We start from the raw sequence: 144,179 nt of genomic DNA on the forward strand, positions 1-144,179 counted from the left end.
AGGCTCCCTCCCCATGGGGACCCCATGCCAAAGTCTGGCAACACCACACGCCTGGGTTCCAGAAGCGGTGCAGGCTGACTCGGCATGGAAGCAGCAAGCTGACCATGTTGTTTCCAGGCCCGTCTGCTGCTGACCGAGAGTATTCCGGAGGCCTCCTCAAACAGGGGCCGATCGACGTCTGCGCCCTTGGCAGCCAAAGACGTATCCTGACCGGCACCGTCCCTTGTGCCCTCAACTCAGCCTTTCGGGAAGACCACTGCCCTGCTGTGGGTTCGGCGCCTGGAGCCTCCTGGGACCTAACCCTAACCCTAACCCCACACCGAACGGGGACCCTCCACTGAAACCTAAGCCGGCCTCGACCCCTAACCCTGCACTTGAGCCGTCTTGCTGCATGGGCCCTCACTTCAGCCCTCGAGGGAGATCACGATACCGGAGTCGCTTCGGCCCTGGCGACGTCCCTGGACCGAACCCTAACCCTAGCTAAGGCTCTCTCCCCAAGAGGACCCTATGCCAACGTCTGACAACACCACGCGCCTCGGGTCTGGAAAAGGTGCAGGCTGACTCGGCATGGAACCTGGAAGCTCACCATGCCGTTTCCCAGGCCCGTCTGCAGCTGACCGAGAGGATTCCGGAGGCCTCCTTCAACAGGGGCCGATCGACGTCTGTGGATTTGGCAGCCAAAGACGGATCCTGACCAGCAGCCTCCCTTGTGCCCTCAACTCAGCCCTTGGGGGCGACCACTGCCATGCTGTGGGTTGGGCGCCTGGAGCCTCCTGGGACCTAACCCTAACCCTAAACGTACCCCGAACCGGGACCCTCCACCACAACCTAAGCCTGCCTCGAACCCTAACCCTGCTATGGAGCCGCCTTGCTGCATGGGCCCTCACTTCAGCCCTCGAGGGAGATCACGAGACTGGAGTCGATTCAGCCCTGGACCAAACCCTAACCCTGGCTAACCCTGGACCAAACCCTAACCCTAGCTAAGGCGACGTCCCTGGACCAAACCCTAACCCTAGCTAAGGCACCCTCCCCATGGGGATCCCATGCAAAAGTCTGACAACACCACGCGCCTGGGGTCCAGAAGCCGTGCAGGCTGACTCGGCATGGAAGCTGCAAGCTCACCATGTCGTTTCCAGGCCCGTCTGCAGCTGACCGAGAGCATTCCGGAGGCCTCCTCGAACAGTGGCCGATCGACGTCTGTGGCCTTGGCAGCCAAATATGGATCCTGCCCGGCAGCCTCCCTTGTGCCCTCAACTCAGCCCTTGTAGGCGACCACTGCCATGCTGTGGGTTGGGCTCCTGGCGCCTCCTGGGACCTAACCCTAACCCTAACCGTACCCCGAACCGGGAACCTCCACCACAACCTAAGCCTGCCTCGATCCCTAACTCTGCTATGGAGCCGCCTTCTGGCATGGGCCCTCACTTCAGCCCTCGAGGGAGATCACGAGACTGGAGACGATTCAGCCCTGGCGACGTCCCTGGACCAAACCCTAACCCTAGCTAAGGCTCCCTCCCCTTGGGGACCCCATGCCAAAGTCTGGCAACACCACACGCCTGGGGTCCAGAAGCGGTGCAGGCTGACTCGGCATGGAAGCAGCAAGCTCACCATGTTGTTTCCAGGCCCGTCTGCAGCTGACCGAGAGGATTCCGGAGGCCTCCTCGAACAGGGACCGATCGACATCTGTGGCCATGGCAGCCAAAGTCGGATCCTGACCGGCACCGTCCCTTGTGCCCTCAACGCAGCCTTTCGGGAAGACCACTGCCCTGCTGTGGGTTCGGCGCCTGGAGCCTCCTGGGACCTAACCCTAACCCTAACCCCACACCGAACGGGGACCCTCCACTGAAACCTAAGCCGGCCTCGACCCCTAACCCTGCACTTGAGCCGTCTTGCTGCATGGGCCCTCACTTCAGCCCTCGAGGGAGATCACGATACCGGAGTCGCTTCGGCCCTGGCGACGTCCCTGGACCGAACCCTAACCCTAGCTAAGGCTCTCTCCCCAAGAGGACCCTATGCCAACGTCTGACAACACCACGCGCCTCGCGTCTGGAAAAGGTGCAGGCTGACTCGGCATGGAACCTGGAAGCTCACCATGCCGTTTCCCAGGCCCGTCTGCAGCTGACCGAGAGGATTCCGGAGGCCTCCTTCAACAGGGGCCGATCGACTTCTGTGGATTTGGCAGCCAAAGACGGATCCTGACCAGCAGCCTCCCTTGTGCCCTCAACTCAGCCCTTGGGGGCGACCACTGCCATGCTGTGGGTTGGGCGCCTGGAGCCTCCTGGGACCTAACCCTAACCCTAAACGTACCCCGAACCGGGACCCTCCACCACAACCTAAGCCTGCCTCGAACCCTAACCCTGCTATGGAGCCGCCTTGCTGCATGGGCCCTCACTTCAGCCCTCGAGGGAGATCACGAGACTGGAGTCGATTCAGCCCTGGACCAAACCCTAACCCTGGCTAACCCTGGACCAAACCCTAACCCTAGCTAAGGCGACGTCCCTGGACCAAACCCTAACCCTAGCTAAGGCACCCTCCCCATGGGGATCCCATGCAAAAGTCTGACAACACCACGCGCCTGGGGTCCAGAAGCCGTGCAGGCTGACTCGGCATGGAAGCTGCAAGCTCACCATGTCGTTTCCAGGCCCGTCTGCAGGTGACCGAGAGCATTCCGGAGGCCTCCTCGAACAGTGGCCGATCGACGTCTGTGGCCTTGGCAGCCAAATATGGATCCTGCCCGGCAGCCTCCCTTGTGCCCTCAACTCAGCCCTTGTAGGCGACCACTGCCATGCTGTGGGTTGGGCTCCTGGCGCCTCCTGGGACCTAACCCTAACCCTAACCGTACCCCGAACCGGGAACCTCCACCACAACCTAAGCCTGCCTCTATCCCTAACTCTGCTATGGAGCCGCCTTCTGGCATGGGCCCTCACTTCAGCCCTCGAGGGAGATCACGAGACTGGAGACGATTCAGCCCTGGCGACGTCCCTGGACCAAACCCTAACCCTAGCTAAGTCACCCTCCCCATGGGGACCCCATGCCAAAGTCTGACAACAACACGCGCCTGGGGTCCAGAAGCGGTGCAGGCTGACTCGGCATGGAAGCTGCAAGCTCACCATGTCGTTTCCCAGGCCCGGCTGCAGCTTCCGAGATGATTGCGGAGGCCTCCACGAACAGGGGCCCAAACACGTGTGTGGCCTTGGCAGCCAAAGACGGATCCTGACCGGCAGCCTCCCTTGTGCCCTCAACTCAGCCCTTGGGGGCGACCACTCCCATACTGTGAGTTGGGCGCCTGGAGACTCCTGGGACCTAACCCTAACCCTAACCGTACGCCGAACCGGAACCCTCCACCACAAACTAAGCCTGCCTCGAACCCTAACCCTGCTATGGAGCCGCCTTCTGGCATGGGCCCTCACTTCAGCCCTCGAGGGAGATCACGAGACTGGAGTCGATTCAGCCCTGGCGACATCCCTGGACCAAACCCTAACCCTAGCTAAGGCTCCCTCCCCATGGGGACCCCATGCCAAAGTCTGACAACACCACGCGCCTGGGGTCCAGAAGCGGTGCAGGCTGACTCGGCATGGAAGCTGCAAGCTCACCATGTCGTTTCCAGGCCCGTCTGCAGCTGACCGAGAGGATTCCGGAGGCCTCCTCGAACAGGGGCTGATCGACGTCTGTGGCCTTGGCAGCCAAAGACGGATTCTGACCGGCAGCCTCCCTTGTGCCCTCAACTCAGCCCTTCGGGAAGACCACTGCCGTGCTGTGGGTTCGGCGCCTGGAGTCTCCTGGGGCCTAACCCTAACCCTAACCCCACACCGAACGGGGACCCTCCACCGAAACCTAAGCCGGCCTCGACCCCTAACCCTGCACTTGAGCCGCCTTGCTGCATGGGCCCTCACTTCCGCCCTCGAGGGAGATCACGACACCGGAGTCCCTTCGGCCCTGGCGACGTCCCTGAACCGAACCCTAACCCTAGCTAAGGCTCTCTCCCCAAGAGGACCCAATGCCAACGCCTGAAAACCCCACGCGCCTGGGGTCCGGAAGAGGTGCAGGCTGACTCGGCATGGAACCTGGAAGCTCACCATGTCGTTTCCCAGGCCCGGCTGCAGCTGCCGAGAGGATTGCGGAGGCCTCCTCGACCAGGGGCCCAAACACGTGTGTGGCCTTGGCAGCCAAAGACGGATCCTGACCGGCAGCCTCCCTTGTACCCTCAACTCATCCCTTGGGGGCGACCACTGCCATGCTGTGGGTTGGGCGCCTGGAGCCTCCTGGGACCTAACCCTAACCCTAACCGTACCCCGAACCGGGAACCTCCACCACAACCTAAGCCTGCCTCGAACCCTAACCCTGCTATGGAGCCGCCTTCTGGCATGGGCCCTCATTTCTGCCCTAAAGGGAGATCACGAGACTGGATTCAATTCAGCCCTGGCGACGTCCCTGGACCAAACCCTAACCCTAGCTAAGGCTCCCTCCCCATGGGGACCCCATGCCAAAGTCTGGCAACACCACACGCCTGGGTTCCAGAAGCGGTGCAGGCTGACTCGGCATGGAAGCAGCAAGCTCACCATGTTGTTTCCAGGCCCGTCTGCAGCTGACCGAGAGGATTCCGGAGGCCTCCTCGAACAGGGACCGATCGACGTCTGTGGCCATGGCAGCCAAAGTCGGATCCTGACCGGCACCGTCCCTTGTGCCCTCAACTCAGCCTTTCGGGAAGACCACTGCCCTGCTGTGGGTTCGGCGCCTGGAGCCTCCTGGGACCTAACCCTAACCCTAACCCCACACCGAACGGGGACCCTCCACTGAAACCTAAGCCGGCCTCGACCCCTAACCCTGCACTTGAGCCGTCTTGCTGCATGGGCCCTCACTTCAGCCCTCGAGGGAGATCACGATACCGGAGTCGCTTCGGCCCTGGCGACGTCCCTGGACCGAACCCTAACCCTAGCTAAGGCTCTCTCCCCAAGAGGACCCTATGCCAACGTCTGACAACACCACGCGCCTCGGGTCTGGAAAAGGTGCAGGCTGACTCGGCATGGAACCTGGAAGCTCACCATGCCGTTTCCCAGGCCCGTCTGCAGCTGACCGAGAGGATTCCGGAGGCCTCCTTCAACAGGGGCCGATCGACGTCTGTGGATTTGGCAGCCAAAGACGGATCCTGACCAGCAGCCTCCCTTGTGCCCTCAACTCAGCCCTTGGGGGCGACCACTGCCATGCTGTGGGTTGGGCGCCTGGAGCCTCCTGGGACCTAACCCTAACCCTAAACGTACCCCGAACCGGGACCCTCCACCACAACCTAAGCCTGCCTCGAACCCTAACCCTGCTATGGAGCCGCCTTGCTGCATGGGCCCTCACTTCAGCCCTCGAGGGAGATCACGAGACTGGAGTCGATTCAGCCCTGGACCAAACCCTAACCCTGGCTAACCCTGGACCAAACCCTAACCCTAGCTAAGGCGACGTCCCTGGACCAAACCCTAACCCTAGCTAAGGCACCCTCCCCATGGGGATCCCATGCAAAAGTCTGACAACACCACGCGCCTGGGGTCCAGAAGCCGTGCAGGCTGACTCGGCATGGAAGCTGCAAGCTCACCATGTCGTTTCCAGGCCCGTCTGCAGCTGACCGAGAGCATTCCGGAGGCCTCCTCGAACAGTGGCCGATCGACGTCTGTGGCCTTGGCAGCCAAATATGGATCCTGCCCGGCAGCCTCCCTTGTGCCCTCAACTCAGCCCTTGTAGGCGACCACTGCCATGCTGTGGGTTGGGCTCCTGGCGCCTCCTGGGACCTAACCCTAACCCTAACCGTACCCCGAACCGGGAACCTCCACCACAACCTAAGCCTGCCTCGATCCCTAACTCTGCTATGGAGCCGCCTTCTGGCATGGGCCCTCACTTCAGCCCTCGAGGGAGATCACGAGACTGGAGACGATTCAGCCCTGGCGACGTCCCTGGACCAAACCCTAACCCTAGCTAAGTCACCCTCCCCATGGGGACCCCATGCCAAAGTCTGACAACAACACGCGCCTGGGGTCCAGAAGCGGTGCAGGCTGACTCGGCATGGAAGCTGCAAGCTCACCATGTCGTTTCCCAGGCCCGGCTGCAGCTTCCGAGATGATTGCGGAGGCCTCCACGAACAGGGGCCCAAACACGTGTGTGGCCTTGGCAGCCAAAGACGGATCCTGACCGGCAGCCTCCCTTGTACCCTCAACTCAGCCCTTGGGGGCGACCACTCCCATACTGTGAGTTGGGCGCCTGGAGACTCCTGGGACCTAACCCTAACCCTAACCGTACGCCGAACCGGGACCCTCCACCACAAACTAAGCCTGCCTCGAACCCTAACCCTGCTATGGAGCCGCCTTCTGGCATGGGCCCTCACTTCAGCCCTCGAGGGAGATCACGAGACTGGAGTCGATTCAGCCCTGGCGACATCCCTGGACCAAACCCTAACCCTAGCTAAGGCTCCCTCCCCATGGGGACCCCATGCCAAAGTCTGACAACACCACGCGCCTGGGGTCCAGAAGCGGTGCAGGCTGACTCGGCATGGAAGCTGCAAGCTCACCATGTCGTTTCCAGGCCCGTCTGCAGCTGACCGAGAGGATTCCGGAGGCCTCCTCGAACAGGGGCTGATCGACGTCTGTGGCCTTGGCAGCCAAAGACGGATTCTGACCGGCAGCCTCCCTTGTGCCCTCAACTCAGCCCTTCGGGAAGACCACTGCCCTGCTGTGGGTTCGGCGCCTGGAGTCTCCTGGGGCCTAACCCTAACCCTAACCCCACACCGAACGGGGACCCTCCACCGAAACCTAAGCCGGCCTCGACCCCTAACCCTGCACTTGAGCCGCCTTGCTGCATGGGCCCTCACTTCCGCCCTCGAGGGAGATCACGACACCGGAGTCCCTTCGGCCCTGGCGACGTCCCTGAACCGAACCCTAACCCTAGCTAAGGCTCTCTCCCCAAGAGGACCCAATGCCAACGCCTGAAAACCCCACGCGCCTGGGGTCCGGAAGAGGTGCAGGCTGACTCGGCATGGAACCTGGAAGCTCACCATGTCGTTTCCCAGGCCCGGCTGCAGCTGCCGAGAGGATTGCGGAGGCCTCCTCGACCAGGGGCCCAAACACGTGTGTGGCCTTGGCAGCCAAAGACGGATCCTGACCGGCAGCCTCCCTTGTACCCTCAACTCATCCCTTGGGGGCGACCACTGCCATGCTGTGGGTTGGGCGCCTGGAGCCTCCTGGGACCTAACCCTAACCCTAACTGTACCCCGAACCGGGAACCTCCACCACAACCTAAGCCTGCCTCGAACCCTAACCCTGCTATGGAGCCGCCTTCTGGCATGGGCCCTCACTTCAGCCCTCGAGGGAGATCACGAGACTGGAGACGATTCAGCCTTGGCGACGTCCCTGGACCAAACCCTAACCCTAGCTAAGGCACCCTCCCCATGGGGACCCCATGCCAATGTCTGACAACACCACTCGCCTGGGTTCCAGAAGCGGTGCAGGCTGACTCGGCATGGAAGCTGCAAGCTCACCATGTCGTTTCCCGGGCCCGGCTGCAGCTGCCGAGATGATTGCGGAGGCCTCCACGAACAGAGGCCCAAACACGTGTGTAGCCTTGGCAGCCAAAGACGGATCCTGACCGGCAGCCTCCCTTGTGCCATCAACTCATCCCTTGGGGGCGACCACTGCCATGCTGTGGTTTGGGCGCCTGGAGCCTCCTGGGACCTAACCCTAACCCTAACCGTACCCCGAACCGGGACCCTCCACCACAACCTAGGCCTGCCTCGACCCTAACCCTGCTATGGAGCCGCCTTGCTGCATGGGCTCTCACTTCAGCCCTCGAGGGAGATCACGAGACTGGAGTCGATTCAGCCCTGGCGACGTCCCTGGACCAAACCCCAACCCTAGCTAAGGCTCCCTCCCCATGGGCACCCCATGCCAAAGTCTGACAACACCACGCGTCTGGGGTCCAGAAGCAGTGCAGGGTGACTCGGCATGGAAGCTGCAAGCTCACCATGTTGTTTCCAGGCCCCTCTGCAGCTGACCGAGAGGATTCCGGAGGCCTCCTCGAACAGTGGCCCAAACACGGGTGTGGCCTTGGCAGCCAAAGACGGATCCTGACCGGCAGCCTCCCTTGTGCCCTCAACTCAGCCCTTGGGGGCGACCACTGCCCTGCTGTGGGTTGGGCGCCTGGAGCCTCCTGGGACCTAACCCTAACCCTAACCGTACCACGAACCGGGACCTTCCACCACAACCTAAGCCTGCCTCGAATCCCAACCCTGCTATGGAGCCGCCTTCTGGCATGGGCCCTCACTTCAGCCCTCGAGGGAGATCACGAGACTGGAGTCGATTCAGCCCTGGGGACGTCCCTGGACCAAACCCTAACCCTAGCTAAGGCTCCCTCCCCTTGGGGACCCCATGCCAAAGTCTGACAGCACCACGTGCCTGGAGTCCAGAAGCGGTGCAGGCTGACTCGGCATGGAAGCTGCAAGCTCACCATGTCGTTTCCAGGCCCGTCTGCAGCTGACCGAGAGGATTCCGGAGTCCTCTTCGAACAGTGGCCCAAACACGGGTGTGGCCTTGGCAGCCAAAGACGCATCCTGACTGGCAGTCTCCCTTGTGCCCTCAACTCAGCCCTTGGGGGCGACCACTGCCATGCTGTGGGTTGGGCACCTGGAGCCTCCTGGGACCGAATCCTAACCCTAACCGTACCCCGAACCGGGACCCTCCACCACAACCTAAGCCAGCCTCGAACCCTAACCCTGCTATGGAGCCGCCTTCTGGCATGGGCCCTCACTTCAGCCCTCGAGGGAGATCACGAGACTGGAGTCGATTCAGCCCTGGCGACGTCCTTGGCCCAAACCCTATCCCTAGCTAAGGCTCCATCCCCATGGGGACCCCATGCCAATGTCTGACAACACTACGCGCCTAGGGTCCAGAAGCGGTGCAGGATGACTCGGCATGGAAGCTGCAAGCTGACCATGTCGTTTCCAGGCCCGTCTGCTGCTGACCGAGAGTATTCCGGAGGCCTCCTCGAACAGGGGCCGATCGACGTCTGTGTCCTTGGCAGCCAAAGACGGATCCTGAACGGCACCGTCCCTTGTGCCCTCAACTCAGCCCTTCGGGAAGACCCCTGGCCTGCTGTGGGTTCGGCGCCTGGAGCCTCCTGGGACCTAACCCTAACCCTAACCCCACACCGAACGGGGACCCTCCACTGAAACCTAAGCCGGCCTCGACCCCTAACCCTGCACTTGAGCCGCCTTGCTGCATGGACCCTCACTTCAGCCCTCGAGGGAGATCACGATACCGGAGTCGCTTCGGCCCTGGCGACGTCCCTGGACCGAACCCTAACCCTAGCTAAGGCTCTCTCCCCAAGAGGACCCTATGCCAACGTGTGACAACACCACGCGCCTCGGGTCCGGAAGAGGTGCAGGTGACTCGGCATGGAACCTGGAAGCTCACCATGTCATTTCCCAGGCCTGGCTGCAGCTGCGGAAAGGATTGCGGAGGCCTCCTCGAACAGTGGCCCAAACACGTGTGTGGCCTTGGCAGCCAAAGACGGATCCTGACCGGCAGCCTCCCTTGTGCCCTCAACTCATCCCTTGGGGGCGACCACTGCCATGCTGTGGGTTGGGCGCCTGGAGCCTCCTGGGACCTAACCCTAACCCTAACCGTACCCCGAACCGGGAACCTCCACCACAACCTAAGCCTGCCTCGAACCCTAACCCTGCTATGGAGCCGCCTTCTGGCATGGGCCCTCATTTCTGCCCTAAAGGGAGATCACGAGACTGGATTCAATTCAGCCCTGGCGACGTCCCTGGACCAAACCCTAACCCTAGCTAAGGCTCCCTCCCCATGGGGACCCCATGCCAAAGTCTGGCAACACCACACGCCTGGGGTCCAGAAGCGGTGCAGGCTGACTCGGCATGGAAGCAGCAAGCTCACCATGTTGTTTCCAGGCCCGTCTGCAGCTGACCGAGAGGATTCCGGAGGCCTCCTCGAACAGGGACCGATCGACGTCTGTGGCCATGGCAGCCAAAGTCGGATCCTGACCGGCACCGTCCCTTGTGCCCTCAACTCAGCCTTTCGGGAAGACCACTGCCCTGCTGTGGGTTCGGCGCCTGGAGCCTCCTGGGACCTAACCCTAACCCTAACCCCACACCGAACGGGGACCCTCCACTGAAACCTAAGCCGGCCTCGACCCCTAACCCTGCACTTGAGCCGTCTTGCTGCATGGGCCCTCACTTCAGCCCTCGAGGGAGATCACGATACCGGAGTCGCTTCGGCCCTGGCGACGTCCCTGGACCGAACCCTAACCCTAGCTAAGGCTCTCTCCCCAAGAGGACCCTATGCCAACGTCTGACAACACCACGCGCCTCGGGTCTGGAAAAGGTGCAGGCTGACTCGGCATGGAACCTGGAAGCTCACCATGCCGTTTCCCAGGCCCGTCTGCAGCTGACCGAGAGGATTCCGGAGGCCTCCTTCAACAGGGGCCGATCGACGTCTGTGGATTTGGCAGCCAAAGACGGATCCTGACCAGCAGCCTCCCTTGTGCCCTCAACTCAGCCCTTGGGGGCGACCACTGCCATGCTGTGGGTTGGGCGCCTGGAGCCTCCTGGGACCTAACCCTAACCCTAAACGTACCCCGAACCGGGACCCTCCACCACAACCTAAGCCTGCCTCGAACCCTAACCGTGCTATGGAGCCGCCTTGCTGCATGGGCCCTCACTTCAGCCCTCGAGGGAGATCACGAGACTGGAGTCGATTCAGCCCTGGACCAAACCCTAACCCTGGCTAACCCTGGACCAAACCCTAACCCTAGCTAAGGCGACGTCCCTGGACCAAACCCTAACCCTAGCTAAGGCACCCTCCCCATGGGGATCCCATGCAAAAGTCTGACAACACCACGCGCCTGGGGTCCAGAAGCCGTGCAGGCTGACTCGGCATGGAAGCTGCAAGCTCACCATGTCGTTTCCAGGCCCGTCTGCAGCTGACCGAGAGCATTCCGGAGGCCTCCTCGAACAGTGGCCGATCGACGTCTGTGGCCTTGGCAGCCAAATATGGATCCTGCCCGGCAGCCTCCCTTGTGCCCTCAACTCAGCCCTTGTAGGCGACCACTGCCATGCTGTGGGTTGGGCTCCTGGCGCCTCCTGGGACCTAACCCTAACCCTAACCGTACCACGAACCGGGACCCTCCACCACAACCTAAGCCAGCCTCGAACCCTAACCCTGCTATGGAGCCGCCTTCTGGCATGGGCCCTCACTTCAGCCCTCGAGGGTTATCACGAGACCAGAGTGGCTTCGACCCTGGCGACATCCCTGGACTGAACCCTAACCCTAGCTAAGGCTCTCTCCCCAAGAGGGCCCAATTGCAACGTCTGACAACACCACGCGCCTGGGTTCCGGAAGAGGTGCAGGCTGACTCGGCATGGAAGCTGCAAGCTCACCATGTCGTTTCCCAGGCCCGGCTGCAGCTGCCGAGAGGATTTCGGAGGACTCCTCGACCAGGGGCCCAAACAAGTGTGTGGCCTTGGCAGCCTCCCTTGTGCCCTCAGCTCAGACCTTCGGTGCGACCACTGCCCTTCTGTGGGTTGGGCGCCTAAAGCCCCCTGGGACCTAACCCTAATCTAACCTTACCCCGAAATGGGACCCTCCACCACAACCTAAGCCTGCCTCGAACCCTAACCCTGCTATCTAGCCGCCTTCTGGCATGGGCTGTCACTTCAGCCTTCGACGCAGATCACGAGACTGGAGACGATTCAGCCCTGGCGACGTCCCTGGACCAAACCCTAAGCCTCGCTAAGGCTCGCTTCCCATGGGGACCCCATGGCAAAGTCTGAGAACACCACGCGCCTGGGGACCAGAAGCGGTGCAGGCTGACTCGGCATGGAAATTGGAAGCTCACTATGTCATTTCCCAGGCCCGAATGCAGCTGCCCGAGACAATTCCGGAGCCATCCTCCACCAGGGGCTTATCGACGTGTGTGGCCTTGGCAGCCAAAGACGGTTCCTGACCGGCACCATCCCTTGTGCCTTCAATTCAGCCCTTCGGGGAGAAAAATTTCCTGCTGTGCGTTCGTCTCCTAGAGCCTCCTGGGACCTAACCCTAACCCTAACCGTACCCCGAACCGGGACCCTCCAACGAAGTCTAAGCCGGCCTCGAACCCTAACACTGCATTTGAGCCACCTTGTCTCATGGGCCCTCAATTCAGCCCTCGAGGGAGATTATGAGACCGGAGTGGCTTCGGTCCTCGCGACGTCCCTGGACCGAACGCTAACCCTAGCTAAGGCTCTATCTGCATGGGGACCCAATTCCAATATCTGTCAACACCTAGTCCTGCGGTTCAAAAGGGGTACAGGCTACCTCTACATGGAACCTGGAAGCTCACTATGTTATTTCCCAGGCCCGGCTGCAGCTGCCCGAGAGGATTCCGGAGGCCTCCTCGACCAGGGCCCATCGACGTGTGTGGCCTTGGCAGCCAAAGACTGATCTTAACTGTCACCGTCCCTTGTGCACTCAACTCAGCCCTACGGGGAGACCACTGCCCTGCTGTGCATTTGGCGCCTGGAGCCTCCTGAGAACTAACCCTAACACTAACCCTGCCCTGAAACACGATCTTCCAACGAACCTTAAGGTGTGCTCGAACACTAACCCTACACTTGACCCCCCACGTCGCATGGGCCCTCACCTCAGCCCTGAGGGAGATCAAGAGAAAGATTCGCTTCGGCCTTGGCGGCGTCCCTGGACAGAACCCTAACCCTACCTAAGGCTATCTCCCTATGGGTATCCAATACCAAAATCTGACAACACCACACGCCTGGGGTGCATAAGTGGTGCAGGTTCACATGGCATGGAACGTGGAAGCTCACCATGTCATTTCCCAGGCCCGGCTGCAGCTGCCCGAGAATATTCCTGAAGCCTCCCAACCAGGGGGCAATTGACGTGTGTGGAATTGGCAGCCAAGGACTAATTCTGACCGGCACCATCCCTTTTGCCCTCAACTCAGCCCATCCGGGACACCACTGCTCTGTTGTGGGTTCGGCGCCTCGTGCTTCCTGGGACCTAACCCTAAACCTAACCCTAAGCCGATCTGGGACACTCCACTGAAACCTAAACCGGCCAGGATCCCTAACCTTACACTTGAGCCGTCCAGTCACATGGGCCCTCACTTCAGCCTTCGAAGGACATGAAGAGAACTGAGATGCCACGGCCCTGGCGACGTCCCTGGACAGAACCCTAACCATAAGTAAGGCTCTCTCCCTATGGGGACCCAATACCCAAGTCTAACAACACCATGCGCCTGGGGTGCACAAGCAGTGCAGGGTCACTCGACATGGAACCTGGAAGCTAAATTAGTCGTTTCCTGGGCCTGGCTGCAACTTTCTGAGAGGATTCCTGAGGCTTCCCTGACCTGGGACCCATCGATGTGTGTGGCCTTGGAAACCAAAGACTGATACTGACCGGCAACCTCCCTTGTGCCCTCAACTGAGCCTTTCGGGGAGACAACTGCCCTGTGTGGTTTCAGAGCTGGGAGCCTCCTGAGACCTAACCCTAACCCTACCCCGAACCGGGTCCCTCCTCCGAAACCTAAGCCAACCTCGATCCCTAACCCTAAACTTAAGCCGCCTTGTCGCATGGACCCTCACTTCAGCCCTCGAGGGAGATCAAGAGAACTGAGTCGCTTCGGCCTTGGCGACTTCCATGGACCGAACCCTATCCCTGCCTATGGTCTCTCCCCATGGGGATCCAAAAGCAAAGTCTGACAACACCACGCGCCTGGGGTGCACAAACAGTGCAGTTTCACTCGGCCTGGAACATGGAAGCTCACCATGTCTTTTCCAAGGCCCAGCTGCAGCTACCCGAGAGGAGTCCTGAGGCCTCCCGACCAGGGGCCCATCAACTTGTGCGCCTGTGGCAATCAAAGACTGATCCTGACTGGCACGCTCCCTTGTGCCCTCAACGCAGCCCGTCAGGGAGACCACTACCCTGCTGTGGGAACGGTGCCTGAAGCCTCCTGGTACCTCACCCTAACCCTACCACGAACAGGACCCACACACCGAAACCTAATCTGGCCTCGAACCCTAACCTACACTTGAGCCACCCCGTCACATGGGCTCTCACTTCAGACCTCGAAGGAGATCACAAGAACGGACTCGCTTCGGGCCTGGCGACGTTCCTGAACCTAACCCTAACCCTATCTAAGGCCCTCTCCCCATGGGGACCCAATACCAAATATGAGAACACCACGTGCCTGGGGTCCAGAAGCAGTGCAGGCTCACTTGGCATGGAACCTGGCATCTCACCATGTCGTTTCCCAGGCCTAGTCACAGCTGCCCGAGGGTATTCCTGAGGCATCTTCGACCAGGGGCCCATCGACTTGTGTGCCCTTGGCAGCCAAAGATTGATCCTGATCGGCACCCTCTGTTGTGCCCTCAACTCAGCCCTTTGGGGAAACCACTGCCCTGCTGTGGCTTCGGCGCCTGGGGGCCCCTGGGAACGAACACTAACACTAACCCAATTGCAAAAAGGACCCCTCCACTGAAACCTAAACCGGCCTCAAACCCTAACCCTCAGTTGAGCCGCCCCTTCACATGGGTCCTCATTTCAGCCCTCGAGGGAGATCGTGAGACCGGAATCGCATGAGCCCTGGCGACGCCCTGGACAGAACCCTAACCCTAGCTAAGGCTCTCTCCCCATGGGGACCCAATACCAAAGTCTGACAACACCATGCGCCTGGGGTCCACAAGCAGTTCAGGCTCACTCGGCAAGGAACCTGGCAGCTCGCAATGTCATTTCCCAGGCCCGGGTGCAGCTGCCCGAGAAGATTCCTGAGGCCTCCCTGACCAGGGGCCCATCGACGTGTGTGGCCTTGGCAGCCAAACACAGATCCTGACCTGCACCCTCCCTTGTTCCCTCAACTCAGCCCTTCGGGGAGACCACTGCCCTGCTGTGGGTTCAGGGCCTGGAGCCTCCTGGGACCTAACACAAATCCCAACCCTACTCTGAGACGGACCGTACCACACTGTGGGTAAGAATGCAAACTGGTGCAGCCACTCTGGAAAACATCATGGAGAATCTCCAAAAACTAAAAAAATAAAAATAAAAATAAAAAAACTGGAAATAGAAGTACCTTACAATCCAGAAATTTCACTACAAGGTATTTCCACAAAGAATACAAAATCATCAAAGGGATAAATGCACCGTGATGTTTACAGCAGCATTTTCCACAACAGCCAAATTACGGAAACTTCCCAAGCATCCATCAAGTGATGAATAAATTGAGATGTGGTATACGGAATGTAATATTTAGCCGTAAAACCATGAAATCTTGTCATTTGCCATGAGCTAGATGTAGCGAGAGAATGTTATCCTGGGTGAAATAAGCCTTTCAGACAAAGACAAATACCAGATGATTTCACTAACACATGGAAATAAAAGAAAGTGGGGGTAGGGGGGAGGAAACAGTGACCAACAGACTTTTATCTAGGAAAGAAACTGAGAGTTTCCAGAGAAAGTTGGAGAATTGGTGAAACAGCTGCTGGGGATTAAGAAGTGCACCTGGGATGAGCACCGGGTGATGTGTGGAAGGGTTGTTCTCTATTGTACACCTGAAAGTAATACTACACTGTATCTTTACTCACTGGAATTTAAATTAAAGTACACGTACATTAATGACTGGTACCTACCAGGTTTTCTGTATTTTGCACTCACTTCACTAAATTGGAAAAATAACCATGAAATTTTTTAAAAAGCATGTATGATGTGGGGGAAAGTTTGTGCCTTTACCTCGGTCTCTGGTTCCAGCAGGCCTCGGAAAGCGGGTCCCAGCTCATTCTTCTAGGAGTTCTCAAGAGCATTTCATGTATTCATGTCCTAAAGGAATGCAGCTCCAATTCTTCTGAATTTCTGTCAGGGTTTCTTCCCAGAAACAGCCTGAATCTGGAACAAACCATCGATTTCCTCGAAGAGGTGATGTCGTGGGACCCTGCAATCCACGAGACCTTTAGTAAAATACGTCTTGTTCAAATACTGACCGGGAAGGGGAGGAATGAAACACGGGAACAGCCCAGAAAATGCAAGGGCCTGTGCAGCTCAGCAACCAGCTTGCCCAGGGAAGCCACCCAGCGCCCACTCCTCAGCACTCAGTACAATAAGGCAAATTCTCTCTGGCGACTCAGGAGATGCCAAGTTGCTATAAAGCTCCCAAGGTCTCCCCTGGGGCGGGTGGCAGAACCTGCTGGAAATGCAGCTCTGCTCTCTGTACTGAGGCAGCGGCAGAGGCCCTGAGTCCTCTGGGAGCAATCAACGCCCTTCCTGCTCTCAGGTGCCCTGGGTCAGTAAAGCCGATGTTGCGCCCTCTGCTGGCCATCACTGCCTGGGCAGAGGAATCCGCCCCTCCGGGTCTGTGGTGCTCGAGCTCTCTCTGCTGGCCATTATGGGCATTCTTGCAATGTGGAAGACCCTGGTCGCTCAGCTGAGACACTGAAGGTGCTCAGTGCAACTAAATCTGTTCTCCACATTGGGAAAGGTTTTAATGACAGGGCCTGGGAGACAAAGAAATCTTTTCCTTCTCCTTTCTTGTGAGTGAAGAATGAAACCGAATTTATTAATGTAATGACATCATTTGTAATGTGTTAAGCAATGTTCACAGAAAAATAGACCGCCAATTTACACTTGCTGAGCAAGAGATAATTGTGTTTACCACCAAAATACTTAGGTTAGATAAAGAATGAACACCTTTGAGAGAGATACCGGAGTCAGCTATGGAATGAATGAGTCCTAGGGATACAAGGGACAGCCAATGTAAGGGGTCAACCCTGTAATAATACTGTTGCATGGTTTCACAGGATACCTACACTTGTGCTTAAGTACAATATAATTTATAGACATATGGAATGACTACAATATATGCCTAAAACTCATACATCAAATGTGTGAACAATATTTCAATTAAAAATAGACATCCTTTACACTATCTTTAATTTCTCCTTCTTTGCCAATAAACTATAATTCCTGGGGCGCTTGGGTGGCTTAGTTGGTTAAGCGTCTGACTTTGACGCAAGTCGTGATCTTGCAGTCCATGAGTTTGAGCCCTGCGTCAGGCTCTGTTCTGAGAGCTCAGAGCCTCGAGCCTGCCTCAGATTCAGTATCTCCCACTCTGTCCCCACCCCCCAGCCAGGGCTCTCTCAAAAAAAAGAAAAAAGAAACATTAAAAATGAAAAATCATTCCTAATTTGGAATCTGTGAAATTCCATTTATACCAGATTCTCTAACATCACCATCTTGATGTGGAGGGCTTATCTGAAAAGTCACTAATAATATCTTTGATGACACATATGCCACAAGGTCAGAATGAAACTTACAGGGAGCTATGAATCAGTTGTAAATTTATACTATGTATCCTTGGCTAATATTTCCAATGAAACATGCTTTAGGGACACGGAATTAAAGGAAAGTTGGGACAATAAAATGTCTTTGAATTTGATGTAAGGGAAGACTAGAGTGTTTTAAAGTGTTCACTTACCTTCTGGAATCCTCAGATAGTTGTGTGGAAAGGAGGATAGCAACCCACGATTGGGATGCAAACCGCTAGTCCCAGAGGGAGGATATGGACTTTATTGTCAATTTTTTAATCAATATCAGCATTCCACCTCTTCCAGGTACAGACTTCAGGACCTGGGAGCAACATGATGCCTGATACCTGGGTTCAGAACTTGAGGAAGGCTAGCTGGTGGCGGAGAGGGGAAATCCAACAGGGCCTGGGGCAGTTAGGGAGATGTCCCGAGGACACCCCCCCACAAGGCAGGCTTGGAGTTTACCTGCCAAAGAGCAGCACAATCTCTTGCCTGAGTCACTCCCAGTGACTGAAGTAAAAGTCACACTCAGTGTCTGCAGTTACTCCTAGTGACGGCAGTCGTCATTCCCAGTGACTGAAGTCGGCACTCCCAGTGCTGAAGGAACTGCAAGGGAAGGACAGAGAGACAGGAGACACAGAATCCCAAGCAGCATCCAGGCTCTGTCGCCTCAGCACAGAAATTCCAGGGGAAGGTCAGAGAGAGAGGGAGACATAAAATCCCATGCAGCCTCCAGGCTCTGTGCCACGAGCACCGTGCCTCCAGGTTCTGTGCCGCGAGCACCGGGCATCCAAGCTCCGTGCCGCGAGCACCAGGTTTCCAGGGACAGTGCCGCAAGCACCAGGCCTCCAGGATCTGTGCCACGAGCACAGATCCTCCAGGCTCTGTGCTGCGAGCCCAGAGGCTCCAGGCCCTGAGCCGCTCACCATGGAAGACTGCACTCCCCGTGCCTGAAATGCACAGGCACACTCTGAGGATGCATGCCATGCCTGAGAGTAGTCTCTCTGTCTCCTTGAGTTCCCTGTGCATGATGGGCCACCCCTTGTTGAAAGACACATATACTCCCCTTTCCAGAATGGCACAGGAGCTCGCCGTCCTGAAGTGTGCCCCATGCCTCAAAAAGCTCCCAGTGCCTGAAGGCAAGCCCCTTGACTCAAGGCGCTCCCCTTGACTCAAGGGCACAGACACTCCCTGAAATAGCCCCATGCCTGACTGCGCACCCCTTGCCTGAGGGTGCCCTGAGCCTGATGGCGAGCACAGTGCCTAACGGCGCGCCCCGTGCCTGAAGAGCACAGAGGCTCCCCTTGCCTGAAGTCACGCCCTGTGCATAAAGCAGCTCACTGTACCTGAAGGTGCACCCAGTGCCTGAAGACAAGCCCCATGGTTGAAGGCGTGCCCCATGACTCCAAACGCGCCATGTACCTAAAGCCGTCCCCTGTACCTGAGAGAAAGGAGTCACAGAATCCTAAACACCCTCCACACCCTGTAGACTCAGCTCAGAAACTCCCGGGGAAGGTTCGAGGAATGGGAGACACAGAATCCCAGGCCCCCTCCAGAGGCTGTGCAGCGAGCACAAAATCCCAAGCGAGAATCCCAAAGAATCTCCAGACCATGTGGTCTCAGGTTAGAACCTGCCAGGATAGGTCCGAGGGATGTGAGACACAGAATCCGAAGCAGGCCCTGCGAGCCCCGAGCCTCCAGGCCCTGTGTCACCTACCATTACTAACGGCATTCCCCGTCAGGGAGCTGAAGCCACTCCCTGTACCTGAGAGAAAGGACTCACAGAATCCCAAACAGCCTCCTGACCCTGTGGGTCAGCTCAGAAACTCCCGGGGAAGGTGGGAGGAATGGGAGACACAGAATCCCAAGCAGCCCGTCCAGGGGCTGTGCAGCGAGCACAAAATCCCAAGTGAAACACAAACGAGAATCCGAAACAGTCTCCAGACCCTGTGGTCTCAGGTCAGAAACTCACAGGATAGGTCGAAGGGATGCGAGACACGGAATCCGAAGCAGCCCCTGCGAGCTCCGGGCCTCCTGGCCCTATGTCACTTACCATGGCTGACGGCATTCCCCGTCAGGGAACTGGAGCTGCTCCATGTACCTGAGAGAAAGGAGTCACAATTTACCAAACAGCCTCCAGACCCTGTGGTCTCAGCTCAGAAACTCCCGGGGAAGCTCCGAGGAATGGGACACACAGAATCCCAAGCAGCGCGTCCAGGGGCTGCGCAGCGAGCACAAAATCCCAAGCGAGACACAAGCGAGTATCCCAAAAAGCCTCCAGACCCTGGGGTCTCAGCTCAGAAATTCCCGGGGAAGATCCGAGGGATGTGAGACAAAGATTCCCAAGCAGCGCCTCCAGGGGCTGTGCAGCGAGCCCAAAATCCCAAGCGAGACACAAGCGAGAAACCGAAACAGCCCCCAGACCCTGTCGTCTCAGGTCAGAAACTCCCGGGAGAGGTCCGAGGGATGCGCAACACAGAATCCGAAGCAGCCCCTGCGAGACCCAGGCCTCCTGGCCCTGTGTCACTTACCATGGCTGACGGCATTCCCCTTCAGGGAGCTGAAGCCGCCCCATGGACCTGAGAGAAAGGAGTCACAATATCCCAAACAGCCTCCAGACCCTGTGGTCTCAGCTCAGAAAGTCACGGGGAAGGTCCAAGGGATGGGAGACACAGAATCCCAAGCAGCCACTCCAGGGGCTGTGCAGCGAGTAATAATCCCAAGCGAGACACAAGCTAGAATCCGAAAAAGCCTCCAGACCCTGGGGTCTCAGCTCAGAAACTCCCGGGATAGGTCCGAGGGATGTGAGACACAGAATGGGTTGCGCCCCTACGAGGCCCAGATCTCCAAGCCAGAGTCACTTACCATGGCGTACCATGGCTGAAGCCACTCCCTGTACCTGAGAGAAAGGAGTCACAGAATCCCAAACAGCCTCCAGAACCTGGGGTCTCAGCTCAGAAACTCCCAGGGAAGTTCCGATGGATGGGAGACACAGATTCCCAAGCAGCCCCTCCAGGGGCTGTGCAGTGAGCACAAAATCCCAAGCGAGACACAAGCTAGAATCCGAAAAAGCCTCCAGACCCTGGGGTGTCAGCTCCGAAACTCCCAGTATAGGTCCTAGGGATGCGAGACACAGATGGGTAGAGCCCCTGCGAGCCCCGGGCCTCCAGGCCAGAGTCACTTACCATGGATTACCATGGCTGAAGCCGCTCCCTGTAACTGACAGAAAGGGGCCCAGAATTCCAAACAGCCTCCAGACCCTGGGGTCGCAGTTCAGAAACTGCCAGGGAATGTCCGAGAAATGGGAGACACAGAATCCCAAGCAGCCCCTACAGGGGCTGTTCAGTGACCACAAAATCCCAAACGAGACACAAGCTACAATCCCAAAAAGCCTCCAGACCCTGAGGTCTCAGCTTAGAAACTCCCAGGATAGGTCTGAGGGATGCGAGACATTGAATCCCAAGCAGCCACTGTGAGCCCTGGGCCTCCAGGTCCTGAGTCACTTACCATAGCTTACCATGGCTGAAGCCGCTCCCTATACCTGAGAGAAAGGGGTCACAGAATCCCAAACAGCCTCCAGACCCTGGGGTCTCAGCTCAGAAACTCCCGGGGAAGGTACGGGGGATGGGAGACACAGAATCCCAAGCAGCCACTCCAAGGGCCGTGCAGCGAGCACAAAATCCCAAGCGAGACACAAGCTAGAATCCGAAAAAGCCTCCAGACCCTGTGGTCTCACCTCAGAAACTCCCAGGATAGGTCTGAGGAATGCGAGACACAGAATGCGTAGCGCCCCTGTGAGCCCCGGGCCTCCAAGCCAGAGTCACTTACCATGGCTTACCATGGCTGAAGCCGCTGCCTGTACCTGAGAGAAAAGGGTCACAGAATCCCAAACAGCCTCCAGACCCTGGGGTCGCAGCTCAGAAACTCCCGGGGTAAGAATGAGAAATGAGAGACACAGAATCCCAAGCAGCCCGTCCAGGGGCTGTTCAGTGAGCACAATATCCCAAGACACACAGAAGTTACAATCCTAAAAGGCCTCCAGACCCTGTGGTCTCAGCACAGAAACTCCCAGGGTAGGTCCGAGGGATTCGAGACACAGGATCCCAAGCAGCCACTGAGAGCCCCGGGCCTCCAGATATTCAGTCACTTACCATGGCTCACCATGGCTGAAGCCGCTCCATGTACCTGAGAGAAAGGGGTCACTGAATCCCAAACAGCCTCCAGACCCTGGGGTCTCAGCTCAGAAACTCCAGGGTAAGGTCAGAGTGAAGGAAGACACAGAACCCCAAGCAGCCTCTCCAGGGACTGTGCAGTGAGCACAAAATCACAAGAAAGACACAAGCTAGAATCCGAAGAAGCCTCCAGACCCTGGGGTCTCAGCTGAGAAACTCCCGGGGAAGGTCCGAGAAGTGGGAGACACAGAATCCCAAGCAGCCCCTCCAGGGGCTGTGCAGCAAGCACAAAATCCCAAGCGAGACACAAGCCTGAATCCCTAAAAGCCATCAAACCCTGTGGTCTCAGCTCAGAAAATCCTGGGATAGGTGCGAGGAATGCGAGACACAGAATCCCAAGCAGCCGCTGCGAGCCCCGGGTCTCCAGGCCATGGGTCACTTACCATGGCTCACCATGGCTGAAGCCGCTCCCTGTACATGACAGAAAGGAGTCACAGAATCCCAAACAGCCTCCAGACCCTGGTGTCTCAGGTCAGAGTCCCGGGGAAGGTCCAACGGATGGGAGACACAGAATCCCAAGGAGTGCCTCCAGGGGCTGTGCAGCGAGCCCAAAATCCCAAGCGAGACACAAGCGAGTATCCCAAAAAGCCTCCAGACCCTGGGGTCTCAGCTCAGAAATTCCCGGGGAAGATCCGAGGGATGTGAGACAAAGATTCCCAAGCAGCCCCTCCAGGGGCTGTGCAGCGAGCCCAAAATCCCAAGCGAGACACAAGCGACAATCCCAAACAGCGTCCAGACCCTGTGGTCTAAGCCAGAAATCCATGGTATATGTCTGAGGGATGCGAGACACAGAATCCATAGCAGCCCCTGGCAGCCCCGGGCCTCCAGGTCCTGAGTCACTTACCATGGGTGACGGCATTCCCTGTCAGGGAGCTGAAGCTGCTTCCTGTACTTGAGAAAAGGGAGTCACAGAATCCTAAACAGCCTCTAGACCCTGTGGTCTCAGCTCAGAATCTCTCGGGGAAGGTCCGAGGCATGGAAGACACAGATTCCCAAGCAGCCCCTCTGGGGGCTGTGCAGCGAGCCCAAAATCCCAAGCGAGACACAAGCGAGAATGCCAAAAAGCCTCCAGACCGTGTGGTCTCAGCTCAGAACCTCCTGGGATTGTCCCGTGGGATGGGAGACCCAGATTCCCAAGCAGCCGCTGCGAGCCCCGGGACTCCAGGTCCTGAGTCACTTACCATGGCTTACCATGGGTGAAACCGTTCCCTGTACCTGAGAGAAAGGAGTCCCAGAATCCCAAACAGCCTCCAGACCCTGGGGTCTCAGCACAGAAACTGCCAGGGAAGGTCCCAGGGATGGGAGACAAAGAATCCCAAGCAACCCCTCCATGGGCTGTGCAGCGAGCATAAAATCCCAAGCGAGACACAAGCTAGAATCCCAAAAAGCCTCCAGACCCTGTGGTCTCAGCTTAGAAAGTCTCGGGATAGGCCCGAGGTATGCAAGACAGAGAATCCGTGGCAGCCCCTGCAAGCCCTGACCCTCTAGGTCCCGGACTGCGACCCCTGGCCTCCAGGCCTGGGGCTGCAAGCCCCGGCCTCCAGGCCCTGAGTCACTTACCATGGCTTACCATGGCTTAAGCCGCTCCCTGTACCTGAGAGAAAGGAGTCACAGAATCACAAACAGCCTCCAGACACTGTGGTTTCAGCTCAGAAACTCCCGGGGAAGGTCTGAGAGATGGGAGATACAGAAGCCCAAACAGCCCTTCCAGGGGCTGTGCAGTGAGCACAAAATCCCAAGCGAGACACAAGCTACAATCCCAAAAAGCCTCCAGACCCTGGAGTCTCAGCTCAGAAACTCCCAGGATATGCCCAAGGGATGCGAGACACAGAATCCCAAGCACCCGCTGCGAGCCCCGGGCCTCCAGGTCCTGAGTCACCTACCATGGCTTACCATGGCTGAAGCCGCTCCCTGTACCTGAGAGAACGGAGTCACAGAATCCCAACCAGCCTCGAGAGCCTGTGGTCTCAGCTCAGACACTCCTGGGGTAGGTCCGAGGGATGGGAGACACAGAATCCCAAGCAGCTGCTGCGAGCCCCTGGCCTCCAGGTCATGAGTCACTTACCATGGCTTACCATGGCTGAAGCCTCTCCCTGTACCTGAGGGAAAAGAGTCACAGAATCCCAAACAGCCTCCAGACCCTGTGGTCTCAGCTCAGAAACTCCCAGGATAGGTCCGAGGCATGCGAGACACAGAATCCGTAGCAGCCCCTGCGAGCCCCAGGCCTCCAGGTCCTGAGTCAATTTCCATGGCTGACGGCACATCCCGTCAGGTAGATGAAGCTGCTCCCTGTACCTGAGAGAAAGGAGTCACAGAATCCCAAAGAGCCTCCTGACCCTGTGGTCTCACCTCAGAAACTCCCAGGGAACTTCCGAGGGATGGGAGGCACAGAATCCCAAGCAGACCCTCCAGGAGCTGTGCAGTGAGCACAAAATCCCAAGCGAGACACAAGCGAGAATGCCAAAAAGCCTCCAGACCCTGTGGTCTCAGCTCAGAAACTCCCGGGATAGGTCCGAGGGATGCGAGACCCAGAATCCCAAGAAGCCCCTGCTAGCCCAGGGCCTCCCTGCCCTGCTGGGCTGTGAGCCCAGGGCCTCCAGGCCCTGCTGGGCTGAGAGCCCAGTGCCTCCAGGCGTTGCTGGGCTGCCAGCCCTGGGCCTCCAGGCCCTGGGCTGCACGCCCAGGGCCTCCAGACGTTGCTGGTCTAGTAGCCCAGGTCCTCCATGCGCTGGGCTCCTAGCCCTGGCCCTCCATGCGCTGGGCTTGCGGCCCAGGGCCTCCAGGCACTGGGCTGAGAGCCCAGTGCCTCCATGTGCTGGGCTGAGAGCCCACGGCCTCCAGGCATTGGGCTGTGAGCCCAGGGCCTCCAGGTCCTGAGTCACTTCCCATGGCTGACTGCACTCCCCTTGCCTGAAATGCATAGGCACACACTCTGAGGATGCACGCCATGTCTGAGGGTAGTCTCTCTGTCTCCTTGAGTTCCCTGTGCATGATGGGGCACCCCTTGTTGAAAAACACATGTACTCCACTTTCCTGAATGGCACAGGAGCTCCCCATCCTGAAGCTGCGCCCCATGCCTGAAAAAGCTCCCAGTGCCTGAAGGCAAGCCTCATGCCTCAAGGGGCTCCCCTTGACTCAAGGGCACAAGTACTCCCTGAAGACTTGCCCCATGCCTGACTGCACACCCCTTGCCTGAGGGCACCCTGTGCCTGATGGCGAGCACAGTGCCTGATGGCACACCCTGTGCCTGAAGAGTACAGAGGCTCCCCTTGCCTGAAGTCGCCCACTGTGCATGAAGCATCTCCCTGTACCTGAAGTTGCTCCAAGTGCCTGAAGACAAGCCCCATGGTTGAAGGTGTGCCCCGTGCCTCAAAATGCTCCGTGTGCCTGAAGCCGCTCCCTGTACCTGAGAGAAAGGGGTCCCAGAATCCCAAACAGCCTCCAGACCCTGTGGTCTCAGCTCAGAAACTCCCGTGGAAAGTCCGAGGGATGGGAGACACAGAATCCCAAGCAGCCACTCCAGGGGCTGTGCAGCGAGCACAAAATCCCAAGTGAGACACAAGCAAGAATCCCAAACCGCCTCCAGACCCTGTGGTCTCAGCTCAGTAACTCCCGGGATAGGTCCGAGGGATGCGAGACACAGAATCTGTAGCAGCCCCTGCGAACCCCGGGCCTCCAGGCCTGGAGCTCGCAGCCCAGGGCCTCCAGGTCCTGAGTCCCTTACCATGGCTGACAGCACTCCCCGTGACTGGGTTGACTGCAGGCTGCCGTGCGGCGGGAACTGGGTTCACTGGATGGTGCAGTGCTGCGGTCACTGCGTGAACAGGAGGGTGCAGTGCACTCTGTACTAGCTGCACTGGAAGCTACATTGTCGCGGGCACTGGGTTCACTGGAGGGTTCAGGGCCTGGCGGTCAGGCTTCACTGGAGGCTGCAGTGCTGCAGGCACTGGGTTCACTGGGGGCTGTAGTACCGCGGGCACTGGGTTCACTGCAGGCTGCAGTGTACCAGTCACTGAGATGAGTGGAGGCTGAAGTGATGCGGACATTGGGTTCACTTGATCTGTAGTGCCGCGGGCACTGGGTTCAAGGCTGGCTGCAGTGCCGTGGGCACTGGGGTCACTGGAGGGTGCAGTGCCACGGGCACTGGAGGGTGCAGTGTCGCGGGAAGTGTGTTCACTGGAGGCTGCAGATCCGCAGGCAGTGGGTTCACAGAAGCCTGCAGTGCCACAGGCACTGTGTTCACCGGAGGGTGCAGTGCCGCGGGCCCTTGGTTCACTGGAGTGTGCAGTGCCACGGGCTCTAGGTTCACTGCAGGTTCAATGGCCGCGGGCACTTTGTTCACTGGAGGCTGCAGTGCCGTGGGCAGTGGGTGCACTGTTGGCTGCAGTGCATTGGGAACTGGGTTCACTGGAGGGTGCAGTGCCATCGATCTAGGTTCACTGGATTGTGCAGTGCTGTGCGCTCTGGGTTCACTGCTGGATGCATTGCCATGGGAACTTTATTCACTGGAGGCTGCAGTGTTGTGGGCACCGGTTCACTGCACGGTTCAGTGCCAGGGGAACTGGGTTCACTGGAGGCTGGAGTGCTTAGGACACTTGTTTCACTGGAGGGTGAAGTGCCCCATGCATTGCGTTCACTGGAGGGTGCAGTGAAGCGGGCGCTGCCTTCACTGGAAGTTGCAGTGCCGCGGGCAGTGGGATCACTGGAGGCTGCAGTGCCGTGGGAACTGGGTTCACTGAAGGGTGCAGTGCCGCGGGCACTCGGTTCACTGCAGGCTGCAGTGCCACGGGCACTGGGTTCACTGAAGGGTGCAGTGCGGCAGGCACTAGCTTCACTGGAGGGTGCAGTGCCGTGGACAGTGGGTTCACTGGAGGCTGCTCTGAAGTGGGAACTGGCTTCACCTGAGGGTGCAGTGCACGGGCACTGGGTTCACTGCAGGCTGCATTGCACCGGTCACTGAGATAACTGGAAGCGGCAGTGCTGCGGGCACGGGGGTCACTGGAGGATGCCGTGCGTCGGGCACTGGCTTCACTGGAGGCTGCAGTGCCGCGGGCACTGGGTTCACTGGAGGTTGCATAGAAGCGGGAACTGGGTTCACAGCATGGTGCAGTGCCACGGGCACTGGGTTCACTGGAGTGTGCAGTGCAGCAGGCACTGCCTTCACTGGAGGCTGCAGTGTTGCGGGCAGTGGGTTCACTGGAGGCTGCAGTGCCGCGGGCACTGGGTTCACTAGAGGGTGCAGTGCCACGGGCACTGGGTTCACTGGAGGGTGTAGTGTCGCAGGCAGTTGGTTCACTGGTGGCTGCACTGTCACGGGAAGTGGGTTCACAACAGGCTGCAGTGCCATGGGAACTGGGTTCACTGGAGGCTGCAGTGCCGCGGACACTGGGTTCCCTGGAGCATGTAGTGCCGCAGGCACTGGGTTCACTGCAGGATGCAGTGCCGTGAGCACTGGGTTCACTGGAGGGAGCAGTCCCGCGGGGTCTGGGTTCACTGGAGGGTGCAGTGCCGCGGGCACTGGGTTCACTGGAGGCTGCATTGCCGCAGGCACTGGGTTCAGTGCCGGCTGCATTGCTGCGGGCACTGGGTACACTGCAGGATGCCGTGCCGCGGGCACTGTGTTCACTGGGTAGTGCAGTGCCGCTGCGACTGGGTTCACTGGAGGGTGCAGTGTGGCGGGAACTAGATTCACTGGACTGTGCAGTGCCGTGGGCTCTGGGTTCACTGCAGGATGCATTGCCTTGGGCACTGTGTTCCCTGCAGACTGCAGTGCCACGGGCACTGGCGTCATGGGAGGGTGCAGTGCCGCGGGCACTGGGTTCACTGGAGTGTGCAGTGTCGCGGGAAGTGGGTTCACTGGAGGCTGAAGTTCCGCGGGCAGTGGGTTCACAGCAGGCTGCAGTGCCTCGGGCTCTGTGTTCACTGCAGACTGCAGTGCCGCGGGCACTGGGTTCACTAAAGGGTGCAGTGCGGCTGGCACTGCCTTCACTGGAGGGTACAGTCCGTGGGCAGTGTGTTCACTGTAGGCAGCAGTGCAGTGGGAACTGGCTTCACTGGAGGGTGCAGTGCTGCGGGCACTGGGTTTACTGCAGACTGCAGTGCCACGGGCACCGAGGTCGCTGGAGGTTGCAATGCCACGAGCACTTGGTTCACTGCAGGGTGCGGTGTCTCAGGCAATGGGTTCACAGGCGGCTTCAGTTCCGCGGGCACTGGGATCACAGCAGGCTGCAGTGCCACGGGCACTGGGTTCACTGGAGGGTGCAGTGTCGCGGGCAGTGGTTTCACTGGAGGCTGCAGTGCCGTGGACAGTGGGTTCACAACAGTCTGCAGTGCCACAGGAACTGGGTTCACTGGAGGGTGCAGTGACTTGGGCACTGGGTTCACTGGAGTGTGCAGTGCCGCGGATTCTGGGTTTACTGGAGGCTGCAGTGCTGTGAGCACTTGGTTCACTGCATGCTGCAGTTCTGCGGGCACGGGGTTCATGGCAGGCTGCATGTCGCGAGCACAGGGTTCACTGCACACTGCCGTGCCGCCTGCTCTGGGTTTACTGGAGGCTGCAGTGCCATGGACACTGGGTTCAAGGAGGATGTAATGTATCAGACACTGGTTTCACTGCAGGATGCAGTGCCTCCGGGACTGGGTTCCCTGCAGGCTGCAGTGCGGTGGGAACTGGGTTCACTGGAGGGTGCAGTGCTGCGGTCACTGCGTTAACAGGAGGGTGCGGTGCACTCAGGACTGGCTTCACTGGAGGCTGCAGTGCTGCGGGCACTGTGTTCACTGCAGGCTGCATTGCCGCGGGCACTGGGTTCACTGCAGGATTTAGTGCCGCTGACACTGTGTTCACTGGATGGTGCAGTTTCGCCGGCACTGTGTTCACTGGAGGCTGCAGGTCCGCGGGAACTGTGTTCACTGGTGCCTGCAGTGCCGCCGGATCTTTGTTCACTGGAGGCTGCAGTGCTGCGTGCACTGGGTTCACCGGAGGGTGCAGTGCGGCAGGCACTGCCTTCACTGGAGTGTGCAGTGCCACGGGCAGTGGGTTCACTGGAGGCTGCAGTGCAGTGGGAACTGGGTTCACTGCAGGCTGCAGTGCCCCGGCACAGGGTTCACAGCAGGATGCAGTGCTTCGGACACTTTTTCACTGGAGGGTGCAGTGCCGCGTGCACGGGGTTCAGTAGAGCCTGCAGTGCTGCCACCACTGGGTTCAATGGTTGGTGCAGTGCTATGGGTACTGTGTTAACTGGCGGGTTCAGTGCACCCAGCATTGGCTTCACTGGAGGGTGCAGTGATGCAGGATCTTGGTTCACAGGTGGCTGCAGTGCCGAGGGCACTGAGTTCACTGGAGGGTGCAGCGCCACGGCACTGCATTCACTGGAGGCTGCAGTGCCGCGGGCAGTGTGTTCACTGTAGGCTGCAGTGCCGCGGGCACTGAATTCCATAGAGGCTGCAGTGCAGTGGGAACTGGGTTCACTGGAGGGTGCAGTGCCGCGGACACAGGGTTCACTGCATGCTGCAGTGCGCCGGTCACTGGGATAAATGGAAGATGCAGTGCTGTGGGCACTGGGTTCACTGGAGGATGCAGTGCAGCGGGCACTGGGTTCAATACAGGCTGCAGTGCCTCGGGCACTGGGTTCACTACAGGCTGCAGTGCCGCAGGCAGTGGGCTCACTTGAGGCTGCAGTGGTGCGCACCCTGGGTTCACTGGAGGGTTCAATGCCCCAGGCACGGGGTACACCGGAGGATGCAGTGCCTAGGGCACTGTGTTAACTGGTGGGTGCAGTGCCTTGGTCACTGCCTTATCAGAGGATGAAGTGCCGCGGGGACTGGGTTCACTACAGGGTGCAGTGCCGAAGGCACAAGGGTTCACTAGAGGGTCCAGTGCCACAGGCTCTGACTTCACTGCAGTGTGCAGTACCGCGGGCTCTGGGTTCAGTCGAGGGTGCAGTGCCACGAGCACTGTGTTCACTGGAGCCTACAGTGTCGTGGGCTTTGCGTTCACTGCAGGCTTCAGTGCCGCAGGCACTGGGTTCACTGCAGGCTGCAGTGCCCCATGCACTGGGTGCACTGCAGGATGCAGTGCCACGGGCACTTTGGTCACTGCAGGGTGCTGTGCCGTGGGCACTGGATTCAGTCGAGGGTGCAGTGCCACGGGCCTGGGTTCACTGTAGGCTGCAGTGCAGTGGGAACTGGGTTCAATGGATGGTGCAGTTCTGCTGGCACTGCGTTAACTGAAGGGCGCAGTGCACCCAGCACTGGCTTCACTGGAGGGTGCAGTGCCACGGGCTCTGGGTTCCCTTGAGGCTGGAGTACCATGGGCACTGGGTTCACTGGAGGCTGCTCTGCCTCGGGCACTGGGCTCACTGGAGGCTGCAGTGCAGTGGGAACTAGGTTCACTGCAGGGTGCAGTCCGTGGGCACTGGGTTCAATACACGCTGCTGTGCACTGGTCACAGGGATAACTGGAGGCTGTAGTGCTGCAGGCAGTGGCTTCACTGGAGGCTGCAGTGCCGCAGACACTGTGTTTACTGGAGGCTTCAGTGCCTAGGGCATTTGGTTCAATGGAGGTTGCAGTGTCGTGGGCACTGGGTTCACTGGACGCTGCTGTGCCACGGGCACTGGGGTCACTGGAGGCTGCAGTGCCATGGACACTGTGTTCACTGGAGGCTGCAGTGCCGTTGGCACTGGGTTCACTGGAGGCTGCAATGTGGCGGGACCTGGGTTCTCTGGAGGCTATAGTGCCGTTAACACTTGGTTCACTGCAAGGTGCAGTGCCGCGGGCACAGGGTTCACTGGAATGTGCAGTGCCGCGGGCTCAGGGTTCAATGGAGGCTGCAGTGCTGTGGGCACTGAGTTCACTGCATGCTGCACTGCCTCGGGAACTGGGTTCACTGGAGGCTGCAGTGCCGTGGACACTGTGTTCACTGGAGGGTGCAGTGCCGCGGGCACTGGGTTCACTGGAGACTGCAGTGCCGTTGGCACGGTGTTCACTGCGGGATGCAGTGCCGCGGGCAGTGGGTTCACTGGAGTCTGCAGTGCCGCGGGCAGTGGGTTCACTGGAGACTGCAGTGCCGTTGGCACTGTGTTCACTGCAGGATGCAGTGTCGCGGGCAGTGGGTTCACTGGAGTCTGCAGTGCCACGGGCAGTGGGTTCACTGGAGTCTGCAGTGCCGCGGGCAGTGGGTTCACTGGAGATTGCATAGAAGCTGGAACTGAGTACACTGCATGGTGCAGTGCCGCAGGCCCTGGGTTCACTTGAGGGTTCAATGCCCCAGGCACGGGGTACACCGGAGGATGCAGTGCCTAGGGCATTGTGTTAACTGGTGGGTGCAGTTCCTTGGTCACTGCCCTATCGGAGGATGAAGTGCCGCGGGGACTGGGTTCACTACAGGGTGCAGTGCCGAAGGCACAAGGGTTCACTAGAGGGTCCAGTGCCACAGGCTCTGACTTCACTGCACTGTGCAGTACCGCGGGCTCTGGGTTCAGTCGAGGGTACAGTGCCACGAGCACTGTGTTCACTGGAGCCTACAGTGTCGTGAGCTTTGCGTTCACTGCTGGCTTCAGTGCCGCAGGCACTGGGTTCACTGGAGTCTGCAGTGCCGCGGGCAGTGGGTTCACTTGAGATTGCATAGAAGCTGGAACTGAGTACACTGCATGGTGCAGTGCCGCAGGTCCTGGGTTCACTTGAGGGTGCAGTGTGGCAGGCACTGCCATCACTGGAGGGTGCAGTGCCGCGGGCAGTGGGTTCACTGGAGGGTGTAGTGCAGTGGAACTGGGTTCACTGCAGGCTGCAGTGCCGTGGACACTTTTTTTTCACTGGAGGGTGCAGTGCCCCGGGCATGGGTTCAGTAGAGTGTGCAGTGCCACGGGCTCTGGGTACACTGGAGACTACAGTGCCGTGGGCACTGGGTTCACTGCAGGCTGCTCTGCCTCGGGCACTGGGTTCACTGCATGCTGCAGTGCCACGTGCAGTGGGTTCACTGCATGCTGCAGTGCCACTTGCAGTAGGTTCACTGGATCCTGCATTGCTGCGGGCAATGGGTTCATGCAGGCTGCAGTGCACCGGTCACTGGCATAACTGGAGGCTGTAGTGCTGCAGGCACTGGCTGCACTGGATGCTGCAGTGCCACGGACACTGTGTTCACTGGAGGCTGCTGTGCCGCGGGAACTGGGTTCACTGGAGGCTGCATTGCCTTGGACACTGGGTTCACTGGAAAGTGCCGTGGGCACGGTCATCCCTGGAGGCTCCAGTGCCACGGTCACTGAGGTCACTGAAGGCTCCACTGCCGCGGTCACTGGGGCCTCCTGTGCCCCAGCTCCGCTGGCACTGGAGCCTGGATGGGCTACTTGGGATTCTGTGTCTCCCTCTCTGTTTTTCCCCGGGTGGTCTCTGGTTTGAGCACAGACCTGGAGGCTGCATGGGATTGTGTGTCTCCCTCTGTTTCTGTCCTTCCCCAGGAGTTTCCGTGCTGAGACCACAGAGCCTGGAAGCTGCTTCGAATTTTGTGTCTCCCTCTCTCTCTGTCCTTCCCCTCCAGTTCTTTCAGGCACTGGGATTGCCGACTTCAGGCTCTGGGAGTGACTTTGACTTCAGTCACTGGGAGTGACGTCAGGAGTGACTTAAGTCACTGGGAGTGACTTCAGGAGTGTTCCGTCAGTGGGAGTGACTTCAAGAGGGTCTTCCGTCAGTGTGTGTGACTTCGCGAGGGACTTCCGTCACTGGGAGTGACTTCAGTCATTGGGGTGACCGACTTCAGTCACTGGGCATGCCCTCAGGCCCTGGGCATGCCTGTGCCCTTCAGGCAGGGGGCTAGACTTCAGGCACAGGGTGAGAATTCAGGCATGGTGCAAGCCTTCAGGCAAGGGGCGTGCCTGCAGGCACTGGGCGGGGCTCCATGCTTGTGGCAAGGCTTCAGGCACGGGGCTTTCCTTCAGGCACGGGCCTTGCCTGCAGGCAAGGGGCCTGAGTACAGGCACCTGGAGCTGTTTCAGGCAAGAGGCATGCCTTCAGGAACAGGGAGCGGCTTCAGGCACATGGAGCGTTTTGAAGCACGGGGCGCACCTTCAACCATGGAGCTTGTCTTCAGGCCCTGGGAGCACCTTCATGTACAGTGAGCGGCCTCATGCACAGGGTGCGACTTCAGGCACGGGGAGCCTCTGTGCTCTTCAGGCACAGGGCGCGCCCTCAGGCACTGGGCGCACTCAGGCAAAGGGTGTGCCCTCACCCATGGGGTGAGCACTCAGAGAGTGCTTGTGCCTTTCAGGCAAAGGGAGTGCCTTCAGGAACCGGGAGTGCATTCAGGCACGGGGAGTGCCTTCAGGCATGGTGAGTGGCTTCAGCAACTGGAGGCTCTGTGCTGCCAGCACTGGGGCCTGGAGGCTCGGTGCTGGGAGCACCGGGGCCTGGAGGGGCTGCTTGGGATTCTGTGTCTCCCTCTCAGTCCTTCCCCAGGAGTCTCTGTGGTGAGACCACAGAGCCTGGGGGCTGCATGGGGTTCTGTGTCTCCTTCTGTCTCTGTCCTTCCCCGGGAGTTTCTGTGCTGAGACCACAGAGCCTGGAGGCTGCTTTGGACTTTTGTGTCTCACTCTCTCTGTCCTTCCCCTGCAATTTCTTCAGGCACTAGGAGTAACTTCAGACACTGAGTGTGACTTTGACTTCAGTCACTGTGAGTGACTATGACATCAGCCACTGGGAGTGGCTTTGACTTCAGCCCCTGGGAGTGACTTCAGTCCCTGGGAGTGACTTCCATCACTGGGAGAGGGACTTCGAGAGGGACTTCCATCACTGGGAGGGAATTCGCGAGTGACTTACATCACTGGGAGTGACATCGGAAGTGACTTCTGTCACGGGGAGTGACTTCGGGAGAGACTTCCCTCACTGGGAGTGACATAGTGAGTGATTTCCATCACTGGGAGTGACTTCGGGAGAGGCTTCCGTCACTTGGAATGACTTTGGGAGTAACTTCCTTCACTGGGAGTGACGTTGACTTCAGTCACTGGGAGTGACTTTGGGAGTCACTTCATGTACTGGGCATGACTCAGTCATTGGGGGTGACTGACTTCAGTCCCTGGGCATGCCCTCAGGCACTGGGCATGCCTGTGCCATTCAGGCATGGGGCGTGCCTTCAGGCAAGGGGTGTGCTTTCAGGCACTGGGCGGGGCTTCATGCACGGGGCTTGCCTTCAGGCAAGGGGCTTGATTAGAGGCACATGGAGGTGTTTCAGGCAAGAGGCATGCCTTTAGGCAAAGAGAGTGGCTTCAGGCACACGGATTGTGAGGCTTGTCTTCAGGCACTGGGAGCCCCTTCAGGTACAGTGAACGGCTTCATGCACAGGGCAAGACTTCAGGCACGCGGAGTTCTTTGCTCTTCTGGCACAGGGTGCGTCATCAGGCACTGGACTCGCCATGAGGCACAGGGCGCCCTCAGCACGGGGTGTGCCGTCAGGCATGGGGCACGACTTCAGGCAGTGCCTGTGCCCTTGAGTCAAGTGGAGTGTTTTCTGGCATGGGGCTTGCCTTCAGGCATGTGGAGCATCTTCAGGCATGGGGCCCGTCTTCAGGCACAGGGAGCTCCTGTGCCATTCAGGTAAGGGGAGCACATGTGCCTCTCAACAAGGGATGCCCATCATGCACAGGACGCTCATTGAGACTCACAGCATACCCTCAGGCATGGGGTGCACCCTCAGAGAGTACCTCTGCCTTTCAGGCAAAGAGAGTGCCTTCAGGCAGGGGGAGTGCCTTCAGGCACTTGTAGTGCCTTCAGGCATGGTGAGTGGCTTCAGGAAGTGGAGGCTCTGTGTGGCGAGCACAGGGCCTGGAGGCTTCATGGGATTCTGTCTCCCTCTCTCTCTGTCCTTCCCCAGGAGGCTCTGTGCTGAGACCACAGAGCCTGGAGGCTGCTTGGAATTCTGTGTCTCCTTTTCTCTGTGTCCTTCCCCTGCAGTTCCTTCAGGCACTGGGAGTGCCGACTTCAGTCACTGGGAGTGACGACTGCAGTCACTAGGAGTAACTGCAGACACTGAGTGTGACTTTGACTTCAGTCACTGTGAGTGACTATGACATCAGTCACAGGGAGTGACTTTGACTTCAGTCACTGGGAGTGACGTCAGGAGTGACTTCAGTCACTGGGAGTGACTTCTGGAGTGACTTCTGTCACGGGGAGTGACTTCGAGAGGGACTACCGTCACTGGGTGTGACTTCGCAAGGGACTTCCATTTCTGGGAGTGACTTTTCCAGTGACTTCCGTCACGGGGAGTGGCTTCGGGAAAGACTTCCCTCTCTGGGAGTGACTTTGGGAGTAACTTTATTTACTGGGAATGACTTTGACTTTAGTCACTGGGAGTGACTTTGGGAGTGTCTTCATTCATTGGGCAAGACTTCAGTCATTGAGAGTGACTGACTTCAATCACTGGACATGTCCACAGGCACTGGGCATGCCTGTGCCCTTCAGGCAGGGGGCTAGCCTTCAGGCACAGGGTGAGAATTCAGGCATGGGGCAAGCCTTCAGGCATGGGGCGTGCCTTCAGGCATGGGGCGTGCCTTCAGGCAAGGGGTGTGCCTTCAGGCACTGAGCAGGGCTTCATGCATGGGGCAAGGCTTCAGGCACCAGGCTTGCATTCAGGCACCGGGCTTGCCTTCAGGCAAGGGGCTTGAGTACAGGCACCTGGAGCTGTTTCAGGCAAGAGGCATGCCTTCAGGAACAGGGAGCAGCTTCAGGCACAGGGAGCGTCTTTAGGCACGTGGCGCACCTTCAACCATGGGGCTTGTCATCAGGCACTGGGAGCACTTTTAGGTACAGTGAGCGGCTTCAGGCACAGGGCACGACTTAAGGCACAGCACGGGGGAGTCTGTGCTCTACAAGCACGGGGCGCCTTCTGGCCAGGGGTGCGCTGTCAGTCATGGTATGCGCCTTCAGGGAGTGCCTGTGCCCTTCATTCAAGGGGAGCGCCTTCAGGCATGGAACATGCCTTCAGGCACATGGTGTGCCTTCAGGCACTGGGCGAGGCATCATTCATGGGGCGCTGCTTCAGTCAAGGGGCTTACTTTCAGGCAGTGGGCTTGCCTACAGGCATGTGGAGCTCTATCAGGCATAGGTCCTGTCTTCTGGAACAGGGAGTGGCCTCAGGCACAGGGAGAATCTTCAGGCAAGGGGTGCACCTTCAGCCATGGGGCTTGTCTTCAGGCACTGGGAGCGCCTTCAGGCACAGGGAGCAGCTTCATGCAAGGGGTGCGCCTTCAGGCAAGGGGAGCATCTGTGCTCTTCAGGCATGGGGCACGCAGTCAGGCATGGGGCGACCCATCAGGCATAGGGAGTGGCTTCAGGCATGGTGCATGGCTTCAGACATGGGGCGTGGCTTCAGGCAAGAGGAGGTCCTGTGCCAATCAGGCAAGGGGGGCTCCTGTGACTTTCAGGCACAGAATGCCCCATCCTGCACAGGGAGCTCAGTCAGACTCAGGGCATGTCTTCAGGCATGGGGTATGCCTATAGAGAGTGCTGGTGCCTTTCAGGCAAGGGGAGTGCCTTCAGACAAGGGGAGTGCCTTCAGGCATTGGAGGCTCTGTCCTGTGATCACAGAGCATAGGGTTTCTGTGCTGGGAGTACAGAGCCTGGAGGAGCTTCTTGGGATTCTATGTCTCCCTCTCTGTCCTTCCCCAGGAGGCTCTGTGGTGAGAGCACAGAGCCTGGAGCCTGCTTGGGATTCTGTGTCTCCCTCTCACTCTGTCCTTCCCCTGGAGTGTCTTCAGGCACTGGGAGTGCCAATTTCAGGCACTGGGAGTGATGACTGCAGTCCCTGTGAGTGGAGACTCCAGTCACTGGGAGTAACTGCAGACACTGAGAGTGACTTTGACTTCAGTCTCTGGGAGTGACTATGACATCAGTCACTGGGAATGACTTTGGCTTCAGTCACTGGGAGTGACTTCGGGCGTGACTTCAGTCACTGGGAGTGACTTCGAGAGGGACTTCCCTCACTGGGAGTGACTTCGGGCGTGACTTCTGTCACGGAGTGACATCTGGAGTGACTTCCGTCACTGGCAGTCACTTCGGGTGTGACTTTCATCACTGGGAGTGACTTCGAGAGGGACTTCCCTCACTGGGAGTGACTTTGGGTATGACTTCTGTCACTGGGAGTGATATGTGGAGTGACTTCCGTCACTGACAGTCACTTCGGGTTGACTTTCATCACTGGGAGTGACTTCGGGAGAGACTTCCTTCACTGGGAGTGACTTTGGGATGACTTTCTTCACTGGGAGTGACTTTGTCTTCAGTTACTGGGAGTGACTTTGACTTCATTCCCTGGGAGTGACTTTGGGAGTGACTTCATTCAATAGGCATGACTTCAGACATTGGGAGTGAATGACTTCAGTCACTGGGTATGCCCTCAGGCACTGGGCATGCCTAACACTTCAGGCAAGGGGCGAGCCTTCAGGCATGGGGAGAGCCTTCAGGCAGGAGGAGCCTTCAGGCAAGGGGCAAGGCTTCAAGCAAGGGGCCTTCAGGCAAGGGGCAAGCCTTCAGGCAAGGGGTGAGCCTGCAGGCATTGGACCTGCCTTCAGGCATGGGAAATGGCTTCATGCTCGGGGCATGGCTTTAGGCAAGGGGCTTGCCTTCAGGTAAGGGGCTTGTCTTTAGGCATGGGGCATGCCTTCAGGCCCTGGGCATGCCTTCAGGCACAGGGAGCGGCTTCAGGCAAGGGGCTTGTCTTCAGGCATGGGGAGCGCCTTCAGGTATGGGGAGCAGCTTCAGGCATGGGGTGTGCCTTCAGGTACTGGGAGCGTCTGTGCCCTTCAGGACACTTTCCATGGAAAGTAACGCTGTACCACTTCTCTCCCCACATGTGTGTGGTCATATCAGATTTAGGAATTTTGTCCTCATTGAGAGAGAGAGAGAGAGAGAAAGAGAGAGAGAGAGAGAGAGAGAGAGAGAGAGAGAGAGAGTGTCTTAGCTAGTGTTTGGGTTTGGGCCAGGGACTTAGATAGGACTGAATGGACAGGAGACCTGTGATCACCCTGGAAGGCTGCAGTGAGGGCCCATGCACTAATGCGTGTAAGGTTTAGGATTATGGTAAGAGTTGGTGTGAACTGTAGGTTGAGGGGTATGGTGCGGGTCAAGGTTACTGTTAGGTTTAGGTCCCAGGAGGTTGTAGGGGGTGAACCCCTAGCAGTGCAGTGGTCTCCACATAGGGTTGAATGGAGACTGCATGAAAGCCTCTAGTTCAGGCTTCGTCTTTCCATGCCAGAGCCGGCCTCCCGTGTGTGCCACTCTTCAGTTGGGCCTCAGCACCCTCCTTGTGAAACTCCATGCCAGCAGTGGAATTGACATGATGATGTTCCAATTCCATACCGAATAATACTTCAGGGGTCTGGGCCCTATGGGCGTGATGTTCTCAGAATTCGGAACTCGATCCCCATTGGGAGAGAGCCATCGCTAGGGTTAGGGTATGTTCCAGCGACATAAGCACGGCTGAAGCGACACCAGTCCCTTGAGCTACATGGAGGGCTGAATAGGGCGCATGCACAGGTGCAGGTCAGATGTAGGGTTACGGTTAGAGTTGGTGAGGTTGGTGTGTATAGTTATGTTCATTGTTTTAGTTCTGTTCATAGTTATGTTCATGGTGAGGTTGGTGTGTATAGTTATGTTCATTATTTGGTTTGGGGTTAAGTCCTAGGTGGCTCCAAGCGATAAATGAACAGCAATGCAGTCAGCTTCCCGGAGGGCTCAGTGGAGGGCATATTGCAGGTTGTCTGTCATGCTTAGTCTTTGTTTGCCAGGGCAAGCCTCCATCGTGGGCCATTCTTTGAGCCTCAGCAACTACTTCTGCAGCAACATCTGGGCTTTGGATATTACATGGTGATATTCTGCATTCCACGCTGAGTAATACTCCTCCTCCTCTGGACTCCATGTGTGTGGTATCCTCAGACTAAAGAATTGAGTCACCATCAGGAGAGAGCCTTAGTTTGAGTTAGGGTTTGCTTCAGGGCCATAAGCAGCGCTGAAGCAACACTACTCATGTGATCTACATGGGGTGTTGTATGAGGGACCATGCGCACGTGAGGGTCTGGTGTAGGATTAGCGTTAGAGTTGGAGTGAGGTTTAGGTTGAGGAGTACTGCGAGGGTCATGATTAGGGTTAGGGTCCAGGAGGCCCTAGGTGCTGAAACCCAAGCAGTGCAGTGATCTCCCTGGAGGGCTGAGGGAGGTCGCATTGGAGGGTGCCGGCCAGGCTTAGTCTTTAGGGGCTAGGGCCAGCCTCAGATATGGACCACACTTTGGTTGGGCCTCAGCAACCCCTTGTGCAGCTCCCTCTGGGCTTTGGAAATTACCTGGTCATGTTCCACGTTCCATGCCGAGGAATCCGTCTCCTCTTCTGAACACCACGTGTGTGGTTTGCACAGAAGTAAGTATTAGGTCACCATGGGGAGACAGCCTAAAATGGAGTTAGGGTTCAGTCCAAGGACATAAGCAGGGCCGAAGCGACAGCAGTCCCGTGATCTCCCTGGAGGGCTGAAGAGAGGGTCCCTGAGAGGGTGCAAGTCAGTTGTAGGTTATGTTTCGAATAGGGGTGATGTTTAGGTTGAGGGGTACTTTGAAGGTCATGGTTATTGTTAGGTCTCACGAGGCTCTAGGTGCAACAACCCCAGGAAGGATGTGGTCTCCCAGAAGGGCTGAGTGGATCCCACATGGGATTGTGCTGATCAGGCTTTGTCTTTGAGTGCCCGATCAAGCCTCTCGTGTGAGTCACTCTTCAGTGTGGCCTCAGGAACCCCCTTGTGCAGCTCCTTATGGGTAATGGAAATGACACGATTTGCTCCAAGATCCATGCTGAGGAATCCTGCAAAGCTTTGGGCCCCATGTGTGTGGTCTCTGAGAGTTAGGCATTGGATCCCCATTCGGATTCAGCCACAACTAGGGTTAGGGTTCGGTCCAGGGAGGTAAGCAAGGCTGAAGCAACAGCAATCCCATTACCTACATGGAGGTTTGAATGAGGGCCCATGAGCGGGTGAGGGTCAGGTGTAGGGTGTCAGGTGAAGCCTTAGAGTTGGGGTAAGGTTGAGGTTGAGGAGTATGTTGATGGTCACGTTTACGGTTTGGGTTAGGTTCCAGGAGGTATGAGGTACTGTACCCCAAGCAGTCCAGTGGTCTCACTGGAGGAATCAGTGGAGAGCAAATGGTAGGTTGCTGCTCAGGCTTAGTCTTTGGGTGCCGAAGCCAGCATCAGTTGTGGGGCAATCTTCAGATGGGCCTCAGCAAACCCTTTTTGCAGCTTCCTCTGGGCTTTGTAAATTACCTGTCGATGTTCCACGTTCCATGTGAGTAACACTGCAGCACTTCTGGGCCCCATATGCATGGTGACTGAGACTTAGGAATTTGTTCCTCGATGGGAGAGAGCCATTACTAGGGTTAGGTATTGGCCCAGGGATGTAGATAGGGCCAAATCCACATGAGTCCGTGATCATTCTGGAGGACTCCATAGGGCCCATGCTTGGGGGCGGGTCATGTGTAGGGTTACCGTTAGAGTTGGTGTGAAGTTTAGGTTGAGGTGTATGGTGAGGGTCAAGTTTAGTGTTAGTGTTAGGTCCCAGGAGGTTCCAGGCAGTGAACGCCTAGCAGTGCAGTGGCCTCCACAGAGGGCTGAGTGGAAGCTGCATGGAAGTCTACAGCTCAGACTAAGTCTTTGCGTCCCAGGGCAGCATCCTATGTGTGACACTCTTCAGTTGGGCCTCAGCAACCTCCTTGTGCAGCTCCATCCCAGCAGTGCAAATGAAATGATGATGTTCCAATTCCATCCTGAAGAATACTGCAGGGGTTTGGACACTATGTGCATGGTGTTCTCAGAGTTAGGAACTGGATCCCCTTTGGGGGAGAGTCATAGCTAGGGTCAGGATTCGGTCCAGGGACATAAGCAGGGCCGAAGCAACACCAGTCCCATTATCTACATGGAGGGCTGAATGAGCACCCATGCAGGGGTGCAGGTCAGATGTAGCGTTACATTTAGAGTTGGGGTGAGGTTGAGGATGATGTGTATGGCTCTTGTCAATATAATGGTTAGGTTTTGTCCCAGGTCCTCCAGAAGCTGAAGCACCAGCAGTGCTGGTCTTCCTGCAGGGTTCAGTGGTGAGCACATAGGAGGGTGTAGGTCATGCTTAGTCTTTGAGAGCCAGGGTGAGCCTCCTTTGTGGGCCACACTTTGGTTGAGCCTCAGGAACCGCTTCTGAAGCAACATCTGGGCTTTGGATATTACATGGTGATATTCCACGTTCCATGCCGAGGAATCCGCCTCTTCTTCTGGAAGGGAGATATCCTCAGACTTAATAATCGGGTCACCATCTGGAGACAGCTTTAGATAGAGTTGGGTTTCAGACCAGGGCCATAAGGAGGGCCAAAGTTACCCCATTCCACTTACTTCCATGGGGTGATGAATGATAGCCAGTGTGCAGGTGAGGGTCAGGTGTAGGGTTAGTGTTAGTGTAGGAATGAGTTTGAGGTTCAGGGTATGGTGAGAGTCACGGTTAGTGTTAGGGTTAGGGCCCAAGAAATTCCAGGTGGTGAACCCCTAGCATCGCAGTGGTCTCCACGGAAGGCTGAGTGGTGGCTGCATGGGAGCCTTCAGTTCAGACATTCTTTGTGTTTCAAGGCCAGCCTCCCATGTGTGCCACTATTCATTTGGGTCTCAGCAACCTCCTCAGGCAGCTCCATCCGAGAAGTGGAAACGAAATGATGATGCTCCAATTCCATACCGAGTAATACTGTAGGGGTTTTGACCTATATGCGTGGTGTTTCAGAATTAGGACCTGGATACCCATTGGGAGAGAACCACGGATAGGGTGAGGTTCTGTCCAGGGACATAAGCAGGGCTGAAGAGAAACCAGTCCTGTTATCTCCATGAGGGCCTGTATGAGGGCCAATGCACGGGTAAGGGTCAGGTGTAGGGTTAGCATTAGCGTTGGGGTGAGGTATAGGTTGAGTAGTATGGGGAGGGTCATAGTTGGCATTATGGCTAGGTTCCAGGAGGCCCAAGGTGCTGAATCCAAGGCATTGCAGTTGTTTCCCTGGGGGACCAAGAGGAGGGCGCATGGGAGGGTGCCGGTCATGCTTATTCTTTGGGTGCCAAGGCCAGCCTCTTGTGTGGGCCACTCTTCGGTTGGTCCTCAGCAACCCCCTTGTGCAGGTCCCTCTGGGCATTGGAAATGGTATGTTGATGTTCCCCGTTCCATGCCAAGTAAGCCTGCACCGCATCTGGGCCCCATGTACGTGGTTTTCTCCGAGTCAGGAATTGGGTCCCCATCGGGAATGAGCCATAGCTAGGGCAAGGGTTTGATCCAGGGACGGGACGTAAGCAAGGCTGAAGAAACAACAATCCCTTTACCTCCATGGAGGGCTGAATGAGGGCTCATGGACGGATGCGGGTCATGTGTAGGGTTAGCGTTAGACTTAGGGTGAGGTTCCAATTGAGGAGTATGGAGTGGGTCATGAATAGGGTGAGGGATAGCTCCAAGGAGTCCCCAGATGATGAACCCCATGCAGTGCAGTGGTCTGGGAGGGCTCAGTGGAGGGCAAATGGGAGGGTGCTGGTCAGGTTTAGTCTTTGGTTACTGGTGCCAGCCTTGCATGTGGGCCACTTTTGGGCCTCAGCAAGCACTTTGGCACCTCCCTCTGGTATTTGGACATGACATGGTGGTGGTCCATGCTCCATGTGGAGTAATCCTGCACCGCTTCTGGGCCACAGGTGCATGATATTCTCTGCATTAGGAATTGGATCCCCATCGGGATAGAGAAATAGGTAGGATTACAGGTAGATCCAGGGACATAAGCAAGGCCGAAGAAACAACAGTCCATTTATCTCCATTGAGTATGAATGAGGGCCATGCGCGGTAGCAGGACAGGTGTAGGGTTAGTGTTAGAATTGGGGTGAGGTTTCGGTTGAGGAATACAGCGAGGGTCATGGTGAGGGTTAGGGGTAGGTTCCAGGAGGCGCTTAAGTGCAGAAACCTAAGTAGTGCAGTGGTCTCCTAGACGGTTGAGTGGAGGGTGCAAAGGATGGTGCCATTCCTTCTTAGTCTTAGGGTGTCAAGGCCGTCCTTGGGTGCAGGACACTCCTTAGTTGGGCCTCAGCAGCGCCCTTGTGCAGCTCCCTCTGAGCTTTGGAAATGACATGGTGATGTTCCAGGTTCCAAGCCGAGTGATTTACACCATGAGCGTGCTGTTGTCAGTCATTGGAATTGGGTTGCCATGAGGAAGGAGACTTAGCTAGGGTTAGGGTTCAGTGCAGTGACATCACCAGGGCAGAGTGACTCCAATCTCATGAATTTCATGGAGGGCAGAAGTGAGAAAACTTGCGAGGGTACCGGTCTGTTATAGAGTTAGTGTGAGAGATAGGTTTAGGTTTAGGTTGAGGGCTAGGGTCAGGGTTCTGGTTAGGGTTGGGGATAAGTCCCAGGAGGCTCCAGATGCTGAACCCACAGCAGTGCAGTGGTCTCCCCGAAGTGCGGACTGGAGTACACAATGAATGCTGCGGGTCAGGATTAGTCTTTCTGTTGCCAGGCCAGACAACTGTTTCTGGCAGTCTTCGGGTAAGCCTCAGGAATGCTCTCAGGCACAACGGAGGCTGCCGGTCCGGATTAGTCTTTGGGTTCCAAGGCTAGACAAGTGCATTGGACACTCTTTGGGGGAGACCTCAGGAATCCTCTTATGCAGCAGCAGCCGGGCTTTGGAAATGACATGGTGATGTTCCACGTTCCACGCCGAGTAATCCTGCACTGCTTCTCGACCCCATGTGCATTCTGTTGTCAGACATTGGAATTGGGCACCCATGGGGAGTGAGTTTTAGCTAGGGTTAGGGTTCAGTGCAGGGATGTGGCCAGGGCCAAAGGACTCCAGTCTCATGATCTCCCTTGAGGGCTGAAGTGAGGGCACATGCGCTTGTATGGGTCTGGTGTAGAAGTATTATGAGATATATGGTCAGGTGAGATTGAGGGTTATGCTCAGGGTTATGGTTAGGGTTAGGGTAGGTCAAAGAAGGATCCAGGCGCTGTACCCACAGCAGTGCAATTGTTTCCCCGAAGGGCAGAGTCAGTGCACAATGGAGGCTGCTCGTCAGAATTAGTCTTTGGGTTCCAAAGACGGACAACTCTATAAGGTCTGGTGTAGATAGGTGGGTCCAGTGTGATAGAAAATGTTAGATTTAAGTTGAGGGTTATGGTTAGGTTTAGAGTTAGGTCCCAGGAGTCTCCAGGCACTGAACCACAGCAGTGCAGTTGTCTCCCGGAAGGGTTGAGCGGACTGCACAACGGAGGCTGTGGGTCAGGATTAATCTTTGGGTTCTAAGGACAGACAACTGTATCTGGTCTGGAGTAGATAGATGTGTCTAGTGTGAGTGATAGGGTTAGGTTTAGGTTGAGGGTTAGAATATGGTCCTGGTTAGCATTAGGGTTAGGTCCCAGGAGGTTCCACGCACTGAAACCACAGCAGAGCATTTGTCTCCCCGAAGGGCAGAAGGGAGTACACAAAGGAGGGTGCTGGTCAGGATTAGTCTTTTGGTTCCAAGGCCAGACAACTGTATGGGCCACCCATCGGTTAGGCCTCAGGAATCCTCTTGTGCAGCTGCAGCCGCGGTTTGGAAATACATGGTGATGTCCACATTCCATGCTGAGTGTTCATGAACCGTTTCTGGTCCTGGTGTGTGTGCTGTTATCAGTCTTTCGATATGGATCCCCATGGGGAGAGGGCCTTAGGTTTATAGTTTTAGATTTAGCGGGTAGAGTTAGAGCATTAGGATGAGTGTTTTAGGGTTAGAGTTAGAGGCTTAGGGTTAGAGAGTTAGGGTCAGGCTAGGGTTAGTTCGGGTTATGTTTACATTTACGGTTAGTTAGAGGTAGGGCTATGTTTAGGGGAAGGGTGGCGGCAGGATTTAGCATTAGGATTATGGTTAGGGTTAGGTGTTAGGTTTAGGTGGTGGGATTTTGTTTAGTGATAGGTTTAGGAGTTGGGCAAGGAGTAGGTCATGCTTGCACCCCTACTTTGAGCGGGAAGGTGTTCATGCGTGGACACCACCCTCCATGTTTGAGGGATTGTGTTCTTCTATCACCCCAGTCTCTCTGCACTGCAGGTTGTTCTTGCCTCGCCCATTCCAGCTTTGCTCTGGAGTTTTTCACACCATCACCCCACACTCTCTCGGTATGGTAGGATTTCACGTACCACCCAATCCTTTTTGGTGCATGGGTTGTGTTCACACATGCAACCCTCCACACCTTCTGCGTGCGATGGTGTCACCCATGAGCCTCACCACTCCTTAGATTGGGATTACTGATGCCAGTATTAAATCTGATACTGATGCCAGTATTAAATCATGAATATCTATTTTCACTTTCACAACTGAAAAAGTAGGCGTTTCTTAAGGTAACGTTTATGTTTAGGATTAATGTTAGGTGTCAGTTAAGGTTTAGCGCATGGTGCAATCCCCCTCGGTGTTGGATGGCTTCCCGATTGTGTCCCATCTGATTCCCTTTATCCACGATGTAGCAGTGATAGTCCTTTTAATTCAGATGTTTTCCTTGGCACCTGGATGTCTCTGAGTTAAGCGTCCCACTTCGTCTTGGTTCATGGGCTCTCGGTTTCTGGTTTGAGCCCTGAGTAGCTTCTGTGCTGATGGCTCTGAATCTGGAGCCTGCTTCAGATACTATCTCTCTCTCTCTCTCTCTCTCTCTCTCTCTCTCTCTCTCTCTCTCTCTCTCTCTCTCTCTCTGCCCATGCCCCACTTGTGTTCTTTGTGTCTTTCAAAAATTAATGTACCTAAAATCATTTTCAATCCGATGTTTCCAGGATGGCTCTTTTCACTTTCATTGCTGAAGAAGAAGGCGTCTGTCTCATTCATTGTTCTTTTGTTATCTTTGGCATAGCTGACAACATATACGACATTTCCCCAGCCAGCATCGGGGATGCTCAGCATTTCTTCTACCAGCTGGACACCTCTCATCCACTGTAACACTGCATTCCTCTAGAGCATCCCACATGCTCTCGGAAACTGGACTGTAACTGTGGATGGTAGCACTGTCCCATAGTCTTCTGATGGTATTTCAGGAGGTTCTTCATTCGCACCTTTGGTTACCTGAGTGTCTTCTGACATCTCTCGTATTTCCACTAGGCCGCTGCTATGATGCTCAACAGGGAACCCGAAGCACACAGGGATTCAGGGGCAGACCAACTACCGCTTGGCTCCCACAAATGGTCACCTTGGAACTCTTTATGGAAGAGGAGAAAACACCCACCACCACCATTTCATAACCCTGCACCGAATGTGGAGACAACAATCACCCACCCCCAAAAGGAAACTCTAGCAGGGTACATGTATCAAACCTAAGGTGTTGGTTATGTACTTTGGATCAATAAGGGAGGTTATACTTTTGACTGGTAAGTGTACATCTAAATCCCTCAGAGAGGATATTCTCTGAGGTCACCCCAACCTAAATTGTTGGCCCATGGGGAGATGTGTTGTCCCTATTGACTGTATTGATGTTGTCTCTGTAGGCCAGTGAATTAAAGCTCCATAGGGTCTTATCCTGTTCTTGCCTCTTCACGGGAAGGTCCATTTCACTGATTGAAAGAGACAGCAAGGGAGTAGTGTTGCCACTATTAAATCTGACGTTTCATGAATGAGTCTTTTCACTTTCATGGCTGAAGAAGCAGCATCTCTTATGATGAGGGTTTGGGTTTGGATTACCCTGATGATTAGGGTAAGGGTTAGGTCATGCTTGCACCCCCCGTTTTGGCAAGGGAGGAAGGTCTCACCTGACCCCCACCACCCTCCTTGTGGAAGGGTGTTCAGGCATGCAGCCTGCCTCCCTTCCACAAGGGAGTAGTGATGCCACTACTTAATGTGTTGTTTTATGAATGGCTCTTTTCACTTTCACAGCTGAAGAAGCAGGCATTTCTTAAGGTAAGTGTTATGGTTAGGATTGCCGTTCATGGTTCGGGTAAGGGATAGGACATGCCTGCACCCTCCCTTGGAGTGGGAGGGCATTCACACATGAGCCACGCCCCCCTCATCTCGGCAGGGTGTTCACCAATAGGAACCAGTCCCCTTCAGCGGGGGGGATGTTGATGTATGCGCCTGCACCCATCTCGTGTGCGAGGGTGTTCATGGGTGGACACCACAACCCTTGGCGAGGGAGGGCATTTGTCCATGCACCATGCCCTCCTTGGCTCAGGAGGTGTTCACGCATGAGCACAGTGCCCCCTTGGCTTGGGAAGGTGTTCAGGTAAGTGCATGAACCTGCCCCCCAGCCTGGGAGGGGGTTCACGCATGTGCCCTCCCCCCTCAGGTGCTGGAGGGGGTCACTTGTGCACAGCACCACTAGTCAGCAAGGGAGTAGTGATGCTACTATTAAATCTGACGTTTCATGGACGGCTGTTTTCACTTTCACAGCTGAAGGAGCATGTATCTCTTAAGGTCAGGGGTAGGGTTAGCATTACAGTTAGGGGTTAAGATAAGGGCTAGGTCATGCTTGCTCTCCCCCCTCAGCATGGGAAGACTTCACGCATTACCCCACTATCCTGAGCAAGGGAGAGTGTTCACCCTTTCACCCCAACCCCTGAGAGTGGTAAAATATTGAAGCACGTCCTCCACTCCACTTCTGCTGGGGAGGGCTTTCACACATGCGTAGATCCCCCCTTCGGGACAGATTGTTCACATATGTGCATGACCACCTGTCGGGTCGGGAGGGTGTTCACTCATGGGCACACCCCACCTCTGCATGGGAGATGGTTCATGCGTGTGTCTTGCTCACCTCAGCAGGGAGGGTTTTTACGCATGTGCACAGCCCCACCTTGGTGTGGGAGGAGGTCACCCATGCAGATTGCCACTTTTCAATGAGGGAATAGTGATGCCATTATTAAATGTGACGTTTCATGAATGGTTATTTTCAATTTCACAGCTGAAGTAGCAGACAACTCTTAAGGTAAGTGTTCGGGTTAGCATTACCATTAACGGTTAGGGTAAGGGTTAGGTCATGCTTCCACACCCACCCCCTCGTCCCTAGTGTGTATTCACGCAATAGCACCGCCCCTCAGTGTGGGAGAATATTCGTGCGTGTGTCCCGCCCCCTTCAGCGTGGGAGGGTGTTCACACATATGCCCCATCCTCTTCAGCTTGGAAGTGCGTTCACGCATTCTCACATTTGCACCACCCGTCCCAAGTTGAGGGAGGGTGTTTCCACATGTGCCCTGTCTCCCTCGGCATGGGAGGTGGTTCACACATGCTCTTCATCCCCTCGGTAATGGAGGGTGTCACCCATGAACAGTGCCACCCCTCGGAGAGGGAGTACTGTTGCCACTATTAAATGTCACCTTTCATCAATGATTCTTTTCACTTTCACAGCTGAAGAAGTATGCATCACTTAAGGTAAGGGTTAGGGTTAGCATTACATTTAGGCTTTAGGGTAAGGTTTAGGTCATGCTTGCTCCGCCCCTCTGCGAGAGGTGTTTCACTAATACTCCCTGCCCCCTTTGGCACAGATGGGCACAGCCCTCTGTCCGTGTAGAATGGTGTTCTCACGCACAACCCTCCTTGGCGATGGAGGGCTTTTATTCACGCACCCTGCCCCATTAGTGCGGGAGTTTGTTCTCACGTGTGTAAGGCCCCCCTCCTGGAGGAAGGGCGTTCACCCATGTGCACCATCCCCCCACTTTGGCATGGGAAGGTGTTGACCTATGTGACGTGACACGTCAGCATGGGGGAGTATTCACGCATCTGCCCCGTCCCCCTCTGCCCGGGAGGGTGTTCATGCATGCGCACAGCCACCAGTCAGTGAGGGACGGTATTCATGCATGCGCACAACAACCCCTCCATGAAAGAGGGCATTCACATATGCGCCATGCATCCCTCAACAAGGGAATGGTTCAAGCATGTGCCCCATACCCATTTTGGCACGGGATGGTGTTGACCTATGCACCTTACCCCCTCAGCGCTGGAGGGTGTTCATAGATGTGCACAGCCCCCGTTATGGCGGAAGTGTGTTCACACTTCTGAACAACCCCGGCTAGGGGAGGGATGCCATTCGCACGTGGGCCCCGCCCCATACCACTGGGTGCTGTTCACACATGTGCACAGCTCTCCCTACTGGCGGAAGAGTGTTCACACATGCACAAAACTCCTGCTCCAAGAGGTAGGGCGTTTCCACATGAGCACAATCCCCATCAGTGAGGGAGGGCATGCATGCATGCTCCTTACCCACTACCGCAGGAGGCTGTACAGGCATGCGCACAGCCCCCCCCCCAGTGGTGTATGTTCATGCATGCACACAGCCACCCTCAATGAGGGAAGGCGTTTGCACATGCGCCCCCCTCCCCTGGGCAAGGAAGGGTGTTCAGGCATGCACAGAACCACCACCTCAGCCAGGGAGGTCGTTGGTGCATGCACCCTGCCCCATTTAGCACAGGAGGTGGTTCAGGCTTCCGCCTGGCCCCCTGTCAGCATGTGAGTCGGTCACCCATGCACAGCGCCACCCCTCAGGGAGGAAGTACTGATGTCACTATTGAATGTGATGTTTCATGAATGGTTCTTTTCACTTTCACAGCTGAAGAAACACGGCCAGGGAGGGCGTTGACGTATGCTCCCCGCTCCCCTCGCCAGGATGGTGTTCACGCATGTGCAAAGCCCCCCCCTCCTTGCCAAAGGGGGTTCAGGCATGCCCATAACCCCCGCTCTGTGAGGCAGACCATTTGTACAGGCACACAACCCTCCCTCAGCAAGGGACAATGTTCATGCTTGGCCCCACTCACCTCAGTGGGAAGGGTGTTCACACATAACACATAACCCCCCTCAGCATTGGAGGGCATTCAAACATGTGCCCCACCCCACTTGACACCAGAGGTGGTTCAGGATTCTGCCTTGCCCCTGGTTGGTGTGTGAGATGGTCACCCATGCACAGTGCCACCTTTTAGGGAGAGAGTAGTGATGTCACTATTAAATGTGATATTTCACGAATGGTTCTTTCACTTTCACAGCTGAAGAAACACACATCTCTTAAGGTAAGTGTTAGGGTTGGCACTGACATAAGGCATAGGGTAAGGCTTAGGTAGTACTTCCTCCACCCTGGGTATGAGAGGTTTTCAAGCATTAGCGTCCCCCCCCTTTGGACAGGAGGGGGTTAACACATGCGCCCTCTCACATCAAGGGAGGGGGTCACCATTGCGCCACTGTCTCTGCAATGGAGGGGTGTCACTCATGTTCTTTCCCACACCTTGGCACGGGAGGGGATCATGCATGTGCCCCTTCTGCACCCCTTCTTCAGCGATGTAGCCTTGATGTTTCTTTTAGGCCAGACGTATTTTGCACTGCCTCAGCCGCTCAGTGGATTAAGTGTCCCACTTCAGGTCATAGTCTCACAGTTTGTGGTTTCGAACCCTCGCTTCACCTCTATGCTGATGACTCTGAACATGGAGCCTGCTTCAAATACTGTGTCTCACTCTCTGTCTGCCCCTTCCCCACGTGTGTTCTGTCTCTGTCTGTCTGTCTCTCTCTCTCAAAAAACAGTGAAGCTAAAAACATTTTAAAGCAGCTCCATCAGTCTACTTGTCTTCTTGCTCTATTCCCGCCTCTTCATGGGAAGGTCCATTTCACCGATTGGAAGAGACAGTAAAACCCTCGTGTGGTCATTCAAATGAGTCACTATTTAGGAAACAAGTGATTATGCTACTTTTCCACGGTCAGGATACCATGGCCATTTCATGAATGTCCCTAGGCAGGCGGGGCCTCTAAAACTAGAAATGCTAGAGGTGATTTTACTGGTAAGCAGGTGGGGTTTGTGTTCACTGAGTTACTTTTACTTCCTTTCATCTTTCCTTGATTGCCTATCTGTGTTGGGTCAACAATTGGTTTGGTATTGACTTTACAGTTAGGTTATTTTTATCTCATGGTTAACTATCCATGGTTATCCGCTCTGATAGAGCTTAAGCAAGTACAAATATTTCGTGTTGCACATACTAGCATTATTGTTTCCTGTGCACCTGCAGCTGTTTCTCCCGGCCCACGGGGAGCAATCACTTCCCATCCAGCACCACCTGCTTTGTCTTCCTATGCCTAGCAGCGCACGTGCTGGTGCCTGCAGAACTTCCCTTGTTTGTCTGTCAGCTGAGTCTGAATGGGCTTCCTCTCCCACTCATCCCTATTTCTCATCTCTTTAATGGATGACACACATCGCTGAAGGTCACAGTGAAGTCTCAAACTTCAGTATGTGGATTACGTGGCACCATTTTACAGTCTCACTTGATTACCCCCTTTCTTTAAAAATTACTTCCTTCCTCCTCCCACCGTCTGGGCCGCTGCTCACCAGTGTCTGTGTTGGTAGGTCCTCATCTTCCTCCTGACCCCCATCTGCTTTCCATCCGCCCTTACTCTGGGGTGATCTCAGCCAGCCTCAGGCTTCTATATGCCAGCATCTGGGGCCTCTAAGTCTTTATGCGCTGCCCACAGCTGTTCATGACTCCAGACACCTGACTCCAGCTGTGCACCACACAGGTGCTACCCTCCCCAGACTCTGCTACCTCCTTGTAGGCCTCTCCTATTCCCCTCCCCTTTTTTACTGGGCTGCTGACACACTGGCCCCTCCCTGTTCCCTGAGCTTGTCAGGCACATACTCCTGCATCAGGTCTTTGCACTCACTTTGCCTCGCTCTGTAGGGGATATACTTCCACGTGTCAACAAGACATACTCCCTCATTTCCGTCATAACCTTGCTCTGACATCACCTGCTCAGTGGAGTCTCTGCTAGCTCTCTATATAAAACTGAAAACTGTTCCTTCTCCGACCTGAACACCCGATATCCCTTCCCTGCATTCTTTATCTTCCTGGCCCTTGGCACCATCTGTTTTTCTTTCTTGCTTGCTGGATGTCGCCTCCTGCAGTCCCTGCCAGATTGTTGGCTCCATGGGGCCCAAAGACCAAACTCTCTTTGTTTAGGGCTGGTTCCTTAGGGCCCTCGAACAGTGCCTAACTCCTTCAAAGGCTCACACACCATTTGCTGAGCAAGTAAATATTAGGATTTCGTATTATTCTGCTGGGCCCGCCATCACAATGTACCACAGACTGGGTGGCTTAAGCAACAGAAATTGATTTATTTATTTTCTCACACTTCAGATCAAGGTGTGGCCAGGGTGGGTGTCCTCTCCCCATGACTGGTGGATGTCCTCCTTCCCACTGTCTTCACGTGGTCTTCCTTCTGTGTGTGTAGTTGCCCACTCTCTTCCTATAGGACACCGGTTATCAGACTAGAGTCCCTCCCCGCAAATGAGCTCATTCGACCTCCACTTTACCTTTCAAGATCTGGTATCCAAGTACAGTCCCATGGGTAGTTAGGACTTCAATGTATGGATTTTTGGGGCAAATCCATTCCATAACAGGTTTCTGTCTGTTGTACCTAGTCACTACCTACACGGGTTTTTTTTTTCTCTATGCCCTTGTGCCCATTATTTGCTCACACAGTGCTAATCCCAGTTTGCCCTTAGCCCAAGTTATAACTCTGTTTGTTTATTTATTTGTATAGGCTTGCATCTTTCCCTTTATCAAATGGAAAACTGTTGCCAAAGCAGTTATTTTATGTTTTATAGGAAAACTAATCTTTTATGTCCTTACTGCATTTATGTTATATCCTATTCACTTTTGTTTAATGCTATTTGTGTGTGTGTGTGTGTGTGTGTGTGTGTGTGTGTGTTTGCAACTAAGTGAAATGTGCAATATTTGGTCATTTAAATAGATTCACTAATTTAGGCAAAGTCAGCTATAAACAAATGCAATACATTATGTCCAAAGTAGTCAAGCAGATTTTGCATCATGAGTAAAAGTTGCTTTATCTTAAATGAATTTGCTTTTCTCTTTTATTTTTAACAAGCCAAGTCCAAGGTGAATATATTCTTTCTGCTCACCTTGAGGCAGGGCAAGAGCAGATTTGTGTCAGAGCGCACTGTCCGTATTTATGAGAAACTAGGGAAATTAAGAAAGCCACTTAGGTACAAATCTTAGTGGGGACTCATGACTGACAGCTTTTCAACAATATTCTGTTGGGATGTCTTTTATTTACTGGGTTAATTTTTTTAAATTTTTAGTTAATTTATTTTTTAAATTTACATCCAAGTTAGCATAATGTGGAACAATGATCTCAGTAGTAGATTACTTAAAGTCCCTTATCCATTTAGCACATCAGCCCTCCCACAGTCCCTCCAGTAACCCTGTTTATTCTTCACATTTAAGAGGGTTTTTTTTTTATGTTTTTGTCCCCCTCCATGTTTTTATATTATTTTGCTTCCCATCCCTTATATTCATCTGTTTTGTATCTTAAAGTCCTCATATGAGTGAGGTCCTATAATATTTGTCTTTCTCTGACCAAATTCCCTTAACATAATACCCTCTAGTTCCATCCATGCAGGTTAAATGGCAACATTTTATTTTTTTTGGATTGCTAAGCAATACCCTATTGTGTGTGTGTGTGTGTGTCTGTGTGTGTACACCACATCTTCTTTATCCATTCATCCATCAATGAACATTTGGGTTTTTTCTATACTTTAGCTGTTGTTGATGGTGCTTCTGTAACTTTGGGGTTCACTTTTCCCTTCAAAATAGCACATCTGTATCATTTGGATAAATACCTAGTAGTGCAACTGCTGGGTTGTAGGGTAGTCCTCTTTTTCATTTTGTGAGGAACCTACCTACTGGTTTCCAGAGTGACTGTGCCAGTTTGCATTCCCGCCAGCAGTGCAAGAGTTCCTCTTTCTCCGCTTCCTCACCAACATCTGTTGTTGCCTGAGTTGTTAGTGTTAGCCATTCTCACGGGGTGAGGTGTTATCTCATTGTGTTTATGATTTGTACTTCCATGATGATCAGTGATGTTGAGCATTTTTTCATGTTTCATTTGGCCATGTGAATGTGATCCTTGGAAAGTGTTTGCTCATGTCTTTGCTCATTTCTTCACTGGATGACTTGTTTTTTGGGTATTGAGTTCGATATGTTCTTTATAGATTTTGTATACTAATCCTTTATCTCATATGTCGTTTGCAAATATCTTCTCCCATTCTGTTGGTTGCCTTTTAGTTTTGCTGATTGTTTCCTTCACTGTGCAGAAGCTTTTTATTTTGATGAGGTCCTAATCGTTCATTTTTGCTTTTGTTTCCCTTGCCTCTGGAGACTTGTTGACTAAGAAGTTGTGGAAGCAAACATCAAAGAGGTTTCTGACAGCTTTCTCCTCGAGGGTTTTGATGGCTTCCTATGATACATTTAGGTCTTTCATCCATTTTTGAGTGTCTTTCATCCATGTTAAGTGTGAGAAAGTGGTCCAGACTCATTCTTCTGTATGTCGCTGTCCAGTTTTCCCAGCACTCTTTCTGAGGAGACTGTATTTATTCCATTGGATATTCTATCCTTTTTGTCAAAGATTAGTTGGCCATAGGTTTCTGGGTCCATTTCTGTGTTCGTATTCTCTTCCACTCATCTGAGTGTCTGTTCTTGTGCCAAGAGCATACTGTCTTGGTGATTACTGCTTTGAATACAGCTTGAAGTCCAGGATTGTGATGCCTCCTACTTTGGTTTTCTTTTTCAAGATAGCCTTGGCTATTCGGGGTCTTTTCTGGTTCCATACAAATTGTAGGATTCTTTGTTGTAGCTCTGTGAAGAATGATGGTATTATTTTGATAAGTATTGTGTTGACTATGTAGATTGTTCTGGGTACTATTGACATTTTAACAATATTTGTTCTTCCTATCCAGGAGCATGCAATATTTGTCTTTTCTGTGTGTTTGCCATCTGCAATTTCTTTCATAAGCTTTCTGTAGTTTTCAGTGTATAGATTTTTCACCTATTTGGTTAGATATTGCTAGGTATCGTATGGGTTTTGGTGCAATTTTAAATGGGATCGATTCCCCGATCCCTCTTTCTCTTGCTTCATTGTTGGTGCATAGGAATGCAACTGATTTCTGTGCATTGATTTTGTATCCTGCCACTTTGCTGAATTCCTGTATTATTTCTAGCAGTTTTTTGTTGACTATTGTGGGTTTTCCACATAGCGTTTCATGCCATCTATGAAGAGTGAAAGGTTGAGCTCCTCCTGGACGATTTGGATGCCTTTTATTTCTTTGTGTTGTTTGATTGCTGAGGCTAATACTTCCAATATTATGTTGAATACCAGTGGCGAGAGTGGACATCCTTGTCTTGTTCCTGACCTTAGGAGGAAAGCTCTCAGTGTTGCCCCTTTGAGGATGATATTAGCGTCGGGTCTTTCTTTCATATATGCCTTTTTTGATCTCGAGGTGTGATCCTTCTATCCCTACGTTCTTGAGGGATTTTATCAAGAAAGGATGCTGTATTTTGTCAAATGCTTTCTCTGCATCTATTGAGAGGATCATGTGGTTCTTGTCCTTTCTTTTATCGATGTGATAAGTCACATTGATTGTTTTGTGGATATTGAACCCGATTTGCATTCCAGGTATAAATCCCACTTGGTCGTGGTGAGTAACGTTTAAATGTATTGTTGGATCTGGTTGGTTCATATCTTGTGGAAGATTTTTGTATCCATGTTCATCATGAAAATTTGTATATACTTCTCCTTTTTAGTGGGTCTTTTTCTGGTTTTGAAATCAAGGTAATGCTGGTTTCAGAGAAAATGTTTGGAAGTTTTCCTTCCATTTCTTTTTTTGGGACAGCTTCAAGAGCATAGGTGTTAACTCTTCCTTAAATGTTTGGTAGAATTCCCCTGGAAAGCCATCTGGCCCTAGGCTCTTTTTCTTGGGAAATTTTTGACTAGTAATTCAATGTCTTTACTGGTTATGGGTCTGTTCAAATTTTCTATTTCTTCCCGTTTCAGTTTTGTTAGTTTATATATTTCTAGGAATTTGTCTGTTTCTTCCAGATTGTCCATTTTATTGGCATATATTTGCTGATAATATTCTTTTATTATTTGTATTTCTGCTGTGTTGGTTGTGACCTCTCCTCTTTCTTTTGTGATTTTATTTCTTTGGGTCCTTTCCTTTTTCTTTTTGATCCAACTGGCTAGTGGTTTATCAATGTTATTAATTATTTCAAAGAACAAGCTTCTGGTTTCATTGATCTGTTCTACTGTTTTGTGTGTGGGTGGAGGGGGGTTATTTGTTGTTGTTTTTTTCTGTGTGTGTTTTTGTTTTTCTTTTCAGTTTCGATAGAATTGATTTTTGCTGTAATCTTTATCATTTCTTGTCTTCTGCTGGTTTTGGTTTTATTTGTTGTTCTTTTTCCAGCTCTTTAAGGTATAAAGTTGGGCTGTGTATCTGAGACCTTCGTACCTCTTTTGGAAGGCCTGGATTGCTGTAAACTTCCTCTTATGACTACCTTTGCTGAATCCCAGAGGTTTAGGGGTGTGGTGTTATCCGTTTCGTTGGCTTCCATGTACTTTTTTTTTTAACATTTATTTATTTTTGAGACAGAGAGAGATAGAGCATGAAGGGGGGAGGGTCAGAGAGACAGGGAGACACAGAATCTGAAACAGGCTCCAGGCTCCGAGCCATCAGCCCAGAGCCTGATGCGGGGCTCGAACTCACATACCGCGAGATCGTGACCTGAGCCGAAGTCGGACGCTTAACCGACTGAGCCACCCAGGCGCCCCTTCCATGTACTTTTTAATTTTCTCTTTAACTTCTTGGTTCACCCATTCTTTCCTTTTTTTTAAATTTTATTTATGTTTTAAAATGTACATCCAAATTAGTTAGCATATAGTGCAACAATGATTTCATGAGTATATTCCTTATGCCCCTTACCCATTTAGCCAAACCCCCTCCTACATCCCATCCAGTAACACTCTGTCCTACATAGTTATGAGTCCATTCTGTTTTGTCCCACTCACTATTTTTATTTTATTTTTGTTTCCCTTCCCTTATGTTCATATGTTTTGTCTCTTAAAGTCCTCATGTGAGTGAAGTCATGTGATTTTTGTCTTTCTCTAATTTCACTTAACATAATACCCTACAGTTCTAACCACGTAGTTGCAAATGGCAAGATTTCATCATATGTATAAGTGATATATATATCACTTATATTTATCACTATATATATATATATATATATATATATATATATATATATATATATATATATATATATATATATCACTTCTTTATCCATTCTTCCATTGGTGGACATTTGGGCCCTTTCCATACTTTGGCTATTGTTGATAATGCTGCTATAATCATGGGGGTGGTGCATGTGTCCCTTCAAAACAGCACACCTGTATCCCTTCGATAAATGCCTAGCAGTGCAATTGTCCGGTTGTAGGATAATTCTGTTTTTAGTTTTTTGAGGAACCTCCATACTGTTTACAGAGTGGCTGCACCAGCTTGTATTCCACCATTCATTCTTTAGTAGTATGTTCTTTAGTCTCCAAGTGTTTGTTATCTTTCCAAATTTTTTCTTGTGGATGATTTTGAGTTTTATAGCATTGTGGTCTGATAATATGCACGGTGTGATCTCGAACTTTTTGTACTTGTTGAGGGCTGATTTGTTTTCCAGTATGATATCTATTCTGCATACGTTCCATGTGTCCTGGAGAAGAATGTACATTCTGCTGCTTTAGGATGAAATGTTCTGAATATAACTGTTAAGTCCATCTGGTCCAGTGTCTCACTCAAATCCATTGTTTGTTTGTTGATTTTCTGTTTAAATAATCTTTCTGTTGTCATAATGGGGTGTTGAAGTCCCATACTATTATGGTTTTATTATCAATGAGCTTCTTTATACTTGTGATTAATTGATTTATATCTTTGGGTGCCTTCACATTGGGAGCATAAATGTTTACAATTGTTAAGTCTTCTTGGTGGATAGACCCCCTCAATATGATACAACACACTTATTCATCTCTTGTTACAGTCTTTATTTTGACGTCTAGATTGTCTGATATGAGTAAGGCTACTCCGTCTTTCTTTGGCGATCATTAGTATGATAGATGGTTCTGCAGCCCCTCACTTTCAATCTGAAGGTGTCTTTAGGTCTAATATGCGTCTCTTGTAAACAGCATATAGATGGATCTTGTTTTTTTCCCCCACCCTGTTACCTTGTGTCTTTCGATTGGAGCATCTATGCCGTTGACGTTTAGAGTGAGTACTCACAGATATGAGATTATTGCCATTATGTGTCTTGTAGCGTTGGATTTTGTGGTGGTGTTTTTTTGTGCTATCCAGTCTTTGGTACTTTTGGTGTTTTTTTATTCTTTTTATTTTATCTTTTCTCCCCTCAGGGAGCCCCCCTGAAAATTCCTTGAGGAATTGCTTAGTGGTCACGAACTCCTTTAAGCTTTATTTGTCTGGGAAACTTTTAATCTGTCCTTCTATTTTGAACGACAGACTTGCTGGATAAGGAATTCTTGGCTGCATAGTTTTCTGATTCAGCACATTGAGTATATCTTGCCACTCCTTTCTGGCCTGCCAAGCCTCTGTGTGTAGGTCTGCTGCAAACCTGATCTTTGTTGTCTTCCCTTGTTGGTTAAGGACTTTTTTCCCTGGCTGCTTTCATGATTCTTTCCTTGCCTGAGTATTTTGTGAATTTGAATATGATATTCCTTTTACTGGTGGATTTTTGTGGAATCTTATGAGAGTCCTCTGTGCTTCCTGGACTTTAATGTCTGTGCCTTTTCCTAGGTAAAAAAAAATATATATATATCCGCTATGATTTGCTGACTTAACACTTCTATCGCTTTGTCTCTCTCTTCATCTTCTGGGAGCCCTCTGATTCTGATGTTGTCCTTTTTAATGAGACAGGGTTAGGTGTAGGTTGAGGGTTAGGGTTAGGGTTAAGGTTAGGGTTAGACTTAGGACCCAGGATGCTCCAGGCACTGAAACCCCAGCAGTGCACTTGTCTCCACGAAGGGCGGAGTGGAGTACACAAGGGAGTGTACCAGTCAGGATTAGTGTTTGGGTTCCAAGACCAGACAACTCTATGGGACGTTCTTCAGGTAGGCCTAAGAAATACTCTCTTGTAGGCACACTCGCGCTTTGGAAATCACATGGTGATGTTTCAGGTTCCATGCCAAGTGTTTCTGCACCTATTTTCGAACCCGTGTGCGTGTTGTAGTCAGACTTTGGAATTGGGTCCCATGGGGAGAGAGCCATAGCTATGGTTAGGGTTCGGACCAGGGACATCGACAGGGCTGAGACGACACCAGTATCATGAATTCCATGGAGGACTGAGGTGACGGCACATGCACAGCTGTGGGCCTGCTGTAGAGTTAGTGTGATAGATAGGGTTAGGAGCAGGTTGAGGGCTAGGGTTAAGATTACGGTTAGGGTTAGGGTATGTCCCAGGAGACTCCAGGCACTGACCCCACATCAGAGCAACTGTCTCCCCGAAGGGCCGAGTGGAGTACACAAGGGAGGATGCAGGTCAGGATTAGTCTTTGTGTTCCAAGTCCAGACAAATGTATGGGCCACCCTTCAGGGAGGCCTCAGGAATTCTCTTGGGCAGCTGCAGCCAGGCCTTTGAAAGGACATGGTGATGTTCCAGGTTTTTTGCCGAGTGATTCTGTACCGCTTCATGCACCCAGACTCGTGGTGTTTTCAGACTTTGGTATTGGGTCCCCATGGGGGGAGACCTTAGCTAAATTTAGGGTTCGATTGAGTGACATCACCAGTGCCGAAGCGAATCCAGTCTTGTGATCTCCATGGAGGGTTGAAGTGAGGGCCCATGTGAAGGTGCCGGTCATGAGTAGGCTTTGAATTGAGATAGGGTTAGGGTTTGTTGAGAGTTCTGGCTAGTGTTAGGGTTAGGGTTAGTTTCCAGGGGGATCCAAGTGCTGACCCCACAGCAGTGCAGTTGTCTCCCTGAAGGTCTGAGTGAGGGTACAGTGGATCGTGCTCGTCAGGATTAATTTTTGGGCTCAAAGGCCAGACAACTGTATGGGCCACTGGTCGGGTAGGCCTCAGGAATTCTCAGGGGCAGCTACAGTGGGGCTTGGAAACAACATAGTGATGTTCCAGGTTCTATGCCAGGTGATCCTGCACCGCTTCAGGACCCCAAGTGTTGGGGTTGTCAGACTTTGGTATTGGGTACCCATGGGGAGAGAGCCTTAGCTAGGGTTAGGGTTTGATCCAGGGACATCGCCAGTGTTGATGAGACCAGTCTCGTGACTTACCTCGAGGGCTGAAGTGGGGGCCCATGTGACGGTGCGCTTCAAGTGTAGGGTTAGAGTTCGAGATAGGGTCTGGGTTCGCCTGAGGGTTCTGGTTAGGGTTTCTGTTAGGTTTAGGTCTCAGGAGCCTCTAGACACTGACCCCAAGGCAGTGCAGATGTTTCCCCGAAGGGCTGAGGTGAAGACACAAGGGAGGGTGCCGGTCAACATTAGGCTTTGGGTTCCAAGGCCAGAAAAATGTATTGGCCACCCCACAGGTAGGCCTCAGGAATCCTCTCATGAAGCTGCAGTCGCGGTTTGCAAATGACATGGTGAATTTCCATGTTCCATGCCGAGTATTTCTGCACTGATTGTTTATCTCATGTGCGTGCTGTTGTCAGACTTGAAATTTATTCCACATGGGGAGAGAGCCTTAGCTAGGGTTAGGGGTCGGTCCTGGGAAGTCACCAGAGCTGAAGCTACTCCAGTTTCATGATCTTCCTAGAGGGCTGAGTGAGGGCCCATGCGAAGTTTCAGGTGAAGTACAGGGTTAGAGTTAGAGATAGGGTTAAGTGTAGGTTGAGGGATATGGTTTGGGTTTCGGTTTCAGTTAGGGTTAGGTCCCAGGAGGCTCCAAGCACTGATTCCACAACAGTATTGTTGTCTACCTGAGGGGCCGAGTGGTGTCCCCAGGGAGGGTTCAGTCAGGATAAGTCTTTGGGTTCCAATTCCAGACAAATGTATGGGAGACACTTCGGATAGGCCTCAGGAATCTTCTCGTGCAGCTCCAGTCGTGCTTTGGAAATGACGTGGTGATGTTCTACATTCCGTGTAGAGTATTTCTACACTGATCTCGAAACCGTGTGTTTGCTGTTGTCAGTTTTGGAATTGGTTCCCACGGGGTTAGCGCCTTAACCAGGGTTAGGGTTAGGTCCAGGGAAGTCGGCAGGGCTGAAGCGACTCCAGGTTCGTGATCTCCCTCGTGGGCTGAATTGAGGGCCCAGCAATGATGCGGGTCAAGTGTAGGGTTAGAGTTCAAGATAGGATTAGGTTTCGGTTGAGGGTTCTGTTTAAGATTACGTTTAGGGTTAGGGTTAGAATTAGGTCCCAGGAGGCTCCAGGCAATGAAAGCACAGCAGTGCAGTTGTCTCCCCACTGGGCTGAGTGTACAAGGGAGGGTGCTAGTCAGGATTATTCTTTTGGTTCCAAGGCCTGACAACTCTATGGGTCACTGGTGTAGTAGGCGTCAGGAATCCTGTCAGGCAGCTATAGCCAGGCCTTCGAAAGCACATGGGGACCTTCCAGGTTCTGTCCTGAGTGATCCCGCACCACTTCTGGAGCCCAGGCATGTGGTGTTGTCAGACTTTGGTATTGGGTCCACATGGGGAGAGAGCCATAGCTATGGTTAAGGTTCTGTCCCTGGACGTCGCCAGGTCTGAAGCGACTCTGGTCTCGTGATGTCCCTCCAGGGATGAAGTGAGAGCCCATGCGACGGTGATGGTCAAGTGGAGCATTAGTGTTTGAGATAGGATTAGGTTTCGGTTGAGGGTTCTGGTTAGGCTTAGGTTTAGGGTAGTGTTAGGACCCAGGATGCTCCAGTCGCTGAACCCACAGCAGTGCAGTTGTCTTCCCGAAGTAATAAGGTGAGGGCACATGGTAGGGTGCTGGTCAGGATTAGTCTTGGGCTTCCAAGACCACACAACTCTTTGGGCCACTGGTCAGTGAGGCCTCTGGAATCCTCTCGGGATGCCGCAGCCGGGTCTTTGAAAGGACGTGGTGTTGTTCCAGGTTCTATGCCGAGTGATCCTGCACCGCTTCTGGACCCCAGGTGCATGGTGTTGTCACACTTGGTTTTGGGTCCCCATGGGGAGAGAGGCTTAGCTAGGGTTAGCTAGGGTTAGGGTTTGGTCCAGTGACATCGCCAGGGCTGAAGCAACTCCAGTCTTGTGATCTCCCTCGAGGGCTGAAGTGAGGGCCCATGCGACGGTGCGGGTCAAGTGTAGGGTTAGGGTTACAGATAGGGTTAGGTGTATTGTGAGGGTTATGTTTAGGGTTAGGGTTCGGTCCCAGGAGTCTCTAGACACCCCACAGCAGAGCAGTGTCTCCCCAAAAGTCTGAGTGGAGTACACAATGGAAGGTGCCTGTCAGGATTAGTTTTTTGGTTCCAAGGCCAGACAATTATATGGGCCACCCTTCGGTTAGGCCTAAGAAGTCCTCTAGTGCAGCTGTCATAGCTCTTTGGAAATGACGTTGTGATGTTACACGTTCCATGGCGAGTATTTCTCCACCGATTCTTGAACGTGTGCGTGTTGTTGTCAGACTTTGGAATTGGGTCCCCATGGGAAGAAAGCCTTACCTAGGGTTAGGGTTCGGTCCACGGACATTGCCAGGGCCAAAGTGACACCAGTGTTGTGAATCCATGGAGGGTGACATGAGGGCACATTCATGGCTGTGGGTCTGGTATAGAGTTAGTGTGATAGATCGGGTCAGGTGTAGGGTGGGTTATGGTTAGGGTTATGGTTAGGGTCAGGGTTATGTCCCAGGAGCCTCCAGGTACTGAACCCACAGCAGAGGAGTTGTCTCCCTGAAGGTTTCAGTGGAGTACACAAGGTAGGGTGCCAGTCAGGATTAGTCTTTGGGTTCCATGGCCAGTCAAATGTATGGCCCACCCTTCTGGTGGGGCTCAGGAATCCTCTCGTACAGCTGTCTCCCCGAAGGGCTGAGTGGAGTACACAAGAGAGGTTTCCAGTAAGGATTTGTCTTGGGTACAAAGTCCAGACAAGTGTATGGAATGCTCTTCTTGTAGTACTCATAAATCCTCTGTTGTAGCTGCAGTCGTGCTTCAGATATGACATGGTGATGTTCCATGTTATGTTGAGTATTTCTGCACCAATTCTGGAACCCATGTACGTGCTGTTATCAGACTTTGGAATTGGGTCTCCATGGGGAGAGAGCCTTAGCTAGGGTTAGGGTTCAGTACAGGGACGTCAGGGCCGAAACGATACCATTCTCGTGAATTCCATGGAGGGCTGAAATGTGGGCACATGGGCGGGTGTGGGTCTGGTTTAGAGTTAGTGTGAGAGTTCGTGTTAGGTTTAGGTGTAGCGTTAGGGTTACGTTTCTGTTTATGGTTGAGATTAGTTCCCAGGAGGTTCTAGACCCTGAACCTACAGCAGTGCAGTTGTTTCCCGGAATGGCTGACTGGAGTGCAGAAGGAAGGGTGCCGGTCAGCATTAGTCTTTGCGTTCCACGGCCCCACACCTATATCCGCACTCTTCGGTAGGAATCCTCCTGTGCATCTGAAGCCCTGCTTTGGAAATGACATGGTGATGTTCCACGCTTCACACATAATTATCCTGCACCGCTTCTCAAGCAATTGTGCCTGCTCTTGTCAGACTGTGGAAATTTGGTCTCCATATGCAGAAAGCCTTAGCTACAGTTAGGGTTTTGGCCAGGGAAATCTCCAGGGCTGAAGTGACACAAGTTCTGTGATCTCCCTGAATCGATGATATGAGGGCACACGCATGGTGCGAGTCAGGTGTAGGGTGAGTGTTAAAGATGAGGTGAGGTTTAGGTTCACGTGTATACTGTGGGTCACTGTTAAGATTAGGGCTTGGTCACAGGAGGCTCCTGGCACTATACCCCCAGTAGGGCCATTGTCACCCCACAAGGCTGAGTAGAGGGGTCTAAGGAGGTTCCCAGTCAGGCTGAGTTTTGGGTGCCAGTGCCACTCCTCGGTTAGACCTCAAGAAGTCCCCTGTGGAGCTCCTTCTGGTCTTTGGAAATGACATTGTGATATTCCAGGTTCCATGCTGAGTAATCCTCCTCCGCTTCTGGGCCCCAAGTCCGTCATGTCCTCAGACTTGGGAATTGGGTCCCCATTAGGAGAAAGCTCTTGCCAAGGTTAAGGTTCGTTCCATGGATGTTGCCAGGGCCAAAGCGACACCAGTGCCATGATCACCCTGAGGGCTGAATGAGGGTCCATGCACGGGTGCGGGTCATGTGTAGGGTTAGGTTTAGAGTTGGGTTGAGGTTTAGTTTGAGCGGTATGTGAGTGTCACAGTTAAGGTTAGGGTTAGGTCCCAGGAAGCTCCAAGCGCTGAACCTCCGCTGGGTAGTGGTCTCCCCAGAGGATTTTGTGTGGGCCTCATCAGAACGGGCTGTTCAGACTTAGTCTTTGTGTTCCAGGAGCAGCCTCGTGTGTGTGCCATCTTCAGTTGGGCCTCATCAGCCCCCTTGTGCTGCTCCATGCGGGCATTGGAAATTTCATGATGATGTTCGATGTTCCATTTCGAGTAATTCTGTACCGCTTTGGGCCATTTGTTTGTGGTGTTCTCAGAGATAGGAATTGGGTCCCCATCTAGAAAGATTCTTAACTAGGGTTAATGTTCTGACCAGGACTTCACCAGTGTGTATGTGACACCATTCCTGTGTGTCGTGTGCGTTGGGTTAGGGTTTGGGATTGGGTTTGGTGTTAGGGTTATGGTTAGGGTTGTTGTTAGGGCTTACTGTTAGGGGTTAGAGTTAGGTTTATGCATTAGGGTTATGTTTAGGGTTATGGTTAGTGTTTAGTGTTATGGTTAAGTGTTAGGTTTAGGCATTAGGTTTGGGCTTGGGTTAGGCTTAGGTTTAGGGTTATGGTTTGGGTTTGAGAGTTAGGGTAATGGTTAGATGGTGGGGTTAGGGTAAGTTGATAGCATTAGTGTTAGGGTTTGCGTTAGGTTTAGGGATAAAGTGAGGTCTAGGTCTAGGACTTGGGTTCGGGTTATGGGTGTGGAGATTCGATTAGCGGTTAGCGTTAGGGTTAGTGTTCGAGTTTTATGGTTAGGGTTAGGGTTAGTGTTAGGTGTTATAATTTTAGGGTTAACGGGTAAAGTAGAGCATTAGGGTTATGGTTTTAGGGTTAGAGTTATATGGTTAGGGTTAGAGGTTTAGGCACAAGGTCACAGTTAGTTCAGGGATTGTTTACTTTCTCAGTTCGGTAGAGTTAGGTTTGGGTTTAGGTGTAGGGATAGGGACAGGGTTTAGTATTAGGGTTATGGTTAGGGTTAGCTGTTATGTTTAGGTGTTGGGATTTGGGTTAGTGTTAGGGTTAGGTCAAGAACAAGAATTAAGTTATGTTTGCACTCCCACTTGGAACGGGGAGATGTTTATGCGTAGACATCGACCTGGATCTGGGAGGGAGTGTGTTCAATCTTTTCGCCCCTGTCTCTCTGCACCGGAGGTTTTTTTGCCTTGCCCCATTCTTGCTTGGCTCTGGACTGTTTCACATCGCCACCCTGCCTCTCTAGGTATGATAGGATTTCACGTACTGCCTCATCCGTTTTTGATGCATCGGGTGCATAGTTTTAATCTCTATATCATTTGTTTCTTTTTTGATTTTAATTATTTTCTTCATTCTGTCCTTTGTGAGTTTTGTTTGTTGTCCTTTGTCTGGTTTTTATTTTATAAAGTTATGGAGTTTACTTCAGTGTTGTTTTTTTTTTGTTTCTTTTTGCCTGAGGCAGACTTGTATTGTTATAAACTTCCCTGTTAGAACCAGTTTTCCTGCTTTACAGAAGTTTGGATTCTTCTGTTTTCATTTTCATTTGTTTCCATGTTTTTTTTTTTATTTTCTCTTTGATTTGTTGGTTGAGCCATTGTTTGCTTACTGGCATGTTAACTTCCATGATTGTGTGCCTTTTCCAGAGTTTTTTTTCTTGTTGTAGAGTTCTAGTTTCATAGCTTTGTGGTCTGAAAAGACACATGGTATGGTGTCAATCGGTTTGATTTTGTTTTGGCTTGTTTTATGACCTAATATCGAGTGTGGGGAATGTTATGTGCACGTGAAAAGAATGTGTATTGTGCTGTTTTAGGATGGAATGTCTAAAATATGTCGGTTAAGTCCATCTGGTCTACTCTATCATTCAAAATCTCTACTTCTTTGCTGATTTTCTGATGGAAATATCTCTCCATTGATGTAATTGGGGTGTTAAAGTGCCCTACTATTATTGGATGACTATCAATTCTTTAGTTTTGGACTGTTTTGTGTATTTGGATGCTCTCAGGTTGAGCGCACATATGTTTACAATTGTTCTATCTTTTTTTTTCCATTTTTTTTAATTTATTTTTTATTTTTTAATATATGAAATTTACTGTCAAATTGGTTTCCATACAACACCCAGTGCTCATCCCAAAAGGTGCCCTCCTCAATACCCATCACCCACCCTGCCCTCCCTCCCAACCCCCATCAACCCTCAGTTTGTTCTCAGTTTTTAACAGTCTCTTATGCTTTGGCTCTCTCCCACTCTAACCTCTTTTTTTTCCCTCTTCCCCTCCCCCATGGGTTTCTGTTAAGTTTCTCAGGATCCACATAAGAGTGAAACCATATGGTATCTGTCTTTCTCTGTATGGCTTATTTCACTTAGCATAACACTCTCCAGTTCCATCCGTGTTGCTACAAAGGACCATATTTCATTCTTTCTCATTGTCATGTAGTACTCCATTGTGTATAGAAACCACCGTTTCTTGTTCCGGAAGATGGCGGCGTAGGAGGACACTGGGCTCACCGCGCGTCCTGCTAATCACTTAGATTCCGCCTACACCTGCCTAAAACCCAGAAAACCGCCAGAGGATTAGCAGAACGGAGTCTCCGGAGCCAAGCACAGACGAGAGGCCCACGGAAGAGGGTAGGAAGGGCGGCGAGGCGGTGCGCGCTCCACAGACTGGCGGGAGGGAGCCGGGGCGGAGGGGCGGCTCGCCAGCCAAGCAGAGCCCCCGAGTCGGGCTGGCAAAAGCGGAGGGGCCGGATGGACTGTGTTCTGACAGCAAGCGCGACTTAGCGTCTGGGAGGTCATAAGTTAACAGCTCTGCTCAGAAAGCGGGAAGGCTGGAGGACAAAGGGAGGGAGAGCTGCTGAGCCCCCGGCCGGCAGAGCTCAGCTTGGCGGGGAACAAAGGCGCTCGCCAGCGCCATCTCCCCCGCCCATCCCCCAGCCAAAATCCCAAAGAGAACCAGTTCCTGCCAGGGAACTTGCTCGCTCCGCGCAAACACCCAACTCTGTGCTTCTGCGGAGCCAAACCTCCCGCAGCGGATCTGACTCCCTCCCGCTGCCACAGGGCCCCTCCTGAAGTGGATCACCTAAGGAGAAGCGAGCTAAGCCTGCCCCTCCCACCCCCGTGCACCTTGCCTACCCACCCCAGCTAATACGCCAGCTCCCCAGCACCACAAGCCTGGCAGTGTGCAAGTAGCCCAGACGGGCCACGCCACCCCACAGTGAATCCCGCCCCTAGGAGAGGGCAAGAGAAGGCACTCACCAGTCTGACTGTGGCCCCAGCGGTGGGCTGGGGGCAGACATCAGGTCGGACTGCGGCCCCGCCCACCAACTCCAGTTATACACCACAGCACGGGGGAAGTGCCCTGCAGGTCCTCACCGCTCCAGGGACTATCCAAAATGACCAAACGGAAGAATTCCCCTCAGAAGAATCTCCAGGAAATAACAACAGCTAATGAACTGATCAAAAAGGACTTAAATAATATAACAGAAAGTGAATTTAGAATAATAGTCATAAAATTAATCGCTGGGCTTGAAAACAGTATACAGGACAGCAGAGAATCTCTTGCTACAGAGATCAAGGGACTAAGGAACAGTCACGAGGAGCTGAAAAACACTTTAAACGAAATGCAAAACAAAATGGAAACCACCACGGCTCGGATTGAAGAGGCAGAGGAGAGAATAGGTGAACTAGAAGATAAAGTTATGGAGAAAGAGGAAGCTGAAAGAAAGAGAGATAAAAAAATCCAGGAGTATGAGGGGAAAATTAGAGAACTAAGTGATACACTAAAAAGAAATAATATACGCATAATTGGTATCCCAGAGGAGGAAGAGAGAGGGAAAGGTGCTGAAGGGGTACTTGAAGAAATTATAGCTGAGAACTTCCCTGAACTGGGGAAGGAAAAAGGCATTGAAATCCAAGAGGCACAGAGAACTCCCTTCAGACGTAACTTGAATCGATCTTCTGCACGACATATCATAGTGAAACTGGCAAAATACAAGGAGAAAGAGAAAATTCTGAAAGCAGCAAGGGATAAACGTGCCCTCACATATAAAGGGAGACCTATAAGACTCGTGACTGATCTCTCCTTTGAAACTTGGCAGGCCAGAAAGGCTTGGCACGATATCTTCAGTGTGCTAAACAGAAAAAATATGCAGCCGAGAATCCTTTATCCAGCAAGTCTGTCATTTAGAATAGAAGGAGAGATAAAGGTCTTCCCAAACAAACAAAAACTGAAGGAATTTGTCACCACGAAACCAGCCCTACAAGAGATCCTAAGGGGGATCCTGTGAGACAAAGTACCAGAGACATCACTACAAGCATAAAACATACAGACATCACAATGACTCTAAACCCGTATCTTTCTATAATAACACTGAATGTAAATGGATTAAATGCGCCAACCAAAAGACATAGGGTATCAGAATGGATAAAAAAACAAGACCCATCTATTTGCTGTCTACAAGAGACTCATTTTAGATCTGAGGACACCTTTAGACTGAGAGTGAGGGGATGGAGAACTATTTATCATGCTACTGGAAGCCAAAAGAAAGCTGGAGTAGCCATACTTATATCAGACAAACTAGACTTTAAATTAAAGGCTGTAACAAGAGATGAAGAAGGGCATTATATAATAATTACAGGGTCTATCCATCAGGAAGAGCTAACAATTATAAATGTCTATGTGCCAAATACCGGAGCCCCCAGATATATAAAACAGTTACTCATAAACATAAGCAACCTTATTGATAAGAATGTGGTCATTGCAGGGGACTTTAACACCCCACTTACAGAAATGGATAGATCATCTAGACACACAGTCAATAAAGAAACAAGGGCCCTGAATGATACATTGGATCAGATGGACTTGACAGATATATTTAGAACTCTGCATCCCAAAGCAACAGAATATACTTTCTTCTCGAGTGCACATGGAACATTCTCCAAGATAGATCATATACTGGGTCACAAAACAGCCCTTCATAAGTTTACAAGAATTGAAATTATACCATGCATACTTTCAGACCACAATGCTATGAAGCTTGAAATCAACCACAGGAAAAAGTCTGGAAAACCTCCAAAAGCATGGAGGTTAAAGAACACCCTACTAACGAATGAGTGGGTCAACCAGGCAATTAGAGAAGAAATTAAAAAATATATGGAAACAAACGAAAATGAAAATACAACAATCCAAACTCTTTGGGACGCAGCGAAGGCAGTCCTGAGAGGAAAATACATCGCAATCCAGGCCTATCTCAAGAAACAAGAAAACTCCCAAATACAAAATCTAACAGCACACCTAAAGGAAATAGAAGCAGAACAGCAAAGGCAGCCTAAACCCAGCAGAAGAAGAGAAATCATAAAGATCAGAGCAGAAATAAACAATATAGAATCTAAAAAAACTGTAGAGCAGATCAACGAAACCAAGAGTTGGTTTTTTGAAAAAATAAACAAAATTGACAAACCTCTAGCCAGGCTTCTCAAAAAGAAAAGGGAGATGACCCAAATAGATAAAATCATGAATGAAAATGGAATTATTACAACCAATCCCTCAGAGATACAAACAATTATCAGGGAATACTATGAAAAATTATATGCCAACAAATTGGACAACCTTGAAGAAATGGACAAATTCCTAAACACCCACACTCTTCCAAAACTCAATCAGGAGGAAATAGAAAGCTTGAACAGACCCATAACCAGTGAAGAAATTGAATCGGTTATCAAAAATCTCCCAACAAATAAGAGTCCAGGACCAGATGGCTTCCCAGGGGAGTTCTACCAGACGTTTAAAGCAGAGATAATACCTATCCTTCTCAAGCTATTCCAAGAAATAGAAAGGGAAGGAAAACTTCCAGACTCATTCTATGAAGCCAGTATTACTTTGATTCCTAAACCAGAGAGAGACCCAGTAAAAAAAGAGAACTACAGGCCAATATCCCTGATGAATATGGATGCAAAAATTCTCAATAAGATACTAGCAAATCGAATTCAACAGCATATAAAAAGAATTATACACCATGATCAAGTGGGATTCATTCCTGGGATGCAGGGCTGGTTCAACATTCGCAAATCGATCAACGTGATACATCACATTAACAAAAAAAAAGAGAAGAACCATATGATCCTGTCAATCGATGCAGAAAAGGCCTTTGACAAAATCCAGCACCCTTTCTTAATAAAAACCCTTGAGAAAGTCGGGATAGAAGGAACATACTTAAATATCATAAAAGCCATTTATGAAAAGCCCACAGCTAACATCATCCTCAATGGGGAAAAACTGAGAGCTTTTTCCCTGAGATCAGGAACACGACAGGGATGCCCACTCTCACCGCTGCTGTTTAATATAGTGCTGGAAGTTCTAGCATCAGCAATCAGACAACAAAAGGAAATCAAAGGCATCCAAATTGGCAAAGATGAAGTCAAGCTTTCGCTTTTTGCAGATGACATGATATTATACATGGAAAATCCGATAGACTCCACCAAAAGTCTGCTAGAACTGATACATGAATTCAGCAAAGTTGCAGGATACAAAATCAATGTACAGAAATCAGTTGCATTCTTATACACTAACAATGAAGCCACAGAAAGACAAATAAAGAAACTGATCCCATTCACAATTGCACCAAGAAGCATAAAATACCTAGGAATAAATCTAACCAAAGATGTAAAAGATCTGTATGCTGAAAACTATAGAAAGCTTATGCAGGTAATTGAAGAAGATATAAAGAAATGGAAAGACATTCCCTGCTCATGGATTGGAAGAATAAATATTGTCAAAATGTCAATACTACCCAAAGCTATCTACACATTCAATGCAATCCCAATCAAAATTGCACCAGCATTCTTCTTGAAACTAGAACAAGCAATCCTAAAATTCATATGGAACCACAAAAGGCCCCGAATAGCCAAAGTAATTTTGAAGAAGAAGACCAAAGCAGGAGGCATCACAATCCCAGACTTTAGCCTCTACTACAAAGCTGTCATCATCAAGACAGCATGGTATTGGCATAAAAACAGACACATAGACCAATGGAATCGAATAGAAACCCCAGAACTAGACCCACAAACGTATGGCCAACTCATTTTTGACAAAGCAGGAAAGAACATCCAATGGAAAAAAGACAGTCTCTTTAACAAATGGTGCTGGGAGAACTGGACAGCAACATGCAGAAGGTTGAAACTAGACCACTTTCTCACACCATTCACAAAAATAAACTCAAAATGGATAAAGGACCTGAATGTGAGACAGGAAACCATCAAAACCTTAGAGGAGAAAGCAGGAAAAGACCTCTCTGACCTCAGCCGTAGCAATCTCTTACTCGGCACATCCCCAAAGGCAAGGGAATTAAAAGCAAAAGTGAATTACTGGGACCTTATGAAGATAAAAAGCTTCTGCACAGCAAAGGAAACAACCAACAAAACTAAAAGGCAACCAACGGAATGGGAAAAGATATTTGCAAATGACACATCGGACAAAGGGCTAGTATCCAAAATCTATAAAGAGCTCATCAAACTCCACACCCGAAAAACAAATAACCCAGTGAAGAAATGGGCAGAAAACATGAATAGACACTTCTCTAAAGAAGACATCCGGATGGCCAACAGGCACATGAAAAGATGTTCAACGTCGCTCCTCATCAGGGAAATACAAATCAAAACCACACTCAGATACCACCTCACGCCAGTCAGAGTGGCCAAAATGAAGAAATCAGGAGACTATAGATGCTGGAGAGGATGTGGAGAGACGGGAACCCTCTTGCACTGTTGGTGGGAATGCAAATTGGTGCAGCCACTCTGGAAAGCAGTGTGGAGGTTCCTCAGAAAATTAAAAATAGACCTACCCTATGACCCAGCAATAGCACTGCTAGGAATTTATCCAAGGGATACAGGAGTACTGATGCATAGGGGCACTTGTACCCCAATGTTTATAGCAGCACTCTCAACAATAGCCAAATTATGGAAAGAGCCTAAATGTCCATCAACTGATGAATGGATAAAGAAATTGTGGTTTATATACACAATGGAATACTACGTGGCAATGAGAAAAAATGAAATATGGCCTTTTGTAGCAACGTGGATGGAACTGGAGAGTGTGATGCTAAGTGAAATAAGCCATACAGAGAAAGACAGATACCATATGGTTTCACTCTTATGTGGATCCTGAGAAACGTAACAGAAACCCATGGGGGAGGGGAAGGGAAAAAAAAAAAAAGAGGTTAGAGTGGGAGAGAGCCAAAGCATAAGAGACTCTTAAAAACTGAGAACAAACTGAGGGTTGATGGGGGGTGGGAGGGAGGGCAGTGTGGGTGATGGGTATTGAGGAGGGCACCTTTTGGGATGAGCACTGGGTGTTGTATGGAAACCAATTTGACAGTAAATTTCATATATTAAAAAATAAATAAATAAAAAAAAAAAAAAAAAAAGAAACCACCGTTTCTTTATCCATTCATCAGTTGATGGACATTTAGGCTCTTTCCATAATTTGGCTATTGTTGAGAGTGCTGCTATAAACATTGGGGTACAAGTGCCCCTATGCATCAGTACTCCTGTATCCCTTGGGTAAATTCCTAGCAGTGCTATTGCTGGGTCATAGGGTAGGCCTATTTTTAATTTTTTGAGGAACCTCCACACTGTTTTCCAGAGCGGCTGCACCAATTTGCATTCCCACCAAGCGTGCAAGAAGGTTCCCGTTTCTCCACATTCTCGCCAGCATCTATAGTCTCCTGATTTGTTCATTTTGGCCACTCTGACTGGCGTCAGGTGATATCTGAATGTGTATTTCCCTGATGAGGAGCGACATTGAGCATCTTTTCATGTGCCTGTTGGCCATCTGGATGTCTTCTTTAGAAAAGTGTCTATTCATGTTTTCTGCCCATTTCTTCACTGGATTACTTGTTTTTCGGGTGTGGAGTTTGGGGAGCTCTTTATAGATTTTGGATACTAGCCCTGTGTCCGATATGTCATTTGCAAATATCTTTTCCCATTCCGTTGGATGCCTTTTAGTTTTGTTGGTTGTTTCCTTTGCTGTGGAGAAGCTTTTTATCTTCATAAGGTCCCAGTAGTTCATTTTGCTTTTAATTCCCTTGCCTTTGGGGATGTGTCAAGTAAGAGATTGTTACGGCTGAGGTCAGAGAGGTCTTTTCCTGCTTTCTCCTCTAGGGTTTAGATGGTTTCCTGTCTCACATTCAGATCCTTTATCCATTTTGAGTTTATTTTTGTGAATGGTGTGAGAAAGTGGTCTAGTTTCAATCTTCTGCATGTTGCTGTCCAGTTCTCCCAGCACCATTTGTTAAGGAGACTGTCTTTTTTCCATTGGATAATCTTTCCTGCTTTATCAAAGATTAGTTGGCCATACGTTTACAATAGCATCCAAAACAATAAAATTTATTGGAATAAATTTAGCCAAGGAGGTGAAAGATCTCTACAGATAACTACAAAACCTGTGTGCAGAAATGGAAGAAATTCAATTTGCATGGAAGAAACAGAACACACAAGTCAGTGAAAAGCCACCCCATGTCCATCTGTAGGAGGAATTAATACAGATACAGCGTCCATACTACTCAAAGCCCTCTAGAGATTCAGTGCTATCTCTATCAAGACTCCGATGCAATTTTTATGCAATTAGAAACACATACCCTCAAATGTATTTGGAACCACAAAAAGACCCTAAGTAGCCAATGCAAGAAAGGACAAAATAGGAGGCATCACACTTCTCGATTTCAAGCTTCATTCTAACACAAAGAAGTCAGTTATGTTACTGGCATAAGCACACACATAAGACAATGGAATGGAAATTGAGAGCCCAATCTAAACCCGTGCGTGCACAGTCAACTAGTATTTGACAAGGGAGTCAAAAATACACAGTGGAGAAGAATAGTCTCTTGAATAACTGGTGCTGGGAAAATTGGATATTCACATGTACAAGAATAAAGGTTAGCACTGTATGTTACACCACTCCCTAAAGAGTGAAAGGAAGAAACATAGATGTGGTTAGAGAGAAACAGTGACAAAGAGGAAGTACAAAGAGGAAGGTAGACACCTGCTCGAGGTATGTGGATGGCATTAGATGCGTCAGGGGAGAGAGGATGTATGAGATGGCTCTGCGTGCTGGGGCAGAAAGGGATTGTATCGTGGGCATCAGAGTTCCATGACCCCAAGACTCCAACATCCCTGGGTCCAAGCTCTGCAGAAGCCATTGGAATTGAACAGAAGAGTATCCCTTATTTCTTCTGGAATTGTGAGGCTCAGCCTCATGTTCTGTCATGGAGAGGGATGTCTTGAGGGAGATTGTGCTGCTCTTTGGCAGGTATACTCCAAGTCTGCCTTGTGGGGAGGTGTCCTGGGGCCATCTCTCTCACTGCCCCAGGCCCTGTTGGATATCCCCTCTCCCCCACCAGCTGGCCTTCCTCAAGTTCTGAACCCAGGCATCAGGCATCATGTTGTCCCCAGGTCCTGAAGTCTGTACCTGGCAGAGGTGGACTGCTGATATTGATTTTTAAAAATTGACAATAAGGTCCATATCCTCCCTCTGGGACTAGCGGTGTGCATCCAAATCGTGGGTTGCTATCCTCCTGTCCACAACTAATCTGAGGATTCCAGAAGGTAGGTGAACACTTTAAAACACTCTAGTCTTCTCTTAAATCAAATTCAAAGACACTTTCTTGTCCCAGATTTTTTTAATGCTGAAGAGATGGCAATTAGTAATTGAAGGCATAACGGTCCTATAGGATATTTACCTATATGACTGGTGGACATTATTTCATCCATCCATGTCCCTAAAGCACATTTCTTTGGAAATATTATCCAAGGATACATACTGTAAATTCACAACTGATTCATAGCTCCCTGTAAGTTTCATTCTGACCTTGTCACATATGTGTCATCAAAGATATTGTTAGTGACTTTTCAGATAAGCTCTTCACATCAAGATGGTGATGTGAGAAAATCTGGTATAAATGGAATTTCACAAATTCCAAATTAGGAATTATTTTTCATTTTTAATGTTTCTTTTTTCTGTTTTTGAGAGAGCCCGAGCTGGGGAGGGGGGAGAGAGTGGGAGATACTGAAACTAAGGCAGGCTCGAGGCTCTGAGCTCTCAGGACAGAGCCTGACGCAGGGCTCAAACTCATGGACTGCAAGATCACGACTTGCATCAAAGTCGGACGCTTAACCGACTAAGCCACCCAAACGCCCCAGGAATTATAGTTGATTGGCAAAGAAGGAGAAATTAAAAATAGTGTAAAGGATGTCTATTTTTAATTGAAATATTGTTCACACATTAGTTGTATGAGTTTTAGGCATACATTGTAGTCATTCCATATGTCTATAAATTATATTGTACTTAAGCACAAGTGTAGCTATCCTGTGAAAGCATGCAACAGTATTATTACAGGATTGACTCCATTGCATTGGCTGTCCCTTGTATCCCTAGGACTCATTCATTCCATAGCTGATGCCGGTATCTCTCTCAAAGGTGTTCATTCTTTATCTAACCTAAGTATTTTGGTGGTAAACACAATTACCACTTGCTCAGCAAGTGTAAATTGGCGGTCTATTTTTCTGTGAACATTGCTTAAAACACTACAAATGATGTCATTACGTTAATAAATTCGGTTTCATTCTTCACTCACAAGAAAGGAGAAGGAAAAGATTTCTTTGTGTCCCAGGCCCTGTCATTAAAACCTTTCCCAATGTGGAGAACAGGTTTAGTTGCCCAGGCACCTTCAGTGTCTCAGCTGAGTGACCAGGGCCTTCCACATTGCAAAAATGCCCATGATGGCCAACAGAGAGAGCTCGAGCACCGCAGACCCGGAGAGGCGTGTTTCTCTGCCCAGGCAGTGACGGCCAGCAGAGGGCGCAACATCGGCTTTTCTGACCAAGAGCACCTCAGAGCAGGAAGGGCGTTGATTGCTCCCAGAGTACTCAGGGCCTCTGCCGCTGCCTCAGTACAGAGAGCAGAGCTGCATTTCCAGCAGGTTGTGCCACCCGCCCCAGGGGAGATCTTAGGAGATTTGTAGCAACTTGGCATCTCCTGAGTCGCCAGAGAGAATTTGCCTTATTGTACTGAGTGATGAGGAGTGGGCGCTGGGTGGCTTCCCTGGGCAAGCTGGTTGCTGAGCTGCACAGGCCCTTGCATTTTCTGGGCTGTTCCCGAGTTTCATTCCTCCCCTTCCCGGACAGTATTTGAACAAGACATATTTCACTAAAGGTCTCGTGGATTGCGGAGTCCCACGACATCACCTCATCGATGCAGTCGATGGTTTGTTCCAGATTCAGGCTTGTTTCCGGGAAGAAACCCTGACAGAAATTCAGAAGAATGGGAGATGCATTCCGTTAGGACATGAATACATGAAATGCTCGTCTTGGGAACTCCTAGAAGGATGAGCTGGGACCCACTTTCCGAGTCCTGCTAGAACCAGTGACTGAGGTAAGGGCACAAACTGTCCCCCACATCATACATGCCTTTTAAAAAGTTTCATGGTTATTTTTCCAACCTAATTAAGTGATTGCAAACTACAGAAAACCTGGTAGGTACCTGTCATTAACGTACGTTATCTTTAATTTAAATTGCAGTGAGTAAAGTTACAGTGTAGTATTAGTTTCAGGTGTAAAATATAGAGCAACCCTTCCACACGTCATCCGGTGCTCATCCCAGCTGTACTTCTTAATCCCCAGCAGCTGTTTCACCCATTCCCCACCTTGCTCTGGAAGCCCTGTTTGTTTCCTAGTTAAGCGTCTGTTTGTCACTGTCTCCTCCCCGCCCCCCCCCCCCCCCCGCTTTGTTTTGTTTTATTTCCATGTGTTAGTGAAATCATCTGGTATTTGTCTTTGTCTGAAAGGCTTATTTCACCCAGGGTAACATTCTCTTGCTCCATCCAGCTCATGGCAAATGGCAAGATTTCATGTTTTTACGGCCTAGTAATATTACATTCCATATACCACATCTCAATTTATTCATCAGTTGATGGATGCTTGGATAGTTTCTGTAATTTGGCTGTTGTAGGAAATGCTGCTGTAAACATCATGGTGCATGTATCCCTTTGAAGATTTTGTATTCTTTGTGGAAATACCTTGTAGTGAAATTGCTGGATCGTAAGGTACTTCCATTTCCAGTTTGTTTTTTTTTTTTGAGAAATCTCCATAATGTTTCCCAGACTGGCTGCACCAGTTTGCATTCTTACCCACAGTGCACGAGGGTTATTCTTTCCCCACATCCTTGGCAGCACCTGCTGTTTCATCCTTCATTGATTTTCGTCATTGTGACAGATGTGATGTGTTATCTCATTGTACTTTTGAATTGTATTTCCCTGAAGATCAGTATTGTTGAGTATTTTTTCATGGGTCTCTTGGCCAGGTATATGTCTTCCTTTGGGAAATGTCCATTTTTGTCAGGTCCAGTGTGTCATTCAAAGCCATTGTTTCCTTGTTGATTTTCTGTTTACAGCTTCTGTCCATTGATGTGAGTGATGTGCTAAAGTCCTCTACTATCGTTATATTATAAAAAATGAGTTCCTTTATGTGGTTGTTAAATATTTTATATACTTAGCGATCGCATGTTGGGTGCATCAAAATTTACAATCATTGGATCTTCTTGTTTCATTGTCCCCTTTAGTATGAGATAGCGTCCGTCTTCATCTCTTGTTATGGCTTTATTTATTTATTTACTTACTTATTCATTTATTTATTTATTTAAATTTAAGTCATAGTTGACATACAGTGCATTCTCGGATTCGGGAGCAGAATTTGGTGATTCATCCCTTACATACAATACCCAGTGCTCATCACAACAAGTGCTCTCCTTAATACTCATCGGACATGTAGCCCAGCGCTGACCCATTTCCCTCCATCAACCTTCGTTTTTTTTCTCTAACATTAAGAGACTCATGTGGTTTGTTACCACTCTTCTCGTTTCCTTCCCCCTTCCCATGTTTTCATCTGTTTTGTTTCTTCAATTCCACATGAGTGAAATCCTATATTTGTGTTTCTCTGATTGACATATATCACTTAGCATAATACATTCTAGCTCCATCCACATCATTGCAAATGGCAAGATTTCATTCTTCTTGAAGTTGAGTTATATTTCTTTGTATATACATGTTTGTATATATGAACGTACACATATGTGTATATATATATATATATATATATATATATATATATATATATATGCGTATACATACATACACACACACACACACAAACCGCTTCTTTATACCTTCATCAGTTGATGGATACTTGGGCTTTCTCTGTAGTTTGGCTACTGTTGATAATGCTGCTATAAATACTGGGTTCATGAAATGTCACTATTAGGTATTTACCCAAAGTGTACCAAAATAGAGTCTCGGTTTTTAAGGTTATTTTGCCTGATATAAGTATTGCTACTGGCTTTCTTTTGACATTATTGGCATAATAAATGTTTCTTTATTCCCTCACTTTAAATCTGAAGGTGACTTAAGTCCAAATAAATCTTTGTAGACAGCATCTAGATAGGTGTTGTTTTTGTTTGTTTGTTTGTTTTGTCCATTCTGACGCCCTATCCAATGTCTTATGATTGGAGCATTTAGTCCATGTACATTTAGAGTGGTTATTAATAGGTATATATTTAGTGCCATTCTTCTAGTTGTTTTGCCATTGTTTCTTGGTGTTTTCTCTGATCCTTTCTTGTCTGTAACACTTTTAGTCCTAGATTTCCACTCAAAGAGCCCGATTTAAATATTCTTTTCTTTTGACTGGTAGTACATTTCTTTACTTCTTTTTAATATCTCTCTTTTTTTTAATTTAAGCTCAAGTTAGTTACTTTATAGTGGAATACTGTTTCAGCAGTAGAATTTAGTGATCCATCAAGTACAAAATATACGCAATACTCATCCCAAGTGTGCCCGTAATGCTCATCACCCATTGAGCCCATACCCCTATTCAATAACCCTCCTGGAACCCTGAGTTTCTTCTCTGTATTTAAGAGTCTCTTATCGTTTGACTCCCTCTCTGTTTGTATCTTATTTTTGCTTTCCTTTCACTACGTTCATCAGTTGTATTAAATTCCACAGATGAGAGAAATCATATGATGTGTGTCTTTCTCTGACATAATTTGCTTAGCATAATCAAGTCAGGTTCCACCCATGTTGTTTCAAAGAGCAAGATTTCATTCTTTTTGCTCGCCGAGTAATATTCCATTGTATGAATATACCACATCTTCTTTATCCATTCATCTGTCAATGGTCATTTGGGCTCTTTGATAATGTTGCTATAAACATTGCAGTGCATGTGCCACTTCGACTCAGCGTTAGTGTAACCTTTGGATAAACACGTGGTAGTGCAATTGCTGGGGCCTAGTGTAGTTCTATTTTTAGTTTTTCTGACAAATCTCCATACTATTTCCAGAGTGGCTACACCACTTTGCATTTCCACCAGCATTTCAAAAGCGTTCCCTTTCTCTGCATCCTTGCCAAATCTGTCTTTTTCGGAGATGTTAATTTTAGCCATTCTGATAGGTGTGAGGGGATATCTCATTGTGGTTTCGATTTGTATTTCAGTGATGACGAGTGACATTGAGCATCTTTTCATGTGTGACCAATCTGAATGTCATCTTTCTTAAAGTGTCTCTTCACGTCTTTTGCCCATTTCTTCACCGGATTATTTGGTTTTTGGGTGTTGAGTGTGATGATTTTTTATAGATTTTGGATACTAATCCTTTATCTGATATGTCACCTGCAAATATCTTCTCCCATTTCATTCAGTGGCCTTTCAGTTTTGCTGATTGTGTCCTCTGCTGTGCAGATGCTTTTTATCTTGAGGTCCCAAGAGTTCATTTTGGTTTTTATTGCCCTTGCTTTGGAGGCATGACAAGCAAGAAGTTGTTGTGGCCAGTATCAAGGAGGTAGATTGCCTGTTTTCTCCTCTAGGATTTTGATGGTCCCTTTCTTACATTTATATCTTTCATCCATTTTGAGGTGTGTGTGTGTGTGTGTGTGTGTGTGTGTGTGTGTGTGTGTGTGTGTGTGGTTTAAGAACATAGTCCAGGTCCAGTCTTCTCACTGTCCAGTTTTCCCAGTACCATTTGCTGAAGAGACTTTTGTTTTTCCATTGGATACTCTTTCCAGTGTTATCAAAGATTACTCGGCCATATGTTTGAGGGTCCATTTATGGGTTCCCTATTCCATTCCATTGATGTCTGTGTCCGTTTTTGTGCCCATACCATACTGTCTTGATGATTGCGGTTTTCTAATACAACATAAAGTCCAGATTTTAATGCCTCCAGCTTTGTTTTCTTTTTCAACATGACTTTGGCGATTTGGGGTCTTTTCTGGCTCCCTACAAATTTTAGGGTTGTTTGTTCTAGTTCTGTGAGAAATGCTGTTGTTATTTTGATAGGGATTGCATTGAATGTGACGATTGCTTTGGGTGGTATTGACATTTTAATAATATTTGTTCTTCTCATCCATGAGCATGGAATGTTTTTCCATTTCTTTGTGTTTCTTCCATTTCTTTCATAGATGTTGTATGGTTTGTTCCTTTATTTTTTAATGTTTGTTTATTTTTGAGAGAGAGAGAGAAAGAGAGAGCACATGAGCAGGGGAGGGGCAGAAAGAGAGAGAGAGAGGGAGACACAGACTCTGAAGCAGGCTCCAGACTCCGAGCGGTCAGCACAGTGCCCATCACGGGACTCAGACCCACAAATGAGGGATCATGTCCTGAACCGAAGTTAGCACTTAACCGACTGAACCACCCAGGCGCCCCTCTATTGTTTAAGTGTACTGATCTTTTACCTCTTTGGTTATGTTTACCCCTGGGTATTTGATGGTTTTCAGTGCAGTTGTAAAGTACATCAATCCTTGATTTCTCTCTGCTGACTCATTATTGGTGTATAGAAATGCAGTCAACTTCTGTATATTGATTTTATATCCTGAGACTTTCCTGAATTCCAGTATCAGTCCTAACAGTTTTTCCATGGAGTCTTTTGGATTTCCTTGGAAACTATCATGTCTGTGAAGAGGGAAAGTCTGACCCTCCTTGCCAATTTGGACGCCTTGTATTTCTTTTTGTTGTCTGATTGTTGAGGTTAAGACTTCCAACAGTTTGTGGAATAATAGTGGTGAGAGTGGACATCCCAGTCGTGTTCCTGACCTTAGGGGGAAAGCTCTCAGTTTTTCCTCAATGAAGATGATATTAGCTGTGGGACTTTTGTATCTGGACATACTGATATTCAGACAAGATCTTTCTATCCTTCCTTTCATGAGTACTTTTTTTTTCATCAAGAAAGGATGCTGCATTGTGTCAAATGCTCTTTCTGCATCTATTGAGAGGATCATATGGTTGTTATCCTTTCTTTTATCAATGTGATGTATCACATCAGTTGATTTGCAGTTATTGAATTGGTGGTGCATCCCAGGAATAAATCCAATTCATTGTGGTGAATAATTATTTGTATGTATTGTTGGATCCGGTTCACTACTTTTTGCATCCAGGTTGATCAGGGAAATTGGTCTGTAGTTTTCCTTTCTGGTGGGGTCTTTTTCCAGTTTGGACTCAAGGCCAAGCTGGCCTCATAGAATGAGTTTGGAAGTGTTCCTTCCATTTCTCTGGCCATGACCGTATCTTTTTCTTTCATTTGGATGCATTCATGTTGTCTTGGCATTTTGGCTGAGTATTTGCCTTCTCTGTGTTACAAAAGCTCATTATGTTAGCTGCCTGTGAGATGAATGGCTTTATGAAAAGGAGGTCATCTAGTGTCCAGGGCCTGACCATCAGGGAGGGTCCGTGGTGTGTGTTGCATACACTGTTTTGTGTTCTGGCTGCACTGTCCTTCAGGCCAGTTGTATGGACAATGTATGGTCCTTGGCCAGAATGTGCTGAGTTTTATCTAGGTCAGCTCCGATCTGCTTCTTAAATGAGACTTGAAATGACTGCCACTCGAAGTGAAGCTCTGCAGAACTGTCTGGTCAAGAGAGGTGATGTGGTCATGGGCTTCCGCTGGTCTCCTGGGGAAGGGGACACCTCCATTGGGACTGAAGCAAGCCTGTGGCTCTGTGTTTATGCTGTGGGGAAGAGGAGGAAAATGGTCCCACACACCTCCTCTGTCCTAGCGCCTTTGTCCCCTTGTTGTGAACACTGCCTCTCAGGGATGCTCTCCATGATGAGTGTATAATCGCCCCACTGCGTGCACCAGGCGATGTACAGGTCACTGTTTCCATACCATCTGCCTGTAAGTAGTTTGCTGCCTTCTCTCAAGGATTAGGCCAGTGCCCTCAGGGCTGTATCCCAGCCAAGCCTGCTAACCTTTGAAACTCCACATTCTCGGGGTCTGGATCGCTTGGTTAAGTGTCTGAGTCTTGATCCTGGCTCAGATCATGACCTCGTGGTCATGGGCTTCTCTCTCTCCCTCTATTCCTGCCCCTCCCTTGCATGTGCGCGCTCTCTCTCTCTCTCTCTCTCTCTCTCTCTCTCTCTCTCTCAAAATAAATAAACTTAAAAAAAATTTAGTGGCATGGAATACCTTATTTAGGCGAGATTCCCTCCCTGAGGGAATGGCGGGGGTCTGTCAGTTAAATTTCCAGCAATGACTAGGAATTTCATTGCTGACTGGTTAAAGGTTACATTCCTACAGGAATGAATTTAGGGATAGTGACATGAGGCTTTAACGTAAGTAACTCCATGATGGTCCTGTGAGTTTTCTTTACATTCCAAACCCATATTTTTGCACATCAATTTTTTTTATTAAAAACATAACCCTAAATCATATTTTAGCCATCTACTGCCAGCCCGATGATCATATCCTGTAAAACTGTGACCATCTCCTAATCATAGATGAAGATCAACTCTGTGGCTCTAAGATTTTTGTGACTCTAAATTACATTGATGTATGTTACTTAGATCTTTGTGAGTCTAGGTTACTGCTGGCCTCCTGAAATCTTTGACCCAGGGACACCCAGCCAGGTTTCTGAGCCATCACTTAGGCACAGAAGCACCCTTTCCAAGTCACCTCTTCCTAAAGTGTGTCTTTCCCTCTGGTACTTCTGGGTCTTACCCTTTTGCAGATCACATGCTGTGATGGACATCCCCTCATGAAAACCTGTCAAAGTGGGTGAGAAAAACCTGCTTGCCTGTGACTGCCACTTCATGGTCACATCTTTTCCTTCTGAAACCCCTTGAACACCCTATCATTCTTCCAGACTTTGAACATCTCTTTGATTTGGAAATATTTCATTCTCTTGTATTCCTGCTAAAAATATGCGTGAAAATATTAAAGCCAGTCACAATGTTCCATCTGGCCGTGTGTACGTATGTTTTCTTTTTTGGACACTCTTCAGGCATGATGTGAAGTACATCCTGTAAAATCTGAGTATCCTTCATTATCTAGGATAACCGCCTTTATGGAAAGCCATTGAATGACATGTTCATTCAAGATCCGAAAAACACTTAATTGACATACCACATAATACAGTGGTGTCTACATACGTTATTATCTTAACATATGTAAAGTGGATGTTTCTATGAAGCGTATATCATGCATTCAGTTTTCTGTACCATGAATGCTATTATTTAAATTACACAATAGTAAGAACAACAAGACTAGGTACATGGCCATCACTAGTAACTAATACTAGAACTAGTCATATAATATTAGGTGTTGAAAACATAAAACCATGATTACTACTAATATTTTCAACCGTGGTGGGCTTCTAGTTACCAGAAAAATTGGGAAGATATTATTGAGTCTCCACACACATCAGAGTGTTTTCTGACTATTGATGTCCTCTAAGTCGATACATGATCACAATCAATATCCCAAAGAGATATGGTAGTATTAACTAACTTTATATTTGTATTCAGATTGCTTCAGTTTTAACCTCTTCTGTCCCAGACTCATCCCAGCTGGCACATTACAGTCATCCTGTCTCCTTCGGCTCCACTTGGCCATGACAATTTTTAGATTTTTCCATATTTTTCATGATCTGCAAAGTTTTGAGGGTACGTTTGTAGAATGTATTTTGTAGAATGATCTTTGGTTGGGATATGTCTAACGTTTGTTCAAATGCTTAGGCTGACTACTGTGTTTTGGAGCAGAAGATCCAGAGGCATAGTTCCATCCATAATTATCACTTCACATAAAGGTTGTTTACTCTGAAGATTTGGGTCTTTTGTGGTTCTGTACAAATTTTAGGACTGTTCTAGTTCTATGAAAAATGTTGTTGCTATTTTGATGGCGATTGCATTAATTGTGTCAGTTGCTTTGGGAAGTATAGACATTTCCATGAAATTTGTACTTCCGATCCATGAGTATGGAATATCCTTCCACTTTTTTGTGTCATCTTGTATTTCTTTCATCACTTTTTTATAATTTTCAGAGTATAGGTCGCTCACCACCTTGGATAGATTTATTCATAGATAACTTTTTATTTGGTGTACAACTGTAAATGGGACTGTTTTCTTAATTTCTCTCTCTACTGATTCGTTATTGTCTAGAAATGCAACAGATTTCTGTGCAATGATTTTGTATCCGGTGACATTGCTGTATTCATTTATCACTTCTAGCAGTTATTGGGTGGACTCTTTGGGGTTTTCTATATATAGTGTCATGTAATCGGCAAAGTGTGAAAGATTCACTTCTTCCAGATTTGGATTAGTTTTTCTTTTCTTTTCTTCTTTTCTTTTCTTTTCTTTTGTCTTTTCTTTTCTTGTCTTTTACTTTACGTTGTTTTGTTTCGTTTCGTTTTGTTTAGTTTCATTTCATTTGATTTATCTCCTGGCTGTAGCTTGGACTTCCAGTGCTATGTTTATTAAAAGTGGTAAGAGTAAACATCCTTGTGTTTTCCCTGACCTTATAGGAAAAGCTCTCAGATTTTCTCCATTAAGGTTGATTATAGCTTCAGGGTTTTCATAGAAAACATTTATTGCATTGATGTATGTTCCCTGTAAACCTACTTTAGGGGGTTATAATCATGAATGGATGTTGTAGTATGTCAAATGCTTTTTCTTCATGTATTGAAATGACCGTATGGTTCTTTTCTTTTAACGTTTATTACTTTTGAGAGAGACAGAGTGTGAGCAGGGAAGGGGCAGAAAGAGAGTGGGAGACACAGACTTCGATGGAGGCTCTTGGCTCTGAGCTTTCAGCACAGAGTCTGATGTGGGACTTGAACTCCCGAATCATGGGGTCATGACCTGAGCTGATGTCAGACTGCTAAAGGATTGAGCCACCCAGGTGCCCCGATCATATGGTTCTTATCCTTTCTCCTGTTGATATATTGTATCACATTGATTTGCAAATACGGAACCACCCTTGCAGCTTGGAAATAAATCCCACTTAATTGTGGGATATATTTACAGTTGTTATATCTCCTTTTGGACTGTACCCTTTACTGTTCTATAACGTCCTCCTCTGTCTCTTGTTATGTACTTTGTTTTAAGTGTATTTTTTCTGATACAAGTATTGCTACTCTAATTTTTTTTTCATCCGTTCTTACACCCTATGTGTCTAGATTGGAGCATTCATTCCATTTACCTTCAAAGAAATGATTGCTATGTATGTATGTATGTATTGCCATTATATTACCTGTTTTCTTGTGGTTTCTAATGATTTTCTCCGATCCTTTCTTGTCTGTCTTTCATGTTTTGCTTATTTTCTTTAGTGAAGTATTTTAATTTATTTATCTTTATTCTTAGCATATTTGTGACTGGTTTTTGATATATGGTTACTGCTGGGCTATTTACATAACCTCTTCTGCGTTTAGCAGTTTGTACTAAGCTGATGGTCATTTACCTTGGAACCCATTATGTTCTTCTCCCTAGGTTTTTGGTAGATGTTATTATATTTCAAATCCATATCTCTGAGTTCCTTAACTATTTTTTACAAAAATATTCATGTTTTACTTGATTTGTGTCTTTTACCTCTATAGTGTCACTTTGGTCTCTCCTTTCCACTCAAAGAGTCCCTCTTCATATTTCTTGCAGGACTGATTTAGTGGTACAAACACCTTTAGTTTTTGTTTGGGAAAGTCTGTGTCTCCTTCCATTCTGAATGATAGACTTGCTGGATAGAGTATTCTTGGCTGCTGATTTTTCCATTCAGCACTTTGAATATGTGATGTCACTTGCTTCTCGCTTGCCAAGTATCTGTTCAGAAATCTGGTAGCTAGCCTTCTAAGTGAAGGTCTCTTTGTGTTGCTGCATTTAAGAGTTTTTCTTTATTGTCACTGTAATTTGCAAGTTTGCTTACAATATGTCTGGATGTTGGCCTGATTTTGTTCATTTCGATGTGAATTCTCTAGCCTCCCGCATGGGGATGTTTGTTTCCTCCCCCAATTAGGGCATTTTTCAGCTATTGTTTCCACAAATAAATTTTCTGCCGCCTTTTCTCTTTCTTCTGAGACTCCTACAATATCAATATTGTTATCTTTGCTGTAGTCACTGAGGTCCCTTAGTCTCATCTCACGTTGCAGAATTCAGTTCTCTCTCTTTGGTTCAATGTGATTAATTTCCATTACTCAGTCTTCGAGGACACTGGTTTGCTCCTCTGCTTCTTCCATCCCTTTGTTAGTTCCAGCAAGCATGTCTCTCCTTTATCGTGTCCTCAATGTCTACTGTACTATTTCTTATCTCTAGTCAGTCTCACTCTTCTACTCATTTCACAACTCTAATGAGTACCCTTATGATCATTGCTTTCAAATCTGTATCAGGTATGTTACCTACATCTCTTTGGCTTAGATCTCTGGCTGTGACTTTGACTAGGTCTTTCATTGTGGATAAACATCTCTGTGTGTCCATTTTGTCTGTCTTTCTGTCTCTGTTTGTCTGTGTTAAGAAAGTCAGCTGTACCTTCTGCTCTTGAAACAAATAACGTGATGAAGAAGAGGTCCTGGAGAACTCAGCAGTGCACATCTCCGTTTATAGGACCTGGACCTTCAGGAGGCTATCGTATAGGTACTGTTCACAGCCTGCTGCTGTGTCTGGGTTACTTTTCCTGTCAGTGCAGGTGTCTGCACTGACTGCGTGCTGTTTTGGGCTGTGCTTTGTCTCAGTGGTGTTAGTGGGACCCAGGCAGGCCAGCTGTGGGGTGGTATGTCCGCTGGATAACTTGGGCACAGGGCAGAAGTGTTAGCAAAATTTCACAGGGCTACAAGTCCTATGCCAGATTTCCCGATGTCCTTTGGTGGCTAGGGGCTGTGGCCCAGCGGTGGAAGGTAGGGGCTTGAGGATATGCACAGAGCATGTCTGTGCCTGGGGACATGTGGCTTAGTGAGACAGATGAGGGTGCCTGGATATGTACAGCTGGGTGAGGTGCAGATGTGCACAGCATGTTGTGGCAGCTATGCATGCAGCTTGTCAGACAGGGTGCCCTTGTGGTTTGAAAAATGTTTGCCCTGAGACCAGCAGGCTTGGTTTGGTGAGTCCCCTAGTGAACCCTTGGGACTGGTGCACTGCTAATGGGTTAGTTAGCAAGTGTCTGTGCAGCCTCACCCTCTTGTGGGTGCTTCTATGCTTATTCTGGGAGGCTGGGGGAGAAGAGTGGTGCCTGTGAGCTCCCTCATTGTTGGAGAAGTCCTCCAACACACTCCAGAATCAGCATGAATACATCTGTCTCCTGTTTCCTCGGCATTGTGTAAAATGCCATGTTTACATTGCCTCTCTACACATGCAGGGATATGGCTATCACTCATCCTCCTGGATCTCCCAGTGCTGGGTCAGCTGACCTCCAAACCCCCTGTCTCTGAACACAAAGGCATTCAGCCCCTCTAAATTTTAATGCACAATGTTATGGAGATTAGTCTTCCCTGTATGACCTCCCTGGTGTGAGGGCTCACTTATTCTGCCCCTTCTGCAGGCAGACAGCCTCCACCTTTCTGATATTCCTAACCTTTCTGATGCAGCTTCTCTCTACTTCGGTGTGGAGTTTGTTCTGCCAGTCTTTGGATCGCTCTTTGGTTCATGGACTTGAATGTGGATGTTATGCAGTTGAAAATATGGGACAGGGTGAGCTCAGGGTCCTCTTACTTTGCTATTATTAATTTTTTAAATGTCTTATTATTTTGGATTTTTGAGACATGGGAAGACAAACTCATGTTACACATGCACTTCAGGATTGGAAAGGAACTTTCCCACATTTGCTTCTATTACTTTATGTTTTGAAACTCTCTTTAATGAGATATGATTACATATAACAAACCTCAAGTTAAAGGGTATACTTTGATGAGATTGAGGGTACAGGACCATGGGTACAGCACCATGAAATCATAGGGTTTCTCCCTAAACCTTCCATCATGAGCCCTTTGTGTCTAATGCTAATGTTGCTTTTGAAGTAAGGACTACTTTTTTCCCCACGTTTTCACATATTGCCCAGGTGTCTGAAAGCTGGCATTGGGGTATCTCCTTTTCCGATAGTCTATATTCCCATAAGTTTTGAAGTCGGTTTACCTTTGGACTTTTGCTTCTATTGTATCTCTCTGTATGTTCACATGCTCTCGTTGCAATACTTTAATGATGAGGTCTTCATCATCGCTTTAATTTTCACCAAATGGTATGAGCTACAGTTCCACTTATGACAGAAGGCACAGGCTTCCTGTGATATGTATTCAAGAGCGAGGCAGATATCCTGAGCACTTGAGCTGAGAATGTCACCCTGTCTTTTTGCCAGCTCTCTTCCCTTCCCTGCGAGACAAGAATCTCCTTTTGTTCACACAGAAATGTGGGTGAAGTCAGTAGAAAACGTTGCCTTCTCTCCTCTTCCCTTTATATCTCAAAATCCCTGCCACTATCTTCTGCCTTTCCCTTTCTCTGACTCATTCTCTCAGACCCACTGTTCCACTCCAGCCATGATCAGGGTGTCCTCCAGCTGCTGGCCTCTGCCCTGTCCATCCCTCAGTGAGAAATCTGGAGTAGGATTATGCATTTCACAGGACTGATCAAGAAATATGTGATCCTCAGAGCCCTCCTGCACAAGGTTGCTGTCGTGGAGACATGGCATCCTGGGTGAGGATCTGACGCCATGTGTGGCCCCCTCACTCATCTCCCACAGTCACTGCTGGTCCCTGATCGTTACCCACCATTAGAAATCAGCCATATGTTAGGGTCAGGTACCTGTCTATCTGACCCCAAGCACCAGGAGTCAGTGAATATTTCTATAATAAATGAGCACAAGCACCCCATGCATCTAGATATAGGAAGTTACCATCACCCCAGAAAACTCTCTCGGGCTCCTCTGCAAAAAGGGCGATCTTGCTACTATCCTCCATCACTGCAATTTCTGCTAGTTTGTTACCTGTGTGTATAGGAACCGCACTGTGTGCATTCGATGGGGGGTGAGAGTAGGTCCTCCTAGAAGCAAACACTGAAACAGAGACAGAACAGTAAAAGTACTATTAAGGGATACTAAGAAAAACAAAGTGGAGAGCGCAGGGTGAGCAGAGAAAGCATGTGGGCAGATCTGACACATTTTTAGATATATAATCACCATACTCTGTCACCTCACACAGTCCTCTTCAAATTTCAAAATAGTTGTCATATAAGACAGTGAGATTTATGAGATTTGGGGTTATTTCCCTATGGTCTTATGTTTTCCTATATGCATTCCCTCTTCGGTACTTAATCTGTGGCCTCAGATGAACACTTTAGTGTGTGGATGCATCTGCAAGTCTATATGTAATGGAATATGATTGTCTTCAGATCTCAGATGTAGAACTCTGATATATACATTCTCGTAATTATCTTTTTCTTTCTTTGCCTGGTAAGGCCTGATTCTTAATAGAATAAGTGTGCCGTTGTCTTCTTTAAAGTGGCGATCCCCAATCCCTGGGCTGAGGCATTAACCGTCTTAGTTTAATGAACTTCTGTGACCATCTTTTTTTGATGATCATTTGTGTGGAGATATCTTAATTGAAACTGTGAGAAGGGTGAGTGGACATTTCCCAGACATTTTGCAGATGCATTCTGTATTCAATGTCTTCTTTTCATTATGTCCTTAGAAACAAATATTACCCCTCTTTCACAGATAACCCATCTCAGGCTCTGTGTAGGTCCCACTGAGAATTGGTGTTCTGGCTGAGATAACAGGAACACAGGGAAACCCTCGGGATATTGTGAAAGAAGCTTAAGCAGATAGATGCAACGCTGTAGACAGGTTATGTCAGGGGTCCATCAGGGGTGGCATCTGGGCATCCCTGAATTGTAGGTTTACCCAGGCTAAAGGCCAATGCAGGCACTCAGCTGATCTAGATCCTGTCTTCACTTTTAGTCTCACTGAAGGATATGAACTTAGGCACACAAGCATTTCCTTAAGACCAAGTTAAATTTCCCTTATATCCAGGGCATTTTTTCACCCATAAATATCCAGAACCTTCAGACAACGCAGGGAGACAACAACCTTTTTAGATGATCACCTGGGTGCACTTTGACAAATATGACATTTTGGAGAGGAACCTTGCATTGTGCACTGAGAGTGATCCCACATAGTAGCTCCGTGTGGAACTCATGCTCCCTGCTCAGGCTGTGGTCAGGAATGGCCTGCAACTGCATCTCACTGAACCCAGTACCCTCCCCTCTGCACTCCCTCAAACTCTGCTTACTGTCGTCTAATTTCTCAAATTTCTATTCCTGTGTGATTCAAGTTTCTCCCACTCCTTCACTGGTGCTTCCATTATGGTGACCGCAAGGTCTGTGTCATATAATGCATGTGCCCCATTTCACACAGGACACCTAAGGCACCTACACTTAGTGGTGCATCTCATTCTTCACAGAACTCAAAACATTGTGTCTGTAAAATATGCACTAGTACGCCCGATACATCTGTCTTTGTGTAAAAATCCTCTTTCTTTTTGACAGGAGAAACCTAAAGCTGACCTCGTTACGGGGAAATAATACAGTCCATTGAACATATGTCCTGAGAAACTTGAGATATGTTACAAAGTCCTCAGGCAGTTTTGCAGTTGAATTGCCAAGCCCTAACAACCATCTCCACATTTTTCCCACAAAGTGTTTCACGAAGTAGATGAATATGCTTTAGAAATCCCTAACCACTTCAGTTTATCTACCCAAATAGAGGAGGCATAGGATGGGGAGGGGGGGGTAGTTCATAGTCCATGACTGGTGATGAAGGACTTTCCATGGGGTTAGGGTTAGGGGTTAGGGTTAGCGGTTCGGGGTTAGGGTGAGGATTAGGATTAGATGGTTAGATTTAAATGTTACGATTAGGGTGAAGGTTAGGTTTAGGGTTTAGGGGCTAGGGTTGGGGTGATGGTTAGTGTTAGGGTAGGGCTTAGGTGTTAGTGTTAGTATCAGCATTAGCTTCAGTGTTAGGGTCACAGTCAGGGTAGTGTCAGGGTCAGGGGATAGGGGTTAGGATTTAGGTTTTATTGTTTAGAGTTTAGGTTTTAGGTTTTGGGGTAGGTTTTAGGTTTTCGTGGTTACGTGTTAGTGGTTAGGTTTTAGGGTTATGGTCAGGGTCAGTGTTTGGTTTAGGGTTAGTGTTTAGGATTTATGGTTTACGGATTAGGGTTAGAGTTTAGTGTTCAGGTCTAGGGTTTAAGTTTATGGTTACAGTTAGGATTTGGATTAGGATTTGGGGTTTAGGGTTCAGCGTTTCGGTGTAGGGTTTAGGGTTAGTATCATTGTTGCGGTTCGGGTTAGGGTAGGTCAGTGCCATGGTTTGTGTTAGGGATAGGATTTAGGGCTATGATTCAGGTTAGGGTTTGTGTTTGGGTTAGGGTTAGGAATAGTAGTTAGGATTAGGTCCTAGCACATTGCAGGGACTGATCCCACAGCATTGCAGTTGTCTCCCCAAAGGGCTGAGTAGAGGTTCCAAGGTCAGTTTCCTGTCAGGATTAGTCTTTTGGTTCCAATCCAGACAACTGTATGGGAGAATGTTCTAGCAGGCCTCAGGAATATTCTCGGGCAGCTGCAGCCAGCCTTTGGAAACGACATGGTGATGTTCCAGGTTCTAAGCCAAGTGATCCTGCACCACTCCTGTACTTAGGGCGTGGTTTTGTCATACTTTGTTATTGGGTCTGCATGGGTAGAGAGCCTTAACTAGGGTTATGGTTTGTTACACGGACGCTGCCAGGGCGTAAGCGACTCTAGTGTCGTGATCTGCCTCTAGGGCTGAATTGCGGACCCATGCGACGTTGCTTCTCCACTGTAGGGTTAGGGTTGAGATAGTGTTACGATTCGGTTGAGGGTTCTGTTAGGTTTAGGCATAGGTTTAGGGATATGTTCCAGGAGATCTAGTCGCTGAAACCAGAGCAGTGCAGTTGTTTTCCTGAAAGTCTAATTTGAAGGAACAATGGAGGGTGCCGATTAGGATTAGTCTTTGAGTTCCAAGGCGAGACAACTGTATGGGCCACCAGTCAGGTAGGCCTCTGGAAATCTCTCTGGAGCTCCAACTGGTCCTTCAAAAGGACATAGTATATTATGTGTCCTATGAGGAGTTATGCTGCACCGCTTGTGTTCCCCAGGCATGTGGTGTTTTCATATGTTGTTATTGGGTCCAATAGCGAGAGAGCCTTATCTAGGGTTAGGGTTCGGTCCAGTGACATTTCCAGCTCCAAGTGAAACCAGTCTTGTCATCTCCCTCGAGGTCTGAAGTGAGGGCCAATATGACGATGCGGAGCAATTGTAGGGTTTGGGTTCGAGTTAGGTTCGGTTCCAGTTGAGGTTTCCGATTAGGGTTAGAAGTAGGGTTCGGGGTTTGTTCCCAGGAGGTTCAAGGCGCTAAACACATAGCAGTGCACTTGTCTCCCTGAAGGGCTGAGTTGAGGGCACAAGGGAGGGTGCCGGTCAGGATTTGTCTTTGGGTTCCAAGGCCAGACAATTATATGGGCCACTGGTCGGTTAGGCCTCAGGAATACTTTCGAGCACCTGAATCCCAGCCTTGGAAATGACATGGTGATGTTCCAGGTTCTATGTGGAGTGATCCTGCACCGCTTCTGGACCCCAGGCGCGTGGTGTTGTCAGATTTTGGTATTCGGTCCCCATGGGAAGAGAGCCTTAGCTAGGGTTAGGGTTTGGTCCAGGGAACTCACCAGAGCTGAAGCAACTCCCATCTCTTGATCTTCCTCGAGGGCTGAAGTGAGGGCCTAGGTGATGGTATGGGTCAAGTGTACGGTTAGGGTTCGAGACTAGGTTAGGTTTTGGTTGGCGGTTCTGGTTGGGGTTAGGGTTAGGGTAATGGTTAGGTCCCAAGAGGCTCCAGGCACTGAACCTACAGCAGTGTGGTTGTCTACCCAATGGGCTGAGTTGAGGGCTCAAGGGTGGGTGCTGGTCAGGATTAGTCTTTGGGTTCCTATTCCAGATATCTCTATGGGCCACTTGTTGGGTAGGCGTCAGGATTCCTCTCAGATAGCTGCAGCCGGGTTTTGGAAACGACATGGTGATGATCCAGAGTATATGTTGAGTGATCCTGCACATTTATGTTTACTTATTTTAGAGAGAGAGACAGAGCATGAGCGGGGGAGGGGCAGAGAGAGAGGGAGACAAAGAATCCGAAACAGGCCTCAGGCTCTGAGCTGTCAGCACAGAGTCCGACACAGGGCTCCAACTCACAAACCATGAGATGACGACCTGAGCTGAAGTCAGATGCTTAACTGAATGAGCCTCCCAGGCACCCACTTTAATGAAATTTTAAATGACACCGTTCAAAGTGCACTTGCTACCTTGCAAACTCAGAGAGAGAGAAAGAAATGTGAAGAATCAGGAAGTGGTTAAGAGTTGGCTGCTGAGTTTTACCGTAATTTGGCTTTGGAGGGTTTTTGTTCATTGGGTGAAGTGAGCACAGCATATTTGCCTGCCATTTACCACAGTAGACAATGGGCCTCTGGGAGCCAAAACTCTTTCTGACCAATGAGTTGGAATTTCAGTAGGACCGCCAAGATGAGATTTGCTATTTCAAGGACTAGGAGTTATCTTTTATTTTCACAACTAGGTAATTATCACATCATTCAACTTTGCCCTCCAAGATATGTAGAAAATACCCAAATATAGTTGAGAGAGAAAGGGTGATAGCCAAAGTGTATAATCCTTTCCCTTTAAAAAATATGTTTAAATTATGCTTTATGATTTTTTTTTTAATTTTAGTGAGGGGCATGCAAGTGGGGGAGAGGGGCAGAGGGAAAGAGAGAGAATCTTAAGCAGGATTCACACTCAGTGTGGAGCCCAACACAGGTCTGGGTCACATGATCCTACAATCATGACCTGACCCAAAATCAAGAATCTGATGCTCAACTGACTGAGCCACCCAGGTGCTCAATAGTCTCTTTCTCTCTGAATGCTGAATAGTAAATTTTCAACGTGAATGGGGGATAAACATGCATACATACATACATACATATGTATACCACTAAGAAAGCCATGAGTTGTTAGACATGAACTATTTTCCATCACCTTTGTCTTCTAGTTATATTCATGCCTCAAGGTGTTTTTTGATTGCAATGCACGATCTTGCTGTGTGAGGTACAAATTGTTGTGTGATCAGTTTTCCGTGAAAGTCTTTCCTCATATCTGTCTTAACCACAAGATGCAAATGTCGAATTCAAGGATGTAGAGCTAAGAGCCTTCAGGTCCAATAACTGTCAACTAGAAGTTATATATTCTGTTGGGGAGAAATCCCCATATGATGGCAATGACTTTGCATTGGTAAGGGAAAGAATACTTTCATGCCTTCGTGGTTCTTGCCTTTTTTCTGTCTCACCAAAATCAAGACTCAGGTCATGTGCACGTTTATCAAGAAAACACCTTTTTCTTTTTTTCCAGAAAATAAAAACGCCCTGGAAGACAAGTGTGATGCATTGAGGTCTTTGAAAGCCACAAAGGAAGCAAAAGTCAAACAGCTGAAGGAGAAAGCACATAACCTGGAAGAATTCTATGAACAAAGAAAAGTGCCTACAAAAAAGTAACATGGGGGCGCTTGGGTGGCTCAGTCGGTTGAACGTCCAAATTCGGCTCAGGTCATGATCTCACGGTCCATGAGTTCAAGCCCCATGTCGGGCTCTGTGTTGACAGTTCAGAGCCTGGAGCTTGCTTTGGATTCTATATCTTCCTCTGGCCCTACCCAACTCTCAGTCTGTCTCTATCAAAAAATGAATAAACGTTAAAAAAAATTTAGAAAAGTAAGATGTTCATGTGAGAACTGTCACAAGGACCGGATTGTGTGGGAGAACATGGCAGCCAGTAGAGATAATTGTATTTCTTTTGGAACTGGGTCCAGAGTATTTTTGCCCAATGCATTCAGTAGTATTGGACCTTCCCTTCCTACCTTGCTTTCTGTAATGTAACCTGCATTTTCCTTTCTGTCCTAAGTGCTTGCCACACATTGTGTCATGTTTTGGGGGTGGAAGAGGGAAGGTACCATCATTAATAACTTTAATACCTGGATCCACTCTGGATCCACCTACACTGTCCTACAGGTTTCAATCGCATCACACTGTTTTGTCACCCAGCAATTAGGTCATTTTTCTTCAGGACCAGACATGGGTCAAAAATGTGTGGGGAAAAAAAATGAATTATCTTGCTGCAGAAACAATGCAAGTTGCTTTCTGGAAAGTGGGTAGGGGTACCAGCAGTACTGGATCCCTGCATCCATTCTGCCAGTGAGATTGCTCACTGCAGGCCCAATCCCTAAGAAAGTCAAGTTGTTTCCTGTCCCCTGATTTTTTAAGTGTAACTCTTCTGAGTCTTGGCCAAAGCCCGCAGCTTCACTAGGGCTCATCTTTGCTGGCCGCCCCTGAACTACACTTGTTTACTTCTAAGTCTGTGCCCATAAAGTTGTTCAGCTTCTTTGCCATTCAAATGTATGCCCCCCACCTCAATGATGAGTCCTAGGGAGTTTGGGTCCAACTGCCAGGCTGGCTTTGTCCTGGGCTTCCTTCTTCTCCATCTTGGTCTTGTGTGTCTTTGTAGGGTTGTCAGACACTTGGTGCATTCAGTAACATGTTTCCTCCTTTGTACAGTATTTCCTTTTGTTCTCAGGAGGAGATGCGGGACTTTAAAGTCCCTCACTCGTGTTGGAAAATGAAGTCTTCTCTTCCCTGGAGACTCACCTTATATTTGTCCTTCCCACAGCTGGGGTTAGGGCTTGCTCTGTCTCACTGGCATCTTGTTTTTGTTAACTCGTAAGCACTTTCTGTGAGTGGGTGCAGCACCCTGACCTCCTCTCTATCTTCAACCCCTTACAACAGAGCCACTACATTACAACCACTCCAGCAAGCATTTGCCGAAGGACTGCCTGAGAGGCCAGAAGGAAATGCATGTGCCTTTCTCTGTCTAGTGCTTTTGTGTCATTTTCTAAGAGATTTTCAATTTTGCATGTGATTCTTGAGTACATCAAGTGTCAAGTTGAAACCATCTCAATCAACACCACAAAGAAAATAGTCTGAGGGTAACACAGCAACCCAGCCTTGCCAAGCATTGCCTTTTGCTGCCTTCATTATCAATGGAATGAGTCTTGTTAAAGTAGATTTGGCTCCATGAAGTTGAGAGTTTTCCACCTGAAATCTCTTTCCTGGAAGTAATCCCAGACTGTGTGACAGTTCATATCATGTTGTACGTCAGGAGATGATGTTGTTCTAAGATTGGCCTTTTGAAGGTGGAGGCACGGGTTGCAGTCCTGAACTCTAGCGATGTCTGGGAGTGAGCTGCAATGTTAGTGAAACCATATTCTGGAAGGTCGTCTTTCAGGTGATTGCCTGTGTCATGGTACAACTTTTGGACTGAGAATCAGGGCTCCCCATGGAGGTGTAAGACTAGTGATGATCCCCTGCTTCATCCTAATGGGTACAGTTGGTCAGATATGGTTTTTCACTCACTGATGAAATGAGTCTTCACCATCTCAAACAAAAGACCAACTCTGGGAAGGCACAAAGTACAATGTTATTTGATGACTTTATGATAAAGGAGAGGAAACGAGAACTAGAAAGACAGTTCCAATAGTAGAGACGCGGCAGCAGACAGAAGTTGAATTTTCTTGAACTTAAATGGGGTGTTCACTTCATTTCTCTGATTGGGTTGTCAGTCTGTGCATTTATGGGAGAAGTGGGGGAAGGGATATTTGCATAGGACTTCAAGAGTGCTGGGAGGTAAAAAGGGAGAACCTCTGGACCTTGTTCCTGACTGTGTATGTATCTTTCCCATCATAGGAAGCTGAAAATGACACTGTGAACTGGTGGCAAAGAAGAATCAGCTGGCAGCTGCAGGTAAAATTTGAAAATAGCTACTTAAGGGGCGCCTGGGTGGCTCAGTCGTTTAAGCGTCCAACTTCAGCTCAGGTCATAATTTCACAGTCCGGGAGTTCGAGCCCCGTGTCAGGCTCTGTGCTGACAGATCAGAGCCTGGAGCCTGTTTCAGATTCTGTTACATCTCTCTCTGTCCCTCCCCCGCTCATGCATGTGCTCACTCTCTCTCTGTCTCAAAAATAAACATTAGGAAAAAAAAGAAAATAGCTACAGAAGAAATAAACAAGTGCAAGTGAGTTCAGCTAGTAATTACCAGCAGCTCATGAAACCGCTGTTCATTTTTTGGTTTTTAATCTTTGTGCAGTGTTTAAAGTCAACATATGCATAGAGTATTAACAGATAAAAAAGGTAAGTTTAGAAAGAATAAAACAATTAAGTTTCTAAACATTTGCAGATCTCAAGTAGTGGCCAGACTGTGTGGAAACTTTGTCCATGCTAACATTCCTCGGAGGTGGTGTCAATTGTCATCATATGTAGGAAAGCAGTGTGTCATACAATGAATCATACCCATCAACGTGGTAGTGCCATTTCATGGCCCTCATCTTTGCAACCCTGGGAAACATGGTGAGGATATAAGTTATAGAAGAATAGATCTTTATGATAAAAGACACTTGTCACATGATGAGTTAGAGAAAGATTGAAAATGGGAAGGAATTCTATGAACTCTGAACCCTACAGGCATGGAATAACGAGTAAGGAAAAGATGTAACAATAGCTTTGATCCTACTGGTCATTGATAATCATGTGCAAAGTGTTTCATGTGTAAGAATAAATTGTATCCTGGGACAAATATGAGGTTGTTGGGAACGTGGGCAGCTTATTTAAAATCATACCCAATATTGGGCCTTATCTGACAAGAGCAATTGTAACTCACAGGCAACAAATTGAACAAACACGGGAACAGCTGCAGCAGGCAGAGCTCCCCTTTAGATACCAGGTAACCTGAGTTCTGCCTGACATACTGAACCCTTAGCACCCCACGCGGGTGAGTGTAGTGGCCCTTGGAATCCCTGACCACGGGCTTTTCATTGTTGGCTTTTTCAGCTTGCAGTTCATGAGAAGAATGCTCAGGACAACTAGGTAAGTGTTTTCTTGTTTCCTCCTCTTTCTTTGGTGCATAGTGTGGCACCACCTTCCGACTGAAGGTGGATGTGTTTTTTCTCCCCCAGATCAAGACTCAGATCTGGGACAGGGAGATGGCAGAGCAGGGCAGGGAGGTCGCTTACTTGAAATACAGGTGTGGTCATTTGACTTGCGTTTTTATGGGTGTTTCCAGGGATGACGCCTGCACTGTTTGTTGTCTAGTAGACGACGCGGTGTTGCAACTCTTCTAGAAGTCCATTATTTTTCTGTATCCAAGACTGGACGGGATGGAAGCAAAGAGGCTGCCTGAGGGATACATGAGGCAGAAACCAATCACTGCAAGAACCCTCCACGGAGAGGTAAGGAGCACGTTGTGATGTGCCACAGTCTAATTTCTGCTGTGCAGCCTGTTCCTGTGTGTGATCATCGTGTGGTCTGGAAAGAATCACAAGCAGTCAGGACGGCAGGTGGTCTGAAGGGGTGACAGAAGGGTGTTCTCCTCTGGTGCTGCAGACAGTGAGGCACTTGTCCCTGTGACTGGTGGAGCTCATGCCCCTCCTCTGACGGTGACCCTCCCACCTCCTCTAACATCCCGGTGTCTGAAGAGCCTGGAAACCTTCTTCCCACCCGGACACAATACGAAGACTTTAGTTTATTTGAGGAGAAGGTCATTTATTCACTAGTTTTAACAGTCTTTCTTTTTGTTTGTTTTGCAAACTGTAGCCCTACATCCCTCATTTCAAGTTCCATAAAGCTTAGCTTAGTCCTCTGATGGTATCAGTGCAACTCTGCAGCTTCACTGCTAACTTCTGACAGTTTTCCTTTTCTCGATAGTGTCAAATTAGTCTTTCCTTATATACTAACTGCTCTCATGTGGAAGGCAGCTTGTAGATAAGCTGGGAGATTGAACAATTTGCCTGAAGCCTGAAGAAATGCACCCTTCTTGAGGACTCATTGAGGATATACACCAAACCAGTATTCTCAATGTTATTCTTTTTTGTTAATTTTATTTATTTTGAGAGACGCATAGACAGAATGCCAAGCAGGCGCCACACTGTCAGTGAGGAACCCAATGCTGGGCTTGAATTCACAAGCTGTGAGATCGTGACCTGAGCCAAAATTAAGAGTTGGATGCTGAATCCAAGCATCCTCAGATTAATTCTTGATCTGTAATGGAATCGTGATTTCCCATGATGTATACTGAGAAAACTGTTTTACTGGTGAATTCTAAATTGCTAGTTTGCCTGGCCTGTCCACAGTTATGTGATTAATTATGAAACAACATGAACTAGGGCACCATGAGGCCTTTATCAAGGTGAGGGGACGGTTCTCCCCCTTATCCTTGGGGACCTGACCATAGGGAAAAGTTTAAGATATTTGAGGAATGAGTTGAGGGATTGTTTTCATTCCGCACAGTCCTCTAAAAGCAGAATAAACCTCTGTCCCTTCTAGGGTCTTTAGTAGATCGAGAAACTGCTGAAACCTTTGTGGGTTACAGTGGCTCTGACGGTACCAAGAATGCATACAAGGACAAGGTAAATGCCAGGGCCATTCTCAGTTGTAACTCTTTTGGGAAACCCTCATCTTTATGTACAGAATGCTCCCCGGCCTTGTCTCATTTTGCGTGTTGTGTGATATGTCTGTTTGTTCTTTCTTTTCCAAATGCATACTCATAACCCAGGAGCCCACAGGCTTCTCAATTTTTAGTCTGTCAGCTTTCTGTGGTAAGTTTAGAAGCCAAAAGCGCTTAGAGACTGAGTACCTTAAGGTTTTTCCATGAGTTTCAGGAAATAATGAGAGGAGGATGACTGCACACTCCAAAAAGAGGTCTCCCGGCCTGGGTGATCCCTTCCAGACCTCACCTCTGTGGGAACAGTGTGGCTGCTGTGTCTTCCTTTCTTGATTCTGGCTAGGAGATGAACCAGTTAGAAACGACATCATGACTCCAACTTTTTATTATGTGCCCTGTGCCATTTAGAGTGGTCATAGACAAAGCCAATGTCATCACCTTTCTGTCTTTGTTGGTAAATGACTTGTCTGGAATCCTCCAGCTATACCTTAGGTAAAAAACAATTTGCACACTGTGTCCTTCAGTTGTGTTTCTATGAGCAGTTTCTGGTTGTGTCCCCAGTCACTATTAGAGCTGATATAATCTCATGACACATACCAGTTTTATACCAAAACACTTGCATGAAATCTGTTATGTGAATTTCTCCCTCTTTTTTTCCGTTGCACATAACTACTCTGTGTCCTTTAGTATGCTTAAAGTCAGAATTCCCTATGAATTAAGATGAACACATCTGAACTTTGTAGACATTTACCACAAGTAACTCGTTCTTCACAGAAGACTCTCATTCCCCTGCAAGATTCCAGGCATCCTCCACTCCCCAGAGGTCTCCGAGGCCTTTGACAACACTTCAAGAGGGAAGACTCCTTTCTCAGGGAGAGGACCAGAGGAGGCACAGTGAGGGTCCGGCTGCAGAACGTTTTGCCAGGAGTGGCTGTGATTCCATGAGCAGAATATGAGTCGTTTATTCCCAATCATTTTTTTTGTGTTCTTAATATAGCAAAGGCAGAGCATCTGGAGTCGCCGTAGAGGAGGGATGCAGGGTGAACCTGGACATCGATGGCTGCCTATCGGGAGAATGCTACTTCATTAATCTGTAATTACTTCTGTTAACCCTCTAGGACAGGACCCTTGCCATTTTACTTCTGCAGACATGGGCAATGATGTGTGGTGGCAATAGGTTAACCTCTTGCATCTACTACCCCAAGCTGTAGGTGGTATCCAGTGGCAGGGACAGACTTTTCAGGTACTGATGCTACTCTCTTGGATCCTGGTGGTAGAGAGGTGGCAGGTGCTAACACCTTCTTCTCTGGGTTACAGCTGCTTTTGGTATTGGTTCTCTTGTCTGGCATATGGATGTAGCTGTCACTTCTGTTCTGCAGGGCAGTCTGGATCCTGTGGACCTCCGCCGTTAACTGGATGATTCTGCATGCCCTACCCTAGACATGCCCCGCCCCCATGGACTATTAGGCACATCCACCTCCTGAACCTTAGTGGCCCTGAGGCCACCCGGAACCCCTCCACCTGCAACACTTGGTAAGATGATCTAAGCACTAGGATTTGACTCTAAAACACGCTCACCTTATTTTGTTGCTGTTAGGTCTTGGGCCAAGGTGCAGAGGCGGTACCACAGACCATTGTGATGCAAGGGGAATGTGTCTGCTGCCATTACCATATTCCTCAAGTTGCTCAGGATCTCATCTTTGTCCTTTCCCCCACCATGGGTTGGTACAGGCATCTCTTGTGGAAAAGGAATGGGGCCGTATGCAGAAAAGCAGACATAGCGCTTCAGCAGAAATGCCCTGTACACAGTCCACTTGCTGGGATCTGTGAGGCATGAGGCACAATGTAACGTACGTCCATCTAGTTGTGCTCACAGCCATCCATAGTTGTTCTATGAGTGATGAATACATCTGAATCAGGGCTTTTAGGAGTCTTCATCAAGTTATAAGGGATGGTTCTTCAAGTTCTTTTTGGGTATCACCGGAGGCATGTGGGACACCCTGTGTATGTAATTTGGGATCTCACTGGGACAAAGAGTTTAAGTTGACGGAAGTATGTGGGGAGGGATTTTTTTTTTGTTTTTGGCCTCCAAACAGTCTACTCAAGTCAGAATAAACCTCCATCCCTTCTAGAGCTTTTTGCAGGTCTAGAAGTAGGTGTCACAACCAAGAGTGACATCGACACTGGCTCTGCCAAAACTACCAAGAAGCACAAAGTAAATACTGTGGCCATTTTCAGTTCTAAGTCTTTACGGACAGCCACATCTTTCTGTACAGGACACTCTCCTGCTATTGTCTCTGGTTTGTGTGAAGTATGGCCTGTCTACTGTTTTTTTTTTTTTTTTCCCAAATGCAAAACCTTTACCACCGAGTCTATGGGATTCCCTATTTTCCAGCTGGCATCTCTTTGTGGTAACTTTAGAAGCTAAGCGTGCTTAAGGGTGAGAACCATAGGGCTTTTCCAATGCGTTCCTGGAATAAATCAAGGAGGATGACACCACACTCCACTTGGAAGTCTCCTACCTTGCCTCATTCTTTGTGGATCTCCTCAATGTGGAATCATTGCTCTTGCTGTTTCTTCCTCTCCTGTTTCCTTCTATTGAGGGTTTTAACGTGCTCAGAAAAATCTGTGGGTATCCTTACAATTTGAAAATGCAAACTGCCTTCACTCCAACTTATATTTTTGTATGTGTCATTTACAGTGGTCTTAGACAAAGTAAATTTCATACCCATCAGCATTTTGGTAAACATGCTGTCTAGAGTCCCTTCAGGTGTGCCCTGGGCACAAATATCTGAACTATAAGAGGTGGCATATTTGCCATAGAAAACATGCACTGAAACTTAAGTTGTGAAGAGAAAAAATCCAAAATTACCTGTGTGTCAAGTCCCCACGGTGTCCTTCACTTGTGTTCACATGAGCACATTCTCTCGTGTCCTGTGTCACAGGTACAGCTAAAACATGGAAACTTACACCAGACATCAAAGTGCATTTGTGTTAATTTTGTCTTTTAGAATTTCAGCTCATTTTTCCAGAGGACACAATTACCCTGCAGAGTGTACTGCACTTAAGCTGAGAAGTACCTCTGAATTCAAATAAATTACCTGAACCCAACTAACATGTATAGGCTACCTGTTTCTCTAAGAGCATGCTTTCCCAGGTCCTCTACAGGCCCTCACTGTGCCCATGGATAGCACTTCCAGAGAGGAGGAGATCCCATTGTCGGGACAGTAGTTTGGACACAGGCAGGGGCTTAGAGGCAGAACTTTGAGCCACGAGGGCTATGATTCCATGTGTGGACACTGGCTTTGTCATTCCTTCTCATTCTGTAGTTCTTCACATACACAATAAACAGCCTCTGTGGTGGAGGGGATGAAGGGTGGAGTGTGATCCTGGACATAGTTGACTTCCTATCTGGAATATGCTACTTTGTTAATTTAGTATTCAGCCTATAAATCTTCTAGGAAAAGGACGCTTGCTGTTTCTATGTTTCCAGACACGTGGGGACATTAGTTTACCCTAATCACATCCTCTTCCCACCCCAAAGCTGTAAGTGGAACCCAAAGTATGGGTAGAGATTTTGGCACTGATGCTGCCCTCTTGGAACCTGGTGGTGGGGAAGCTAGTAGGATATGAGCACTGCTGCTTTGGGTTTCTGCTTTTTGCTGGTGTTGGTGCTCGGTTCTGTCCTATGAACATACCTCTCATTTCTTTTCCGCAGGCTATTTTGTATGCAAGAGTCCTGGTCCTTTCCCAGGATTGCCTTGCAGGCTGTACCCTGTGGACCACCCTTCACCACCAGTCATGGGCTATAGGCCACATCCCCCTCCTCCACCTACTCTCTTTGTTAAGATGACCTCAACTGGATGAGTGGCTGGAAAAGTATATTCATCTTCTTCATGATTGACTTTGTGGCAACGATGTAGAGATGGTTGTGAGTCTTGGCAATGCAACTCCAAACTGCCTGAGGACACTGTAGCATATCTCAAGTTTCTCAGGACATACATACAATGGGCAGTGTCATGTCCCTGTAATACAGTGAGCTATACGTTTCTCTTGTCAAATGAAAGAGGTTTTTTACACAAAAGCAGACGTATCAGCAGTACTGGGGCGTATGTTGGAGACACAATGTGTTGGGTTCTCTAACTTTTAGAGCATCAGGTGTCCTGTGTGAAAGAGGGACATTCATTAAACGATGCAGACCTTGTGATCACCATGATGGAAACACCAGTGAAGGATCCAGTGCAAAACCGGGGGAGACTTGAATCATACAGGAATAGAAGGGAAGTTGAGCACAAGAAGCAGAGTTTGAGGAGGTGCAGAGGGGAGGGTGTTGGGGGTCAGTGAGATGCAGCTGGAGGTCATTCCTGGCCACAGCCTGAGCAGGGAGTGTGAGGTCCATACAGAGCTGCTATGTGGGACCGCTCTCAGTGCACAATGCACTGTTCAGCTCCAAAATGTCAGTGTGTTGCCAAAGTGCACGCAGGTAATCACCTAAAAAGATTCTTGTCTCCCTGGATTTTCCTGAAGGTTCTACATATTTGTGGGGGGGGGGGGAAAGAGCCCTGGAGATATGGGGAATTTAACTTGTTCTTATGAAAATGCTGTATGCCCAAGTTCATATCCCTCAGTGAGACTAAAAGTGGAGACAGTTTCTAGATCAGCTGAGTCATCCTACAATTCAGGGCTGGCCAGATGCCACCCCTGCTGGACCCCTGTCATCACCCTGACTACAGCTTTGCATCTCCTCAAACTTCTCTCACAATATCCTGAGGCTTTGCCTGTGTTCCTGCTGTCTCAGCCCTAATAACAGTTCTCAGTGGGACCTACACAGAGCCTCAGCTGTGTTATCTGTGAAAACAGGGGTAATATTTGTTTCTAAGAACAAGAGAAAAAGAAGACATTCAGTGTATAAAGCATCTGCAAAATCTCTGGGAACACGCTTCTCACAGTTTCAGTTAAGATAGCTCCACACAATGATCCTCCAAAAAAGATGGTCACAGGAGTTCATTAAACTAGGACTGTTAACAACTCAGCCCAGGGAGTGGGAATCACGGTTTTAAAAAATAAGACAATGTCCCTCGTTTTTCTATTAGAATTCGGGCCCTGCCACACAGTGAAAGAAAAGCTAATTATGAGAATGTGTACATTCAGAGACCTAGATCTGAAGACAATCATTTTCTATTACACATAATCTCACAGATGCAGCCACACACTACAGTGTTCATCTGAGGCCACAGCCACAGATAAACTACAGAAGACAGAATGCATGTAGGAAAACATAAGGTCACAGGGAAATAAACCAAAATCTCTTTGCCTTGTAGGACAACTCTTTTGAAATTTGAAGAGGACTGTGCATGGTGACAGACTATCATGTTTGTATATACATTTTAAGAATGTGCCAGATCTACCTGAATGCTTTCCATGCCCATCCTGTCCCCTCCACTTTGTCCTTCCTACTGTCCCCTAATCCACCTTTCATCGTTATGTCTCTGTGTCAGCGTCTGCTTCTAGGACCATCTACTCTCACTCCCCATTGGAGCACACAGTGGGGTTCCTGTACACACAGGTAAGAAAGTACCAGAAATGGTGGAGGGAGTTTTCTGGGGTGATGGGACCTTCCTATATCTAGGTGCTTATGCTCATTTATTTTGGAAATATTCCCTGAGTCCATGATGCCTTCGGGTCAGATAGGTATCTGTCCTTAGGAAATGGCTGAGATCTAATGGTGGAGAAGGATGAGGGACCAGCAGTGACTGTGGTAGAGGAGTGAGGGTCAGACCCATGCCCAGGATGCCAGGTGTTCACAGACAGCACCACGTGTAGGAGGACTCTGAGGAGCAGAGATTTCTTGATCAGACCCATGGACTACATAATCATCCTGCAGTTTCCTCACTGAGCGATGGCCAGAGCAGAAGGACAGCAGCTGGAGGACACCCTGATCATGGCTGGAGTGGAGCAGTGGGCCTGGGGGATTGAGTCAGGGAAAGGGACAGGCAGAAGGCAGCAACAGGGAGTTTGAGAGACAAAGGAAAGAGAAGAGAAGGGACCCTTCTCTGCTGACTTCACCTACATTTCTGTGTGACCAAAATGAGACGCTTGTCTCCCAGGGAAAGGAAGAGGGCTGGCAAAAAGACAGAATGACATACTCAGCTCAAGTGCCCAGGGTATCTGCCTTGCTCTTGAGTACCTAACACAGGAAGCACGTGCTTTCTGTCATGATTGGAACTGCAGCTCGTACCATTTAGTGAAAATCAATCCAATTATGCATCCCTCAGCATTAAAGTACTCCAACAAAATTAAGTGAACAGACTGAAAGATACAACACAGGATAAAGTCCAAAGGTAGAATGACTGCCATACTTTCGGGCATACAGTCTATCAGAAAAGGAGGTAGGTACCCTAGTGCAGGCCTTCAGACACCTGGGCAATATCTGAAAATGTAAAAAAAAAAAAAAAAAAAGTCCTTACTCCAAAAGCAACATTAGCTCTAGACACAAAGGGATCATGATTTAAGGTTTAGAGAGAAAGCATGTGACTTCATGGTGCTGTATCCAAGAGATCAATTCTCATCAAATTATACCCTTTAATTTGAGGCTCTTTGTTATGTGTAAATTATATGTCCTTAAAGAGAGTTTCAAAGCACAAAATACTAGAAGCAAATGTGGGAACGTTCCTTTCAAATCCTGAAGTGCATGGGTGAGATGAGTCTGTCTGCCCATGTCTCAAAAATCCAAAATAATAAGACACTTAAAAAATTAATAGCAGACTAAGCAGACCCTGAGCTCACACTGTCCCATGTTTTCAACTGCATAACATCCACATCCAAGTCTGAACCAGAGAACGATCCAAAGACTGGCAGAACAAACTCCACACCTAAATAGAAGCTGCATCAGAAAGGTGGAGTCTGGCTGCCTGCAGAAGGGGCAGAAAAAGTGAGCCCTCACACCAGGGAAGACTAATCTCCATAACATTGGGCATTAAAACCCAGGGGGGGCTGAAATCCCTTGAGTTTAGATCCTGGGCTTTGGAGGTCAGCTGACCCAGCACTGGGTGATCCAGGAGGATGAGTGATAGCCAGGTCCCTGCCTGTGTAGAGAGGCAACGTAAACATGGCATTTCACACAATGCTTAGGCCACAGGAGACACATGTATTCATGCTGATTCTTGATTCTTGACTCAGCTGGCCTGCCTGGGTCCCACTGACACCACTGACAGCAAGCACAGCCCACAACAGGCACGCATTCAGTGCAGACCTCCGCACTGAAAGGAAAAGTAACCCAGACACAACAGCAGGGAGTGAGCAATACCCATACGATATCCTCCTGAAGGTCCAGGTTCTATAAACGGAGATGTGCACTGCTGAGGACTCCAGGACCTCTTCTTCATAACGGCATTAATTTCAAGATCAGAAGGCACAGCTGACTTTCCTAACACAGAGAAATGGAGCCAGAGAGACAGACAAAATGGACACACAGAGATGTTTATCCACAGTGAAAGACCTAGTCAAAGCCACAGCCAGAGATCTAAGCCAAAGACATATAAGTAACATACCTGATACAGAATTTAAAGCAATGATCATAAGGATACTCACTGGAGTTGTGGAATGAGTAGAAGAGTGAGACCCCTGACAGAGGTAAGATATAACATAGTTACACACTGAGGACACAATAAAGGAGAAACATGCTTGCTGGAATGAACAGAGGGATGGAAGAAGCAGCCGAACAAACTAGTGACCTCGAAGACTAAGTGATGGAAATTAATCACACTGAACCAAAGAGAGAGAACAGAATTCTGCCACGTGAGACGAGACTAAGGGAACTCAGTAACTACAGGAAAGATAATAGTATTCATATTGTAGGAGTCCCAGAAGGAAGAGAAAATGGGGAAGAAAATTTATTTGAGAAAACAATAGCTGAAAACTTCCCTAATTAGGGGAGGAAAACAAACATCCACATCCAGGAGACTAGAGAACTCCCATCAAAATCAGGCCAACACACAAACCTATTGTAAGGAAACTTACAAATTAGGGTGAGAGTAAAGAAAAACTCATAAAAGCAGCAAAACAGTCCTTAACTTAGAAGGGAAGACCCATGAGGCTAACTACATATTTCTGAAAAGAAACTTGGCAAGCCAGAGTGACATCACATATTCAAAGTGCTGAATGGAAAAATCAGCAGCCAAGAATACTCTATTCAGCAAGGCTATCTTTCAGGATGAAGGAGACACAGACTTTCACAAAGAAAAACTAAAGGAGTTTGTACCACTAAACCAGTCCTGCAAGAAATATTAAGAGGGATTCTTTGAGTGGAAATGAGAGACCAACAGTGACAGTATAGAGGTAGAAGACAAGTTCAAGTAAAAAATGAACATTTCTGGGAAAAAATCAGTTAAAATACTCAGAGAAATGGATCTGAAATATAATAACATCTGCCAAAAACCTAGGGAGGAGAAAGTAATGGGTTCAAAGGTAAATGACCATCAACTTAATACAAACTGCTAAATGCAGAAGAGGTTATATAAACACCTAACAGTAGCCATATCCTAAAACCAGTCATAAATATGCTAAGAATAAAGAAATCAAAATGTATCACTAAAGAAAATAAGCAATACATGAAACAAAGGCAAGAAAGGATCAGAGAAAATCATTAGAAACCACAACGAAACAGGCAATAAAATGGCAATACATATATACATAGCAATCAATTTTGAAGGGAAATGGAGTGAATGCTCCAGTCTAGAGAGGTAGGGTCTAAGAATGGGTGACAAAACAAAACAGATTCTGATGCCTACAAGTGACCCACTTTACACCTCAAGAATGACAGGATAGCGAAACATCACACAAATGAATGTCAAAAGAAAGCTGGGGTGGCAATATTTGTATCAGAAAAAATACACTCAAAAAAGTACATAACAAGAGACAGAGGAGGACAGTATATAACAGTAAATGGTACAATCCCAAAAGAAGATATAACAACTGTAAATATATCCCACAATTAAATGGGATTTATTCCCAAGCTACAAAGGTGGTTCAATATTCGCAAATCAATCAATGTGATACAATACATCAACAGGAGAAAGGATAAGAACCAGATGATCAGGAAATCCGGGTGGCTGATCCTTTAACAGTCTGAAATCAGCTCAGGTCATGACTTCATGATTCCTGAGTTCAAGTCCTGCGTCAGACTCTGTGCTGAAAGCTCAGATCCAAGAGCCTCCTTCGACTTCTATGTCTCCCTCTCTCTCTTCCCCTCCCTGCTCACGCTCTCTCTCAAAATTAGTAAACGTTAAAAGAAAAGCAGCATACAGTCATTTCAATACATGCAGAAGGGAACATTTGACAAAGTACAACATCCGTTCATGCATGTAACCCCCTAAAGTAGGTTTACAGGAAACATACATTAACATCATAAAGGTTATCTATGAAAACCCTGCAGTTATAATCAAGCTTAATGGGGAAAATCTGAGAGCTTTTCCTGTAAGGTCAGGAAGAAGACAAGGATGTTTACTCATACCACTTTTAGTAAACAAATTACTGGAAGTCCTAGCCACAGCCAGCAGACAAACAAAATGAAACTATTTGCAGATTACATGACACTATATATAGAAAACCCGAAAGAGTCCACCCAATAACTGCTAGAACTGATAAATGAATTCAGCAATGTCACAGGATGCAAAATCATTGTACAGAAATCTGTTGCATTTGTAGACCATACAGAAGCAGTAGAAAGAGACATTAAGAAAACAGTCCCATTTACAGTCATACAACAAAAATAAGGTATCTATAAATCTAACCAAAGTGGTGAGCGACCTATACTCAGAAAAGTATAAAACAGTGATGAAAGAAATTCAAGATGACACAAAGAGATGGAAGGACATTTCATACCCACGGATCAGAAGTACAAGTATAGTGAAAATGTCTATGCTTCCCAAAGCAATTGACAGAATTAGAGCAATTTCCATCAAATTACCGACAGCAGTTTTCACAGAACGACAACAGTCCTAAAATTTGTATGGAACCAAAAAAGACCCCAATCTTCAGAGTAAACAATCTTTATGTGAAGTGATAATTATGGATGGCACTATGCCTCTGGATCTTCTGCTCCAAAACACAATAACTCTGGCTTAAGCATTTCAACAAACGTTAGACATATCCCAACCAAGGATCATTCTACAAAATACATTCTACAAACGTACCCTCAAAACTTTGCACCTTATGAAAAATATGGAAAAATCTAAAAATTGTCATGGCCAAGTGGAGCCTAAGGAGACAGGATGACTGTAATGTGCCAGCTGGGATGAGTCTGGGCTAGGAGAGGTTAAAACCGAAGCAATCTGAATAGAAATATAAACTTTACTTCATACTACCATATCTCTTTGATACATTGATTGTGATCATGTACCAACCATTATGACATCAATAGTGAGAAACAGTCTGATGTATGTGGATACTCAGTATTATGCTCCCAATTTTTTTTGGTAACTAGAAACCCATCATGAAAGAATAGATTATTAGTAATCATGGTTTTTCTACACGTAAGATTACATAACCAGTTCCAGTATTAGTTACTAGTGATGTACATGTACCTATTCTTGTTCTTACTATTGTTTAATTTAAATAATAGCATTCATGGTACAGAAAACTGAATGCATGATAAACCCTTCATAGAAACATCTACTTTACATATTTTAAGATAGTAACGTATGTATATACGACTCTATTATGTGGTATGTAAATGTTTTTCTGATCTTGAACGAGCATGTCATTGAATGGCTTTCCATAAAGGTGGTTATGCTAGATAATGAATGATACTCAGATTTTACAGGATGTACGTCACATCATGCCTGAACATTGTCAAAAATAAAAAGATACATGCGGCCAGATGAAGCATTGTGACTGGCTCACTTATTGTAAAGAACCCTTGCTTTACTATTTTCACGTATATTTTTAGCAGGAATACAAGAGAATCAAATATTTCCAAATCGAAGAGATATTCAAAGACTGGAAGAACGATAGGGAGTTCAAAGGGTTTCAGAAGGATAAGATGTGACCATGAAGGGGGAGTCACAGGCAAGCAGCTTTCTCTGGTCCACACTGACATGTTTGCATGAGGATATGTGACTTGCCAAAGGGTAAGTGCCAGAAGTACAAGAGGGAAAGACAACGCTTTAGGGCGGGGTGACTTGGAAAGGGTGCTTCTGTGCCTAAGTGATGGGTCAGCAACCTGGCTGGGGGTCCCTGCGTCAAAGACTTCAAAAGGTCAGCAGTAACCTATACTCACAAAGATCTTAGCAACATAGATCAAAGTAACTTAGAGCCACAAAGATCTTAGAACCACAGAGTCGATCTTCACCTATGATTAGGAGATGGTCACAGTTTCACAGGATATGATCTTTGGGCCGGCAGTAGATGCCTAAAATATTATTTAGGGCTATACATTTAAGGAAAAAAATGTATGTGTAAAAATTTGGGTTTGGAATGTTAAGAAAAATCACAGGCCCATCATGGAGTTACTTACGTTAAGGCCACATGTCACTAAACCTAATTTCATTCCTGTATTAATGTAACCTTTAACCAGTCAGCAAAGAATTTCCTAGTCAGTGCTGGAAATTTAACTGATAGATCCCTGCCATTCCCCTCAGAGAGGCAGTCTTGCCTAAATAAGGTATTCCATGCCACTATTTTTTTTTAAGTTTATTCAAGTTAGAGACAGGGAGCACATGCAAAAGAGGGGCAAGACAACAGGGAAAGAGAGAATCCCACAACCAAGAGGTCATGATCTGAGGCAGGATCAAGAGTCAGACACTTAACCAAGCCATCCAGGCACCCTGAGAATGTGGAGTTTCAAAGGTTAGCAGTCTTGGCTGGGATACAGCCATGAGGGCACTGGCCTACTCATGAAGAGAAAGCGCAAACAACTTGCAGGCAGATGGCATTGAAACAGTGATCTGTACAACACCTGGTGCACACACTGGGGGAGATTATACACTCATCGTGGAGAGCATCCCTGTGAAGCAGTGTTCACAATGAGGGGACAAAGAGCTAGGACAGAGGAGCTTCGTGGCGCCATTACCCTGCTCTGCACACCCCCCCAGCAAAAAAAACACAGAGCCATCTGCTGGAACCAAGGCAATCCCCACACTGGGTGCCTTAGCTGCTTACGACAACCCCAACTTCCTGTGTTCTGCCGAGACTGGGCTTCAAGGTCATTCAATCTTGCTTCAGTCCCAATGGAGCTGGCCCCTTCCCCACAAGACCAGGGGAAGCCCATGACCATACCACCTCTCTTGACCAGACAGTTATGCAGGGCTTCACTTCTAGTGGCAATCATTTCAAGTCTCACTTAACAAGCAGATTGGAGCAGACCTAGATAAGTCTCACAACATTCTGGCCAAGGACCATACATTGCTCATACAACTGGCTTGAAGGATAGTGCAGCCAGAACACAAAACAGTGCGTGCAACACACACCACAGACACTCCGTGATGTGCCAGGTCCTGGACACTAGATGATCTCCTCTTCATAAAGCCATTCATCCCAGAGGCAGGTAACATAATGAGCTTTGGTAACAGAGAAGGTAAATACTCAACCAAAATGCCAAGATAAGAGGAATGCATCCCAAATGAAAGAACAAGATAAGGTCATGGCCAGAGACATGGAAGGAACATTTCCAAACTCATTCTATGAGGCCGGCATGGCCTTGAGTCCAAACTCGACAAAGACCCCACCGGAAAGGAAAACTACAGACCAATTTCCCTGATGAACCTGGATGCGAAAATTCCCAACAAAAAGTAGCAAACCGGATCCAACAATACATAAAAAGGATTATTCAGGACAATGAGGTGGATTTTATTCCTGGAATGCACGATAGATTGAATATCTGCAAATCAACTGATGTGATACATCACATTGATAAAAGAAAGGATAACAACCACATGATCCTCTCAATAGATGCAGAATAACCGTTTGACAAGATGCAGCAGCATCCTTTCTTGGTGAAAAAAAAAAAAACCTCATGAAAGGAGGGATAGAAGTATCATTCCTCAACATGAGAATATCCAGATATGAAAGTCCCACAGCTAATATCATCTTCAGTGGTGAAAAACTGAGCTTTCCCCCTAAGGTCAGGAACACGACGGGGATGTCCACTCTCAGCACTGTTATTCACCATACTGTTGGAAGTCTTAGCCTCAGCAATTAGACATCAAAAAGAATACAAGTTGTCCAAGTTGGCTAGGAGGAATCAATCTATCCCTGCTCACAGACACGATACTCTCCGTGGAAAATCTGAATGACTCCACCAAAAAACTTCTTGGATTGATACAGGAATTCAGGAAAGTATCAGAATATACAATCAATATGCAGAAGTTGATTGCATTTCTATACACCAGTAATGAATCAACAGAGAAATCAAGGAATTGATGCCATTTACAACTGCACTGAAAACCATAAAATACCCAGGGATAAACCCAACCAAAGAGGGAAAAGATCAGTACAGTTAAAACAATAGAGGGTCTCCTGGGTGGCTCAGTCGGTTAAGTGCCGTCTTCGGTTCTGGGCATGATCCTGCATTTGTGGGATTGAGTCCCTTGACGGGCTCTGTGCTGACAGCTCAGAGTCTGGAGCCTGCCTCAGAGTCTGTGTCTCCCTCTCTCTCTCTCTCTGCCCTCCCCCCCCACCACCGCTCATGCGCTCTCACTTGCTCGCTGACTCTCTCAAATATAAATAAACATTAAAAAATTAAAAGAACAAACCAGGGGCGCCTGGGTGGCTCAGTCGGTTAAGCCTCCGACTTCAGCTCAGGTCACGATCTCACGGTCCGTGAGTTCGAGCCCCATGTCGGGCTCTGGGGTGATGGCTCAGAGCCTGGAGCCTGCTTCCGATTCTGTGTCTCCCTCTCTCTCTGCCCCTCCCCCATTCATGCTCTGTCTCTCTCTGTCTCAAAAATAAATAAACGTTAAAAAAAAAATTAAAAAAAAAAATAAATAAAAAAAATAAAATAAAAGAACAAACCATACAGCGTCTATAAAAGAAGTTGAAGAAGACACAAAGAAATGAAAAAAAAATCCCATGTACATGGATTAGAAGAACAAATATTGTTAAAATGTCAATACTATCCAAAGCAATCGACAAATTCAATGTAATTCCTATCAAAATAACACCAGCATTTTTCACAGAGCTAGAGACAACAATCCTAAAATTGTATGGAACCAGAAAAGATCCCAAAGAGCCAAAGTAATGTTGAAAAAGAAAAACAAAGATGGAGACATTACAACTCTGGACTTTATGGTGCATTAGAAAGCCGCAGTCATCAAGACAGTATGGAACGGGCACAAGAACAGACACATAGATCAAAGGACCAGAATATGGAACCCAGAAATGGAGCCTCAAACATATGGCTGAATAATCTTTCACAAAGCAGGAAAGAATATCCAAAGGAAAAAGAAGAGTCTCTTCAGCAAATGGTACTGGGAAACCTGGACAGTGACAAGTATGAACCTGGACTATGTTCTTAAACTTCTCTCTCTCTCTCTCTCTCTCTCTCACACACACACACACACACACACACACACACACACACACACCTCAAAATGGATGAAACATCTAAATGTAAGACAGGAAACCATCAAAATCCTAGAGGAGAAAACAGGCAACCTACCTCTTTGATCCTGACCGCAACAACTTCTTGCTTGTCATTTCTCCAGAAGCAAGGGCAATAAAACCAAAATAAACAATTGGGACCTCAAGATAAAAAGCTTCTGCACAGCAGAGGAAACAATCAGGAAAACTAAAAGGAAACTTAATGGAATGGGAGAAGATATTTACAGGTGACATATCAGATAAAGGGTTAGTATCCAAAATCTATCAAGAACTTATCACACTCAACACCCAAAAACCAAATAATCCAGAGAAGAAATGGGCAAAAGACATGAAGAGACACTTTAACAGGACATCCAGATTTGTCACATGTGAAAAGATGCTCAACCACATTCCTCATAAGTGAAATACACATCAAAACCACAATGAGATATCCCCTCACGCCGATCAGAATAGCTAAAATTAACATCTCAGGAAACGACAGATGTTGGCAAGGATGCAAAGGGAAAGCTTTTGCAATGCTGGTGGGAATGCAAAATGGTGTAGCCACTCTGGAAAATAGTATGGAGATTCGCTACAAAAACCAAAACTAGAACTGCACTAGGACCCAGCAATTGCACTACTAGGTTTTTACACAAAGGATACATTAATGCTGACTCCAAGTGGCACATGCACTCTAATGTTTATAGCAGCATTATCAACAATAGCTACATTATGCAAAGAGGCCAAATGACCATTGACAGATGAATGGATAAAGAAGATGTATATTCATACAATGGAATATTACACGGTGATCAAAAGGAGTGAAATCTTGCTATTTTCAACAACGTTTAGTGAACTGGACTTTATTATGATAAGCAAAATATGTCAGAGAAAGACACACATCATATTAAATTCCACAGATGAGAGAATTCATAACACTGAAGAACGTAGTGAAAGGAAAGCAAAAATAAGATACAAACAGAGATGGAGTCAAACGATAAGACACCGTTAAATAGAGGGAAGAAGCTCAGGGTTCCTGGAGGGTTACTGAATAGGGGTATGGGCTAAATGGGTGATGGGCATTACAGACAGCACTTAGGATGAGTACTGGATATATTTTGTAATTGACGGATCACTAAATTCTAATCCTCAAACTATTCCACTATAAGGTAACTAACTTGGGCTTAAATTTTAAAAAGGAAAAAAAATATTAAAAATAAGTAAAGAAATATACTACCAGTCAAAAGTAAAGAATATATAAATCGGGCTCTTTTAGTGGAAATCAAAGACCAAAATTGTTACAGACAAGAAAGGATCAGAGAAAACATCAAGATACAATGGTAAAACAACTAGTAGGGCAGTAAATATATACCTATCAATAATTACTCTAATGTAAATCGATAAATGCTCCAATCAAAAGACATTGGATAGGGAGACAGAATGGACACAAAAAAAAAGAAAAGAAAAGAAAAAGAAAAGAAACAAACAAACAAACAAAAAAACCAAGGCCTATCTAGGTGCTGCCTACAAAGCCTTATTTGGACTTAAGTCACCTGCAGATTTAAATTGAGGGAATGAAAAAACATTTATCATGCCAATAATATCAAAAGAAACCCAGTACCAATACTTATATCGGGCAAAAAAACTTTAAAATTGAGACTGTAGTTTGGTACCCTTTAGGTCAATACCTAGTAGAAAATTGCATGCACCCAATATTTATAGCAGCTTTATCAACAGTAGCTAAATTATGGAGAAAGCCCAAGTGTCCAACAAATGATGAAGGTATAAAGAAGTTGTGGGGTCTGTGTATGTGTGTGTCTGTGTATTCATGTATATGCACGTGTGTGTGTGTGTGTACGTGTATATATTCATACATACATACATACATACGTATATACAATCAAATATGTCTCGGCCTCAAAAAGAATGAAATCCTGTCATTTGCAACGATGTGGATGGATCTAGAATGTGTTATGCTAAGTGAAATATGTCAATCAGAGAAAGACAAATATATCATTTCACTCATGTGTAATTGAAGAAACAAAACAGATGAAAACATGGGAAGGGGGCAGGAAAAGAGAAGAGTGGTAACAAGCCACATGTGTCTCTTAATGATAGAGAAAAAAAAGTGAAGATTCATGGAGGGAGATGGGTCAGCTCTGGGCTAGATGGGGGACCTGTATTAAGAAGAGCACTTGTTGTGATGAGCACTGGGTGTTGTATGTAAGGGATGAATCACTGAATTCTACTCACGAATCCGAGAATGCACTGTAAGTCAACTAAGACTTAAATTTAAAAAATAAACCTGTAACAAGAGATGAAGACGAACACTATCTCATACTAAAGGGGACAACCAAACAAGAAGATCCAATGACTGTAAATTTTGATGCCCCCAACATGCAACCACCAAGTATATAAAACATTTAACAACAATAAAAGAACTCATTTAAAATAATATAACGATATTAGAGGACTTTAACACATAACTCACATCGATGGACAGAACCTGTAAACAGAAAACCAACAAGGAAACAATGGCTTTGAATGACACACTGGACCAGATGGGTGTAACAGATATATTCAGAACACTCCATACTAAAATGACAGAGTACACATTCTTTTCAAGTGCACATGGGGCATTCTCCATAATTGATCACATTCTAGGTCACAAATCAGGCCTCAACAGGTACCCAAAGGCAGAGATCAGACCAAGCATTTTTTCTGACCACAAAGCTAAGAAACATGAAGTTAACCACGTGTGCGCACGCACGCACACACACACACACACACACACACACACACACTAAGGGGGAAAGGCCACAATTAAAGGGAGGTTAAATAACATGCTACCAAATGAATGGGTCAAACAGGAAATCAATGAGAAAATACACCGAAACTAATGAAAATGAAAATACACTGGTAAAAGTATTTGGAATGCGGCAGAAGCAGTCTATGATGGAAGTATATAGCAGTACAAGCCTACCATAAAGAGCAAGAAAAATCCCAAACAATCCTAACTTATAACTAAAGGAATGAGAAGAACAGCCGAAGGAAGGAAATAATAGAGATTAAGGCAGAAATAAGGAATATAGAAACCAAAAAGACACTAGAGCAAATCAATGAAACCAGGGGCTGGTTCCTTGAAAACAGTAATCAACATGAAAACCTCCTAGCCATACTTTTCACAAAGAAGAAGGAAAGGACTCAAATAAAATCACAAATAACACAGGAGAAATAACAGTCAACACCACAAAAATACAGTTAGAAGATAATATTATGAAAATCTATATGCAACAAATTGGACACTCTGAGAAAAATGGAACAATTCCTAGAAACACACAAACTACCAAAACTGAAACGGAAAGATACATAAAATCTGAAAACAGAAAGAAATCAAATCAGTAATAAAAAATTTCCCCCCAACACAAGAGTTCAGGGCCAGATGGCTTCACTAATGAATTCCACCATCCATTTAAGGAAGAGATAATATGTATTCTTCTCGAATTATTACAAAAATTAAGAAAAGAAGGAAAACTTACAAATTCATCTTATGAGGCCATCATTACCTTGATACCAAAACCAGTTAAAGCCTCCACTAAAAATGAAAACTGCCGGGGCTCCTGTGTGGCTCGGTGGGTTTGGTGTCCAAATCTTAATTTTGGATTAGGACATTATCTTGCAGCGCATGGATTCGAGTCCCACGTTGGACCCTGTGCTGACAGTGTGGAGCATGGCCAAGATTCTCCCTCTCCCTGTTTCTGCCCCTCCCTCACTTTTATGTACCCTATGTCTCTAAGTAAATAAATACTTTAAATATGTTTTAAAAAATTTAAATAATACTACAGACCAATATCCCGATGAATATGTATGCATAAATTCTCATTAAAATACCTTCAAATTAAAGTCAATAATACATTAATAGAATCATTTACCATAATCAAGTGGGATATATTCCCGGACTGCAAGGGTGGTTCCACATTCACAGATCAATCAACATGATGCACCACAGTAATAGAAGAAAGGATAAGAACAATATGATGCTTTCAAGACATGCAGGAAAACGATTTGACAAAATGTCACGTCCATTCACGATAAAACCCCCTAGCAAGTATATTGGTACTCAGCCTACCTGCGCATAATAAAGGCCATCTATGAAAAACCCACAGCTCATCTCATCCTCAATGGGGAAAAATTGAAATTTTTCTTCCAAGGTCAGGGACAAGATGGGGATGATCCCTCTCACCACTGTTATTCCACATAGTACTGTAAGTTATAGCCACAGCAATCAGACAACAAAAAGAAATAAGAAGCATCCAAACTGGCAAGGAAGAAATAGAACTTTCATTATTTGGAAATGACATGATGCTTTCTATAGAAAACATGAAAGATTCCCCTCAAAATTGTTAGAATTGATACATGAATTCAACAAATCAAAATATACAGAAATCAATGTACATAAATCTATTGCATTTCTGTAGACAAATAATGAATTAACAGAAAGAGAAAGTAAGGGGTCAATCCCATTGACAGGTGCACCAAATACCCCAAGATACCTGGAATAAACCTAACCAAAGAGGTAAAAGATCTGTACTCTAAAGGCTTTGAAACACTGATGAAAGAAATGGAAGAGGACGCAAAGAAAAGGAAATACATTTCATGTTCACGGACAGGAAGAACAAAATACTGTTAAAAGGTCTACACTCCACAAAACAATCGACACATGTAAGGAAATCCCTATCACACAAACAAAACATTTATCACAGAACTAGAACAAATAGTCCCAAAATATGTATGGAGTGCCAAAGACTCCAAACAGCCAAAAGAAATTGAAGACCAAAACTAAAGCTGGAGACATCACGCTTCTAGACTTTAGGTTATATTACAAAGCTGTACTGAACAGAACAGTATGGTACTGGCAACCAACAACAACAACAAAAACATAGACGCAGAGACCAATAGAATGGAAACCCAGGCATGAACTCATACATATATGGTCAATTAATTCTCAACAAAGCAGGAAAGGATATCCAATGGGTAAAAAAGATACTCTTGGGACACATGTGTGTCTCCACAGCGTGTGACTGTGGATTCAGCTCCAACTATGATCTCAGGGCAGTGCAGAGCATGCGTGGGATTCTCTCTCTCCATTTCTCTCTGACCCTCTTCTGCATGTTCTCTCTCTCTCTCTCTCTCTCTCTCTCTCTCTCTCTCTCTCTCAAAAATAAATACATAAACTTAAAAAAAAGTCTCCTCAACATGTGGTTTTGGAAAACTAGACAGCAACCTGCAAAACAAAACAAAAACACAACCGGACCACTTTCTTACAACATACACAAAAATAAATCCAACATGAATAAAGAACTATGTGTGAAACCTGAAACCATAAAAATCCCAGAGGATACCTAACACAGGCAGTATCTTATTTGACATTGGCTGTACAAACATCTTTGTAGATATATCTCCTGAGGTAAGGGAAACACAAGCAAAAATAATGGGACTTCATAAAAATAAAAAGCTCCTGTCACAAAGGAAATAATCAACAAAACTAAAACACCTACAGAATAATATTTGTAAACGACATCTGATAAAGGTTTACTGTCCAAAATACATAAAGTTATACAGCACCCAAAAACTGAGAAATCCAATTAAAAATGGGCAGATGACACGAATGGACATTTTCCCAAGGTGACATAAACATAGCCAAGAGACACATGAAAAGATGCTCAGCGTTACTCGTCTTCAGGGAAATACAATTCAAAAGTACAAGGAGATAACACGTCACATCTGTGAAAATGACTAAACTCAATGAATGATGAGACAGCAGGTGTTGGCAAGGATGTGGGGAAAGAGGAACCCTCTTGCATTGTGGGAAGGAATGCAAACTGGTGCAGCCACTCTGGAAAACAACATGGAGATTCGTCAAAAAAAAAATGGAAATAGAACTATGTTACGATCCAGCAATTTCACTACGAGGTATTTACAGAAAGATTACAAAAATAATTCTTCAGAGGGATACATGCACCATGAGTTTACAGCAGCATTTTCTACAAAAGCCAAATTACGGAAACTGACCAAGCATCCATCAACTGACGAATAAACTGAGATATAGTATATGGAATGTAATATTATTTAGCCATAAAAACATGAAATCTTGTCATTTTCCACGAGGTGGATGGAGAGAATGTTATGCTGGGTGAAATAAGCCTGTCAGAGAAACACAAATACCAGATGATTTCACTAACACATGGAAATAAAACAAAACAAAGTGGGGGGGGGGGGAGGAGACAGTGACAAACACTCTTAACTAGAAAACAAACTGAGGGGTTCCACAATGAGGTGGGGGAATGGATGAAACAGCTTCTGGGGATTAGGAAGTGCACCTGGGATGAGCACCAGGTGACGCATGGAAGTTGCTCTACATTGTACACCTGAAACTAATATTACACTGTATGTTTACTAAGTGCAATTTAAAGTAATAGATATCAGAAGGTTAAGACACCTACCTACGGGGTTTTCTGTAGTTTTCAATCACTTCATTAGGTTGGAAAAATAACCATAAATTTTTTAAAAAACATGTATGTTGTGGGGGACAGTTTGTGCCCTTACCTCGGTCACTGGTTCCAGCAGGACTCGGAAAGTGGGTCACAGCTCATTCTTCTAGAAGGTCCTGAGACAAACATTTCGTGTATTCAAGTCCTAATGGAGTGCAGCTCCCGTTCTTCTGAATTTCTGTCAGGGTTTCTTCCCGGAAACAAGCCTGAATCTGGAACAAACCATCGACTGTATCTATGAGGTGACGTCGTGGAACCCTGCAATCCACAAGTCCTTTAGTAAAATACGACTTGTTCAAATACTGTCCAGGAAGTTGAGGAATGAAACACGGGAACAACCCAGAAAATGCAAGGGCCTATGCTGTTTTGCAACCATCATGCCCAGGGAAGCCACCCAGCGCCCCCTCCTCAGCACTCAGTACAACAAGGCAGCTTCTCTCTGGCGACTCAGGAGATGCCAAGTTGCTGCAAAGCTCCCAAGGTCTCCCATGGGGCGGGCGGCAGAACCCGCTGGAAACACAGCTCTGCTCTCTGTCCTGAGACAGTGGTAGAGGCCCTGTGTCCTCTGGGAGCAGCAGCAGCCCTTCCTGCTCTGAAGTGCCCTGGGTCAGAAAAGCTGATGGTGCGCCCTCTGCTGGCCATCACTGCCTAGGCAGAGGAGGCCGCCCCTCCGGGTCTGTGGTGCTTGAGCCCTCTCTGCTGGCTACCATGGGAATTCCTGCAAAGTTGAAGGCCTTGGTCGCTCAGCTGAGGGACTGAAGGTGCTCTGGGCAACTCCGCCTGTTCTCCACAATGGGAAGGGTCTTAGTGACAGGGCCTGGGACACAAAGAAACCTTTTCCTTCTCCTTTTTTTTGAGTGAAGAATGAAACAGAATTTATTAACATAATGACATCATTTGTAATGTTTTAAGCAATGTCCACAGAAAAATAGACGGCCAATTTACACATGCTGAGCAAGTAATTGTGTTTACCACCAGAGTATTTAGGTTAGATAAAGAACTGACACCTTTGAGAGAGAGATAACTGCTTCCAGCTATGGAACGAATGAGTCCTAGGGATACAAGAGATAGCCAATTGAATAGAGTTAATCCTGTAATAATACTGTTGCATGCTTTCACAGGATAGCTACACTTGTGCTGAAGGACAACATAATTTATAGACATATGGAATGACTACAATGTATGCCTAAAACTAATACAACAAATGTGTGAAGAATATTTCAATGAAAAGTTGACATCCTTTTACATTTAAAAATGAAACTCTAAGAAGAGGGAAAGAAGGAAATTATAATGATAAAAGGTATAATCCAACGAAAGATACAACAATTGTAAACATACATGTGCTCAACCTGAGAGAATCCAATACACAAAACACTGAAAACCTAAAGGAAAGAATTGATACTCATACATACATAGAAGGGCACTTTAACACTGCAAAGACATCAAGGGAGATATCATTCCACCAGAAAATATACATTTGTACATTTTCTAATAACAGCATGCACATGGGTTCCAGAATTGATGAAGAAATACTCGACATGGAACGTGGAATATCACCATGTCATTTCCAAAGCGAGACGGCAGCTGCACGAGAGGATTCCTGAAGCCTACAGTAAGGGTGGCACATACATATGTCTAGCCTTGGAACCCATAGAATAATCTTGACCGGCACACACCCCTGTGACTCCACTCAGCCCTTTGGGGATACACCTGCTCTGCTCTGGGGTAACAACCCGGAGCCTCCAGGGAGCTAACCCTAAACCTAATGGTAACCCTAACCAGAATACTCACCCTACACCTAACCCTATATATCACACTAACTTTACAACAGATCCATGCCGGAACATGTGCCCTCATTTCAGCCTTCCATGGAATTCAAAACACTGATGTTGCTTCGACCCTGGCGACTTTCCTGGACCGAACCATAAACCTCTGACGATATCACGTGGCTGGGGTGCAGAAGCAGTAAAGGGTCACTCGGAATGGAACGTGGAACCTCACCATATCATTTCCCAGGCCCGGCTGCAGCTGCCCGAGAGGATTCCTGAGGCTTAACCTACAGGGGGCCATATATTTGTGTGAAATTGGAAGCCAAAGACTGGTCTTGATTGGCAACCTCCCTGTACCCTCTACTCAGACCTTCGGGGAGACCACTGCACAACTGTGGGTTCAACGCCTGGAGAATCCTGGGACCTAACTCTAAGCCTAATGCAACCCCTAAACGGAAAGCTCCACCGAAGTCTAAGCCGACCTCGAACCCTGACCCTATACTTGAGACCCACCGTCACATAGGCCCTCACTTCAGACCTCGAGGGAGATCATGAGTCTCGGGTGGCATCGGTCCTGGTGACGTCCCTGGAACGAAACCTAAACGTACCTAACGCTCTCTCACCATGGGGACCCAATACTACAGTCTGACAACACCATGCAACCGGGGTCCAGAAGCGTGCAGGCTAACTCGGCATGGAACCTGGAACCTCAACATGCATTTCCCAACCCGGCTACAACAGCCCGAGAGGATTCCTGAGGCCTCCCAGAACATCGCACAGAGAGGTTGTGGCCTTGGAAGCCAAAGAGTGATCCTGACCGTCACCCAACCTTCTGCCCTAAACTCAGAACTCCGTGGAGACAACTGGCTTCTGAGGGTTTGGCACCTGGAGACACCAGGGACCTAACGCTAACCCTAACCCCACTCCAAAAGGGGACCCTCCAACGAAAATAAAGGGGACCTAGAACCCTACCCTACACATGAGCAGTCCCATGTAATGGGCCCTCACTTCAGCCCTCGAAGGAGATCACGAGACCAGAGTAGCTTCAGCCCTGGCGGCGTCCCTGGACCGAATCCAAACACTAGCTAAGGCTCTCTCCCCATAGGGACCCAATTCCAACGTCTGAGAAGACCAGGCGCCTGGGGTCCAAAAGCGGTGCAGGCTGACTCGGCATGGAACCTGGAAGCTCACCATGTCGTTTCACAGGCCCGGCTGAGGTGGACCGAGAGGATTCCGGAGGCCTCCTGGACCAGGGGCCAATCACATGTGTGGCCTTGGCAGCCAAAGACAGACCCTGACCGGCACCGTATCTTGTGCCCTCAACTCAGCCCTTCGGGGAGACCACTGCCATCCTATGGGTTCAGGACCTGGATCCTGGGACCTAACCCTAACCCTACCCTACCGCGAACCAGGACCCTCCACTGAAACTTAAGCCTGCCTCGAACCCTAACCCTGCAATTGAGCCGCCTTCTGGCATGGGTCTTCACTTCAGCCCTTGAGGAAGATCACGAGACCCGAGTCGCATCGTCCCAGGCGACGTCCAAGGACCAAACCCTTACCCTTACTAAGGCTCCCTCCCCATGGGGACCCAATTCCAACGTCTGAGAAGACCAGGCGGCTGGGGGCAAGAAGCGGTGCAGGCGGACTCGGCATGGAACCTGGAAGCTCACCATGTTGTTTCCCAGGACCTGCAACGGCCCGAGAGGCTGCAACGGCCCCAGAGGAATCCTGAGGCCTGCTCGACCAGGGGCCCAATCATGTGTTTGGCCTTGGCAGCCAAAGACGGATCCTGACCGGCAGCCTCCCTTGTGCCCTCAACTCAGCCCTTGGGGGCGACCACTGCCCTGCTGTGTGTTGGGTGCCTGGAGCCTCCTGGGACCTAACCCTAGCCCTAACAGTATCCCGAACTGGGACCCTCCACCACAACCTAAGCCTGCCTCGAACCCTAACCCTGCTATGGAGCCGCCTTCTGGCATGGGCCCTCACTTCAGCCCTCGAGGGAGATCACGAGACTGGAGTCGATTCAGCCCTGGCGACGTCCCTGGACCAAACCCTAACCCTAGCTAAGGCTCCCTCCCCATGGGGACCCCATGCCAAAGTCTGACAACACCACGAGCCTGGGGTCCAGAAGTAGTGCAGGCTGACTCGGCATGGAAGCTGCAAGCTCACCATGTCGTTTCCAGGCCCGTCTGCAGCTGACCGAGAGTATTCCGGAGGCCTCCTCGAACAGGGGCCGATCGACGTCTGTGGCCTTGGCAGCCAAAGACGGATCCTGACCGGCACCGTCCCTTGTGCGCTCAACTCAGCCCTTCGGGAAGACCACTGCCCTGCTGTGGGTTCGGCGCCTGGAGCCTCCTGGGGCCTAACCCTAACCCTAACCCCACACCGAACGGGGACCCTCCACCCAAACCTAAGCCGGCCCCGACACCTAACCCTGCACTTGAGCCGCCTTGCTGCATGGGCCCTCACTTCAGCCCTCGAGGGAGATCACGACACCGGAGTCCCTTCGGCCCTGGCGACGTCCCTGGACCGAACCCTAACCCTAGATAAGGCTCTCTCCCCAAGAGGACCCAATGCCAACGTCTGACAACCCCACGCGCCTGGGGTCCGGAAGAGGTGCAGGCTGACTCGGCATGGAACCTGGAAGCTCACCATGTCGTTTCCCAGGCCCGGCTGCAGCTGCTGAGAGGATTGCGGAGGCCTCCTCGACCAGGGGCCCAAACACGTGTGTGGCCTTGGCAGCCAAAACGGATCCTGACCGGCAGCCTCCCTTGTGCCCTCAACTCATCCCTTGGGGGCGACCACTGCCATGCTGTGGGTTGGGCGCCTGGAGCCTCCTGGGACCTACCCCTAACCCTAACCGTACCCCGAACCGGGACCCTCCACCACAACCTAAGCCTGCCTCGAACCCTAACCCTGCTATGGAGCCGCCTTCTGGCATGGGCCCTCACTTCAGCCCTCGAGGGAGATCACGAGAATGGAGTCGATTCAGCCCTGGCGACGTCCCTGGACCAAACCCTAACCCTAGCTAAGGCACCCTCCCCATGGGGACCCCATGCCAAAGTCTGACAACTCCACGCGCCTGGAGTCCAGAAGCGGTGCAGGCTGACTCGGCATGGAACCTGCAAGCTCACCATGTCGTTTCCAGGCCCGTCTGCAGCTGACCGAGAGCATTCCGGAGGCCTCCACGAACAGGGGCCCAAACACGTGTGTGGCCTTGGCAGCCAAAGACGGATCCTGCCCGGCAGCCTCCCTTGTGCCCTCAACTCAGCCCTTGCAGGCGACCACTGCCATGCTGTGGGTTGGGCGCCTGGAGCCTCCAGGGACCTAACCCTAACCCTAACCTTACACCGAACCGGGACCCTCCACCACAACCTAAGCCTGCCTCGACACCTAACCCTGCACTTGAGCCGCCTTGCTGCATGGGCCCTCACTTCAGCCCTCGAGCGAGATCACGAGACCGGAGTCGCTTTGGCCCTGGCGACGTCCCTGGACCGAACCCTAACCCTAGCTAAGGCTCTCTCCCCAAGAGGACCCTATGCCAACGTCTGACAACCCCACGCGCCTGGGGTCCGGAAGAGATGCAGGCTGACTCAGCATGGAAACTGGAAGCTAACCATGTCGTTTCCAAGGCCCGGCTGCAGCTGCCGAGAGGATTGTGGAGGCCTCCACGAACAGGGACCCAAATACGTGTGTGGCCTTGGCAGCCAAAGACGGATCCTGACCGGCAGCCTCCCTTGTGCCCTCAACTCAGCCCTTGGGGGCGACCACTGCCATGCTGTGGGTTGGGCGCCTGGAGCCTCCTGGGACCTAACCCTAACCCTAACCGTACCCCGAACTGGGAACCTCCACCACAACCTAAGCCTGCCTCGATCCCTAACTCTGCTATGGAGCCGCCTTCTGGCATGGGCCCTCACTTCAGCCCTCGAGGGAGATCACGAGACTGGAGACGATTCAGCCCTGGCGACGTCCCTGGACCAAACCCTAACCCTAGCTAAGTCACCCTCCCCATGGGGACCCCATGCCAAAGTCTGACAACAACACGCGCCTGGCGTCCAGAAGCGGTGCAGGCTGACTCGGCATGGAAGCTGCAAGCTCCCCATGTCGTTTCCCAGGCCCGGCTGCAGCTTCCGAGATGATTGCGGAGGCCTCCACGAACAGTGGCCCAAACACGTGTGTGGCCTTGGCAGCCAAAGACGGATCCTGACCGGCAGCCTCCCTTGTGCCCTCAACTCAGCCCTTGGGGGCGACCACTCCCATACTGTGAGTTGGGCGCCTGGAGACTCCTGGGACCTAACCCTAACCCTAACCGTACGCCGAACCGGGACCCTCCACCACAAACTAAGCCTGCCTCGAACCCTAACCCTGCTATGGAGCCGCCTTCTGGCATGGGCCCTCACTTCAGACCTCGAGGGAGATCACGAGACTGGAGTCGATTCAGCCCTGGCGACATCCCTGGACCAAACCCTAACCCTAGCTAAGGCTCCCTCCCCATGGGGACCCCATGCCAAAGTCTGACAACACCACGCACCTGGGGTCCAGAAGCGGTGCAGGCTGACTCGGCATGGAAGCTGCAAGCTCACCATGTCGTTTCCAGGCCCGTCTGCAGCTGACCGAGAGGATTCCGGAGGCCTCCTCGAACAGGGGCTGATCGACGTCTGTGGCCTTGGCAGCCAAAGACGGATTCTGACCGGCAGCCTCCCTTGTGCCCTCAACTCAGCCCTTCGGGAAGACCACTGCCCTGCTGTGGGTTCGGCGCCTGGAGTCTCCTGGGGCCTAACCCTAACCCTAACCCCACACCGAACGGGGACCCTCCACCGAAACCTAAGCCGGCCTCGACCCCTAACCCTGCACTTGAGCCGCCTTGCTGCATGGGCCCTCACTTCCGCCCTCGAGGGAGATCACGACACCGGAGTCCCTTCGGCCCTGGCGACGTCCCTGAACCGAACCCTAACCCTAGCTAAGGCTCTCTCCCCAAGAGGACCCAATGCCAACGCCTGAAAACCCCACGCGCCTGGGGTCCGGAAGAGGTGCAGGCTGACTCGGCATGGAACCTGGAAGCTCACCATGTCGTTTCCCAGGCCCGGCTGCAGCTGCCGAGAGGATTGCGGAGGCCTCCTCGACCAGGGGCCCAAACACGTGTGTGGCCTTGGCAGCCAAAGACGGATCCTGACCGGCAGCCTCCCTTGTACCCTCAACTCATCCCTTGGGGGCGACCACTGCCATGCTGTGGGTTGGGCGCCTGGAGCCTCCTGGGACCTAACCCTAACCCTAACCGTACCCCGAACCGGGAACCTCCACCACAACCTAAGCCTGCCTCGAATCCCAACCCTGCTATGGAGCCGCCTTCTGGCATGGGCCCTCACTTCAGCCCTCGAGGGAGATCACGAGACTGGAGTCGATTCAGCCCTGGGGACGTCCCTGGACCAAACCCTAACCCTAGCTAAGGCTCCCTCCCCTTGGGGACCCCATGCCAAAGTCAGACAGCACCACGCGCCTGGAGTCCAGAAGCGGTGCAGGCTGACTCGGCATGGAAGCTGCAAGCTCACCATGTCGTTTCCAGGCCCGTCTGCAGCTGACCGAGAGGATTCCGGAGTCCTCTTCGAACAGTGGCCCAAACACGGGTGTGGCCTTGGCAGCCAAAGACGCATCCTGACCGGCAGTCTCCCTTGTGCCCTCAACTCAGCCCTTGGGGGCGACCACTGCCATGCTGTGGGTTGGGCACCTGGAGCCTCCTGGGACCGAATCCTAACCCTAACCGTACCCCGAACCGGGACCCTCCACCACAACCTAAGCCAGCCTCGAACCCTAACCCTGCTATGGAGCCGCCTTCTGGCATGGGCCCTCACTTCAGCCCTCGAGGGAGATCACGAGACTGGAGTCGATTCAGCCCTGGCGACGTCCTTGGCCCAAACCCTATCCCTAGCTAAGGCTCCATCCCCATGGGGACCCCATGCCAATGTCTGACAACACTACGCGCCTAGGGTCCAGAAGCGGTGCAGGATGACTCGGCATGGAAGCTGCAAGCTGACCATGTCATTTCCAGGCCCGTCTGCTGCTGACCGAGAGTATTCCGGAGGCCTCCTCGAACAGGGGCCGATCGACGTCTGTGTCCTTGGCAGCCAAAGACGGATCCTGAACGGCACCGTCCCTTGTGCCCTCAACTCAGCCCTTCGGGAAGACCACTGGCCTGCTGTGGGTTCGGCGCCTGGAGCCTCCTGGGACCTAACCCTAACCCTAACCCCACACCGAACGGGGACCCTCCACTGAAACCTAAGCCGGCCTCGACCCCTAACCCTGCACTTGAGCCGCCTTGCTGCATGGACCCTCACTTCAGCCCTCGAGGGAGATCACGATACCGGAGTCGCTTCGGCCCTGGCGACGTCCCTGGACCGAACCCTAACCCTAGCTAAGGCTCTCTCCCCAAGAGGACCCTATGCCAACGTCTGACAACACCACGCGCCTCGGGTCCGGAAGAGGTGCAGGTGACTCGGCATGGAACCTGGAAGCTCACCATGTCATTTCCCAGGCCTGGCTGCAGCTGCGGAAAGGATTGCGGAGGCCTCCTCGAACAGTGGCCCAAACACGTGTGTGGCCTTGGCAGCCAAAGACGGATCCTGACCGGCAGCCTCCCTTGTGCCCTCAACTCATCCCTTGGGGGCGACCACTGCCATACTGTGGGTTGGGCGCCTGGAGCCTCCTGGGACCTAACCCTAACCCTAACCGTACCCCGAACCGGGAACCTCCACCACAACCTAAGCCTGCCTCGAACCCTAAGCCTGCTATGGAGCCGCCTTCTGGCATGGGCCCTCATTTCTGCCCTAAAGGGAGATCACGAGACTGGATTCAATTCAGCCCTGGCGACGTCCCTGGACCAAACCCTAACCCTAGCTAAGGCTCCCTCCCCTTGGGGACCCCATGCCAAAGTCTGGCAACACCACACGCCTGGGGTCCAGAAGCGGTGCAGGCTGACTCGGCATGGAAGCAGCAAGCTCACCATGTTGTTTCCAGGCCCGTCTGCAGCTGACCGAGAGGATTCCGGAGGCCTCCTCGAACAGGGACCGATCGACGTCTGTGGCCATGGCAGCCAAAGTCGGATCCTGACCGGCACCGTCCCTTGTGCCCTCAACTCAGCCTTTCGGGAAGACCACTGCCCTGCTGTGGGTTCGGCGCCTGGAGCCTCCTGGGACCTAACCCTAACCCTAACCCCACACCGAACGGGGACCCTCCACTGAAACCTAAGCCGGCCTCGACCCCTAACCCTGCACTTGAGCCGTCTTGCTGCATGGGCCCTCACTTCAGCCCTCGAGGGAGATCACGATACCGGAGTCGCTTCGGCCCTGGCGACGTCCCTGGACCGAACCCTAACCCTAGCTAAGGCTCTCTCCCCAAGAGGACCCTATGCCAACGTCTGACAACACCACGCGCCTCGGGTCTGGAAAAGGTGCAGGCTGACTCGGCATGGAACCTGGAAGCTCACCATGCCGTTTCCCAGGCCCGTCTGCAGCTGACCGAGAGGATTCCGGAGGCCTCCTTCAACAGGGGCCGATCGACGTCTGTGGATTTGGCAGCCAAAGACGGATCCTGACCAGCAGCCTCCCTTGTGCCCTCAACTCAGCCCTTGGGGGCGACCACTGCCATGCTGTGGGTTGGGCGCCTGGAGCCTCCTGGGACCTAACCCTAACCCTAAACGTACCCCGAACCGGGACCCTCCACCACAACCTAAGCCTGCCTCGAACCCTAACCCTGCTATGGAGCCACCTTGCTGCATGGGCCCTCACTTCAGCCCTCGAGGGAGATCACGAGACTGGAATCGATTCAGCCCTGGACCAAACCCTAACCCTGGCTAACCCTGGACCAAACCCTAACCCTAGCTAAGGCGACGTCCCTGGACCAAACCCTAACCCTAGCTAAGGCACCCTCCCCATGGGGATCCCATGCAAAAGTCTGACAACACCACGCGCCTGGGGTCCAGAAGCCGTGCAGGCTGACTCGGCATGGAAGCTGCAAGCTCACCATGTCGTTTCCAGGCCCGTCTGCAGCTGACCGAGAGCATTCCGGAGGCCTCCTCGAACAGTGGCCGATCGACGTCTGTGGCCTTGGCAGCCAAATATGGATCCTGCCCGGCAGGCTCCCTTGTGCCCTCAACTCAGCCCTTGTAGGCGACCACTGCCATGCTGTGGGTTGGGCTCCTGGCGCCTCCTGGGACCTAACCCTAACCCTAACCGTACCCCGAACCGGGAACCTCCACCACAACCTAAGCCTGCCTCGATCCCTAACTCTACTATGGAGCCGCCTTCTGGCATGGGCCCTCACATCAGCCCTCGAGGGAGATCACGAGACTGGAGACGATTCAGCCCTGGCGACGTCCCTGGACCAAACCCTAACCCTAGCTAAGTCACCCTCCCCATGGGGACCCCATGCCAAAGTCTGACAACAACACGCGCCTGGGGTCCAGAAGCGGTGCAGGCTGACTCGGCATGGAAGCTGCAAGCTCACCATGTCGTTTCCCAGGCCCGGCTGCAGCTTCCGAGATGATTGCGGAGGCCTCCACGAACAGGGGCCCAAACACGTGTGTGGCCTTGGCAGCCAAAGACGGATCCTGCCCGGCAGCCTCCCTTGTGCCCTCAACTCAGCCCTTGTAGGCGACCACTGCCATGCTGTGGGTTGGGCTCCTGGCGCCTCCTGGGACCTAACCCTAACCCTAACCGTACCCCGAACCGGGAACCTCCACCACAACCTAAGCCTGCCTCGATCCCTAACTCTGCTATGGAGCCGCCTTCTGGCATGGGCCCTCACTTCAGCCCTCGAGGGAGATCATGAGACTGGAGACGATTCAGCCCTGGCGACGTCCCTGGACCAAACCCTAACCCTAGCTAAGTCACCCTCCCCATGGGGACCCCATGCCAAAGTCTGACAACAACACGCGCCTGGGGTCCAGAAGCGGTGCAGGCTGACTCGGCATGGAAGCTGCAAGCTCACCATGTCGTTTCCCAGGCCCGGCTGCAGCTTCCGAGATGATTGCGGAGGCCTCCACGAACAGGGGCCCAAACACGTGTGTGGCCTTGGCAGCCAAAGACGGATCCTGACCGGCAGCCTCCCTTGTACCCTCAACTCAGCCCTTGGGGGCGACCACTCCCATACTGTGAGTTGGGCGCCTGGAGACTCCTGGGACCTAACCCTAACCCTAACCGTACGCCGAACCGGGACCCTCCACCACAAACTAAGCCTGCCTCGAACCCTAACCCTGCTATGGAGCCGCCTTCTGGCATGGGCCCTCACTTCAGCCCTCGAGGGAGATCACGAGACTGGAGTCGATTCAGCCCTGGCGACATCCCTGGACCAAACCCTAACCCTAGCTAAGGCTCCCTCCCCATGGGGACCCCATGCCAAAGTCTGACAACACCACGCGCCTGGGGTCCAGAAGCGGTGCAGGCTGACTCGGCATGGAAGCTGCAAGCTCACCATGTCGTTTCCAGGCCCGTCTGCAGCTGACCGAGAGGATTCCGGAGGCCTCCTCGAACAGGGGCTGATCGACGTCTGTGGCCTTGGCAGCCAAAGACGGATTCTGACCGGCAGCCTCCCTTGTGCCCTCAACTCAGCCCTTCGGGAAGACCACTGCCCTGCTGTGGGTTCGGCGCCTGGAGTCTCCTGGGGCCTAACCCTAACCCTAACCCCACACCGAACGGGGACCCTCCACCGAAACCTAAGCCGGCCTCGACCCCTAACCCTGCACTTGAGCCGCCTTGCTGCATGGGCCCTCACTTCCGCCCTCGAGGGAGATCACGACACCGGAGTCCCTTCGGCCCTGGCGACGTCCCTGAACCGAACCCTAACCCTAGCTAAGGCTCTCTCCCCAAGAGGACCCAATGCCAACGCCTGAAAACCCCACGCGCCTGGGGTCCGGAAGAGGTGCAGGCTGACTCGGCATGGAACCTGGAAGCTCACCATGTCGTTTCCCAGGCCCGGCTGCAGCTGCCGAGAGGATTGCGGAGGCCTCCTCGACCAGGGGCCCAAACACGTGTGTGGCCTTGGCAGCCAAAGACGGATCCTGACCGGCAGCCTCCCTTGTACCCTCAACTCATCCCTTGGGGGCGACCACTGCCATGCTGTGGGTTGGGCGCCTGGAGCCTCCTGGGACCTAACCCTAACCCTAACTGTACCCCGAACCGGGAACCTCCACCACAACCTAAGCCTGCCTCGAAACCTAACCCTGCTATGGAGCCGCCTTCTGGCATGGGCCCTCACTTCAGCCCTCGAGGGAGATCACGAGACTGGAGACGATTCAGCCTTGGCGACGTCCCTGGACCAAACCCTAACCCTAGCTAAGGCTCCCTCCCCATGGGGACCCCATGCCAATGTCTGACAACACCACTCGCCTGGGTTCCAGAAGCGGTGCAGGCTGACTCGGCATGGAAGCTGCAAGCTCACCATGTCGTTTCCCGGGCCCGGCTGCAGCTGCCGAGATGATTGCGGAGGCCTCCACGAACAGAGGCCCAAACACGTGTGTAGCCTTGGCAGCCAAAGACGGATCCTGACCGGCAGCCTCCCTTGTGCCCTCAACTCATCCCTTGGGGGCGACCACTGCCATGCTGTGGTTTGGGCGCCTGGAGCCTCCTGGGACCTAACCCTAACCGTAACCGTACCCCGAACCGGGACCCTCCACCACAACCTAGGCCTGCCTCGACCCTAACCCTGCTATGGAGCCGCCTTGCTGCATGGGCTCTCACTTCAGCCCTCGAGGGAGATCACGAGACTGGAGTCGATTCAGCCCTGGCGACGTCCCTGGACCAAACCCCAACCCTAGCTAAGGCTCCCTCCCCATGGGCACCCCATGCCAAAGTCTGACAACACCACGCGTCTGGGGTCCAGAAGCAGTGCAGGGTGACTCGGCATGGAAGCTGCAAGCTCACCATGTTGTTTCCAGGCCCCTCTGCAGCTGACCGAGAGGATTCCGGAGGCCTCCGCGAACAGTGGCCCAAACACGGGTGTGGCCTTGGCAGCCAAAGACGGATCCTGACCGGCAGCCTCCCTTGTGCCCTCAACTCAGCCCTTGGGGGCGACCACTGCCCTGCTGTGGGTTGGGCGCCTGGAGCCTCCTGGGACCTAACCCTAACCCTAACCGTACCACGAACCAGGACCTTCCACCACAACCTAAGCCTGCCTCGAATCCCAACCCTGCTATGGAGCCGCCTTCTGGCATGGGCCCTCACTTCAGCCCTCGAGGGAGATCACGAGACTGGAGTCGATTCAGCCCTGGGGACGTCCCTGGACCAAACCCTAACCCTAGCTAAGGCTCCCTCCCCTTGGGGACCCCATGCCAAAGTCAGACAGCACCACGCGCCTGGAGTCCAGAAGCGGTGCAGGCTGACTCGGCATGGAAGCTGCAAGCTCACCATGTCGTTTCCAGGCCCGTCTGCAGCTGACCGAGAGGATTCCGGAGTCCTCTTCGAACAGTGGCCCAAACACGGGTGTGGCCTTGGCAGCCAAAGACGCATCCTGACCGGCAGTCTCCCTTGTGCCCTCAACTCAGCCCTTGGGGGCGACCACTGCCATGCTGTGGGTTGGGCACCTGGAGCCTCCTGGGACCGAATCCTAACCCTAACCGTACCCCGAACCGGGACCCTCCACCACAACCTAAGCCAGCCTCGAACCCTAACCCTGCTATGGAGCCGCCTTCTGGCATGGGCCCTCACTTCAGCCCTCGAGGGAGATCACGAGACTGGAGTCGATTCAGCCCTGGCGACGTCCTTGGCCCAAACCCTATCCCTAGCTAAGGCTCCATCCCCATGGGGACCCCATGCCAATGTCTGACAACACTACGCGCCTAGGGTCCAGAAGCGGTGCAGGCTGACTCGGCATGGAAGCTGCAAGCTGACCATGTCGTTTCCAGGCCCGTCTGCTGCTGACCGAGAGTATTCCGGAGGCCTCCTCGAACAGGGGCCGATCGACGTCTGTGTCCTTGGCAGCCAAAGACGGATCCTGAACGGCACCGTCCCTTGTGCCCTCAACTCAGCCCTTCGGGAAGACCCCTGGCCTGCTGTGGGTTCGGCGCCTGGAGCCTCCTGGGACCTAACCCTAACCCTAACCCCACACCGAACGGGGACCCTCCACTGAAACCTAAGCCGGCCTCGACCCCTAACCCTGCACTTGAGCCGCCTTGCTGCATGGACCCTCACTTCAGCCCTCGAGGGAGATCACGATACCGGAGTCGCTTCGGCCCTGGCGACGTCCCTGGACCGAACCCTAACCCTAGCTAAGGCTCTCTCCCCAAGAGGACCCTATGCCAACGTGTGACAACACCACGCGCCTCGGGTCCGGAAGAGGTGCAGGTGACTCGGCATGGAAACTGGAAGCTCACCATGTCATTTCCCAGGCCTGGCTGCAGCTGCGGAAAGGATTGCGGAGGCCTCCTCGAACAGTGGCCCAAACACGTGTGTGGCCTTGGCAGCCAAAGACGGATCCTGACCGGCAGCCTCCCTTGTGCCCTCAACTCATCCCTTGGGGGCGACCACTGCCATGCTGTGGGTTGGGCGCCTGGAGCCTCCTGGGACCTAACCCTAACCCTAACCGTACCCCGAACCGGGAACCTCCACCACAACCTAAGCCTGCCTCAAATCCCAACCCTGCTATGGAGCCGCCTTCTGGCATGGGCCCTCACTTCAGCCCTCGAGGGAGATCACGAGACTGGAGTCGATTCAGCCCTGGGGACGTCCCTGGACCAAACCTTAACCCTAGCTAAGGCTCCCTCCCCTTGGGGACCCCATGCCAAAGTCAGACATCACCACGAGCCTGGAGTCCAGAAGCGGTGCAGGCTGACTCGGCATGGAAGCTGCAAGCTCACCATGTCGTTTCCAGGCCCGTCTGCAGCTGACCGAGAGGATTCCGGAGTCCTCTTCGAACAGTGGCCCAAACACGGGTGTGGCCTTGGCAGCCAAAGACGCATCCTGACCGGCAGTCTCCCTTGTGCCCTCAACTCAGCCCTTGGGGGCGACCACTGCCATGCTGTGGGTTGGGCACCTGGAGCCTCCTGGGACCGAATCCTAACCCTAACCGTACCCCGAACCGGGACCCTCCACCACAACCTAAGCCAGCCTCGAACCCTAACCCTGCTATGGAGCCGCCTTCTGGCATGGGCCCTCACTTCAGCCCTCGAGGGAGATCACGAGACTGGAGTCGATTCAGCCCTGGCGACGTCCTTGGCCCAAACCCTATCCCTAGCTAAGGCTCCATCCCCATGGGGACCCCATGCCAATGTCTGACAACACTACGCGCCTAGGGTCCAGAAGCGGTGCAGGATGACTCGGCATGGAAGCTGCAAGCTGACCATGTCGTTTCCAGGCCCGTCTGCTGCTGACCGAGAGTATTCCGGAGGCCTCCTCGAACAGGGGCCGATCGACGTCTGTGTCCTTGGCAGCCAAAGACGGATCCTGAACGGCACCGTCCCTTGTGCCCTCAACTCAGCCCTTCGGGAAGACCACTGGCCTGCTGTGGGTTCGGCGCCTGGAGCCTCCTGGGACCTAACCCTAACCCTAACCCCACACCGAACGGGGACCCTCCACTGAAACCTAAGCCGGCCTCGACCCCTAACCCTGCACTTGAGCCGCCTTGCTGCATGGACCCTCACTTCAGCCCTCGAGGGAGATCACGATACCGGAGTCGCTTCGGCCCTGGCGACGTCCCTGGACCGAACCCTAACCCTAGCTAAGGCTCTCTCCCCAAGAGGACCCTATGCCAACGTGTGATAACACCACGCGCCTCGGGTCCGGAAGAGGTGCAGGTGACTCGGCATGGAACCTGGAAGCTCACCATGTCATTTCCCAGGCCTGGCTGCAGCTGCGGAAAGGATTGCGGAGGCCTCCTCGAACAGTGGCCCAAACACGTGTGTGGCCTTGGCAGCCAAAGACGGATCCTGACCGGCAGCCTCCCTTGTGCCCTCAACTCATCCCTTGGGGGCGACCACTGCCATACTGTGGGTTGGGCGCCTGGAGCCTCCTGGGACCTAACCCTAACCCTAACCGTACCCCGAACCGGGAACCTCCACCACAACCTAAGCCTGCCTCGAACCCTAACCCTGCTATGGAGCCGCCTTCTGGCATGGGCCCTCATTTCTGCCCTAAAGGGAGATCACGAGACTGGATTCAATTCAGCCCTGGCGACGTCCCTGGACTACACCCTAACCCTAGCTAAGGCTCCCTCCCCATGGGGACCCCATGCCAAAGTCTGGCAACACCACACGCCTGGGGTCCAGAAGCGGTGCAGGCTGACTCGGCATGGAAGCAGCAAGCTCACCATGTTGTTTCCAGGCCCGTCTGCAGCTGACCGAGAGGATTCCGGAGGCCTCCTCGAACAGGGACCGATCGGCGTCTGTGGCCATGGCAGCCAAAGTCGGATCCTGACCGGCACCGTCCCTTGTGCCCTCAACTCAGCCTTTCGGGAAGACCACTGCCCTGCTGTGGGTTCGGCGCCTGGAGCCTCCTGGGACGTAACCCTAACCCTAACCCCACACCGAACGGGGACCCTCCACTGAAACCTAAGCCGGCCTCGACCCCTAACCCTGCACTTGAGCCATCTTGCTGCATGGGCCCTCACTTCAGCCCTCGAGGGAGATCACGATACCGGAGTCGCTTCGGCCCTGGCGACGTCCCTGGACCGAACCCTAACCCTAGCTAAGGCTCTCTCCCCAAGAGGACCCAATGCGAACGTCTGACAACACCACGCGCCTCGGGTCTGGAAAAGGTGCAGGCTGACTCGGCATGGAACCTGGAAGCTCACCATGCCGTTTCCCAGGCCCGTCTGCAGCTGACCGAGAGGATTCCGGAGGCCTCCTTCAACAGGGGCCGATCGACGTCTGTGGATTTGGCAGCCAAAGACGGATCCTGACCAGCAGCCTCCCTTGTGCCCTCAACTCAGCCCTTGGGGGCGACCACTGCCATGCTGTGGGTTGGGCGCCTGGAGCCTCCTGGGACCTAACCCTAACCCTAAACGTACCCCGAACCGGGACCCTCCACCACAACCTAAGCCTGCCTCGAACCCTAACCCTGCTATGGAGCCGCCTTGCTGCATGGGCCCTCACTTCAGCCCTCGAGGGAGATCACGAGACTGGAGTCGATTCAGCCCTGGACCAAACCCTAACCCTGGCTAACCCTGGACCAAACCCTAACCCTAGCTAAGGCGACGTCCCTGGACCAAACCCTAACCCTAGCTAAGGCTCCCTCCCCATGGGGATCCCATGCAAAAGTCTGACAACACCACGCGCCTGGGGTCCAGAAGCCGTGCAGGCTGACTCGGCATGGAAGCTGCAAGCTCACCATGTCGTTTCCAGGCCCGTCTGCAGCTGACCGAGAGCATTCCGGAGGCCTCCTCGAACAGTGGCCGATCGACGTCTGTGTCCTTGGCAGCCAAAGACGGATCCTGCCCGGCAGCCTCCCTTGTGCCCTCAACTCAGCCCTTCGGGAAGACCACTGGCCTGCTGTGGGTTCGGCGCCTGGAGCCTCCTGGGACCTAACCCTAACCCTAACCCCACACCGAACGGGGACCCTCCACTGAAACCTAAGCCGGCCTCGACCCCTAACCCTGCACATGAGCCGCCTTGCTGCATGGACCCTCACTTCAGCCCTCGAGGGAGATCACGATACCGGAGTCGCTTCGGCCCTGGCGACGTCCCTGGACCGAACCCTAACCCTAGCTAAGGCTCTCTCCCCAAGAGGACCCTATGCCAACGTCTGACAACACCACGCGCCTCGGGTCCGGAAGAGGTGCAGGTGACTCGGCATGGAACCTGGAAGCTCACCATGTCATTTCCCAGGCCTGGCTGCAGCTGCGGAAAGGATTGCGGAGGCCTCCTCGAACAGTGGCCCAAACACGTGTGTGGCCTTGGCAGCCAAAGACGGATCCTGACCGGCAGCCTCCCTTGTGCCCTCAACTCAGCCCTTGGGGGCGACCACTGCCATACTGTGGGTTGGGCGCCTGGAGCCTCCTGGGACCTAACCCTAACCCTAACCGTACCCCGAACCGGGAACCTCCACCACAACCTAAGCCTGCCTCGAACCCTAACCCTGCTATGGAGCCGCCTTCTGGCATGGGCCCTCATTTCTGCCCTAAAGGGAGATCACGAGACTGGATTCAATTCAGCCCTGGTGACGTCCCTGGACCACACCCTAACCCTAGCTAAGGCTCCCTCCCCATGGGGACCCCATGCCAATGTCTGGCAACACCACACGCCTGGGGTCCAGAAGCGGTGCAGGCTGACTCGGCATGGAAGCAGCAAGCTCACCATGTTGTTTCCAGGCCCGTCTGCAGCTGACCGAGAGGATTCCGGAGGCCTCCTCGAACAGGGACCGATCGACGTCTGTGGCCATGGCAGCCAAAGTCGGATCCTGACCGGCACCGTCCCTTGTGCCCTCAACTCAGCCTTTCGGGAAGACCACTGCCCTGCTGTGGGTTCGGCGCCTGGAGCCTCCTGGGACCTAACCCTAACCCTAACCCCACACCGAACGGGGACCCTCCACTGAAACCTAAGCCGGCCTCGACCCCTAACCCTGCACTTGAGCCGTCTTGCTGCATGGGCCCTCACTTCAGCCCTCGAGGGAGATCACGATACCGGAGTCGCTTCGGCCCTGGCGACGTCCCTGGACCGAACCCTAACCCTAGCTAAGGCTCTCTCCCCAAGAGGACCCTATGCCAACGTCTGACAACACCACGCGCCTCGGGTCTGGAAAAGGTGCAGGCTGACTCGGCATGGAACCTGGAAGCTCACCATGCCGTTTCCCAGGCCCGTCTGCAGCTGACCGAGAGGATTCCGGAGGCCTCCTTCAACAGGGGCCGATCGACGTCTGTGGATTTGGCAGCCAAAGACGGATCCTGACCAGCAGCCTCCCTTGTGCCCTCAACTCAGCCCTTGGGGGCGACCACTGCCATGCTGTGGGTTGGGCGCCTGGAGCCTCCTGGGACCTAACCCTAACCCTAAACGTACCCCGAACCGGGACCCTCCACCACAACCTAAGCCTGCCTCGAACCCTAACCCTGCTATGGAGCCGCCTTGCTGCATGGGCCCTCACTTCAGCCCTCGAGGGAGATCACGAGACTGGAGTCGATTCAGCCCTGGACCAAACCCTAACCCTGGCTAACCCTGGACCAAACCCTAACCCTAGCTAAGGCGACGTCCCTGGACCAAACCCTAACCCTAGCTAAGGCACCCTCCCCATGGGGATCCCATGCAAAAGTCTGACAACACCACGCGCCTGGGGTCCAGAAGCCGTGCAGGCTGACTCGGCATGGAAGCTGCAAGCTCACCATGTCGTTTCCAGGCCCGTCTGCAGCTGACCGAGAGCATTCCGGAGGCCTCCTCGAACAGTGGCCGATCGACGTCTGTGGCCTTGGCAGCCAAATATGGATCCTGCCCGGCAGCCTCCCTTGTGCCCTCAACTCAGCCCTTGTAGGCGACCACTGCCATGCTGTGGGTTGGGCTCCTGGCGCCTCCTGGGACCTAACCCTAACCCTAACCGTACCCCGAACCGGGAACCTCCACCACAACCTAAGCCTGCCTCGATCCCTAACTCTGCTATGGAGCCGCCTTCTGGCATGGGCCCTCACTTCAGCCCTCGAGGGAGATCACGAGACTGGAGACGATTCAGCCCTGGCGACGTCCCTGGACCAAACCCTAACCCTAGCTAAGTCACCCTCCCCATGGGGACCCCATGCCAAAGTCTGACAACACCACGCGCCTGGGGTCCAGAAGCGGTGCAGGCTGACTCGGCATGGAAGCTGCAAGCTCACCATGTCGTTTCCCAGGCCCGGCTGCAGCTTCCGAGATGATTGCGGAGGCCTCCACGAACAGGGGCCCAAACACGTGTGTGGCCTTGGCAGCCAAAGACGGATCCTGACCGGCAGCCTCCCTTGTACCCTCAACTCAGCCCTTGGGGGCGACCACTCCCATACTGTGAGTTGGGCGCCTGGAGACTCCTGGGACCTAACCCTAACCCTAATCGTACGCCGAACCGGGACCCTCCACCACAAACTAAGCCTGCCTCGAACCCTAACCCTGCTATGGAGCCGCCTTCTGGCATGGGCCCTCACTTCAGCCCTCGAGGGAGATCACGAGACTGGAGTCGATTCAGCCCTGGCGACATCCCTGGACCAAACCCTAACCCTAGCTAAGGCTCCCTCCCCATGGGGACCCCATGCCAAAGTCTGACAACACCACGCGCCTGGGGTCCAGAAGCGGTGCAGGCTGACTCGGCATGGAAGCTGCAAGCTCACCATGTCGTTTCCAGGCCCGTCTGCAGCTGACCGAGAGGATTCCGGAGGCCTCCTCGAACAGGGGCTGATCGACGTCTGTGGCCTTGGCAGCCAAAGACGGATTCTGACCGGCAGCCTCCCTTGTGCCCTCAACTCAGCCCTTCGGGAAGACCACTGCCCTGCTGTGGGTTCGGCGCCTGGAGTCTCCTGGGGCCTAACCCTAACCCTAACCCCACACCGAACGGGGACCCTCCACCGAAACCTAAGCCGGCCTCGACCCCTAACCCTGCACTTGAGCCGCCTTGCTGCATGGGCCCTCACTTCCGCCCTCGAGGGAGATCACGACACCGGAGTCCCTTCGGCCCTGGCGACGTCCCTGAACCGAACCCTAACCCTAGCTAAGGCTCTCTCCCCAAGAGGACCCAATGCCAACGCCTGAAAACCCCACGCGCCTGGGGTCCGGAAGAGGTGCAGGCTGACTCGGCATGGAACCTGGAAGCTCACCATGTCGTTTCCCAGGCCCGGCTGCAGCTGCCGAGAGGATTGCGGAGGCCTCCTCGACCAGGGGCCCAAACACGTGTGTGGCCTTGGCAGCCAAAGACGGATCCTGACCGGCAGCCTCCCTTGTACCCTCAACTCATCCCTTGGGGGCGACCACTGCCATGCTGTGGGTTGGGCGCCTGGAGCCTCCTGGGACCTAACCCTAACCCTAACCGTACCCCGAACCGGGAACCTCCACCACAACCTAAGCCTGCCTCGAACCCTAACCCTGCTATGGAGCCGCCTTCTGGCATGGGCCCTCACTTCAGCCCTCGAGGGAGATCACGAGACTGGAGACGATTCAGCCTTGGCGACGTCCCTGGACCAAACCCTAACCCTAGCTAAGGCACCCTCCCCATGGGGACCCCATGCCAATGTCTGACAACACCACTCGCCTGGGTTCCAGAAGCGGTGCAGGCTGACTCGGCATGGAAGCTGCAAGCTCACCATGTCGTTTCCCGGGCCCGGCTGCAGCTGCCGAGATGATTGCGGAGGCCTCCACGAACAGAGGCCCAAACACGTGTGTAGCCTTGGCAGCCAAAGACGGATCCTGACCGGCAGCCTCCCTTGTGCCCTCAACTCATCCCTTGGGGGCGACCACTGCCATGCTGTGGTTTGGGCGCCTGGAGCCTCCTGGGACCTAACCCTAACCCTAACCGTACCCCGAACCGGGACCCTCCACCACAACCTAGGCCTGCCTCGACCCTAACCCTGCTATGGAGCCGCCTTGCTGCATGGGCTCTCACTTCAGCCCTCGAGGGAGATCACGAGACTGGAGTCGATTCAGCCCTGGCGACGTCCCTGGACCAAACCCCAACCCTAGCTAAGGCTCCCTCCCCATGGGCACCCCATGCCAAAGTCTGACAACACCACGCGTCTGGGGTCCAGAAGCAGTGCAGGGTGACTCGGCATGGAAGCTGCAAGCTCACCATGTTGTTTCCAGGCCCCTCTGCAGCTGACCGAGAGGATTCCGGAGGCCTCCTCGAACAGTGGCCCAAACACGGGTGTGGCCTTGGCAGCCAAAGACGGATCCTGACCGGCAGCCTCCCTTGTGCCCTCAACTCAGCCCTTGGGGGCGACCACTGCCCTGCTGTGGGTTGGGCGCCTGGAGCCTCCTGGGACCTAACCCTAACCCTAACCGTACCACGAACCGGGACCTTCCACCACAACCTAAGCCTGCCTCGAATCCCAACCCTGCTATGGAGCCGCCTTCTGGCATGGGCCCTCACTTCAGCCCTCGAGGGAGATCACGAGACTGGAGTCGATTCAGCCCTGGGGACGTCCCTGGACCAAACCCTAACCCTAGCTAAGGCTCCCTCCCCTTGGGGACCCCATGCCAAAGTCTGACAGCACCACGCGCCTGGAGTCCAGAAGCGGTGCAGGCTGACTCGGCATGGAAGCTGCAAGCTCACCATGTCGTTTCCAGGCCCGTCTGCAGCTGACCGAGAGGATTCCGGAGTCCTCTTCGAACAGTGGCCCAAACACGGGTGTGGCCTTGGCAGCCAAAGACGCATCCTGACCGGCAGTCTCCCTTGTGCCCTCAACTCAGCCCTTGGGGGCGACCACTGCCATGCTGTGGGTTGGGCACCTGGAGCCTCCTGGGATCGAATCCTAACCCTAACCGTACCCCGAACCGGGACCCTCCACCACAACCTAAGCCAGCCTCGAACCCTAACCCTGCTATGGTGCCGCCTTCTGGCATGGGCCCTCACTTCAGCCCTCGAGGGAGATCACGAGACTGGAGTCGATTCAGCCCTGGCGACGTCCTTGGCCCAAACCCTATCCCTAGCTAAGGCTCCATCCCCATGGGGACCCCATGCCAATGTCTGACAACACTACGCGCCTAGGGTCCAGAAGCGGTGCAGGATGACTCGGCATGGAAGCTGCAAGCTGACCATGTCGTTTCCAGGCCCGTCTGCTGCTGACCGAGAGTATTCCGGAGGCCTCCTCGAACAGGGGCCGATCGACGTCTGTGTCCTTGGCAGCCAAAGACGGATCCTGAACGGCACCGTCCCTTGTGCCCTCAACTCAGCCCTTCGGGAAGACCACTGGCCTGCTGTGGGTTCGGCGCCTGGAGCCTCCTGGGACCTAACCCTAACCCTAACCCCACACCGAACGGGGACCCTCCACTGAAACCTAAGCCGGCCTCGACCCCTAACCCTGCACTTGAGCCGCCTTGCTGCATGGACCCTCACTTCAGCCCTCGAGGGAGATCACGATACCGGAGTCGCTTCGGCCCTGGCGACGTCCCTGGACCGAACCCTAACCCTAGCTAAGGCTCTCTCCCCAAGAGGACCCTATGCCAACGTGTGACAACACCACGCGCCTCGGGTCCGGAAGAGGTGCAGGTGACTCGGCATGGAACCTGGAAGCTCACCATGTCATTTCCCAGGCCTGGCTGCAGCTGCGGAAAGGATTGCGGAGGCCTCCTCGAACAGTGGCCCAAACACGTGTGTGGCCTTGGCAGCCAAAGACGGATCCTGACCGGCAGCCTCCCTTGTGCCCTCAACTCATCCCTTGGGGGCGACCACTGCCATGCTGTGGGTTGGGCGCCTGGAGCCTCCTGGGACGTAACCCTAACCCTAACCGTATCCCGAACCGGGAACCTCCACCACAACCTAAGCCTGCCTCGAATCCCAACCCTGCTATGGAGCCGCCTTCTGGCATGGGCCCTCACTTCAGCCCTCGAGGGAGATCACGAGACTGGAGTCGATTCAGCCCTGGGGATGTCCCTGGACCAAACCCTAACCCTAGCTAAGGCTCCCTCCCCTTGGGGACCCCATGCCAAAGTCAGACAGCACCACGCGCCTGGAGTCCAGAAGCGGTGCAGGCTGACTCGGCATGGAAGCTGCAAGCTCACCATGTCGTTTCCAGGCCCGTCTGCAGCTGACCGAGAGGATTCCGGAGTCCTCTTCGAACAGTGGCCCAAACACGGGTGTGGC

Source organism: Neofelis nebulosa, chromosome 6, assembly GCF_028018385.1.
Source record: "Neofelis nebulosa isolate mNeoNeb1 chromosome 6, mNeoNeb1.pri, whole genome shotgun sequence".
Taxonomy (NCBI): domain Eukaryota; kingdom Metazoa; phylum Chordata; class Mammalia; order Carnivora; family Felidae; genus Neofelis; species Neofelis nebulosa.